The 144,179-nt window shown below is 34.3% G+C and overlaps 2 protein-coding genes across 2 annotated transcripts; one reads left to right on the forward strand and one right to left on the reverse strand.

Annotated features, from left to right (window-relative positions):
- Nucleotides 1–31,535: 31,535 nt before the first annotated feature.
- On the reverse strand, nt 31,536–47,507 carry LOC150110402 (uncharacterized). Its single transcript, XM_090393548.1, has 6 exons — nt 47,437–47,507; nt 44,792–44,853; nt 41,272–41,397; nt 40,997–41,089; nt 35,875–35,971; nt 31,536–31,605 (listed from the first exon to the last, which is right to left on the reverse strand). The coding sequence occupies exons 1-5, from the start codon at nt 47,501–47,503 to the stop codon at nt 35,927–35,929; spliced, it is 393 nt and encodes a 130-aa protein (XP_090249674.1). The 5' UTR covers nt 47,504–47,507; the 3' UTR covers nt 31,536–31,605; nt 35,875–35,926.
- Nucleotides 47,508–53,602: 6,095 nt separating this feature from the next.
- On the forward strand, nt 53,603–115,191 carry LOC150110403 (atrial natriuretic peptide receptor 1-like). Its single transcript, XM_090397580.1, has 14 exons — nt 53,603–54,263; nt 82,394–82,557; nt 93,315–93,449; nt 93,534–93,672; nt 93,868–93,971; nt 96,421–96,565; nt 99,440–99,569; nt 101,705–101,828; nt 109,540–109,614; nt 110,070–110,147; nt 112,687–112,791; nt 113,017–113,088; nt 114,887–115,029; nt 115,185–115,191. The coding sequence occupies exons 1-14, from the start codon at nt 53,603–53,605 to the stop codon at nt 115,189–115,191; spliced, it is 2,082 nt and encodes a 693-aa protein (XP_090253706.1).
- The last annotated feature ends 28,988 nt before the right edge of the window (nt 115,192–144,179 follow it).

The raw sequence follows: 144,179 nt of genomic DNA on the forward strand, positions 1-144,179 counted from the left end.
ATGCCTGTCAGGTTTCATAGTGTACGAAATGCTTCACTTCCTAGAAAAATGAACAAATCTAATAAATGATTATTAGGATGTGCGTCAGTGAGCACAACTACATTATGCAGCGTAATCGAAAACAAAATATTCAAACTTTAAAACTGAGATATCTTAAATGCATTGTAACTTTGCATTGAATATTGTTTTTCATCTGACAGTCATACCGTTAGCCTAAAATTGTGAATTCCAAAAAGGAATAATAATTGTCACAATTGATCTGGATATTGTGTCTTATTGTAATCTTCTAACATGAAATTCTTTGAAGAAATATCTTTAGAAAATAACGTCAATCGCAGTCATTGTTGACATTAGCAGTTGTGATGTAAACTGGACTGATATGAAGGATTCTGAATAGTAAGCTCGTGGTTTAAACCTGGGCCTTCGTACACACTCTCCCTGATTCGTCTACAATATTTTTTATTATATCGCATAAAAGAGCAATTTCATCAGGACAGGAAGAATATTTTCTAGAACGTTTCATATAATGGTGATTTAAAGAGCCTGAAACAGGGTTTCTAATATTTTTCCCAGGAAAACGATTTTTTAGCAAAGTTAATAAACCCATATGTAATTACACTCATTTGCAAATATAATTACACTTCCCTTGTGGATTTAGGCACCTCTCCAATAAGTGTCATTGTGTTGTGCACTCACGACATATCAAGCTTTTATTTTTTTTTAAATGAGTGTTCTCGACTATTCATAAAACTTCTCCAGAATGTATGCATTCTGGTGACCTTTTTATTGCACTCTTCTTGAAGAGCTTTAAACCATCGAACCGGCAAGACGTCCTGGTTACCATCGATTCGAAATGCACATTAAAATTGTAATACTATTGATATTACGTTGAAATATATGATGGATACGAAGTGTAGAGGAGTGATGTATTTTATCCATATTGACGGCGAAATATTTAACTATTTTTACTAGATAAATAAACAAAATACAGTTCACTTCACTGTAATATTTTCAAAAATTCTTCTGGTAGCTTTACGTATGCAGTAATCTTCACTATGTTCTCCATTAAGATATACAAAAGAAAAGAAAAAAGAAGGAAATCATCATCACCACCATCATCATTAAATTCCGGATATGTTCCTATACCAGTCCCCATGATAGTATGACAGCATACGGTATAAATGTTTAGATTTTTACAAACCTTGCTGTCAAGATCTTCTCCAAAATAGTATGTTATATATTAATATATACAATATTGTCAGTGCATATTTCAGTTTTCTAATACACTTCTAACTGATTCAATTCACGTAGGTCTTACTCTTTTGATGGGTCTTTTTTCGTCCTAATATAAAACAGGATTTGCTGCTTCTTCCTTCTCCTATCCAGTTTAAGTGATGATACCAAATTAGATTAGATGGGCTCACTCATATACTAATTCAAACAGCGTTACGTTTCTTCCAAATATAATTCCATAAAATATTTCCATTAGATTCTGTCGCTGATTTCATCTGTTCATTCCTCTACCTTTTCTCAAACTAAGCGGTAATCACGTTTTTGATCAAAATTACTTTGCCCTGAATAGGCCACTGAGCGTAACACGGAAGGAAATATGGTACACTAACTTAATAACTTAATGGAAGTTCTCTATTGAGAATGCAGTGGACGACTTACTGTATTTGTCTTTATACTGCTGATTTCATGCCTAATCTGGTACAGTAGTTATTGAATTTAATTAAAGAAAGCTGGAAAATTGTACTTAAGAGTATAACATGAATGTTTGCACGTTTGACGTCAGTTTAATACCAGTTCTCACCAAAATGTAATCTATGAATGATATATAGTAGCTGTAATAACATACATCCAGTGTTACATATGATTTTACTTCAAACCGTCACCCTTCTTCCTTCCCTCTTCCACTTCTAACTCCTGATTGACAACTAAAATATAGATTATATATTGCTTTGAATATCTACTTTACACCATATAACCGAAGCGTTTTTGAGAGGCTTGTCTCTTAGTGCCCGTATCTTCTACTTTTGTGGAACGGAAAATCTTAAATACTGATCCAATATTATATTGTAATGTTTTTTCAACTGTTTGTTCTAAAGTAAGCATCTAATCTTTACAACTTTTATTTTTGCTTGACCCAACTTTTTCTAACCCGAATTATTACTCTACGATTTTTCTTAGTCCTGCCATATATCGTTGCAAAAATCTGATCTATAGCACTCATTAAGGAAATTCCTCTATAATATTCATTGATTTTGTTTTCTGCTTAAAGATGGGCACTATGAGTGTTACACCCGGCACTACTCCCACTACTCCGACCTTCTCACCCGGTGTTCCTACTTCCTATCCCTGGTCGCCGTTATCCAAATGGAACTTCTCATTTGTAGAATATCACTTGTTTTGGTCCTTTTGATCTCATTAAATTCGATTATGTCAATATGTTGCATCTTTAATTCTTTCAATTGTTTTAATTCTTATAATCTTAGTTGCGTCTGTCATAGTGCAAAACAGCCCAACCCGACACTAATTAGCAATTCTACCGATATTTCGTATTTCAGAAAATATCATAATAAGAATTAGTATACTATGACCAAAACAGTTAATAACTATGAGAACAGTATATTGTAACATCCAGATGCATGTTTTGCGAAATGTAAAATCGGTTTACTTGAGTCAAACTATAAGGAATAAATCTGTAATTTTGCATTGGGTGTATAATTTAAGGTAAAAAAAAACATTTTGGTTTAAGTGTGAATGTAAATTTGCATTGTATTTCATATTAAATATTTGTTTCATTAGTCTAATTCTGCCATACAATCGCAAGTAATTTATTAGTCAAGACAGGTTTTGAGATATAAATTCTGTTGTCACGATTATCAGTAACATACATAAACCAATAAACCTTGAGATACTTCATTCTTTCAATAACCTGAAAATACATCGAAACGAATATTTTAAGGGAATACAGAAAGTCCATTTTTTAATGTTGATGAAAAAATTCAAAGCCTTAAATAAATTCATGTAGATCTATACTACACACTTTTAAAATACATCTACTGTAGTTCATATATCGAAACTACATTGGACTTCAAAAATAAAATAGAACAATGAAATTAGTGAATAATAAAAGTATTTAGTAACATACCCTCTGTAAGATAACCTGCATTCATTTGACAAAAATTTTCCACCCAAATGGAGGTGGAAGAGTTTCTTAACTCCAGCAGAACGTGTTTTTAATCCTTAAACTATACAATCTTCAGAGAAACATGTAGTATACAATATGTAACTTTCATATTGTTTCAATTTGTAATTCATTCGGGTTATAACGGATATCTAAATTAATTTTACAAGTTGAAGATCAACCCGACGACGTCTGTTTACAATACATTTGCTAACTGTATCACAGAAATTTTTCAACTACATCTATCCTACAATATTCATCCCAAGCCTTCAAAGTGGTACACATTTGAGGTTGTATCACTGCAGTATAGTAAGGCATCCAGCATAAAGTAGCTCTGAGAAGTCACTTCTTTTTTAGACCTGCCTATCTGCACAAACTATATGGCTTTTGTAACAGAATATGCACACACACACACACACACACACACACACACACACACACACACACACACACACACACACACACACACACACACACACACACACACACACACACACACACACACACACACACACACATTTCTCACATTTCAAGCCAAAAATCAAGTGATATGAGGATTTTCTTCGTTAATATATATAGGGTGACCATAATTAAAGAGTAGGTGTTCGTATCCCTGTAGCGAAAAAATGTTTCGACGATATCCAACCAAACTTGGTTGCATTTCGTCCAAAGATTAAAAAAAATCAAAATTCTGCCACCAGGGGATATGTTGTGCTAGAATCAGGTGATATTTGCATAATCTCACTGATTCTACGGACGGGTTGATAGATATGAAAGACAGAAATGAATTCTAGTCAATAATTTGCGTATGTAAAGATAAGGATGTTATTTTGTCTCTTTAGAAGGCCTTGATAAGCCCTGACTTGGACTGTTGGGCACATATCTGGTCTCCTGGTTTGCGTTCTGATTCTTATATAACGGGAGATAGTACAAAGGAGAGTTTGTTAAAAGTGATATCAGGATTGTGAAATACTGATTATGAAGACAGATTGAGAATTTATAGATTACAGACACTAGCAAACAGGAGAAAGAGGAGTGATATGATCGAGACTTGCAAACTTCTGAAAGAGTCATACAGGATTTCAATTGATGGAATTTTTCCCTTTATGGAGGGTGGGGGAAGGACGAGAGGGCATCCTTGGAACCTGAGAATGAAGGCCGCCAAGAAGGGTGTGAGTGGTAGATTTTTCTCTCAGAGGGTGGTGCGTAGTTGGAATGTATTGCCATTGGAATTTGTGAGTGCAAGCAGTGTAAATAAATTCAAGAATAAGCTAGTGTATAGTACGAGGCCTCTCTCGATGAGTCTCTGACTCCCTGGAGATCTCTCTCTCTTAATAATAATAATAATTTTTTTAAAAAAAACATAATAATAATAATAATTTATTACATATGACACATTCGTTAAATAGCTTTGATTACGTATGATAAAACATTACATACATTTGTTCACATATGAAACAACTTTACTTACATTTGTTTACATATGATACTTACATTACATACATTTCTTTACATTTGATACATTCATGTATTCTGATAATAATAATAATAATTTTTTGCAATAATAATTATAATAATTTATAACATATGATACATACATTACATACTTATCATTTACATATGATACAACATTACATATATTTGTTTACATGTGATACGTACATTACATGCATTTGATTACATATGATACATTTATTTTATTTATTTTTTAATTAATTATTTTTTTTTTATCTTCGATGAGATGAGGTGTATTATGACACCAATTATTATTTATTGGCTTATTTGCTGTGTTGGGAAGCTATGAAATCAAATCTATGTTTAATTGGCATGATTTCCACTACAGCCGTTGATTGAGATATTCGCACGCTCACGCGCGCGCGCATACACACACACACACACACACACACACACACACACACACACACACACACACACACACACACACACACACACACACACACACACACACACACACACACACACACACTAAATTGGAATATACTGATGCGTCGCTGTACTGGAAGCCTGAGCGAATATATTGTGTTTCATTATGTTTGTATGGTATTTTGGGTGCGTGTTTCTTGTTCGTAGTATGTCCTTAGAGCTCTTTTCAGACTATTGTAATTTGTACGATTTCTTCATTCAAAAGGTAATTTGTTTATCATGTCTGGGATGTAGAAGTTTCGCTTGGCCTTTCCGTAGTGATTATTGTATTTATATGTGATATATTTAGTTGTTTGACGTCTTGTTATACGGTATGTATTTCTGACTGTCCTGTAGTTGGCATCGAAATAATGTTTTAGCAAAGCTACATAATGACAAATGTTTTGCTGTCAGTATTTTGTGTTCTGACAGTGCAGTGTATATAAAGTCGTGATTTTCTCTTTGTTCCCAAAAGATCAGTTTTGTCATTTTGTACTGTAGCGATATTAATCTATTTAATTTGTAGGGTGCACAGAAAGCATACGTTGTTATAGCGTATCTTAGTATATTTTGGCATAGTGCTTTGTATATTAGTATTTTTAGGCATATGGGAACTATGTCTTTAACCTGTAGAGTTTGCCACTTATTGTTCGGTATTTGTTGTATTGATATTTTGCAATCGATACATGGTATATTTTCCATGTTTTGGCCTCGGACCTGTGTTTGTGGTTCCACAAATATTGAACTCCGAGAGGTATCTGAATTGGATAATGCAATGCTCCCTACTATATGTTTGTACGGAACTGACCACTGTCTCTTTCAGCAAGACAATGCAACATATCATAAGGCGGCGACTGTAACTTCTTGGTTTGTAGACATGAACGTCACCAAACTTGACTTGATAGAGCCGTGATCTCAATCCTATTGAACAATTCTGGTTGAACTGGAGTAGGGTGTGGTGAAGTCGTTCGCATCACAAAGGTCCAGAACCTCTTTACATGCGTACAGGAAGAATGGTCCAAAATCCTCATTGATCGCTATCGTTTACTTAAGCGCTTGATCATCTGAGGGTGAGGATATTTTGCTACATCATTTCACAGATATTGTGTCGTTCTTATTTATTTTGATAACGATTGAGAACAAACGACATGTGATTTTATTAGAAGCGTTTTAATTATGCCAATTTTATGAGAAGGATGACATGACAAGTCATGTTGTGAGTATCAGCCAATGAAGGTAGGGATATGATATATCAAAACTATCATCATGTGAAAGGATGACAGGAGAGAAGGATGTCTAGGAAAGTTAATTTTCCATAATTTCCACACAGAATGTAAGCAAAAGATGTATGATGTTGATTTTTCAGAGGAATATCAACTTCAGAATGTGGCATATAGAAGAATATCGTCACACAACGTACCTAGAAAGAAAGAAAGAAAGAAAGATTGCCTGTATGAAGGCAAGCAAAGATTCGAGATGCTCCAAGTAGAAATTGCAGTAAAGGAGATACATATCTCTTCCCCATCGTGGTACCTTCGATCTGCTTGTGCATCTTTCGTTTTTTTTCAACACAAGTCGCCTGAATGTATGAAAATTGCATTATTTATTTGTATCAGGAGGAATGCTTATGAGTATACGAAACATTACTGATTAGTTATTTAATGTCTAAACTATCCATTATATCCTCAGGTTATAAGCTGTTGAAAGATTCGAGAAAACTTGTTACCGAATGGAAGGAAAGTTGGAAAATAGCAGATGGCTAATATAGAGTTATAGTCGTAAATGTTCTTGCAAAACAGATGAAAAATGTGTGGAAAAATTATTTTGGTGGTCATTTATAAGAAACTCCTACAGGCGAGGATGGATCAAAAGAAAGAGTTTCGCGCATAAAAAATAATTCATTTTTTGCTCTGCCTTATCTTCATGTAACATTTCCTAATAATGGAGCTGCGACATTGCAACAAGCATAGGAGCAAATATGTGAATAAAAACATCGATCAACAATGCATTCAATACAAATTGGATAATGCACACAAAGAAACAGATGACGAAATAAATACTGTCATCTAGCATTCTGAATACAGCAACAGTAATGTCTTTGTTTAGTGACTTGAATATTTTTTTCGATAGATGCAGTATATCTTGCGGTACCATACTTCAGTTGAACAAACATTTAGGAAGCTGAGAAAAAGTTTCTTTTCTTAGAAATCTTCTTTAAAGAACTACAGAATCCCAAAGAAAACATCAATTATGTTTTTTTTTGCATTTTAATACTATGAACAAATATTGCATAGGTATCCTTAGGCATATAACAAGTCAACAAAAAAGTTCATTTGCAGAAAAGGGGAGAAAGCACTCTTTTAGGAAACAGTCCGAGAAAAAGCTTGTTCGTAAGAATCTGCTTTTTCTAAGATTCAGTAGTGCTAAATCAGTGGAACATCTGGAATATGTCCTCCAAATAATTTCGAATATTTTATTTTGTTCCTAAGATTTTTACTTCCCACTGTAAAATATCTTAACCTTTAAAGTTTTAAAATCATCTGATGGGAAAACGTTTACAACATACAAGTTAGATGAAAACCGTGTTACAAGGTGATGGCCATTAGCATCAAACTGTGAAAGAAGGCGAAATTTCAATACCTTACAAATAATAAATTTTGCTTCGATCACCAGTTGTAACCTTTTGAATCCAAGAAATTTATGAGAGCAAAATAAGAATATAACTACAAGAATTTCTTATCCAACAAAGTTTCCACAGATCTGTTAATAGAGACGATAGCCTTTGGGTGGAAAGACCTAGCTACTAATCTCATTCAGGACACTAATAGTCTTCATAAGATGGATTTTTTTCATCTATGGTGAGATCCATCTATTACTTATGCGACAGAGATTTTCATCTCCGAGAACAGGCAAACTGGTTTCAGAAGGCTACACGACGTTAACAGATAAAATACACCTCCCTCGTAGCATTGGTTAATAAAGCTAAATTTAAAACACCCACTCTTGATTGATTCCAATCACTAATGCCCTGAAAATTTCAAATAATATTGAAAAACAAAAAGACCGGCGCAATATAAAAATATCTGACTAATGATTATTCATTATTACTGGACGATCAAGGAGCGATACAACTCGATACTAAGCAAAATTTGAAGTATTACATGAGAAAGATTTTCTTCCGTGTACTCATGACACTTGAAATACATATGTTTTTAAAATGTATCATTATCTGAAAAGATTCGATATTAACTGGATTTTGTAGATCAATTACTTCACATAGAAAGCGAAAAATTAGCAAAGCATGACAAGTAAAAGTTAAAAGTTTAGTTTAGCTACAGGTGCAAGAAAAACTACAAGTATCGTTCTACGTGGGTGGTGATGTAAAACAAATGCAGTCGTCGTTTTATTTTTATTGAATTCATATATTAAGATACAATGGTGAGTAATTTTTCAATTTGTTGATTTAATTTTTGACAAATTAGATATATGGAAGATATCCTAAGAAAGCCCAGTTGTATTTTAAGTGCCAGAGCTTTCAACTTTGTATACTGTTATGACTGTAATGGAGATTACAGTCATGACATGACTGTATGATTTTATTCTTACTATTGAGGATATCCCATCTCTAGACTACGATTAGGTATTTTCTTCGTTGCTTTTAGAAATAGGGTAAAAGAACTTTCTCCTATTTTATCATCAAAAATAACGAAAATGATTCCCGGCCTTCTTGTGTCAGAGCACTCAAGTTCAAGAGCAACGGAAGGAAACATATTTCTGTTTCCTTTAAGCCCGTATGAAGTAACTGTAGGGTGATGTTCTTCCACGAAAATCAACTCATAATGGAGGTTTATTTCTGTAGTTTTTGGTCATGTGTGTTGTCAGACTTCAGTGGGTCAGAGAGTATCAGATTGGTACGGTATTTGTGATCGAAGAGCAACGAAAATTTATTGGAGTCTTTCTCCTGCAGAAGACATCTGATTCGTAATTTAATGGCTACTTTTCTCTTAATCATAGTCCTAATGACATTTGTAGTAGTTACAACCGGCACGGGTAATTTGTCTGTCTACAATGACACTTATGAAGCACACGTTGTGGGAATATTCGTATCCCAATCCGAATTACCGATAAAGCCCGAAATTGTGAAGGTAATCATAGATCTTGCCGTGATGAATGTGAACTCATGTTACAAAAACATACGAGTTAATCACCTGTTCCGTTACAGCTCAACGCTGTGCACCGAAAATTTAGCAGGAGAAATGGCAAAAGGACGTAACCATCCTCGCAGACGAGGCGGAACTACCAGTGGGTACTAATGAAAAACAGTCTGATTAAAGCGCTGAAGACTAAGGGTGAGCGAACTGCATGGATGACAGTTTTAGAGTTTACATCCTACTCTACAACGGAGGACGAATATTCCAAGTTGCTCTCCGAAGGTAGGCGACAAGCAAGAGGTGAGTGAAGTCAAAACAGTTTCCATAGTTTCGCCAGATATTTCATTATTTGTGAAAAATATACGTGGCTAAATACAATATATTTTCAACCCAATTAAGAAATTTAAAGTTTGAGATTAAGACAGGATAAAAGTTTAAGAAGAGCCACCTAATACAAAAGATTTTTGTTTTATTGCCTCCATGATTTTGCTTCACGATATTTTATTTATTCTTCAATGGAATGACAGTAGCGTAATTGTTTACCAAAGTTAAAATGCAAACAGGAAATAATCAGCATAAAGTTTATAATAGTGAACAAAAATTTGCACTCCAACTGAATATTTCAGTTTCTCATTAGGAATCCACAATATTTAATCGCCAGATCCTAATATCATTTTATGAAAAGTGCATGAAAAGTTTAAAATTTGATTTTAATTTTCAATTTAATTAAAAATTCACAAACACGATATTTTATCTCACTTTAATACCTTCCTCTAGTGGCTATAATAACGTAATAAGTAAAATGCAAATGAAATATAATAATAATAATAATAATAATAATAATAATTTCATTTTATTGATTGTAAAATTCATTATTTCATATTATAAAATTTAATAATAGGGACCCATAATTAGACTTAACCAAAAAACATCTTACAATATTCATGAACCTTTTTGGTTTGGTACAGTTTCAACAATTTATTACCTCTGAAATAGGACATGTGCATATTACAGAATTTAAGCGAAAGTCCACACTTTGATTCAACTTGTTCTGAAGAGTACAACACAGGATGTAATTAATATCATCATGATTGGTGTATTTCATACATTTATATAATTCATGTGAAGTATTGTTATTAGTAATAATAATAATAATTTAAGTTTCAACCTTTTGTTAAACCATTTTTATTATTTTAATGCCGCCTGATTGGTTGAGTGGATAGCATATCTAATCTCCTATTAACAAGGGATAGATTCAAAATCACAGGCAGGGATGTTTTAAACTGTCTTAGAGCAGTGGATAATAAGTATCGCCACCCACCTAAAGGCGGCGTGAGACCAATGTCACGCTTATTGGACGATGTGATGTGGCTTGAAAAGTCCCATGTTTGGCCTTTCCAGCTCGGTTTCCTGACTATGTCAAAATATAATAAAAAAATTCAAATATTAAAACAGAAAATTCTTAGATCATTCCCAGTATTCAAGTACTATAAATTTGCAATATCTACTTGGTTCAGAGTTCCATAAAAATTTACTATCAAATTCTTTGTATGTATCCTTTAGGGGAGGGTTCGTATACCACTCCATAATCCACTCTATTACGGTTGATATTATACTCTCGTTTTCTGAGGCGCTTTTAATATCAATCCACTTAGATTTTGGTCATCTGTGAACTATTTTTATGGCAGTTTATCGGCTTGTTTGACCGAGTAGGTAGCATGAAGTTAAAATGAAAAAGGAAATAAAGTTTATAATAATGACTTATAAACTATATAAATTATATTTATATTAATTTATATTAATATATATAAATTATATAATAATGGTTTATAAATCGCCAGTTCCTGATTTCATTTTATGAAAAGTGCATGAAAAATTTAAAATTTGATTTCAATTTTGATTTAATTAAAATTCATAAACACGGTACTTTGTCTTATTTCAAAACTTTTCTCTTGTAGCTATAATAACGGAAGTAAAATGCAAATGAAATATAATAATAATAATAATAATAATAAATTAATTTTATTGATTGTAAAATTCGTTATATCGAATTATAAAATTCAATAATAGGGACCATATAATTAGACATAACGAAAAAAGATCTTACAATATTTATAAACCTTTTTTGTCAACAGTTGCAACAATTTATCACCTCTGAAATAGTTGATTTGCATATTACAAAATTCAACCAATAGGCTTCATATTTGAATTCTTCCATGTGAATGGACGTGATTTTATATATATATAGATTTTTTTTATTGCAAACATGACAATCTTATATACAGGATTAACCGGTTTTTGGTTCTCTGCAGTCAGACAGAGAGGTTACATGCTCATACTCTTGGTGAGGTATGTTACATCGAAGTCACTTATAAGGCTAATTACATTTATTTTTTTCCATTAAGAGTTATTTTAACATGATACTGTATAAGAAAATAAATGTGGAAGAACATAGGAGTTACTATTGCACAATATTATCTATTTACATGAGAGTGCCAGCTGATTAATTTTCGCACTGTTAAGCACAACAATCCTTCTTTCTTCCCCCTTTCTTTGGGGGGGTAAAAGTGTCACTTCTATGCTGGAAAGTGGATTATAATGCAGTTGCCCTGCTCAGTCAGGAGGTGATTCCGTGGATTCCATTCTTGGTGGAATAGATCTAAGGTGTTGTTTTGCCTATGGCGGTGATGCTCGAGTAGGATCCGACTTCTCACCTTTTGTTGGAAGGCTGCAGTGAGTTGGCCTGTTGCCTCTCTCTGTGATGTTACTGTGCTGTCTGGTCTTGTATGTCTGAGGTAGAAGTTGTATATTACCGCTTTCGCGGTGATGAAAAGGTAATTGAAGAATGAATGGTTATTTGACTCAACATGGGCGAGATTGAAATATTCCTCTTCTGTATGAAGACTACCACAGGTAAGAGCTGCCGTTTCCCGAGTCAAACTGATTAATTTAGTGTTGACTGGGCATTCCAAGTAGAACACTTGGATAATTTGCACCCACATCCAAACCGTGGGAATACTTTGTAAATTTGGAAATGTCTGTCAAAAGACAAAGACTGGACATCAACTTGAGAGGTTCATTCGATCAACGTTCAGCATCAAAGGCTAGCTTTGAAGTTGCCCGGTTGATTGCCTGAAACAAGAAACCATATACTATTGGTGAGGAATTGGTTAAACCAGCAGCTTTGAAAATGGCAGAGATTTTGTGTGGTAAGGAAGATGCCATGAAACTAAATTCAATACCCTTGTCTGCAAAAGTTGTGAAAGAAAGAATTTCTATTTTAGCAGAAAATGTGAGCGAACAAGTTATTTCTTCAATAAAAGAGAGTAAATGCTTTGCTATTCAGCTTTATGAGACTACAGATGTCAGTAGTAATTCGCAGAACTTGCTATCTACAATTTTCCTCCAAATTAGTCTGTTACTTCTAAAGACTTCAATATTATCAGATCTTATATTCCTATCTTCTAAGGCAATTTTTACCGTATCAATCGACCTATATCTTCATTTTCCTCTGGATTGTTTTCCTGCCAACCTGTCAGCGAACATTTGTTTTGCTAAACATTTCTCTCCCATTCTGATTAAGCCACCATACCACCTGAGATTAGCTCTGCTAACGCATTCCTGGATGCTGACAATGTGAAGGTCTTTCCTAATATCCGTTTTCAATATGATATTGCCATTGATCCTATCTGTTCATGCCCCTAAACTTTCTCAGGACTCTCATATCTGCGGTCTCTAGTCTTTGGTTCATGTTTCATTTCTGATTCAGCTCTGAGATCCATAAGTGAAAATTGGTTTGAACACGTATACAGCGTATTTTGTATTTTGGCTAATTTCTCTCTTATTTCATAAAATATTATTCAATTGACTTCCTAGCATACCAGTTTTGTTGATTAATATGTTGTCTATTTCCATATTTAATTTGCCATCTTCACAATAAATCGTGCCTGAGTAGCTGAAAAATTTTCGATAACTTGTCCAAATTGGTTTAATATTAAATCTGGTGTCAGATAAGAATACACTTTGGATGCATCCTTTGTTATTAGTTACCTTTATGGATCACAATATGAAGAAAAGTTGTATTAAATCTTATATCAAAATTGGAGATGTTAATCTCAGCTCTTTGCTTTATGAGGATGATGTTGTACTTCTAAATAAATCCGCTACAAGTCTGCAATATTCATGTGAACAATATTGAACTATATACATATAATTCAATATATACATAATCACCATATACAGGTGAACCATAAACTTCATATAACATTTTATACACACACACACACACACACACACACACATATATATATATATGTGTGTGCTGAACAAAGCGGCCTTTGCAGCTGCTTAATTTTTAATCCATTTAACTCCAGTGCTTCTAGATGTGTTTTAAATTTTTCAGGGATTGCGCCTAAAGCACCTGTTATTATGGGAACAACTTTCGTTTTCTTTTGCCAGATTCGTTCAACTTCGATTTGCAAATCGCAATATTTTGTAATTTTTTCATTTTCTTTGTTGTGAATCCGACTATCTCCTGGTACTGATATTTCGATATATAACAGTCCGGGCTGAAGTTCTATTGTTAGGCATCTGCGAGAGTGTGACTTCATGAGTGCGCCAGTATCTGATAGCAGAGCTAAACGAGTACGGCAAATTGTAACTAAGGTCACTGTTTGTGTGATGAGAGTCCAGGACAATTTCATTAGACTCGACTATGCGGCGTTCCACCTCGTCGTGGCATATATAAAGGTTGAAGTTGTTGTCGAGTTTATCTCATGTTGTCGGTGTTCACTATTTGTATTCACTGAGAACAGGACATGGCTTGAGAGGTCGCTTGCTCTGGTTCTGTTGTAAGTAATGTCTCTTTGATGTTCCTCGAAATGTAGGAGGATAGACTTCTCAGTTTGGCCATAATATGGTTTCCCACAGTCACATGTGATTTTATGCAGCCTGGAAACTGAAGATGGTTGTGAGCCTGTTTGTGTTTTCTAAGAATTGATCTGAGTTTAGGAAGAGTAGAAAAGCACGTTTTTATGTTAAATTGTTTCAAAATTCTGTTTATTGAACCTGTTTAGGTTTGCTTAGAATTGATCTGAATGGATCTCTGCCTTTTTTAAACAATGCAGAAACACAAGACAACCCAAAAGTTATATATCTCTTTACCGTACACCAGCTCGCTCTCGCAGAAACTAAGAAGAATTTTGAAACAATTTAACAAAAAAACGTGCTTTTCTACTCCTCCTAAACTCAGATCAATTCATAGAAAACACAAACAGGCTCACAACCATCTTCAGTTTCCAGGCTGTATAAAATTACATGTGAGTGCGGGAAATCATATTATGGCCAAACTGAGAAGTCGATCCTCCTACGTCTCGAGGAACATCAAAGAGACATTGCTTAAAACAGAACCAGAGCAAGCGCCCTCTCAAGCCATGTCCTGTTCTCAGTGAACACAAAGAGTAAATGCCGCCAACATGAGATAAACTGGAGAACAACTTCAAACCTTCATGTATGCCACGACTAGGTAGAACGCCGCATAGTCGAGTCTAATGAAATTGTCCTGGACTCTCATCACATAAAGAGTGACCTTAGTTACAATTTACCGGACTCATTTAGCTCTGCTATCAGATACTGGCGCACTCATGAAGTCACACGCTCGCAGATGCCTAACAATACAACTTTAGCCCCCAGACTCTAGCTATAGTTCAAACTTAACTGAATTTTATAATTGTTTTTGTAGTGGTACAATGGTTCTTTATGGTATTTTTCATTTTGCTTTTATTGTTCTCACGCTTTAAGAAGTTGGTCTTCCGACGAAACACGTTGTGTGTTAAATGAATTAATCGTTTGTCTATTTCCCCAATTTCAGTCAGTAAAAAATATAAACATTATATATATATATATATATATATATATATTAGGGTGACCATAATTAATTAGTGGGTGTCGAGAGCCTTGTAGCGAAAAATATATTGGACAAAATTCAACCAAACTTGATGTACTTACACACAGCAAAATGGTGCTTTTATTTACAGAAGACAAAAAATAGTAAAAATTCTTCCATCAAAGGATATTTGGTTCTAGAATGCGTCATAACCTCACTGTTTCTACTGACGAGTTGGTGGATATAAGAAGACCGAAAGGAATTCGCGTCATTCTGATAAGAACTGAAGTGCTATGGATCTCACATTACTGGAACGTGAGTCGCTAGTCATGTTTCACAATCAACTACGTGGTAACGTTATTGCTAAACCTCGAGATCGGCGTTGAAGCATAGGAGAAATAGACGAATGACAAAAACAAATCTCTTAGAAAAGTAATTTTATTCTTTCAAAATCCGACTTTTAGCAATGAGGCTAGGACGAGGAGGCAAACGGATTATTTCTCAATAAGTTGATGAAGTTGCAACTATCGGCGCGGAACACGGAATGAATAACGCACAAAGGTCCTGCAGTGCTCGGGCAATATCTAGGTAAGCGGACATGCCATACTCAACAGTACAGAAAATCCTGCTTCACATGCTGAGATTTTCCCCCTAGAAGACCTCGCCAGCTGAAGCTTTCCTTCATGGTGACGAGGAAATTCGACTGCACTTTGCCCTAATGTTCTTAGCTCGAATGGAAGTGGATGATGCATGGGTGTGATATTATGGAGTGACGAAACACCGATTTATCTGAAAGGTAGTTCTAACTCATATAATTTCCGCATTTGGGTTTCAAATAACCTTCGTGTTCCATTAGAGCTATCTACCGCATGTCACAGTATAATGTGGTTTCACTGCATCGTATGTTATCGGTCCGTACTCTTTCGAAGAACTTCGTGCGAAACGACCAGTGACTTATACCGTCTGTGCTGCTGGGAATCGACAGAGATGCTTCACAACATTGTTGTTCTGCAACTGCAGCAGAGAAGAAGCCGTGCTGACTCTATCATATTCGTGCAGGATGGAGCACCGCCTCACATTGGATTGCTGGTACAGGAAATGTTACGACAACACTTCACAGAACACAGAGTGATTAGTCGTACATTGGCCACAGCATGACCATCTCGTTCGCCTGAGCTCAACTGCTATGACGTTTTGTTGTAGGATCAACTGAAATACAGGAGAGTTGCTGATTTAATAACCTTGAAAGACAGAACAGCGCAACATGTAAGGCAAATCATTACAGATCTGTTGGGTTCCGCTGTAAAAAAAAAAATGTAATTCACAGAATGTAGTTCGTACAGCACCTGAAAGGAGGACATTTTATACTATAAAATTTTATACTAAATTTATCTTCTGTAAATAAATATTCCATAATATATCCAAGTTACGCCAAGTTTGGTTGAATTTCGTCCAATACGTTCTTCTCTAAAGGCCTCTGAACACCTCCTCTTTAATTATGGCCACACTGTATATTTGTTGAGCAAGGATATTTTCCTACTCCCAAGTCACATTACACATTGCCTAATGAGTAGTATGGAATATATATTTATATCTGACATTCACTGTTTCTTTTTATGAACACGTTGTTTCTGTACTATTTCTTCTAATACAGGTAGCTATTTTAAAGAATAATACTAATGAATCATGTTGCGACTTAACTGTAATCCTTAGGATTTTAATTCATGGAAGGTACTGTCGTCTTCTTATTGAAAACGACAACACGTAATACTTTATAGATTACAAGTAATTCCAAATCACTGTGATCAACAGGTCTATTTCTGTTTTCGACTTCAACATTTCGACATTCCTAGAGAATCATACACTGTTTATGATAACTAAATGGAAGTGGTAAAATAATGGTAAAAGAAAAAAAAGTTACTTAAATTATTAGGAATGTCATTGAAAGATCCACGTCTAGATAGTAGCGCGAAGATTGAAATATCCGCGTTTAATTAATGTCTAGCTCTCAGGATCTAAGAGAGCTGCAGGAAATAATAACGTTAAATGCTACATGTATTAATTAAAGCGGTTTATAAATCTTGATGGAAATATAATATATATGCTGAATTTACTTGAAGAAATATGCAAAATTGTTAATTGTACCAATACCCTGGTTATTTATCTAGACTTTCATACACAAAATTTCCAATGAATAGAGAAGGAACTTAAATATTTGGACGGGACCACAGTACATAAATTATTTAATAAGTAAATATTTCGTCCTACGTAACTTAGGACATCGTGAGTATCATAATTTCAAACAATACTAGAATGGCATGTAGTTAGGGTTCGTGTTTACAATGGAATCCCACTATGTAAGCAGTAGCGTGATATAGAATTAATTAATTCTATATTAATTAAATAATACATACATAAATTTATTGATTTATTTATGTATTTATTTAACACATACATATAAACTACATAAATTTATTTTAAACGATTAAGGATGCCAATTTCCCAAACTTTAAGGATAGTAGGGCTTCAGCACTTTCTTTATATAAACGCTCATGTTTATATAAGGATCGATGTGGACGTTTGATGCTTTTCCACTGGATCAAAGGATTCAAAAGCATCTCCAAACATCTTTCAAAAATTATGAAGAAATACTTGTTGCTACTTAAAAACCAATCAACCAGATCTATAATTTGATACCTTCTCCTAAAGACAAACTCTCACCTTTGATGCTACTTGGCGTTTACAAAGTTCCATGTTCCTGTAAGTTGCATTAATACGGACAGACAGGGAGATCTATTAAAAAGCGCATCTCGGAACTCAAGACCATATCCCGCTTATCAAACCGCACAAATCAGGCGTATCACAGCACGCTGTTAAAAACCCAAACCATAGGATCAGGTGGAAAAACACCACTCCTCTGCATAGATCCTTATATAAAGATGAGCATTTATATAAAGAAAATGCTGAAGCTCCACTTCACAGACCTAATTTGAACCTTAATGACGTTCTTACTATCCCTAAAGGTTGCGAATTTGTCATCGTAAATTGTGTAAAATAACTTTACGTATGTTATTTATTTTAATTTAATAAATAAAAAAATTTGTTTTTTTATCAAGTATATTTTAATTTAATTCTATATCACGGTTTTGCGCACATAGTGGTATTTCATTGCGAATATGCGCCCTAACACTATGTTAATACTAGTATCGTTTGAAATTACTATACTGACGGTGTCCTAAGATACGTAGGACGAAATAGTCACCAGTTTACGTTTAAGTTATGAATACTCTACAGGTTTTACTACATAATAAAGATTAGATGGAAATAATTCCATTATATGTACAAGGTAAGACTAAGATTATTTCGCATCGCTCAAGCATTCATATTCATAGTGTGCATTTTGAACATTTAAACTAAATTTATGTTATTTTGAAAAAGAGTTTATGTATCTCCGCTTTAAAATTGGATAAATAAAATTGAAAGTGAATATAGTGTGTTTATAACTTATAATTTTTTAAAGTGCGTATACATAATTTTATAACTCCTATGTTATCTTCAGTATACTGCTTTTGCCACCAGGAAGGCTGTTTCTGATTTTCTTTCAAAATGGCTTCAGTACTGTAAAAAGCATAATGTGTTCTGTGGCTAGCAGAAACAAACTCTCCAGTTATAGTGCAGCGAATATTTAGAGCACAGCATGGAAAGAACCCACCTGATGTCAAGTTCATTAAATCATGGAAGACAAATTTTTTAGAACAGGTTCAGTTCATAAGGGTACAAGCAGTGGCAGACCATCTGTTTCCGAGAAGACAGTTGAGACAGTTCAAACTGCCTTCATCTGGTCACCGCAGAAGTCAATCAGAAGAGCTTCATTAGAACTTCAGATGACAAGGAGTATCTTCGACGATCATCTGGATCATCTGAAGGAGTATCATCGACGATCATTTTGGACGATCATCTGGCTTTATCCAAGAGATAAAGCCAGATGATCGTCCAAGGCGATCTGAAAATCCACATGCCATAAGAGAACACATTCGAGCTAGTCTAAATCTCAATGTGTGGTGTGGACTAATGCATCATCGAGTGATTGGCCCTTTCTTCTTTCTTGAAAAAGAAATTAATGGAAATGTGTACTTAGACATGCTCAATAATCATGCCATTCCCCAGCTATTCCCCATGCCATTGCCCAGCTGAAAGATAACATTTGGAGAAGCAACCAAATGTTATCTTTCAACAGGATGGAGCCCCCCCATTGGTCTCGTGATTTTCTCAATCGTCTTAATCGAGAATTCCCAAATCGCTGGTTTGGCAGAGATAGTCTACTCCCATGTCCCCCGAGATCACAGGACATTACACCCCTAGACGTGTCATCGACGGTTCACATCTTGAAGATGTTCGTTGACTTTTGATTTTTTTTCTATATGTCTTGCATTGAAATCTAATTTTGTGTTCCATTTCCAGTATCCATTCAAGAGTTATAATTTATTATAATCAGGGCAAACATTTGTGAACGCCCTGTATAATCGTTTTGTCTTGCAAAAAACTAATATGACATAAGACAAAAATTTTAATCATTATTGTATTTTAATCATTAGATTGAAATATTTGTTTAGATTAGAACATACATGTATAACCAGTTTTATAGAATAAATGATTCATATGTTTATAAAAATTAAAAATAATATATCTTGCAGCCTTTTCGTACATAACATAACAACAGGTTGTTACGTTGGAGAGTTAGTTCTGGAGAGCTTAAAATTAGGATGTTTTATAAGTCACACTACAACAATATTCCTGTAGTAGCGTAGCATTGCATATAATGGATTGTTTAAAATACCACAGAAAACATCACTTTAGCGAACTCTATTGGGAGCTAGTTAAAATATTGCTCCTAAAAGTAACGATCTAAAAAATTCAGATTCCTATTGTTTTTTTGTTTTGTTTTTTTTTTAGTCGAACGGTTTTAGAGAAATTTAATGATAGTTTAAATCATACATTAAAGATACTTCGCCTGCTTGGTATAGAGAAAAATTCCGTTTATCTCTCTCTCTCTCTCTCTCTCTCTCTCTCTCTCTCTCTCTCTCTCTCTCTCTCCACAAGTTAAGTCTCTTCCGAAGGGAAGTTTCTTTTCAAAGCGCATTATCCAAGTCTCTACAGAAGGCAATCCTTCTTCGTCGACATTTAATCATGAATTTAAAACAAAACTAGTTATTTATTAAATATCCACAGGTTTACAAGATGAGTTCCTCTCCATAAATGACAGTCTTGGATAAACCACTGAATAGCGATTATTAAATAAACCACTGATCAGTGGTTTATTAGATTCCCCTTCATGCATCTACCAGACACATAATGATGGTTGCGACGATCTTACACTTAAGAAATCTTTCATCAAGTAAAGACTTTCACAAACTTTTGTACCTGATATGATATTCGGATTCACGGCTTATTTAGTGCGAAGACATCAAATGGTATGTCTCTGTAACTCAGTCGGTAATGACAATACACTTTAGTTGGAAAGATCTGTCTTTCCTACTGAGAATATTTATAAGGCCTGTAGAAAGTTTTTTTACCTTCGGTATATACTATGTTAAAGATACCAAGCAACTTTATAAGCTAGGTTTTAATCCTTTTTCCCAAGAAAGCAAACAGACAAGTAAGTCACGTTTGCGCCTGAACATAGTTCAAGTCTAAAGCAACTCGTGATAAAGGCGGACTAAGCGCCAATCACTTTCCTTAATATTTTCCCCTAATGCAAAACATATCCCCTTGTGGAGATGTATGATGCTATGCATTTAAGACAAGGGCCACTACGCAGACCGGTTTGACCGCTATTAAAGTCTCGTCAGTGGGAGACAGACCCATAAAATGCCAAGGTTGAAGTAAAGTAGAGCTTGTAAATTTTACCTAAACAAGTTGCCACAAGGTGCGTTGATTTATTAAATAAAAATCTCAGGATGAGAGTAAGATGTAGAAATTTTTTTACCTTAGGTATGTACCTTGGCATTTTTTGGGTCTGGCTTCCACTGACGAGATCTCAATAAAGATCGAAACCTGTCTGAGTAGTGGCCCTTGTCTTTAATGCATAGCACAATACAACTCCGCAAGGGGATGTGCTTTGCATTAGGGGAAAATACTAAGGAAAGTGATCCGCCTTACTCCACCTTTACCACGAGTTACCTCAGACTTGAGGATTAAAACCACGCTACCGGCCAAGACGTCTATAGTCGTTCGCGTTATCATGGATGCGAAGTGCATATTAAAATTGTAATACCACTGATAACACATTGAAATATATGATGGATACGAAGCGTATGCGGATGCGTATTTGATCCATAATGGCCTGTACGGTGGTTAAAACCTAGTAATAAAATTGCTTGGTATCTTTAACAAAATTGATAAGGCCTTTTCAACGAAAGTGAATTATTCAGTCCAATACAGAGGTCCAAATGTGGACATTAGGACGGCCTCACAGCTTTAGTTCCTTCGGCGGTAATTCAGAACAACCCAACTCTAATTAACCAGAGCAGCTAAAGTTTATAAAACCAAAATATTCTTCTATTTCCATGGTTTCTCCAGTTGTTTATTTCATGTTTGTGGAATTTAAAAGGGTTTTCTGCGAACAAAATTTAACTACCAACTACTATATAATTAAGACTCAGTAATTAATCTTTCGTTTTTCTAATTGGTGAAAATATAAAAATGAAAATGAGAAACAAATGGTGAATAAATTTATATAAACCAAACTAATTTGTCTTTTATCTGTGTTAAGCATTACTAATTTTGTAATAATAGATGTATTACAAATATATTTACCAAAGATATTAGTAATACATCTGCTCTCATTAATTTAAAGGGTCATAGAAATAGCCTTTTTACGTAAGATTGTAAACTTCTTATTTTATTTTCAATATTTGTCTCATTAGTCCAATGCTCTTATACAATATCAAGTTCAAGAGAAGAAGGTTTTGAAGCATTCACGACTGTTTGGTGATACCATAAGTAAAAGTATAACGGCATAAGGTCATGTGACCGAGGTGGCCATGCAAGATCACCTCCTCTAACGATCCACCTGTCTGCGTGTCACCCAGAAAAACTTTCGTACCTGTGTCGCATAGTGACATGGTGCCCCATCCTATTGGAAAATGTTTTTTTTCATAAGATTTAATCTCTTTAATTCGGAAATAAAAAACATTCTGAAGTATTACTAAATAAGATTCACTCCTGACAGTGAGCTCATCGAAAACGAATGGCCCAATAATGCAACAACTCCTAACCGCACATTAACTTTTAGTAAGTCTCTTTCGTGTTGCCACATTTCCCGAGGCTTCTCTGCATCCCAAATGCGGCAATTGTGACAGTTAACGTTCCCACTTGTGTGGAATGTTGCTTCATCTGAAAAAGTTATCATGTTAATAACATCTGTGACATTTTCCATTTTTGGCTTAATCAGTTGATAGAAATCCAACCTGGCATGATAATTCTCTTCTTGTAGCATTTCAACAGTCGTAATGTTGTAAGCATGATTATGGAGTTGTCTTGTTAGAATTCTGTACAGTGTGGTTTTTGATACTTTTAATTCAGTAGTAGAAGCAGCAGCATGTTGCACTGATTTCTTGGGACGTTTATCAAATGCCTTTTCGATTTCGAGCACATTCGCTTCTCTTGATGAACGCCTCCCTGATCTGGGTTTGTCATGAAGTGATCCAGTTTGTTTTGAATTTTTTCATCGAGTTATTAAATTACTGTGGGGAGCCTCCTTATTATAATGTGTAGATAATTTTTTTCTTATTGCTATTATGAACTTGAGTTCAGCAATAAACAGGGAGCAATTGAAATTTTCTTCAACATTTTCCATGTTCAATCGCACCAGTCTAAAAACATTAACAAAAATGTAATAAAATAATAATATTCATTCATCAAAATTTCTAATAGTTGTACTTTCAAATGATATTTATTGCAACTCTCTAACTGTGATACTTTTGAAGGATCACATTTAGAGATTCACAATAATTATCGTTTGAAAGCATAACTATTAGAATTTTTGAATCGAGAATATTATAATATTTTCAGAATATTTTCAGGCTAATGCAATATATCTGCTGACTCCCTTTTCATCTGAATTGCTAGCCTGTTTAGTAGGATGAAAAAAATTGAGTTTCGGGAAGAGAAATCGTAAAAGACTTGTTAACTAATCTTTAGTGGAAAAGTCTTTATTAAAGTTCTTCCTGTCATTGAAGGAATGGAATTCGAATCTAATTCTATCCAAGCAGCATCATCCGAACTGACTAAGAACAAAGCAAATATAGAATCGTGAATTCAGATTGAGAGTAGTTTGTCTGATTATAGCAAAAGTTCTTATTAAAATATATTAATATATCCATATTTCTTTTAAAAAGTATACAAATCAACATGAAAATCAATCAGAAAAACAGGCTGAACAACATCATCATCATAATCATTATCATGACAAGGGAACCGCTGTCCATCTTTGGCTTCTGACGCTTTATCGCAATCATCGATTTACCTAGGTAATGATGAATACTATTTAATTATTCTTATTTTAATTAAGATTGGATTTTTTAATATAAGATATTTTATTTAATAGAAAAATGTCTCTCTCTCGCTCGCTCTTCATCTAGTTGCTCATGCTACCGTAAAATAAAGAAAAGGTTTTCTTTTTTTAAAGATGAGAGACAAACATGAAGTATATCAATATTTCAAGGTAGGATTTATCAGTTTCTCATCGGAATAAAGCTGTAGACACTCAGTAACAGCGTAAGTAAGTGTCTATAGCAGGAAAAATAAAAAAAATAAAAAAAATGAGGAAAATAAAACTAAAATCCCGCACGCACATCAGAGAAGATTCGGAAGGCCATTTTCCATTAATAAATATTCTTCAAACTGGTTCTTGTAGATGTTTCGAAACAGAAACCACTCCCAGAATTAGTCTGATAGTACTTCTCAATGGTAAAATTAATTAGTTGTATATCATTATCAGTTCAAATTGATATGAAAAATTATCTTTGTCTTCTCCTTATTATTATTATTATTATTATTATTATTATTATTATTATTTTTGTTGTTGTTGTTGTTGTTGTGTGTGTGTGTGTGTTATGCGTGCGTGTGTGTGTGTGTGTGTGTGTGTGTGTGTGTGTGTGTGTGTGTGTGTGTGTGTGTGTGTGTGTGTGTGTGTGTGTGTGTGTGTGTGTGTGTGTGTGTGTGTGTGTGTGTGTGTGTGTGTTATGTGTGCGTGTGTGTGTGTGTGTGTGTGTGTGTGTGTGTGTGTGTGTGTGTGTGTGTGTGTGTGTGTGTGTGTGTGTGTGTGTGTGTGTGTGTGTGTGTGTGTGTGTTGGCAAATTCTTTTTCCTCAGGCGATTTCACCATGTGCCACTTTTAATTTAAAACTCTACGAAATTCTGTGAACAGAACATGCAGTAATTTTACTTCTAAAACTGCAAAATTAGGAAATTCAGGAAATCCTCTTTAAAGACAAAACATGGAACTTTTTCAAGGTACATTTGACAGACAGAAAGCAAGATGGTGAACTTCTTTCTTTCTTTGTTTTTTTTTTTCTTCCGTGAGAAATAGATGAAAATCCACTAGATTGGTTCGATGAGTGAGTACCATCTCGGTGGGCCATCTAAGAAGCCGCAGGAATACAGTGATTTTCGTTAACCTGTCTATATTACATGCCTGCTTATTGGAGTTGTGAATTGGTTAAATTCAGAACTCCAATATTACTGTCATTTATTCCGTTATGCATGTGTTCTGAACCTAGTTTAATCGGCACTTGCGTTGTTTTTTTGTAGTAGCACTATCCGTCATTAATGATCTTCAAAACGTGCAGTTGTGAAATTAAAGAAGAAATATTATTAATGCCATTATTAACATTTATTGAATAACATAAAACAGTAACTCAATTTTGAACACAAAACTTAGTTACTTTTTTGTAACTAAAAAATCAAATCAAATTTAGTCGAACAAAATAGTAGGAAGGTCACTTGCTTCTAATATGCTGAAATTTAAGATCAACAGTTGATAGAAAAATACTTAAGATATAACACATTTTGGGAATTATTACACTAAAACCCAACTGGCCAACACGTATATGTACGTCTAGGTTACCATGGATGCGAAATGTATATTACAACCTACAATTTTAATACCACTCATATTACATTGAAATATATGATAGATACGAAATGTAGAGTAGTGACGTATTTTGTCCATATTGACGGCGACGTGGTTAAATCTGGTTTTTATTAACTGGAAAATAGAACACAACTATTCGTTTTAGAATTAAGAAATCAAATAATATATCTTTTGTCAACATCGTTAATATAGTAAATAATCTTATCCGTTTTCTAGCAAACAGGTTTTGGGTTGAATTTTTTACCATGGCATGGGTGTTTGTGAATATATTAAAAAAAAACAGTACTATTTCCTCATCCTCTTGAGAAAATTCAACTACCACGTTTGAGACAACTGCCTTTGGTGGGATTCCGGGTGAAAAAACGCATTTCCTTTGTATGCGACCTGTTAACTCACCTATTGCTGAAAGAGACCAGATAAAATAAATTCCTACCCTCCAAATATTATTCTTGGGGTTTCTAGCAATTTGATTTACATATCTCTAAACCAGCTTTTAGAGTTTGGATAAATTAACCGATGGCTTTCCTGAGATCAAATTTTTTTGCAATTTTCTTTTCTTTTCTCTTCAAAAATTCTTTTTGAAAAATTTTCAAAGTGAATCTGTTTACAATAATCGTAAAGGTTCTTTTATTCTTCTTAACTCACACTATCATACTTATTAAATATCACTTATATTGATTAATAACTGAGAAATACCAGTAACAGTTAATAATAATAACAATAAGATTAGAAAAAAATATATATATTACGTTACTGTAAATTGTTTCTCATTATTAGCTTCAAACGGATAAAGAAGCTGTGAAACGGGTGCAAAGAAGAGTTACATAGATTATATCGGGATTATGGAATACAGATTATGAGTAAAGATTGAAAATATGTGAATTACAGACACTGGTTAACAAGAGAAAGATGGTGATATGATAGAGGTCCATAAACCTTTGAATGGGGGTTATAGGATATCGCATGATGAACCTTTTAGTAATATAGAAGGTGGGGAGAGAACAAGAGGCATCCATGGAAGTTAAGTTTGTTCGCAGTGAAGAAAAGAATAAGAGCTAGAATTTTCTCACTGAGCAATGAGTGAGTGAGTGCATTCATTTGCGTTTAGGGGTAGTGGGGCATCTAGCGTGAAAGAAATTAAGATAATGTATGGCAGTTGCACACTTAATGCTCGGATGTGTTCTTCGAACCATGCTTGCATAAATAATGTCATACGGGGCGTTGCCGTGCTTTACAGATCACTCTGGCCACATAGTAATCCTGTAGAACAATATCTTTTCTGGAACAATCACCAGGTAAGAATTGGCGTGAAAGGTGTGTTCAACGGGAATACGAAGTCCAAGTGATGTCCCATAGACATCACTAGGACCTCGTATCCCCGTAGTAAATTCTCAGAATTCTTATTCTGAGAAGAAAAAAAACAATTAATCAGGTGGATAACAGATTCAGAAGAATGAAGTTATTTAGAGAATCCGTAGTTTAATAGCAGTTGTGTTTATCAGAGAATAAATGTTTCAGGATTGTAAGTGAGAAACAGAGGATAGATAATTAAAATCATAATTCGAATGAAAATATTGGACTTTGAAATTTAATCAGTTTCTAACGAGGATTCAAAATAAAAAGGGTCATCGTTTTGACGGCCTTTTCTATTTGGATCAGATTTCAGTCCTGTATTAAAATTGCAATTCTTTGTAAGAGGAGATTGGGAATATTTTATGTAATAAACCATGTTACTACAATGTCATTTCCCACAGCTACAGTAAATGATATAAATAAAGCAGAACATAAGGAAAATTACTGAAGTTCTGAGGGGTTTAAATGCATCAGGAAATATTATGACCATCGAGCCTCTCTAATGAATAGCAAAATATTGCTTTTAATTATGATCTCTCTCTCTCTCTCTCTCTCTCTCTCTCTAATGACACCACAGGAAGAAGGAAGTTAAATACTTTAACAGCCTGCACAGTGATAAGTCGGGGTGATAAGTATCCTGGTGTTGTAAGCAGATCTAGGTCAGGGTTAAAGAAACCACATTTCATCATCGTCACATCATTGCAGCACTACTCAGCAAATACTAAATGATTTTCGGAATATGCATCGCACAAGATGGCGGTCAAGGTGAGCACTGATAAGAAAACAATCATTATACATAAAATTTAACCACATACTCATTAAGCTATTAATAAACAAATTTTTCTTGCTATAAAATGCATATTTTCCTTTGTTAATTCTTTCTTTTATTTCCATGTCACATTTTCCAATTTCTTGTATTATACGACCAAGGTATTTGAATTGTCTCACTTGCTCTACACTTTCTCCATTCATGATCACCTTGATACTTCCTGGTGTCCTGGAGACTCTCATCATTTTTTTTTCTTTTTGTTTTCTTTGTTTGACCTGGACATACAGGACAGCAAATCTAGAAATTTATTGACTATGCAGCGTGCATTACATCCACGAAGGGATGATGACCGGTTGTTTCTACTAATGAGAATAGGTGGACGGGGTCTGCTGCAAGTGAGACATACTGAAAAAACATAATTCAGTATGAAACATAAGTGAGAAAACCATGCCAGCCATTTTTGATAGCTATAGAACCTATGGAGAAGATCTGAATCTAACAGGATAGGCTGGAGATGTAGGTCAGTTGAAGAAAGGAAATCATGTCATATTCGGATATGTTGAATGTTATAGAAACTTAGAGAAGAAACATGAGCTCTTTCTTGATAGGCAACAGTCGGGATCGATTTTTCAGCACACACACACACACACACACACACACACACACACACACACACACACACACACACACACACACACACACACACACACACACACACACACACACACAGACACACACACACACACACACACACACACACTGAAGTCTATAAAGTTGCCCTCACCCCACTAAATATATAGAAATTGAAAATAATCAAAGAGATTGGGGTTTATGATTCAAGACATTCGTTATGGTAGATCTTCAAGGTTCTAATACTTGAGCAGTACAAGTTATGTTCAACGAAAATTAGAAATTAAGTACACTCTAATCAGCAGAGCCTATGGATCGGATTTGAAGGCAGTAACAGCAAGTCATTTGTATACATAGGAACGAAAGTAGAATAAATTACAGGACACTGGGGTACTTTTTCATTGATGGGGAAATATGAGGAGAGAAGCCATCCGACATGACTCATAGTGGGGACCATTTGGGAATCAAATTTCAGTATCTGGAAGGACAATGATATACTGATAGTAAGCCGTGTAGGCTTCTGTGACAAATCTGATCAAATATTTTAGAAATGTAGAGAGAAACCACATGTGCTTGTCCAAAATGTTTCCAAGGCTTGAGTCCAGAAACTGATGCTAAAGATGAGAACATCAGATGTATATCGAGCGTAGCAAAAGCCATGTTATTCGTCAAGAATTACATTTTGGATCTCCAAGTATTGCAGAGGTTGGCTTTAAATAATCTTTGAAAGAACGAGTGACAGCATTTCAAAGGTATTATTTCCTTACCTTTGTCTATTTTCTTTGGAATGTGTTCGATTCATGCCTATTTCCATATTTCAGGGTACATGAAAGCTGAAAAGGTAAATTGAGGAGGCGATATTTGTTAATTCTTTAGCATGTTCTTAACACACTTCATGGGACACCATTTGGTTTAGATGCCTTGTTTGTGTGCAAGTACTTAATAAATCTTCCGATTAATTTTCGCAAATGACCGAGATGGAATGAAGTGAGCAGTGCTATTAGTGTAAAGTTGAATGGAATTTTGCCTTTTTCATCATTGCAGGAAAATAGAAGAAATTTATGCCAGTAAGTATGCCTCGTGTTTGCATGATGTGACTATATTAATAACTGAAAGTGAGATATGAGAATAGTAGAAATATAGGTGGATAAAAGTGGGCACATATGGCCTTGGCAAGGGACTGGAGGACTCGACTGTCAATACGACTGTGGACAGGTTTACAGCATTTGTCCCGTTCTGAATGCGGTCTGAATCTGTCAGTTTTCTTTTTAGAACTATTGCAAACAGCAAAGTAGGCTGAATGTACAGTGACGTTTTGGTCTTTGACCACTACTGCTGTGGTGGGTATTTTTTAATGCGTTGCCACACTAGTTTAATACCACCATTTTAATGTGTTAGATAATTTTCGAGGTAATTGCCTTCATTCCAGGTGGAAATCTACTGAGCAGCACACACCACAAGAATCTGAAGGTTAGATAAAGGAAGATTAGGCTAGATATTACAGCGGATTCTCTCCTTCTTTGAAGATTATATGAAAATTTCCAAGTTATATAGCTTTCAGCCTTAAGCGATCTCAGAGGAGGAGAAAGATATACCGAGATACATTTATTTGTCTTGTATCTTCTTAAAGTAAGTATTTTAATAATTATGGTTGGTTACAATTTATCTTCCAGCAAAATCAGACATCTTTACGTGATAATGTCTTTTCTTCTTATTTAAAATAATTTACAAATTTTCGTGATGTGTTGCTTGTTATTACAACTTAGGTATGTACTTGCTATGTCAGAAACTGAAGGTCAGAAATTTCTGTATTTGACTAATCTTTGGTAGTATGAGGATTTTTGTGAAGCTATTTTCTCATGAATTTAAGCAGGGTAATATGAAAAGCGGAAACAATGTTTATAGCTTGGCCAAAATTTTTCTGTTTCACGATAATTGCTCTTTCCTGATAATAACAAAATATGAGCACTTCCTCTTCTAATTTTTCTGTGAATTTGAGCAATTACTTTTTCGTGTCACAGCGTGGTTCCTATACGTATAACGGAAAGACTACCATAGGATATTTTCCAGTGAACTCAATTTATATTAAATTTCTTAAAGTAATCAATTACTTTTAATCTAAGCGATTCCTGTTTTATACGTACGTAATTTATGCTAATTATGAATCGTTTTCTCTTCGAAATTCATTTCTAATGCTTCAGTCTACAATTTATAAAATTGAATTAGTTAGTTACTTTTCGAGTTCATTTGTCAAATACATCGTAGAAACTTGGAAATTTCTTAATTGCTCACCGAAGCTGTTGTACCTATTAAAGTTAACAATGACAAGGATTTCTCAGATACTTCGCCTGCTTGATTGAGTGGAAAATTTCTAATTCTCCCTCCTGAAGAATAAGCTTATACAGAAGCGAAGTTTCTTTTCTATTCGATTATTCAAATCTCTTCAAACGTCAATTGCCTTCTACTGATTTTCGATAACATAATTTACACATGAATTTAAAAACAAAAAAGTTAATGAAATAAATATCATCATGTTTACAAGATGGCTCCCTCTCCATTATCACCACTCTTGGATAAACCACTGTGTAACAAATTATTTAATAAACCACTGAGCAGTTGTTGATTAGATGCCGTTTCAGGCATCTATTAAACAGATAATGATGGTTGTGACGATCTTATATTAAGCGATGAAGAAATCCACAAACTAAAGGCTTTCACAAACTTTTATACCTGAAATGATCCCCAGCTTGTTTAGCGCGAAGACACCAATTCACCAATTGGTATATCTCTATACCTCAGTCGATAATGACAATACGCTTTAGTTGGAAAGAGTTCAACTCTTTCTAATTCTTAGTCTTTCCTGCTAAGAATATTTTTAAAGCTATTTCAACTAAAGTGAATTATCCAGTGCCATACGCTGGTGGAAATGTGGAAATTAGGCCGGTCTGAAAGCTTTAGTTGATTCGGCAGTAATCAGAACAACCGAACTCTAATTAACCAAAGCAGCTAACATTTATTGTTACATTTATGTGACCAAAATATTCTGCTAATTACTTGTGTTCTCCGGTTATTTTCATGTTTGTGAAAATTTAATCCGGTTTCTACGAAGCAACATTACCTACTAACCACTAAATAATTAAGAACTAAGCAATAAATCTTTCGTTTTTCTAATTGGCAAAAATATAAAAATGAAAATGAGAAAAAAATTGTGAATAATTTTATATAAGAGAATATAATTTTTCTTTATTTATGTTAAGTTTTAATAAGTTTGTAATTTCTAAAATATCAGTAGTAAATCTGCACTCATTAATGTAAACGGTCACAAAAATAGCCTTTTCACGTAAGATTGTAAACTTCTTATTTATTTTCAAATTTGTCTCATTAGTTCAATGCTATTATACAACCTCAAGCTCTGAACTATACAAAAATATTCCAATTTGGAGTTAGCTTTATATCTTCTTATTTCTCTTGTCACCTTTATCAACAACATGAATAAACCAACTGGAACCCATACAGTTATTCAAGGATATAGTTCTTTCCTTTTATGTACCTGAAAATATAACGAAATGCACAATTAATGGAATGCGAAAGAACATAGTTTATTGTTCTTAAAATTACTCAAAGCTTTAATAAATACATATGTATCATCATTTTATACTGTCCAATTCTATAATATCTCCTTTGTATATCAAAATGTCAATACTTCAACGTGGTTCATATTTGAAAGACATAATTTCATTATGACAAGGCCTTCAGCATAAAGTACCTTCGAGAAGTTGCCAAGAAATTAATGCCATTTACTCCATTCAATGTACAACAGTGAAAGAAAAATATAAAGCGAAACTCCATGTTCTATTTCATACCTGCCCATTCTTCGTATGCTAGATGAAGGCTTCGTTTCACAGTGTTCTGGAAAACGGAAAGTTGAGAAATGTCAAGAGAAGGAAGAATTCCTATCCATTTAGCTTTCACAAGCACATTATTTTTATTACTGACAACTCTCAGACAAAGACATAACTTCATATTAAATAGCAATGGCATGTACTGTACACCATGAATTACCCGCATTAATATTTGTTCCGGAATATTTTATGTAAATACTTTGCTTGTTCGACGTCAGATTTTAGTATGTCAGAGAAATTCCTTAGACCCTGGAAGAATAAAATCTCTACAGAGACAGTCCGAGGCCGATTAAAAGTGATTAAAAAAATCAAATAGCATGTGAACCATATATTGAGTAATGATTACTCAATATATGGTTCACAGTCCCTCTGAACATTTATGGAATGGACTCAACTATTCTGTCCGTATTTATTAAAACTTGTTAAGCAAACATGTGAGCAAATTACGATATTAACCTGAGAGAACATAGGTGTAATTGTATCATAACTTCCTATCTCTTATAAGTAAAGTTTCTTTTAATTAATCATACAGCCTGTTTTCATTACTTTTTCTGAATACGTATGGTTTACGAGACATTCCTTAAAAACCATAACGACTACATCTATGTCATAATTCAATGTCGTCTAAACTGGAGAATTGCATAATGGTTCTATAGCTTGGTGGGGGTTTCTATTAGTTAAACGGATGGTCTTCTAATTTGTCTTAGTAATGTTATTTCTTAATTTAATTTCCCTCTAAACCAAAATAGTAAATATATTTCTATCCGTCAAGTTATCTTCTGAGCAATTTATCTTAGACGGTGTGGCTAAGGTTTTCCTAAAGAAAATTTCGGGTTTTCACTCTGTCAAACAGGCAAAATTGGCCAGAAGAACAAACACAAGTTACGCGCATACAAATATAACTCAATGGCCTCACAGCCTTAGTAGTTTGGTTATAATTCCAACCAACAACCATAATCACTAATTGTGCCCAAACGCTTATACATTAGTTCGTTAATACTGAATATTAACGAACACTGACTAGTATGTTAATCTTCGCATTATCAACATCACTCCTACTTATCACTATATGAATTGTCAAAATATTTAAGTTCCTTTCTCATGTGGTGTCATTAGATAAATCGTGATTCAAAGCAGTAACTGTTATTCAGTAAAGAGGCACGATGGGCATATTATTTTGCCTCGTCAGTTTAAACACCTCAGAACTTCAGTAATTTTCCTTACTCTCTGCTTTATTCATGTCACCTACTCTGGCTCTAAGAAAGGATATTGTACTAACATTCCTATGATTTATCGTACATAAATTATTCCCAACCTCTTCTTTCAAAGACTCGCAATTTTAATAACGGAGTTAATCCGGAATACAAGTAAAGCGAGAGATTCCGTTTATTTCGAATCTTCATCAGAATCTGATCCAACCTCAAAGTTAGATATTTTCATTCTAATTATGATTCTAATTATCCATCCTCTTAACTAAAAGGTCTATTCTTTGACAGATATAACTGCTATGACGCTGAGAATACCCTAGATAAACTCATTCCCCTTCCGAATAATTTTCTTTTTTTTAGGTGAAATGATTTCTACATTATGTGATATGCTGTCGATTTAACTGATCTCTGAATAATTGTCTGTAATTTCCTTCACAGAGAAACTTGCACTTATTAAAATACACTATTACAGAGTTATCTATTAATATCTGGATTTTTTTTTACATTTAAAAATTTCTAAGCAGTGTGTGCCAATAAAACCTCTATTTCCTTTGTAAAGTTCGTATTTTATATGGTCCAAATAAATCCACACGTGACAATATCGCACTCAGGTCAGAGCGCTTCGCACCCAAATTTTATGTTTTCTTTAATAGCAGCTTAAATTTCCTACCAATTCTGACCGAAGAAAATAAAAATTTCAGATTCTAATTTGAACATAAATACAAGGTCTAAGGTGGTTATAAGTCTCTTGACCTCTAGTATATGAGATCACTATAAAAAAGAAACTTAGCTGGAAAATAACATATTACTTGCAAGCTGAAATTAAATTAAACTAATCACTCTTTATCCGTAATCTGACAAAGATGAAGAACATAAAAAAAAGGACGAAACTGAGAGCCTTTAGTTTTCGTTGGTTTCATATACGCTCCAATTACACGTTCATCCTTGTTGTTTTATTGTAAGAAGAAAACATAAATAAAAATCTATCTACTTTATTTTTATTTACGTATTTGAATGACTTCAGTTTTCTATTTCATGATCTTATGAATTCAGTTTTCATTTAATCAACAGGGTCAAGAAATTTTTCTGACTCCACCGTTTTGAGCAATTCATGAAGAGGTTGTGAGATAGCTTATGTTACAGGAATCTCTGAGCGCATCATCATCAAGATTATGAAAATTTTGACTTTCAAGTTACTTCAACATCCTTATGGAAAGTTTTCTTCACATTTAAGTTCTGCATATGATAATCCCCTATATTTGTATTTCTTGTGATTATAAAATCGCGTACTACGCTTTGGCGAATGCAGGAGAACTGATTACTGTCAGCATTGAATGTGCTCTTCTGTCGAAAACAGTTGGGTTCGAATCCCCTCTAGGAGTGGAGATCGTTGATGAGTGTGTTTTCATCTGAAGATGAGTTAGCTGATCGAGTATGAAGAAGACAGGGGTTTCCTTCTGGAAACTCACGTTTTTCTTACTGCCAGAAGAATACGTGCAGATTACATATATAATTCATTGACTTCACTGCATTATCTGCTTTGCCATAATTTCTTAAACGTCTCAACCAATAAGACACCGTTGGTCGCGAAGCATACCAGAAATACAATTAAATATCTTAAACTGAGAGCCCAGTCATAACGCGCCTACTCTAAACTTCACAGATAGGGTTCACTAGGGGAAATACACTCCTAGGGCAGCAGCAGTTTACTGATTAAAATCTGTATAAGGAAATTTTCCAGGAATTAATAAAACGGAGTAATCTGAACTGGTCCGATTTCCTCAAGTTATCGAAATGTACTAGTATTGTGTACCATATCCATCAACGTAAATTTGTGTACCTTTAAAAGTCCCCACATATGCTGCGTTTTTGTTTTTTCCACCCGTATGGTTATAACACTATACTATCTTTTTGGTGTGTTTGATTTTATATATATATATATATATATATATATATATATATATATATATATATATATATATATATATATATATATATAGAGAGAGAGAGAGAGAGAGAGAGAGAGAGAGAGAGAGAGAGAGAGAGAGAGAGAGAGAGAGAGAGAGAGTATATATATATAAAAAGATAAGCCGAAATTTGAAACGTTTTTTGTCTCCGGTTTACCAGGTGTCTGGCTTACCAGAACCGCCTTACCGTCCCGGAACTCGTGGGGTTGGGCGCCGTAGGCGCCAAGGGGAAAGAGCCCCTAGTGTGTGTGTGTGTGTGTGTGTGAGTGTGTGTGTGTGTGTGTGTGTGTGTGTGTGTGTGTGTGTGTGTGTGTGTGTGTGTGTGTGTGTGTGTGTGTGTGTGTGTGTGTGTGTGTGTGTGTGTGTGTGTGTGTGTGTGTGTGTGTGTGTGTGTGTGTGTGTGTGTGTGTATAGTTCTGTAAGAAGATTGATTTGCTCTGTTGTACATTTTTATAAACAGATTGAATGACTAGAAACGAGAGAAATGAAAACAAATGTGCACCTGACAAAGTATTAATAAACTTTGTTTTCATTTTTCTCGGTTCTAGTGATTCAATCGTTTTACAAAGTTATAGTTACATACATATATATGTATATATATACATATATACATATATTGATGTTAGCAATTGCATGAGTAACAGACAACAAATGTTAACAATTAATGATAAAGGAGAGTTTTAAGCTTTCTGAATTTCTATAAAAAAAGAATAATTTAAGCAATTGCGACGGTAAACATTACCTTTCGGGATGTTTTTTGCATGTACTCAAATTTTTTATAAATGTAATAACATTTATAAAAAACAGGCTCCTTGAGGATTAGCGTTCAGACCGCAGGCCTAAAAGATAGTAAATCCAACATATGAAAACAAAAATTTAAATAAACATTGCTTTTTCTTAACATTGGTGTATATAATACAAAAATAACTTATATATGGGAAGATTCCTATATATTTTAAATAAGTAAGATAGTAAGATCGTTGAACGCTTCTTATTTTAAGAGGGTTGATCATCAATTAAAAAAAAAATTATTTCTTTCACTTTTTTATGGTTGTGTAATTTCAACCATAAAATGTTAAGTTTGCTTCTGTATGTACTTTGATTTCTTTTTTATTATTATACAACTTTATTCAGACGTTAGCGGACTTTTCACCAAGTAAAATTATGCATCATATTTCCTCTTTTTTATCTCTGAAAATTAACAATCCCCTAAAAGTGTTCATCTCCATAAACTGAACATTCTTTAGACTCAATGATGTTGTGGTTTTTTAAAGTTTATTTGCTCCTGGATAGGAAATGATTACAACTGGTATCTTGAATCGGAAATTTATGAAGTGAGAAAAAGGAAAATTTTAATCTATTGCAGGGATTAATATAATTTTTATAATTTTTGTAAAGATACGTGTTTCGGAATGATGTAATTTATTTTTCGTATTGTAATTTTTACAAGAGGGACATTTTACATGAAATATTAATTGGCGTCTTTTTCAGATTTATAAAATGCATAAAGCAACTCAAAATGAAACACACAAATGTGTAAAGTAAGAATTACCACAAGTACATAATAATCCTAAAATGGATAACACATAAAGCAAAAAATACAAAATTCATAAAGCCTAAAAATACGAAATGTTTAAATCATAAACATGCAAAGTGCACAGTTATCAAAAACCTAATCCTAACAAAAAAGACATCCCCAGCACAATTCATCTTCAAATACAAAATCGTGAAAGAATCCTCATGAAAGACTCATTTTCTCATTAAGTTTAACAACATCGTTGGCATAAACACTAACATAAATGACAATACCTCACATCTTACAGTTATCTACGCCAGACGTTTATTCGTGGCAGAAGCCTAAATTGCAGCTCCATGAACTACTATGCAACTTTATTATACATTTTATACACTTACAATTCCTTTCTACGAAAAGGCAATGCGTCTGCTTTTCTGGGAATGGCTAATTTAGAATCTACTTTTATTCATTTCTAGCTCAAGATTTTCTTTTACCGTTTTAAAAAAAAAATCAGCAAACGCCTTTTTATTCCCTTCTTTTTCCGTTTAATAACATTAATTTGCTGTATTCGCTAGTCTCGAAACACAAACCCACTCTGATCTCTTCATCTTTCTCTCTATGAAGCTTGACTACCTGCAGAACAGCTATCCAAATAGTAAAATATCCTTCGCAGGAGGAACTTAACGTGACACCTTCGGCTGGCTACACTTTTCTAACACGGCATACAAAGCAAGCTGGTTGAGATGCAAACGAAGTGCGTTACGTCATCTGCCTGTCCGAATTCCTCACAACCTCCTCACCTCTCCCATTACTCTCCATCTCTTATTTACCATTTCCCCTTCCATAGATACATCAGAGAGGTCACCTGTCCTCATGATAACTAAGACTATAGTCTCGGGAAAATCAATTCGTCTGAGAATATTTTTTAATAATAATTACTTTTTGACTGTAGAATAACAATTTCATCAAGTAAAGAAATTTAATGCTTCCTTAATGCATGGATGGCGCTGGCTTTTCTCAACCGATGATTCTTCACTTTACTTTGCATACTCATTCCAAAATTTGAATTTGGATTAGAATTCCTGTAATTATTATTTGTGATGATTTTTAGCAGCTGCACAAGAATACGCAGGATAGCACTAAATAACTGAATGATCTCTAATATGAATTCATTGTTGGTTTGAGTTGTCGAACTTCGAATTGCTTATAATGGCTGTACGAGTATATTAATATCATTTCTACTTCTAAAACAACCAACGAATTCTGCAAATGAATTTTGTAAAGTGATGATTGGTTGTTATCAAGTTAGAAGAAGCAACTAAACCTATGAGGCGAGATATTATGCCTGTTAACTGTCAGTGTGTTTTGACCCGACGTTTTTGGAAAGTGTGAGTTGAGTGTCAGTCTTACCGAATCTTCAGGAGAGAAACCCCTGCCATTTCGATACAATAGACTCTAACCTTCAGTTCATAAGTGCTTGAAATGTCAGGTTATATGATCAAATATGTGTTTCCTTCATTAAATCAACTATTTAATGTCGGCATAACAGTTATAAAGGATCATCCCTGTAAACGTGAGTTTGTCCAGCTCACTATAATGCTTCATATTACTGTCTAAACGCCCTCCTGAATTTCAGAAAATCACACAAAGCTCTAAAAGCCTTTACCAAAACTAATTTACTATCTTTATGTTAATTATTCTTATGGAATGACTCTGTATTATCCTATTTCCACTTTTGGTACTTTCTAATTAGGGTTGAGATTCAAAGTAATCAAAACATTTTTCATTTTAATTTATATTTATTTATTTCTTCTCATTATTACTTTCATTCACCATGGCATTAATTCAGTTACACTGCTACGTTATGTGAAATATCATCTAAGATTCGGAAATACCTTCAATATTTCTAGCTCATCTTTCTCCATTCTCTTATCTGCTGCTGTTTTCTTTACATCGGTTTAAAATGTAAAATTATACACTTTCTTCTTGATGATATACAGTGCAATACGAGTTGCTCAACTAATACAGTTTTTCTTGTTGGTGAATTCTTCCCAGTTACTTTTAAAAGAAAGTATTTTTCCCTTGTTTCGTTTAATTGATACGTACCAAAGGAATTTCTCGGATTTTATTTATATCTCTGATTATAAAATTTGCTATCGGAAAACGATTTGCTTTTAACAATTGTAATTTTTAGCCTGTACTGTAGTACATCGTACACGCTAAAATATCGCTCACGCTCTTCTTTTCATGTAATTCAGCATAACCATGTCATATATCAATTTAACGCCGGCTAGATTTAATCTTCCAATTGTTGAATGTAGTCTAGCATTTCTTTCCGAATATCATGTGAACGTGTCGTATGAGCTCTCCATTAGATTTGTTCCTTCTTCAATATTAACCGTAATGCTACTAAAGCAATCCTAGCATATGAAATTCAAATTTCTTTCTCTACCTATGAGCACAGACGCATCTCTCTCATTCTTCTCTTGTCGGACGAACATGTCATTAACTCCTTTCTTCTGCATTGTCACTTCCACGTTTTGCTCTCATTTTTTTAAAGCAGAACACGATTTTATCGTTGTTTCATTAACCATGTATTTTTCATTCAGAGTATTCACTGCAATATACCACAACGCTCGCCACATTTCTTCCAACACGCTTTCTGTTCGCCAATCACTTTCAATTTTTAATATTTATTTTTTTTACATTAGAAGATTTATCCTTTTCATTCACCACTTCCTCAATAACGGTTCCGTCTATCTTATCTCCTCCACACATCTTTTCTGGTTTATTCCAATGCTACCCAACTTCCATTTTTTTTTGCCTCACCTTTCAGTTATGACACAGACATTCTTAATACTGGTACTGATTTAACAGAAGAGGATTTTGTTCCCGAATGTGTTTATCTAGCATATGCCATACAATCTCAATAGGGTTCTGATCACGGCTTTCTGGGATCCAGCGAAGATGGTAGAAGTCGCTGTTATGCTCGCAGTTACATGGCCTCAATTTTAATAGGAAACTTGTAGCTCGCATGACAATGTACTATGGTCCTGAACCATTAAACAATGAAATGATTCTGAGAAGCATTCCATCCTGTGAACGAATGTGCAGAGTGTGATGCAACCTTTTTATGCAGCTGTTGCTCCATAATCTGCACATTTTTTCTGCATCATAGACGTGTCAGGGTATTGAACATGCCTGGAGAACAAATGTCCGAATCTAAGTCGGTACTAAAAAAACTGTCAGGATCGATATACCCGAGATTCAATAATTACAAACTCGTAGAATCCTTTTCGGCTAAAGCTGATTTAACTGATCTCAAAAAGTGATTAATAGTTTTTATATTTTTATCATATTAGAAAATCGAGTTTTTCCTTCAGTGAGAGGAACATATTTTCCCAGGAGAACTCAAGAACTTAAATTATAAAATATACTTCCAGCATTGTTCCTTTGTCCTTAGTGTAAACAACCCGATCCAGTCTGAATAATTCTTTATACGCTGTTTTACATTGCTGTAAATGTTGAACTTAGGAATACATATGGATATAATAGTGTTTAATTTAGACATTTTATGATAATAGTGTGAAATGGCTGATTCCGGTTTCTGCATTATTCTTTTTTCGATTTGATTTGATTTTTTATGATACAAACACATCAAATATCATACTGCACCCAGGACACAGGTTCACAGCAGCACATATAGTCGGTTAGTAGGGCAACCACAAACATTTATACCTTTGGTAGGATTAGAAACCGCATCCTCCCTGACAAGATAGCGGTACGATGGGCTAACCAATGTGTGTGTGTGTGTGTGTATGTGTGTGTGTGCGCGCGCGCGCGTGCGTGCGTGCGTGCGTTGCAAAAAAACTACAAACTACATTTTCCGAAAACTACAGCGTCGTTGTAGTTTTCGGAAAGATTAACACCGACAATTATATTCATATTCTGAACAATTTCAGAATGTGAACGTTCCAGAACTCTTTGCATACTTTTTGATATTTCCGTAGACATAATCCAGATGAATAACCATGACCATAGATAGGTTCAATTGTTATATCTTACAGTAAGGGTTCAAGTAACATTTGAGGAAACAGAAATGCAATGTTTAAATTACAGGTTCAGAGACATTAAATCTGAACACTAAAGTGTGCTTTCGTGATAAGAAAGTTAGAAGAGGATAACAGTTGAACTTCAATTTAACCGTCATTTTGACGAATGAATGGACTCACTTTCGTTCATGAACATTCAGTGTGTAAAACAGACTCGTATATGGAGTGTGTTATTTATTACTGTGCTCTTATACTCTGCTATTTCAAATACCGGTACAATTCAATACGATACTTACCCTGCTGTTCTCCAATACCCTTTTAAAGTATTCTTCTTGATTTTCAGATGGAATGGCTTTTTTCATCCAACACTCGTAGACCTCTTGACTTTCCTGTTAAGGAAGACATCTCATAATAATCATTTTATTTATCGACGTTTTGTGTTTTCCAGGTCAATAAATTATGAATTTTAATAATCCTCCATTTTTAAATTGTAACACAGGTAAGAAGTAACAACAAACAAAGAGAGAGAGAGAGATTATGTGTTTAGATTCTATCGAACACAGTTACCTACCGCACCAATATGTCCGCACCTGCAGTCCTTCCAAATCCCTGTGCAAAGAAATTTGCCAATGTCTCTAAGAGTAGGAGAGTCTGTGACATTCCTTTCAACCAAACACCTTCCAAGAGGTGGTAAATACTAAAATTAATAAAAGTCAATCAACCATTACAGTTAATAAAAAGACACTCTAAATATTATATAAAGTGTGTTAATGTTATATAAGTATATCAGCTTATTTAAAACCGAAAATATATAAGAAACGAAATAATTACTGATTCGTTCATTAGAAAATTGTTCAGTCGCGCAATCAGTTCTTTAATAATGACGTATTCAGAACTGGGAGAAGCGTTTAAATAGATTAACATTTCATTTTATTCAAGAATGCAATGTTTAAGAAGCGTACAATAAATGAAATATATGAGCTCATTGCATAAGCTCTTGAGTATTAAAATTCTTTTCTTTAATTCTTTTGTTGTGAAACATTTTTCTGAACAAGAAGGAGTTGCACGGAATAACAGTAAGTTTGTTCTTGATAGAACTATTACATCCATTTTTGTGTGCTTTCTTCTCTACTCCAGCGATTACCTCTCATCTAGTCAAGTTTTTTAATCTTGTTCATAACCTTGAATCATGTCCTCATATATTGGTTTCTCACAAAATCTTCAAATTCTGTTTGTTTATTGGATATGAATTAGAGTGATCTGAATTCTCGCATGGCCTCATCTCATTTATTTCCTAACAATATCCGACTCATATTCATTCTACAGATATTTTAATACATATTGTTTACTTATCTTGTACAATGATTCCATTACTCCTCTTATTCCATTAACTGAACATCAATTGTTGAATAGAAAATGTTTAATTATAATTCATAGTGAACTCATGTCATTTTCTTGTAATTAGAATAACAGTAATAACAGAATAACGATATTAAAATGCAATGCGAAAAGTAATTTCAAAGTTCTTCACACTGATTAATCTCCAGGCTGATAAAACAAACATTTATTTAACGAAATACATTCACTGGCATTCATTATATACTTCGTTCTGCGTTTTCAATATTATCCGTTTTTTTTCCAAATTTTTACAGCCTGCGTAGTTAGCTGAGTGGTTAGCTAACCACGTATTCGCTCTCCAGCCAAGTGGCTGTGGGTTCGAATCCCACAATGGATGTTTGTAAGTGCCATATTAACTCTTTAGTATAAAGAGCATCTGCGACTTTACTACTAATTCTAGCAGAGGCTTCCTCTCAAAACTCGGTGAGGTACAGAATTGAGTATACCGCGTCTACAAATGTCAAAGGACGTGAAATGTAAAAAACCGTATTCCTATCAACAATATACACTGATGACCAACAGCTAAGGAAGAATAACTTTTTTACCAGTACATAAAATCATTTCATGGCTACAGAGAAATGTGCATAGAATTCTTTTGCCAGCAAACTAAAATATATTAAGCAAAACACGTGTGTCCTAAATTTCGTATAAATTAAATTGCAATACGTTTTTTACGTTAATTTGTAAGGAAAGTTACAAATTTCCCAAAGACGTGATTAAGGAATGAATGTACAGTTCTTAGAGAAAAGTATGCTGAGGGACATTTCTCTAATTTCTCTATGCCCGATAAAGGCCCGATAAAGTGGCCCGATAAAGGCCACTTCAATAGAAAATATACCATAGCCAGGCTTGTTAAAATGCAGTGATCAAGACCACTGTATAATTAAAAGGTCTTTTCCAATAACCTCCTTGAGTGACCTGAAGGATCAATTTAACTCATTAACTCTCGATCATTCAGACATACTCAGCGATATTCTACTCATTAACTCGAGCACACCCGGCTAGCGAGCAGAACCGCTTATCTCCCAGGGAAATGCATCCACAGAACGGTCCCGGTAAGAGGCTACATCAATAGCAGAATCTACATCAGAGATCCGTGTGGTTAGCCTAGTGGCTATGCGCTTCGCAACCAAATGCCTGGGGAAGGAGTGTCCTAGGTTCGATTCCCGTCGGTGACGTGAAGAGCTGAAGGATCTTCTTCAGCCATAGCCAAGTTAGCCAGTCTTGGGCGTGGACAGCAGGGTTTTTTCCCAGTTTATTCTGGGGTTTTTCATCCCGCAAAGCAGGCAAACTGGCCTTGAACTCAACACTACAGGCCATAGGATACACCGGGGCATAAGGCTGACCACCTTATCCTGTAAACGGAGTGAGGTCCGATGATCAATGGACCCTCGACACCGCAAGGTAAAAGAGGGTATAAGGAAGATGTATGTATGTATGTATATCAGAGATGAACATCTAATGGAATGCAGTAATCGAGACCTTTGTATAATTGAATGATCTTCTAAACTCCATGCGATCCTTCAGATCACTCTATCCTCAAAGAGTTATATCCCGAATTATCTTATAACTTATTAAAAACCATTAATCTCATCGTTAGGACCAAACTATGCCACGCTACTTGGACATAGTTTGTTCCCGCACGCCAAGCAATTTTACTTCTTCAAGGTCAGTCTCGACCTTGTCGAGACTGACCTTGAAGTAATCGACATACGAGTATATTCGTAGTTGGCTTGTGTGGCTTATATACCATATACGAGTATATACACTTTTGCTGCTGCCTCCACAAACCAAGCATTTTCACTTCTTCAAGGTCAGTACGGGTAATCTCGTTGCCGGCGGTAAGCGTCATACGAGTTTATTCGTAGCTGGCTTGTGAGGCTGATATACCAACTACGAGTATACTCTTAGTTGGAAGCGAACGTGTTAATCTTATCGGTGGATCCTACAGAGAAAACCTGCAGACGCCTCCACTTCACCCATGGCAGGCAAAAACTAGCACAAGCATGTCATAAACACCGCTCATATCCAGCGACAGGGCGTCCACCGAAGGACTCGATAAAATGACAGCAAAGGCAATAAGATATGCATGAGTCTGATGTAAGGCAGTACTCGGGACCACATCCATAGAGACCTGTTTCAGAGTAGTTCTTCCAAAACTAATGCGTTTCCTTTGATCATCCAATCTCAATAACGAAAAGATCCGCTCATCACAGGGAAAAGCATTCACCTAAGCGGCCTAACGTAGCCTGTTTAAGTGGGGATAGTTCCACAAACTCGAGTGATCACTGTATAATCACATCACCTAGTCGATTAATTACCCGAACGATTACAGCCACTCATATCCCTAGGAAAAGCATCCACAGAAGATAGACCACTTCTGCGGACTGTTCAATTACAGGCGTTCTCCAAACCTCGGGCGATCCCGTAACTGACCCATTCAGCAAGTGATCCAAAGGATCATTTAACACATTACACGGGGGTCTACTCAATGAGAGGCTAACCATAATACTGAATAGATCCCCTCAGCATTGACTCTACACAGTGACAGGCCCATCCTACCACTGCGCATAGCCGCTCACATCCCAGGAAAACGTATCCAACGAAGCTGCGGAGAGTCACTAGTGAAAGAATATGAAAGAGTTTCCGCGTTTTATAACTAACAAAAATCCTGAAACATTGTTTTCATTTACCTGATAATCACCCAACGTATCGAGGCATAACATGTAGTTCGACTTCGTTATTTCGGGTAGGGCTAAGGGAAAAATACAGATCAAAATATTAATCAAACTGGAAAGTGTGAACACAACGAATACTGAAAATATATTTTCTATATATGAGATATTTTCCTTTTGGATTTATTAGTAGACCATAGTTATTCATAAATATACAGTTGTCGACAAGTTTCTTCAGGACAAGAAAATAGGTACACTAACGTTTACTTGTAAAAAACGAATGGAATAACAACAGTTATATTAACTAAAATTGAACAAAGACGCGTAACATCAAGAGCATGGAGTGTGGAGTCTTAGTCATTGTTTGTTTATCGCGTTTTATAGTTTTCCGCGAAATTAAATTATGCTAAGCTTAGTGAATTTATTAAGTTTTTCCAAATGTCTTTTAGTATCATGCCTTGATTTCTGTTTAGATTATCTTTTGTTTGGTGTACCACTGCAGCTTCTTGAAAGTTTCTACATCTGAAATCTTCTTCAATCTAAGGCATGGAGCTGTTGTCCCAATCGATGGAGTGGTTCGAAATAGAGAAATGATCGGTTAATCCTGAAGTATTTGTTCTGTTGTTGTTGCCATTCCCAAATATGTTCTTTTTTTTCAGATTTTTCTAGGCTTCTTGATGTTTGGCCTATATAATTCAGTCCACAGGAACATGGGATGTTATATACACCTGCCTACTTGTAGAAGTACGCTGGTGTATGTACGCAGAAGTTGAAAGTGAGCCAGCATAAGGTATGACGATGGACGATGTATACTGCGTGATCGCAGGTTGTTGCTGTGGGTTGTTTCTATGGAGAATTTTTTGGATTATATTTTTTGGGTAACCATTGCTAACTAGAGTTTGAGATATGCGAGAGAGTTCACGATCGGGAGGAGCGGAACTCCAACTTTGTGAGCTTTTGGTGCACCATATAAGCGTGGTGATAATGGGTGTAGAGATTTTAGATTTCACTTTAATTGCAAAAGCCACCTAGTCATATTTACGAATTAGGAGATTAGTCTTTTTTTGGTTTTTCATGGTTGGATCTACATCTAATACGTGATAGGTAGACGTGTCAGAAACTAAATCACAGTTCTTCTTTATGTAATCTTTAGTATCATAATGACTGTTGAGTTGCCTTTGTCTGAATTTTAGGATGATAATATCTTTGTTCTTTCTTACGTTTGAGAGGGCTCTTCTTCAGAAGAGGTATAATTACATTTCGATGGTTTTGAAGTAGAAAGGATGATGGTGCTTTTTAATCTTATATCATTTGCTACTGTTTCTGAAAGTGAAGAAAGTTCTTTTTCAATGTTGCTTATGAAATCTATTTTTGGGATGTGATTTGGAGCTATGGCGAAGTTGAAACCTTTTTTAATATGTTCGATTCCTATTTAGAAAGAGTGTGGTCCAAAAGGTAACTATGTCTCCCGGATGATAACTTTATCATCCGGGAGACATAGTCTAGAGTTGCATTATCTTTGATATACTCTATCGAATTTTTTAATTTGCGATTCTTTACTGGATCGAAAAAATTTGTTGTAACTGTTTTGCATCATGCAATCAAGTACAATATGTTCCAAATGTTATTATCTATGTTGTTAGATATGTCATCGAACAGGTCTAAGCACTTGAGGTCTATTTTACTAATTATATACGCCAAACATCAAGAAGCGTTGAAATTCGAAAAAAAGAACATATAGCGGATGTCAACAACAACAGAACAAATACCTCAGGATTAACCGATCATTTCTCTATTTGGAACAAATCTATAGATTGGGACAACAGCTCCATGCCTTACATTGAAGAAGATTTCAGATGTACAAACTTTAAAAAAACTGCAATGGTACTCCGAACAGCAGATAATCTAAACAAAAATCAAGGCATGATACTAAAAGACGTTTGGAAAAGTATAATAACTTCACTAAGCTTAGAGAATTTAATTTCACGGAAAACTATAAAACGCCATCAAAAAACAATGATTAAGACTCCACACTCCATGTTCTTGATGTTAGCGTCTTTTTGTTTCAATTTTAAATAATTTAACTGTTGTTACTCCATTCTTTTTTACAAGTTAAGGTTATTATACCTATTTTCTTGTCCTGAAGAAGCAAGACAGAATTAGCTGGCGAAACTTGTCGACAACTCTATATTTATGAATAACCGTGGTCTATTATAGCTATTATAACTATATGGTCTATTATAGCTATTATAACTATATGGTCTATTATAGCTATTATAACTATATGGTATATTTTAGCTATTATGACTATTAGTGTTCCTATTTTCTTGTCCTGAAGAAGCCAGACAGAATTAGCTGGCGAAACATATCAACACCTATATATCTACGAATAACTATGGTCGGCTAATACATTCAAAATGAAAATATCTCGTACGTATTATCAAGGGACTAAATATAAAAGTTACAATATATTTTCTATATTTTTCCATATTTATAAAAACAGCAAACATTCTTTTTGAACTTCTTAATTTTAAAACAATCATTTAAGAGTTCTTGTCTCACAAATAACAGTCATCTGTACTAAGTGACACGTAAACTACTTCATTGCACTCTGTAATGTTAAACTATTTTATTCTAGCTCAATAAAAGCTATATATACTTACCACAAAAAGCGCACACAGTTGGTCCTGCGAATTCCAGAAAGTTTGAATCCGAGCTACGAGGAAACATTCCAAACAGGAAAAACATGAAAATTACCGCCACATACATGATTTCTCTTCGATTGCGAAATATTAATTCAGCGTTTTCTTAAGCTTGACTCTTGAAGCCTTTGGGACTTTCGTGCAATCGCACGTGAAACTATCAGGGTTAAATATCCAGGGATATGTATAACTAATTAAATATCCGATAAATATATAGTTGCGAAATATGCATTCCTACGGAAATATTACAAAACGAAATGTTCCCGGGATTCCACCAATGAAAACTCGACACAGTGACCTTCAATCACACGTTCTTGTATTTTCACCTTGTGTATCTGCTTTTTGTACAAATGGCCTTCCGAACTTACTTGAGATGCAAAATGATATTCTCCCGGCACATCTCTTCCTCATTTCTCTCCAACCTTTTCGTAATCTCTAATTGATCTATGAAAAGTGAATAAAATAAGAATAACTTATTTGTAGCAAAAGGAATTGGATACAAGTTAATATCTCTCTCTCTCTCTCTCTCTCTCTCTCTCTCTCTCTCTCTCTATCTCTCTCTCCCCCCAACCATGCTCTGCTATTAACAGAGAAGTAACAAAACTTGATATAATGTTTAATGAGCAACTGACTCATTAAAACACGTAAATCTGTTGCAGTAGAGTAATATCTGTACAATGAGTAGGATAACAATTATAAAGTACAGAAACTAACTCTATAGACAAATGTGGAACTTTTTCAAGTTAATTCAGGCCTCTGTCTTATATCTCTGTCGAGACATATTCGCTCGGTTTTGAAGAACTCATTTTTGTCGGAAAGATCTGGTTCAAATCTCGTCTAATAAACGAGGATAATTTTTGAGACTATAATTAAAGATGAGATCGGTCTCATACGGTTGGTGTTGAAGATTTTACTCATTGAATGTCGGATGTTTCATCCGGTAACTGATTAAGCCATTTAAGAGAACACACTCAATTTACACAGAAACAAATATATTTAGGCATGTCATAAAATTACAGTTATGACAGCTAATGTGTACAGGACATGGACCTCAAAGGCCTGTAAGTGCCAATGATTGTTGTTATTGTTGTTGTTTAGCAGGTTGTCTGTTTGTGTCGCAGAGGGAACACACTCCAAATTTTAGACAGAAAAAAAACATGATATCATGGAATTATATGTTCAATTTCTCTCCCAATTTTAACTCTACTAACAAACAACTATTAAAAAATCAATCAAATGGAATCTGATTCCATGAGAATAAATGCAAACCTAACAAATCCCACCACATTCACTTAAAATATATGTGCGCTCTTAGCTACAACCTCGATAATGCTCATCTCCATTACCAGTATCAAAAACAACTCTTACGTTTCAAGTTGAGATTCGTAACCACGATTGATTAGGAACTATCTTCTGTCTTACATATATACTGCAAACTACAATCTATAGGTTTCTAAATCCAATGTTATCGACATTCCGCCCATCCACGGTATTAGTTTACTGTAGGATGTCTACTACTACTATTACGATTTCTATTACTACTACTACTGTAAAAAAATAAAAATGATCTGGAAATTAACTGCAAGTCAAAGCTGGAAATCAGTGATAGCTAATATAGATCGCAATTCTGTAGCGTAAACGAAATTCACTGGGGTTGAGTAAAGTTTTAACTAAGGCGCTAAAAAGTTATATACTCTGGACCTCCACTCTGGAAAGGAATCACAGAGTCAAAGTCTGAGACCGAGGAAGCTAATGCTGGAATTGCAAACAAACAAATAATCTTCAGTTGGTGAAACATGTTGTGACTTCTACTATTACGAAATACATATTCGTACCAAAAATTTTCCTTTAAAAAGGTCCTTTACACTGCATACGTAATTCTGTAAGTTATCTATGCAGGAATGCTTTAGCCATAAACCCCACCATAATATCAGGCGTTCTGTTCGGTTTTCTGAATAATAATGACTGATTTCTTTTCGTTTGATTTCCTTGCAGATTTGATGCTTTCCGCATTACAAAACATTACGCGTTATTTATATATATTTTACCGGCAAAGTGTGAAAAGCAGACATTGTATAGAATGCGTAGGCATTCTATAGAATGGGTGACGTTTTTAGGCAAAGTATGAAATGTTTGTTTAATTTTAATATTTTCGTACTTTCCCTAGGCGTTGTATAGAATGACAAATACAATTTCGGCAAAGTATGAAAAAGGCTCTTATTGAAATGATGCGTGTAAAAATGTAAGAAGTACAAAATGTAAGATACCGGATTTTTCTACAAAAAAGAGAAACATTCCAGTGCTGAACTACTTGTTCCTACAAGGTAGACTGGGATGACATTTTGAGTTGCACTTAACTGCCTTTTTCATATAAAAGCACTTCAAATTTCGGCACTTGGTCTTGCAAGTATACCTCAAGAACCCTTGGCCGCTACCCGTGGACTGAGCGGAAGCGGCTGACCGGAGAGCTATTTCGTCGTCAGGATCGTCTCCAACTTTCAGTAAGTCCTTGTGACATAAATTGAATTGTGATCTGGCATAAAGTTGGTTTAAAATTCCTTCGTCAGTCCCAAGTCGGTAAAAACCATCGTCAATCATAGCAACCGCGAGCAGATTGCGCTAGTCAACCAGTCCCTTATCGACGTCTGGGAGAGGAACTCGCGGAGTTGCTCCTCAAAGGTGCAGGAGGACGTTTTTTGTCGGAATCTATTTTCATTGTTTGCCCTGTATTTCCAGATTCAATTTAGAACGAAGTTTACCTTCAACAGCATTCTCAATATTGAAGCAAAGAGTACACAAAATATTAACATCATTATTTATTATTCATTTAGTAGAGATGATCTAAAATATGAAATTGCTACGCCCAAGAGCTCATTACATGCGTACAGGAAGAATGGTCCAAAATCCTCATTGATCGCTATCGTTTACTTATGCGCTTGATCTTCTGTGGGTGAGAAAATTTTGCTACATCATTTCACAGATATTGTGTCGTTCTTATTTATTTTGATAACGATTGAGAACAAACGACATGTGATTTTATTAGAAGCGTTTTAATTATGCCAATTTTATGAGAAGGATGACATGACAAGTCATGTTGTGAGTATCAGCCAATGAAGGTAGGGATATGATATATCAAAACTGTCATCATGTGAAAGGATGACAGGAGAGAAGGATGTCTAGGAAAGTTAATTTTCCATAATTTCCACACAGAATGTAATCAAAAGATGTACAATGTTGATTTTTCAGAGGCATATCAACTTCAGAATGTGGCATATAGAAGAATATCGTCACACAACGTACCTAGAAAGAAAGAAAGGTTGTCTGTATGAAGGCAAGCAAAGATTCGAGATGCTCCAAGTAGAAATTGCAGTAAAGGAGAGACATATCTCTTCCCCATCGTGGTACCTTCGATCTGCTTGTGCATCTTTCGTTTTTTTTCAACACAAGTCGCCTGAATGTAAGAAAATTGCATTATTTATTTGTATCAGGAGGAATGCTTATGAGTATGCGAAACATTACTGATTGGTTATTTAATGTCTAAACTATCCATTATATCCTCAGGTTATAAGCTGCTGAATGATTCGAGAAAACTTGTTACAGAATGGAAGGAAAGTTGGAAAATGGCAGATGGCTAATATGGAGTTATAATCGTAAATGTTCTTGAAAAACAGATGAAAAATTATTTCGGTGGTCATTTACAAGAAATTCCTGCAGGCGAGGATGGATCAAAAGAAAGAGTTTCGCGCATAAAAAGTAATTCATTTTTTGCTCTGTCTTTTCTTCATGTAACATTTCCTAATAATGGAGCTGCGACATTGCAACAAGCATATGAGCAAATATGTGAATAAAAACAGTGATCAAGAATGCATTCAATACAAATTGAATAATGCACACAAAGAAACAGGTGAAGAAATCAATACTGTCATCTAGCATTCTGAATACAGCAGCAGTAATGTCTTTGTTTAGCGCCTTGAATATTTTTAGTCAGATGCAGTATATCTTGCGGTACCATATTTCAGTTGAACAAACATTTAGGAAGCTGAGAAAGAGTTTCTTTTCTTAGAAATCTTCTTTAAAGAACTACAGAATCCCAAAGAAAACATCAATTATCTTTTTTTTTTTTTGCATTTTAATACTATGAACAAATATTGCATAGGTATCCTTAGGCAATAACAAGTCAACAAAAAAGTTCATTTGCAGAAAAAGAGAGAAAGCACTCTTTTAGGAAACAGTCCGAGAAAAAGCTTGTTTGTAAGAATCTGCTTTTTCTAAGATTCAGTAGTGCTAAATCAGTGGAACATCTGGGATGTGTCGTCCAAATAATTTCGAATATTTTATTTTTTTCCTAAGATTTTCACTTCCCACTGTAAAATATCTTAACCTTTAAAGTTTTAAAATCATCTGATGGGAAAACTTTTACAACATACAAGTTAGATGAAACAGTGTTACAAGGTGATGGCCATTAGCATGAAACTGTGAAAGAAGAACAAATTTCAATACCCTTACAAATAATAAATTTTGTTTCGATCACCGGTTGTAACCTTTTGAATCGAAGAAATTTATGAGAGCAAAATAAGAATATAACTACAAGAATTTCTTATCCATCAAAGCTTCCACAGATCTGTTAATAGCGATGACGGTCTTTGCGTGGAAAGACCTAGCTACTAATCTCATTCAGGACACTAATAGGCTTCATAAGAGGGTTTTTGTTTCATCTACGGTGAGTTATCCATCTATTACTAATGTGACAGAAATTTTCATCTAATAGAACAGGCAAACTGGTTTCAGAAGGCTACACGACGTTAACAGATAAAATACACCTCCCTCGTAGCATTAGTTAATAAAGCTAAATTTAAAACAACCACTCTTGATTGATTCTAGTCACTAATGATTAGAATCAATCAAGAGTGACCCTGAAAATTTCAAATAATATTGAAAAACAAAAAGACCGGCGCAATATAAAAATATCTGACTAATGATTATTCATTATTACTGGACGATCAAGGAGCGATACAACTCGATACTAAGCAAAATTTGAAGTACTACATGAGAAAGATTTTCTTCCGTGTACTCATGACACTTGAAATACACATGTTTTTAAATTGTATCATTATCTGAAAAGATTCGATATTAACTGGATTTTGTAGATCAATTACTTCACATAGAAAGCGAAAAATTAACAACACATGACAAGTAAAAGTTAATAGTTTAGTTTAGCTACAGCTGCAAGAAAAACTACAAGTATCGTTCTACGTGGGTGATGATGTAAAACAAATGCAGTCGTCGTTTTATTTGCATTGAATTCATATATCGACATACAATGGTGAGTAATTTGTCAATTTATTGAATTAATTTTCGACAAATTAAATATATTGAAGATATCCTAAGAAAGCCCAGTTGTATTTTAAGTGCCACAGCCTTCAACTTTGTATACTGTTATGACTAATGGAGATAGAATAGTTCAGATAAACTTCGAAATTATGTTTTGTAATCCTATATTGGTTAGTTTTGGTTTTATCACGAGTTGGATAAAATAATTTTATGATAGTTGAATTCGCCCAGTTTCTATACGGATTAGTTCTTCTTGTGCCGCTAAAGAGTGACCGCGTTCGAGTGATGATTATGATGCTTTCGCGTGACTTGACATCATTTCCAGATAATCTTAGTCCCTTCTATCCATTTTTCTTTCACTTGTTGGATTTTATTCTTACTTTTGAGGATATCCCATCTCTAGATTACGACTAGGTATTTTCTTCGTTGCTTTTAGAAATAGGGTAAAAGAACTTTCTCCTATTTCATCATCAAAAAACAAAAATGATTCCCTGCCTTCTTGTCGAGTGTCAGAGCACTCAAGTTCAAGAGCAACGGAAGGAAACATATTTCTGTTTCCTTTAAGCCCGTATGAAGTAACTGTATGGTGATGTTCTTCCACGAAAAACAACTCATAATGGAGGTTTATTTCTGTAGTTTTTGGTCATGTGTGTTGTCAGACTTCAGTGGGTCAGAGAGTATCAGATTGGAACGGTATTTGTGATCGAAGAGCAACGAAAGTTTATTGGAGTCTTTCTCCAGCAGAAGACATATGATTCGTAATTTAATGGCTACTTTTCTCTTAATCATAGTCCTAATGACATTTGTAGTAGTTACAACCGGCACGGGTAATTTGTCTGTCTACAATGACACTTATGAAGCACACGTTGTGGGAATATTCGTATCCCAATCCGAATTACCGATAAAGCCAGAAATTGTGAAGGTAATCATAGATCTTGCAGTGATGAATGTGAACTCACGTTACAAAAACATACGAGTTATTCACGTGTTCCGTTACAGCTCAACGCCGTGCACCGAAAATTTAGCAGGAGTAATGGCAGCCGAAGAGTTTTATCTACGTCGTGTGACGGCGTTCGTGGGACCTTCGTGTAGTCTCGCCTTGGATCAGGTCGGAAGGATGGCTACTTATTGGAACATCCCTTCTTACAGCGCAGGAGGAATTGATTCCCGTTTTACCGACAAGAATTCCTTCTCGACGCTCACTCGATTGTCTTTTTCCTTGGACAGGGTGGGTTCCTTTATTCTGAAATTACTGAGTGAGTTCAGCTGGAAGCACGTAACCATCCTCGCAGACGAGGCGGATCTCCAGTGTGCACTAATGAAAAACAGTCTGATTAAAGCGCTGAAGACTAAGGGTGAGCGAACTGCGTGGATGACAGTTTTAGAGTTTACATCCTACTCTACAACGGAGGACGAATATTCCAAGTTGCTCTCCGAAGGTAGGCGACAAGCAAGAGGTGAGTGAAGTCAAAACAATTTCCATAGTTTCGCAAGATATTTCATTATTTGTGAATTATTTCCGTGGCTAAATACAATATATTTTCAACCCAATTAAGAAATTTAAAGTTTGAGATTAAGACAGGAACAAAGTTTAAGAAGAGCTACCTAATACAAAGGATTTTTGTTTTATGGCCTCCATGATTTTGCTTCAGGATATTTTATTTATTCTTTAATGGAAGGACAGCAGCGTAATTGTTTACCAAAGTTAAAACGCAAACAGGAAATAATCAGCATAAAATTTATAATAGTGAACAAAAATTTGCACTCCAACTGAATATTTCAATTTCTCATTAGGAATGCACAATATTTAATCGCCAGATCCTAATATCATTTTATGAAAAGTGCATGAAAAATTTAAAATGTGATTTTAATTTTCGATTTAATTAAAAATTCACAAACACGATATTTTATCTCACTTCAATACCTTTTTCTGGTCGCTATAGTAACGTAAGTAAAATGCAGATGAAATATACTACTACTACTACTACTACTACTACTAATAATAATAATAATAATAATAATAATAATTTCATTTTATTGATTGTAAAATTCATTATTTCATATTATAAAATTCAATAATAGGGACCCATAATTAGACTTAACCAAAAAACATCTTACAATATTCATGAACCTTTTTGGTTTGGTACAGTTTCAACAATTTATTACCTCTGAAATAGGACATGTGCATATTACAGAATTTAAGCGAAAGTCCACACTTTGATTCAACTTGTTATGAAGAGTACAACACAGGATGTAATTAATATCATCATGATTGGTGTATTTCATACATTTATATAATTCATGTGAAGTATTGTTATTAGTAATAATAATAATAATTTAAGTTTCAACCTTTTGTTAAACCATTTTTATTATTTTAATACCGCCTAATTGGTTGAGTGGATAGCATATCTAATCTCCAATTAACAAGGGATAGATTCAAAATCACAGGCAGGGATGTTTTAAACTGTCTTAGAGCAGTGGATAATAAGTATCGCCATCCACCTAAAGGCGGCGTGAGACCACTGTCACGCTTATTGGACGATGTGATGTGGCTTGAAAAGTCCCATGTTTGGCCTTTACAGCTCGGTTTCCTGACTATGTCAAAATATAATAAAAAAATTCAAATATTAAAACAGAAAATTCTTAGATCATTCCCAGTATTCAAGTACTATAAATTTACAATATCTACTTGGTTCAGAGTTCCATAAAAATTTACTATCAAATTCTTTGTATGTATCCTTCAAGGGAGGGTTCGTATACCACTCCATAATCCACTCAATTACGGTTGATATTATACTCTCGTTTTCTGAGGCGCTTTTAATATCGATCCACTTAGATTTTGGTCATCTGTGGATATTTTTATGGCAGTTTATCGGCTTGTTTGACCGAGTAGGTAGCATGAAGTTAAAATGAAGCAGGAAATAATCAGCGTAACTATATAAATTATGTTTATATTAATTTATATTAATATATATAAATTATATAATAATGGTTTATAAATCGCCAGTTTCTGATTTCATTTTATGAAAAATGCATGAAAAATTTAAAATTTGATTTTAATTTTGATTTAATTAAAATTCATAAACAGGATACTTTGTCTCATTTCAATACTTTTCTCTTGTAGCTAAAATAACGGAAGTAAAATGCAAATGAAATATAATAATAATAATAATAATAATAATAATAATAATAATAATAATAATAATAATAATAATAAATTAATTTTACTGATTGTAAAATTCATTATTTCGAATTATAAAATTCAATAATAGGGACCATATAATTAGACATAACGAAAAAAGATCTTACAATATTTATAAACCTTTTTTGTCAACAGTTGCAACAATTTATCACCTCTGAAATAGTTGATGTTGTCGTGACGTTCTATTTTCATGTTATGTTCTAAATCCGCCATCTTGGTTCAAGTCACTCTTATCAATATAACAACTAATTGCAAATTGATCACCGATCCAAAAGTAGAGAAATTTATAATTATACTGCGCCAATCTATTTTTAGATTAGTCTATACAAAATAGTAGGATCAATTCTTAATTAAGTTAGCAGTCTCCTCATTTATTTAGGCCGAATTATTTACTATTCCACTTGGGGTTCCTGAAGGGAATTCAGGCAAACTCAATATTTAGATTAACAAAATAAAATATTTAATATATGATATATATAACAAATACAAGAATTCCGCTTTAAAATGAAACGATACAATCAACTTAATACATCTCGCTAAGTCACTCATGCCAATTTAGTGTTCTAAACTTTCACATACAATTCACAGCTTCAAAATCACAAGCTTTCTTAACTCAAGTTAATAAAACGAAACTTCTTATTTAATCAGTCTCCACACATCTATCAGCTGTACTTAATGTTTAAATTCACAGAAAGCACTAATCAAGGTAGACAATATTCCAAGCAATCTTATTTCGGACCTTGAACTTCGAAGATATGTTAATGTTAAAATAAACAAACAAGTATGACTCTCTTACCAGATACAATCTTCAACACATCACTTTATTGCGAGCACTCTTATGAATTAACTTATTTGAGCTAGCGGAACACATTAAATAAAATTCTTCAACGCTTTAACTGAACTACTGTTAATCGCGCTTCACTACTCTAAACAACAGCAATAAGGTACTGATATCCTTCCTTGTATTCTTTTCTGCAACTAGATAAACTCATTATAATTCTTCTCAGGGCAACACAGAGTTAAGACGTAATCCAAGATTAACTGGAACTAATCAGAAATTCCCATTGAATGTCCAGTTCCTTATTTATCCGATTACGACATCAATTTTAATCTATAACAACAGCTGATTTCACTTGCAGCTGAGTATATGATTCACTATGTTTAGGCTCACTTCCAAACACTATTCTCATGAATTTCTTTTGCCCTAGAGAACTTATAATTTTCTTCCACTTCTTTTGCTTGTATCCTACCTCCCTTCCCGCTCCGCATAAACTTCCTTGGCCCTCCAATTCAAAATCTTCTCTCTATATAATAAATATATAAAAATCTTTCCTCTCCTTTCAGTCCGAAGGTCACGCTCTATTCGACTCGTGCTTGTTTATTTCATGCGTCTCCATGAATATGCACATTTAACAATGTGCATATTACAAACTTCAACCAAAATTACAACCAATAGGCTTCATATTTGAATTCTGCCATGGGAATGGATGTGATTTTACACACACACATATATATATATATATATATATATATATATATATATATATATATATATATATATATATATATATATATATATATATATATATATATATATATATATATATATATATATATATATTAAAAAGCTTTAATGACTGATACCGAGAGATAAAAAGATGACATGGTATATTTGAAAAGATACTACTAGTTTACTAGTTTCGTTGAATTGATCAACATCTTCAGGTATCACAATCAAAGAAATATATAAAGAATTACAGAGACTTAAAATTGTAATAACCGAACAAGTACAAAAAGATAGTAACGTGTTTGAAAACAAAATGCGAGCTTGAGTTCCAAACAAACGTAGACTGCGCGCTGTCGCGATTGCGCCAATACTGAACAGAGGCAACGTGTGCCTCAGAGAGATTGAAATTTAGGCGGTTGTTAATATGAGAAGAATCTTTCTCTCGAGCTCATCAGAGTAAACCTAAAGAGAAACATCTTCCAACTCAGTTTCCAGGAGGGTACAAGATTTTATGTGATTATGGAAAGCCATACAATGGCCAGACTGCTAAATCCATCCTTCTACGTTTGGAAGAACACCGTATAGATATCTCCTATAACAGGACTAGAGCCAGTGCTCTCTCTCTCTAGCGACGTTCTCTTTTCAGTTAACTCAGACGAAGGCTGCCAACACATTGTGAAGTGGACTTAAACTTGTAACATCCATGTGTGCTATGATGAGCTCGAGAGAAAGATTGTCGAATCTAGAGAAATTTCTCTAGATTCTTCTCATATTAACAACAGCCTAAGTTTCAATCTCTCTGACGCACACGTTGTCTCTGTTCAGTATTTGCGCACTCGTGACAGCGCGTAGTCTACGTTTGTTTGGAACTCAAGCTTGCATTTTGTTTTCAAACACGCTACTGTCTTTTTGAACTTGTTCTGTAATTGCAATTTTAAGTCTATGTAATTCTTTATATATTTCTTTGATTGTGATACCTGAAGATGTTGATCAGTTCAACGAAACTAGTAGTATCTTTTCAAATATATATATATATATATATATATATATATATATATATATATTAAAAGTAAATAGAAATATATATTGTTAACTAAGCTAATGAAAACAAAGTTCAAAATAAATCTTTAACACACCCATGTACTATAAGATTAATATTTTAAGGGAGCCTCAAAAAAATAAAAATAAAATAAAAATAACATTTTCTTCCTAAGCTTTTGCGCCCGTTATGTTTACTAGTATAAATAATCTCTGCTTAGAAATACACTTTTATTAATACAGACCAGTATTTTACAAATAAACATTTATTAAAACCTACCAGTTTCGCCAGCAAACTGTCTGGCTTTTTCAAGGCATTACAGAGATATGAAAGTTAGTAAATGCAAATTAAAAGGAACATAAAAAACGTTGTAAACCAAACTAGTATCTATGGTTACACGTTTCGCGTGACAAAGATGGCTTATTGTTCTTATTCATTTGTTGTTGAATAAATGAATGAATGAATAAGAACAATAAGCCATCTTTGTAACGCGAAACGTGTAACCATAGATACTAGTTTGGTTTACAACGTTTTTTATGTTCGTTTTAATTTGCATTTACTTTCATATCTCCGTAATACCTTGAAAAAGCCAGACAGTTTGCTGGCGAAACTGGTAGGTTTTAATAAATGTTTATTTGTAAAATACTGGTCTGTATTAATAAAAGTGTATTTCTATCTATAAAAACGACCAAAAATGTATACCTTTAATCTCTGCTTACTCAATGAATGTTAATAACGTAGTTTCTAAGTTTCTATCAAATATAGTTAATTTAAATGAGACAGTTATTACTGCCATCTCATTTGTTTCTTTCTTTAATTTTTCTCAGAAATCTGAATATCTCTAGTCCCTAGTCTTTGATCAATTGCTTTATTTCTAACCCAACTATCTGATGCATAACTTAAAACTGGATTGAACACTTTCATGTATACTGCTAGTTTGGTGTTTTGGCGAATTTCTCTCTTATTCCATATAGATTTATTCAGCTTGCTACCCACGATACCAGCTTTGCTTATTTTGTTCTATAGTTAATTATATCCTCCTGCCTATTTTCATAGTTTTAGGCTATTGCTGATTTTCATATTTAATTTGTTACAGCTGTGATTTAATTTAGGTAGAGAATTCCTGGAGATTATCTGACTAGATATGTTTAGGAGTACAACATCTGCATAAAGCAAAGAACTAAGCTTGATACCTACAATTATAATATCAAGTTTAGTGGATCTTTTTTTCATAATGTGATCTACACAGACGATGAATAAGAGTGGACCTAATAAGCATCCTTGTCTTACCCTTATTTTATATCAAATGATTTTCCTGTATCTCCTTCAATTCTAACTGATGATTGACAACGTAAATATCGACTATGTATTGCTCCGTATAGTGTTCCATTCACCCCATACTACTGAAGTGTTTTGAAAGGAATATCTGTGGGCACATAGTTGTAGTTTTTTTCCAGATCTACATAACTTAAGTATAACGACTCTTGTCATATTCCCGCGATTTCTCAACGGTATGTCTTAATAACCTTTATAACGTGATCTTGATAACCTTTATTTGGCCTGAACCCAAAGTTTCTCTTCCACAATCTTTCTTAACCTCTTTTCAAGTAGCTTTGCATAAATATGACATGGAACAGTAATTAGAGAAATTACTCTGTCATTCTAACATTCAGCTTTATTCCCTTTTTATAGAGGTTCTATGAAAGTTCTACTCCAATCCTCCTCGAGAATTCGACCTTCTGACCAAGCCGTCTGAATTATGCAGTTAAACCAAAACTTTTATACCTCTATACTTAAACAATTCTGGTCAAAAAGAATCTACTCCAGCTGTCTTTCCACATTTCAAGTTTTTGATACCTTTTTCTACCTCACGTATTGATGTGTAATCCTCTTTGCATTCCTCTTGAAAATTTTCTAGTATGATTTTGTCACTGCTTATTTCGTTTAACAGTCTTTCAAAGTAATTAGTCTATACATCTAGGATGTTCATGTCTCCAGTTTTGATGTCCTCTTTATCATCTTTAATTCATTTTATATTACTCTTTCCTCCAGTTTTAAGCTTCTTCAATAGCCTCCAGAACATTTTGCCACCTTCCTGATATTTAATTTCTACATTTTTACCAAAATCTTCCCATGACTTTTGTTTAGCTACTTTTACACATATCTTAGGTTTCTTACATTTTTCTCGGTATTCCTTTAGGGCATCTGCCGACTTATCTTCTAGGAACATTTGCTATGCTTTCTTCTTTCCAGGACTGCTTCTTTAACTTATTGTGTCCACCATGGTGTTCTTATTTTTCTATCCTTACGGACAACTTCACCACTTATCTTCTTGTCTGGATCACTCAATGTTTGCTTTAGAGTTTGCCACTGAGACCTCAAGGTTTGGTTAATCTTTTCAATTTGTTTTATTCTTCGATAATATATGTATAGTCCAATCTACATTTTACGTGTAAAATCTGCTCAACTTTAATTCTTTTTAAAACTTTCTCACATACTGTTCATTTCAATGTGCTATCCATTTTTATCCAGCTTAGCACTAATTAATGGTCACTTTCAATTTCAAATCCTCTGTTCTCTCTTGTATCTTGAACCGGCTTGATGATATCACTATCAACAATGACGTAATTAATGAGACTTTTGTATTTCTTGTATCTTTTCTCCATGTGAATTTGTGCACATCTTTATGTTGAAACATGGTGTTAGTAATGATTAACCGTGTCATGAGCAGAAGTCCATTAAATCCTTACCATTATTATTATTATTATTATTATTATTATTATTATTATTATTATTATTATTATACATTAATGATTAAAGGATATTTCTGCTTATACTGGAACTGTAATGCATATCATATCAAAGGAACAAAATACATGCTAAGATCTGCTATATTATCACAAAAAAGACAGTAGAAGGTAAGAACTAAATAATATAATTAAGAAAAAATCACTAAACACACACATAATAACCACAGTAATGACTATTTAATTCGTAAATATCCCAAGTATCTTGTATCTCCGTACAGTAGTTCAAACAATACTAGAAATAACAGTTAGGGCGCATGATTACAATGGAATCTCAATTATGCGTGCAGTAACGTGTTATAGAAGTTACTTCTATAACACGTTACATCACGCACATTGAAAGTCCATTGTAATCATGCGCCCTAACTGTATGTTATTCCTAGTATTGTTTGAACTACTGTACGGATGATGTCCCAAGATACTTGTAATGAAATATTATTTACGAATTAAATAGTCATTACTGTAGTTATTACGTGTGTTTTTAGTCATAAATTCACCACAGGTTTCGTTATATAAAAATTAATAAGAAAGCGTTCAAGAAGTAAAAGATTCGCTTAAATAAAATGATGGAAATAACAGACACGTAAAATTAACGGATTGGAGACAACGCCTTGTCCGTTTCCATACCTTCATAATCTTCGATCTGTGGCTCGTGATACACCTGCGATTTTTGCTGTTTCGGTTACGACATCTCCTTCAAGCCGCAATCCAATGATAATACCTTCTTGGAGGTCACTGGAGTCTGTCATTTTGCACATTAACTGCACAAAAGCTAATTCAACATCGACTGTGGCATTGCTATAACAATGACTATGGCATTACTATGTGACAGCAATGCCATACTAATGTCACATAGCAATGCCATAGTCGATGTTGAATTATCTTTTGTGCAGTTAGTGTGCAAAATGTCAGACCCCAGTGACCTCCAAAAAAGGTATTATCATTGGATTGCGGCTTCAAGGAGATGTTGTAACCAAAACGCAGAAATCGTACGTGTATCACGAGCCACAGTATCGAAGACTATGACAACGTATGAAAACGGACAAGCCGTTTTCTCCAGGGTTCAATCACATTTCCCACCTTGCAACATCACTGGATAATTTGGGACATATTTTGCAGGAAGAATGGTCTCAAATTCCATTACCTTATGTAGATGACTTGTATCAGTCTATTCCACGTGGAATTGACATTCTAACAGCTGGTAGTAGGCCTTCAACTTTTTAATAAAAGAAATCTCCAAAACCTTATAGGTGTTTCCATTATTTTGAATACCTCCTGCATGTGGTGATGAAGGGTAACTGGAAATTATTCTTGGGTTTTCATAAATACTATTTGAATTTTAGTTTAATAATATTATGATTGAATTATTACAAAAATAAGTTACTAGTTAATTTAGTTCTTATGCTTTGAAGAGGGTGATGTGGTTTATCTGTGAATAATCAATGAAGTAATGTTGTCTGGTGGCATACTTAATATCTGGCTCTGTACGACAATGTTGCGAATATAAGTTGTGTACGTTGAAATGAGTTGACTTTAATATTGCATGTTGAGACTGGACTTCGTGATGATAATTCCTGACCAGACATGTCTCGCCATATCCTGTCAGTAGCACACACATAACTTCAATTTTTAATTTCTTTATAACAGTTTTTGGGGATAATGTTAACTAATCATCGTTATAATCTTTCTTTTCGTTTTTTTGTTTTCAGACTGTTTGTTAAGTTTTTACATATTTTTCTAAAACGGAGTAAAAATTTCCATATAAGACTATTGGATTATCTAAATTGAGGATTTGTTCCAATATGTCTTCCATAACTTCCTCTACGTTGTAATTTCAGTATAAGTGTCAACTCGTGTATCATCTGCAATGATGTGTCCTTCGTGTTTGTTGAGCAGCAGCACTAGTGCTGTGGAAAATGATAGCTATTACGTAATGCCAAGTGACGTCGGTTGTTATTACTGAAGACAGGATGAGTTGACAGGGGCTTTTAAGTTGATATGATTGATGAATGTTTTTATGAGTTCCTGAGAACTTTCTCTCTTTTTGAGGGGTATTTTCATCTAAATTATATTTCATTGACATACAGAAGCGAAAAAATTAATCTGTAAAGAAAACTTTTAATTTTGCAAGAAAATAAGTACAAATAATTAAACTCTAGCTTTATCTAATAATTTATATTCGCTCCTCTGTTCCTAATAAGTTCATTAATTCGCTTAGGCATGGATACTACCTACTTAGTACAAATTCTGCATCTCGAAACCACAGTTTTATAATGTATTGTATTAAGTTATCCTTCGTATCACAATCTAATTTCAAGTCTCTTTTTCACTATTGCTCACAAGTTTTTTATTGGATTATTATCAGGAAAGTTACCTGATCATTGAATCAATTGGATGTTCTGATTTTTGAGAAATTTTTTCACATTTTTTGAAGTGGGGCATGGAACAAGATCCTGTTGAAGATGAGTTCTTTGTTTTTCTGGATTTATGGGACCACTATTTTACCAATATTTTTATTTAGTGGACACTTTTCTTCACAAGTGTTCCTACTCAGGCATTTGCAAAACAACCCCAGAACATCTTTTTAGCTGTATGTTTTGGAGCTTGTTGGAGGTGGGCGAGAAAAGTCTTCTCAGCCACTGATTTGAGAACATAGCATACTCGACCTCTTTGGACAAAGAAACGGCTCTCATCTGAGAATATGAACTTTTACCACTTCTCAACAATCCAATCTTTGTACACTTTTGTCCACTGGAGCGTCTTTTTCTGCAAAGTCGTCATCAACAGTTGTTTCTTTTTCTTTTGGTGCGTGGGTAGTCCTCCCGTCTTCCAACAATTTTCGACGGACTACTATGTCAGAAACATTAATCCCACCAGCTACCAACTCTCTATTTCGGTCTACAGCGGACAATATTGGATTCGTTTTACTTTTCCTAACTAGTAAACGATCGTGAGTAAGTGTAGTTTTCCTGTTTTGCCCACATTTTCCTCTTCTCTCAATAGAAAAGGTACCTGTCTCCCTAAACTTCTTTAAAATCACATTAACAGTACCAAAGCCAATACCATATCCATTGGCAATTAATATTTGAGACATGGACTTGTGCTGAGAAGTGATACATGTTTTTCTTGAAGACGTATCTTTCTTATATATATATACACCAAATGAATAAACGACTACGAATGTCAAGTTGTTGATACTATTAAAAATGCATAACACTATTAACAAACACCGTGGAGACAGTTAAATCACGCAGCACCCAACCAAAATAGTGAACTAAAACCAAAACCAAAAACATGGTGAAAATTCAGCATGTTCGGATTAATTTGTTCGCTGCTGTAGGATATCCAGATTAATATTAGTGGCAGTAGATGTAAGGTAAAAGTATATTTATATTTAGATCTACAATTATAATAAGGCATTCACTTCTGGGTTTAGTATTCTATTCATCCATGTTTCAACTTCTCGAGTTGCTTGGATTTATGTTCAGTTTTATTATTATTATTATTACATGACACCTCCAGAGAGTCCATAGACTTATCGTGGGAGGGCATTTGCTCTACAACTCTTTATCTCCACCACTAAATCCACCAACTACAAAAAAACTGTGACTACAAAAACACCATTTACTGCCCTTCACCATCACTAGTATTTTCACAGACAATCACAAACATCCATGCCCACGGCGGGATTTGAATCCGCAGTCTTTAGGCTGGAGAAAGGATATACTAATCACTTGGCCAACCAGGCTGGCAATCTATCGGAGATCGATCGATTCAGTGATTTTTTCTAGTTTTGTTTATTATGAACATTGATGTCTGACATCAGTGTTTTACCATGTTCAAAGTCAATTGAGATTTCGATATCCTTTCATCCTTTCGTAATGAATGCTTGCCAGAAAGCTTCATTCTCTTTCGCCTGCACAGGATTTGACAGTGAAATATTCTGATGATTATTTTCCCGTATTTCTGTATCACTTGCAGCAACTTTTAGAAGTATAGTATATGTCAATATTATTCACAGTGTTATTTAGAAAGTCTATGAATATGAGCCAGTGTTTCGTTCTTCTTCTGTTAATAAATAAAATGGTGTTTTCTTGGCTTGTGTGCAGAGTTGCTTAACAGGTGTTCATCGTCTCGTAAATATTGGCTTGATCAGGTTCTTTTCGGATGTTTTGTGTCCAGATAACACTGCGCGCAACAGCTTTAAAGTCCGCGCGGTTAGCCTAGTGGCTATGCGCTTCGCAACCATATGCGTGGGGAAAGGGTGTCCTAGGTTCGATTCCCGTCTACAAAGTGAGGAGTTTAAGGATCTTCCTCAGCCACAGTCAAGTTAGCCAGACGTGGACAGCAGGGATTTTTCTCCAGTTTATCTGGGATTTTTTATCCCGCAAGCAGACAAACCGACCCCGTGAACATACAGTCAGGAATACTCAAGACAATCTCTCCAGCAATAGGTCTGAATTGTCAGGTATGCCGGCCCCGAGCCCGGATAAAAATAGGCTGGGGGGGGGGGGATTGAGGTGGTGCTGTACCTCCCCATTAAAGGGGGGGGCTCAAGGCCCTTGAATCACCATACGAAATGAAAAAAAAAAAACAACTTTAAATAGTTATTTTAGGGGAAGAAGAATTATTCAGTTATATTTATGTTCTAATTAGATCAGAAGAGTATGAAATTATATGCCCTCTTCGTTATAGAGGGTATATAATTTCATACCCTTCTGATGATAATTTCATTTAAAGAAACTTCAATGTTTATTTCTCAGAAAAATATTTGATTGTCTTCAGTTCATATAAAACTGACTGTAGCTGTTTTCTGTTTTCGTTGACCTGGCTTAATAATTTTGAGCTCGAATTACAGGGTTTCAGTGCTCTTAAGAGAGATTTTTACAATAATAATAATGACGCTTTTATTAAGAGATCAAAGTAATCAATGAGTACTGTTCAGATTCCCACATAATCATATATATATATTTAAGTTCCGGAATCTACATAAATCATCAGCATCATCGTATATATACTGCGCAAAACAATTAAGGGATATTTTGGTTTTCTTGTAAATTATAAAGATATAAAAGTAATTTACAAATGTAATACATTTAGTTTAAACTATTCTTAATATACAACAGTGTAGAACACGCAACTACATACAAAATCATGTTAAGACTTGTCAAAGCGTGTCTTAGTCGTATTATCATGTGGGGATATAAAAGTGTGGCTTGTTGCGCTCACTTCCACGGTGCATAATTATCACTTCATTTGTAAACTTGTGTCATCTACTACCCATTATTTTGTTAGAAATGGCAGAGCAACATGATATCCCGGAATCCATGGCTTGGAGAACCATTGGTCGATTAGAAGCTGGAGAAAAGCAGCAAGTTGTCCCACATGTGTGTGTGTGTGTGTGTGTGTGTGTGTGTGTGTGTGTGTGTGTGTGTGTGTGTGTGTGTGTGTGTGTGTGTGTGTGTGTGTGTGTGTGTGTGTGTGTGTGTGTGTGTGTGTGTGTGTGTGTGTGTGTGTGTGTGTGTGTGTGTGTGTCGTGTATCTCAAAGCGTGATTTTGTGACTTTGGAATCGCTTTCTGGAGACGGGAAATGTTCGAATTCGTCTTCTTGCCATAGGTGTATATGCTCGAAGACCAATGGTTTGCATTCTACTTACTGCAAATCACAAAAGAGCCTGAAGAATTTGGGCACAGGAACACCACAATTGGAGAAATTAGAACTGGGATCGTGTACTTTTTAGTGATGAGTCCAGGTTCAGTCCCCAACCAGATAACCGTATCTTTATACAGCGTAAAAGTGGAACACGAAATAATCCACGGTTTGTTCGTGAAAGACCCCAACATCAAGGTGCAACTTTGATGGTATGGGCTGGAATAAGTATAGTTGGCCATACTGATCTCTATTTTATCAGACACAGTTCCTTAAGAGCCCCAAGGTATTGCAATGAGATTTTGGAACCTATAGTTCGTACATATGCTGCTGCAATTGGGCAAGAATTAATATTTATGGATGACAATATTCGTCCACACCGTGCAAATTTGGTACAAGAGTGATTTGAGGAAGAAGGTATTAACAGAACAGACTTGTCTTGCCTGTTCACCGGATTGTAATCCAATCGAACATGCCTGGGATGTTTTAGGTAGGCGCGTTTTTGTTCGATTGGTGCCATCACGATCGTTTCAAGAGCTCGAAATTGCTCTCACAGAAGAGTGAGGAAATATCCCACAAGAACTGTTTGATTATCTTTTCCGTCCGTGCACTCAAGATGTACCGCTGTTTTGGCTGTTAATGGATACCATACGCCGTATTAAATTTAACGAAAGCGTTTTCGGCTATTCTTGTTGTTATTCTCATTAACATTATTTACTTGTTATTCTTATTCTTATTAACATTATTTACTTGTTATTCTTATTCTTATTAACATTATTTACTTGTTATTCTTATTCTTATTAACATTATTCTTATTAACATTATTATTATGATGTTAATAAGTTATGTTGTTATTCTTATTATGATGTTAATAAGAAATTAACATTTCTTATTAACATCACGCTAAAATCAATAATTTGTTAAATTTGTAAGAAATATCGATTATTTAAACAACATCTCATCAATTACACCCTATCCATAAGTAAGAAATATTTATTCATGTATAAAGTACCAATAGTATAATTATTTGCAGAAATTTATAATTATCCGACAATAAAATTTTCTCTAATTGTTTTGAACAGTGCCGCTGATAATATGAGGTGAGATTTTCCTTCTACATACACACACCGAATAATCTGGCTTGTTTTTATTCACATTCAGACCACTTCAGTCCTTCATTTTTATAGTTTTATTTACATATTTATTTATTACTTGTTTTTATTGATATTTTAACTTTTTTATTTTAACTGTTTCTTATTTATTGTAAAACCCCCTGCATAATATTAAACTGTGCTTTGTTAGTAAATTTCCCACATACCAAATCTTAACTAGGTTGGCAACAGCCATACCGTCTGGATGGAAAGACCAAAGTTTGAATCCCATTATGGATGTGAAGAACCTTTATATGAACTTTTCAACTGAAGGTGAGTTAGTCTCATACTGGAGATGGCAGGGCTATGCCTCTTCAACCCTCGGAATTTTCATCTTAGAAAGAGCCTATCCGATAAGAAAAAAACACACCCCATTAACACGCTAAGTATATCCTTCGTTGCTTAGTTGTAATTGAAAACACTCTTTAATTTTATTTTCTTCATGATCCTAATTACTGAAAATGGATAATGGAAGCTGCTGCTGTAGCAACTTGTAACGACATAATCACTTTCTACATTCAAACAAGAGATTCCTTTTTTTCAAAAAATAAGAATTTTTTTATATAATAAAAAAACCCTTTGAAACTGGTTTTTATAGTTGCTCTTTATAATGCCATCCAGAAAAGGTTGAAAGCGATAACACAGAAGTTCAGCAGTCACAGGAGCTGACGAGATAAAAGATAATCAAGAGTCATATCAAGAGATTAAATATGATACTGAACTTATTCGCGCATCCAGTAAAAGCATTGTAATTGGTGAAGAATTATATATGTATATATATATATAATTCTTCAATGAGAACATGCTGACAATGAAATTGTGCGGATTGACGTTTAACTTCCCCTGAGAATGTTCTAGTTTGCGAAACTGAAGTTTAAAATAAAGAATTCTTTAAAATAATTCATATCCCCCTGATAGTTTCCGTAAGGCGAAAGATGAAATATTGTACGGTACAAAGCGTGTTATTTTCATAACAGAAAATTCTTTTCCTCCACTGTTATTCATAACTTTCAATTGTTTACTGAATTAAAAGTTTTAAAAATCATAAATAATTCCATAATTTGTATACTAAGAGATAAGTATTATATAATTATATATATATATATGATGGTCTGGTTGGCTGAGAGAATAGCATCTCCGCATGAATACTAAGAAACTGTCCTTTCTAATACCATTAAGACCTGCTGGCTGCGAAATCGTTATGAAACGGTTGTTTTCATCATCCGCTGTAAGACAGCGGATGATGAAAACTTACTAGAAGCGACTTTACTTACTAGAAGCCTTAAGTGGATGGTACTTTATCTTTAGGAAATGGTCCCGAGATTATCTTCTCCTCTGCCCACACAATGTACTAATCTACTTTAAGTTTATCTGCCTTTCGCGCAGATAACACAGACTCAATTTTATCATATACCGAGTATGTACTCTATGGGAACTGCAAGTAATGTTTGACATTAGCATCATGCTGCTATGATCTGTAAGCATTAATCAGAACGGCACTTTCAAAGAAAATTTATTGATACTCGTAATAATAGAACGTGCATTAATATAAGTACTACAAAAAGTGTGTAGATTCTCCAAAAAAATTATTTAATTATTCAGTTCGTTTGAAGTTTGTACAACCAGCAATTCTGGTCAAGTAATCAGTACAGTTATTTATGTATGAAAGGATTCGAATAGCACAGGTCCTTTACTTCATATCCTTCTTAGAACAACTACATTCCAGATAAGTGTAGTGTAGGCTTAAGAAAGTATACTTGGTATTAGCAATCAACTCTAACGATGTTCATCTAAATCTCCTATCTGAGTAACAATGTCTACTTTTCCTAACAGAAACACAACTTTCATCGAGAAATGTTGATCTCGGTTTTTCCATTTACATGGTATGTTGAATCGAACATATGAACATGTTAGCTTCTTATCTCAAAACTGACATGCTCATATGTTCGCTTTGACATACCATTTCAGAGAGTTTCAAAATTAGAATCTTAGAATCCTTTATTTTTGAACATTTTTGCCTAAATCTCTCTCTCTCTCTCTCTCTCTCTCTCTCTCTCTCTCTCTCTCTATGTCCCCTAATGCTGCCAAATCATTTTGATTTTCTTCTTCCTAAACATCAGTTTCTTCAATTTCCCTTGGAGATTTCAATGTGCAAATTTCTGTCTCCAATGACTTTACAAAAAATTGTTCCATGCCTACCATAATACCAGATAACAATAACCTGCGAATCTCTTCTTCACTAGTGACAAGTTAAGTGCTATTTGTGCTCTAAGCACAAATAGCACATAATAGAATAGAAATAGAATTTAATGAAGAAATTAGTGAAGAAATCAACAAACTTTAGTGTTGATTTCTTTTGACTGACAGAACTTTTGCTTTTTTCTTTCTCGTACATAAATGGTTCTATTTCATCGTTCCCCGTAAAAAAAAGAAAAGAAAGAAAAGAATCTCCTAGATTCCTTTCTCGCAAATTTCTTCACAGATGACGTTGGAAAATTTCCTTTTCCTAGATGGCCCAGACGCGCCTTAGTTTCCGTTTACCATTTCTCCGACTGTCTTGATCCTCTAGAGCTGAATACTGCTCCATATCAAAATTTTATTCTCTCTTATTCAACTGATATTTATCTGTAGCCTGGAAATTAGCCCAAATTCAACTTTTTCTAAATGGGAGGCAAATTGTTGAGGGGGAAATTGTCTTCCACTGCCACTCATTTCAGCTCTTTCTGAAGTGATGGACACCACACTACACAACTTCTAAGATATCTTGAAGCTACTCAATGAATAAATTATCCTAGTATGGATTCATGGATTCTACTATCAGTCAACAATGAATATTCTTGCTTATATCACTCCTCTTTGGACAAATGCAATGGAAACGGTTGGTATATTTCAATCGTGTAATCTTTATATCCCTGAGGTACTTTTCTCCTGATTATTGATAAACAAAACACGTTTTGGTCTCCGTTGTCATTTTTGTGAGGCATGATGGATGGTTCTTTATAAATAAAAATGGCAGTCAGTTTCTTTGATGAAATTGAGATTATTAGTCTTTCCCCTCGATCAACGTTCTGCATTTTGCGAAAGGTTCGTTTTGTGCTTTAGCCGACTCTTCAGACTATATTGTCACTACCTGTTATTATGATATGATACAGACCGTGGTGTGCATGAGGATAAAAATCAATCTACTTTATAGCCAATGAAAAAGCAGCAGGTCAAAATTAAAAGTGAATTAGAAATAGCTACAGATCAGTGTCTAATGTAGACAAAATTAAGGTTTCCTTCAAATTGGTTATAAAAATGCAAGCAATAAAGAAACTAGAGAAGCATATTTAATTAAAAAGTAACACTACTGAAGAATTTAAGTATAAAAATTTATACCAACAGAAGATTGATAATTATTTAGAAAAAATAGGAAAATGAAAATATCGAGAAAGAATAGAATAATATGAAAGTCGTTATTACACAGCAGCATAAAAAAGTTTATGGGACACATAAAAATGCCATCAAAATATAAAAAATGTATTATATGGACAATGAAATAAAAACAATAACTGAAATCAGAACATATAGCACATTTACTTATTTTCTAAAGGGGCATTCCTAAAATAAACAAATGTGCTAGAAGTATTGCTGTACTATAAATACTAGAAGAAAATAAGCAGATGTGCTAGAATTATTAATGTCTGTTTAGAGGCGTAGGCATGAAAAATTTCGGAAAAATAATATTTAATAATTGAAAATAAAAAAGCTGTCTTTTAAAAGTTACATAAAAGTAACAAAAAAAAAACAAGAAGAGAAAAGCCAAAAGAGAAACCTGAAAGGAACACACAGAAAGCTGGGAAAAGTTGTGTATCACCTTAAAAATTATATATACAAAATAAGAATCACACGTATTAAAGCATGTGAATGCAGATATAAGAGAAACTCAAAATATAAATTATGAAGTAGATGTAAAAGAATTATTAGATTATTTTGCAGATCTTTGGACAGATAATGCTAACATCAAATAATTGCACCAAAAACAGGCAAACAGATTTAGATGACACAATGACAGGAACGAATTAAAAGGCAACTTAAAAAAATAAAAAAAGGTAAATCAGCAGGAGACGACAGAATAAACTCTGAACTACATAAATTTATTTTTTAAAAAAATTCACCAAAGATTATTAAACATTTTAAATACAGTCTATTCGAAATAGCAAATATCAACAGAATTTAATACAAACATTTTTATAACTATATTTAAAAAGGGAATGAAAGAAAACCCTACTAATTACAAAGGTATTAGCTTATTGTATACATGCTACAAAATACATACTAGAATAAGTAACGAAAAATTGAAAATATTTAGCGAAAAAAATAATATTAGATAATCTAAATGTATTTAGAATAGAACTCTCCGCGATGGATGAGCATTTTGTTTAAAACTACTTATAGAGAGAAAAAAAGAAAATTTAATTAAAAAATCGACTTTTGTTTATACATTCCATCCATCCTGATTTACGCTCATGCGTTGACATACTTTACCCATTCGAAACCGAACTCCCTACGGAATAGGTTGGTTACTCTTTACTCCTGAAGTATGTCTGTAGAAGTGTGTGCACTGGGTTTTAATTTTTTTTTAAATTTTTAAAATTTAAATCTGTACAATTTTTACAGGTTATAGATCTGATAATTAAAATTCTAGATCCGAATCTTGTAAATAAAAGAAATACGCTTAAACGACGCTACCGGCCAAGACGTCTCTAGACGTCTAGGTTATCATGGATGCGAAGTGCATATTAAAATTGTAATACAATTGATATTACATTGAAATATATGATGGATACGAAGCGTATGAGGATGCGTATTTGATTCATAATGGCCGGTAAGATGGTTAAATACTTAAAAGCTTATATGATAGCGAAAGGTGGCAATAAATAAACAAGATAAACAAAGAATGAAAATCAGAGAAATTCGATTCATTAATAGAACCAAATACACATTATTATATGAAAAAAAGAATGGAGATACTTTAAAAAAAAAACTAAAAAGAAATCAATAGATCAACTAAACAGATATAAATAAAATTGAAAAGAATGTGTAAACCGAATGTCTAAACACTCAAGATTCGAAACAATTAATGAAATACAAATAATTGCGAAACGAAGACGCGTACACCTCAGAATAGGCTATTAGATTAAAATTGAGACCAGAAAGGCATAACGCTAAGTACAGTTTCTGACATCGAATCCGTATTTAGCGTTATGATAATGTGATAATGATAAAGATGATAATGATGATGATAATGATAAAGATGCATTATCCTGTTGATACTCAATCGACTTGTCTTCAAATAACCTCCAGATAGTAGGTATGTAACACGATATATTATGTTAATTAAAATTTCTCCCGGCATTTGTAATCGACTGCCTCCCTCAAATGTGGAGAGTGTGTACTCTGGTATAATGTGCAAAGGTTCTCCCTTTTTGTACACGTTGTCAAATCAAGGTGAATTTGATTCACCTTGATTTGATGTTTTGCGCTGCTGAAGTTGAACTCGGATATTGTACGGAAATGTCTTTGGTTTGTACCAACAGTCCTTCTACAGATGCATCCATAGGCATTGAAAGAATTGGAGTATTGTCAGTGAAGGAATATTTCTTCAAAATAAAAATGATTGTTTTAAATGAAGGTGATTGATTTAAAATGGTAGAGTATAGATTTATAACTGTAGTTGCATAAGTAGGATGTAATTTACGACTAGAATATTAAAACCCTGATGTAGAAGGAGATACAAATGGCGGAACGTGTAACAGGAAGGAAAACTATAAACGAAGAATAAAAGGCTTGCCTAAGAAACCGATCACAGAGTTATATTAGGATTGACATCCACTTCGCGTACAATAATTTTTAGAATTCAAGCTCCAACCTGTTTGTTGGTGAGAGGATATTCGGCCAACATGGTCCACTTTTACTTTCCAACAATTTGCCCACTTCTCCATTATCTCAAATCTTAATTATTTGGGTTTAATTATTCTGCTCTTTTCCAGAATACGTTTCCACTTTCGCGTCATTACTATCTCTTCTGAATTAAGTCAAAAACTTTGTATAATCTTCCTTGATTAATACCACAAACATTTCTTTTTTCTCTAATTCTTTTTTTCATTGCTGAACAATCATATGATTCCGCTCTGCGAATTCAAACTGGATGAATTCCAATATAGCATTCATTTTCTGTTTTCTCTAAGAACACAGTTATCTACTATACCAAATCTAATTATGTTTAACGCCATCCTTCTACTTGTAATCATTTTGGCCACTTCCCTCTCATTTCTTAGGTTCTAATCTAATGAAAACCACTACTAATTCAAGTCCTTTCGCTCATCAAAATCATAATCCCCATTTTTGTATGGAACAACTTTTTAAAAAACACATGTACAATTGTTAATGTATTTATTGATTTTCTTATTTTTAGCAAAGGTTTCTAGTTACCTTGCTAAATCTGGGTAAATCCACTGATTTCAATTCATGTCTGTGAATTTATTAAATAATTGAAATATACTATACACAAGCATGGTAAAAACGCAGATGTTTTTGTTCTGTGTTTTATCGCCACTATTTTCTATAAATGTTTCTTAATCTGCAGTAGATTTGCTTGTACAGCTTCTTTCAGTCGTTCTGCACTTATCAGATATAAGTTATAATTGAGGGCATATTTTTATAAAGTTTACAGTTAGCCTTGTTCTTCGATTAGCAATTTATCAACATGTTTTCTTTTCACATTTAGTGAATTAAAATTTCTAATTTATTTCTTTGGAATGTGAATCATAATGAGTTATTCTTCTTTTACTATTTACGTTTAGACTGGACTTTTTCTGTCATCTTTCATGATTTTGGCACTAATCATTTATCTTTTGACTTATGATCCCGCTTATTTCTTTGTAACTAAATTTGTAGCCTTTTAATTCATCTGAGGTTTGAAAAGTGCTCCGATAGTTAGAATTGCTTTCCTGTTTTCGTTCGTTTGCCGTAAAAAAATAATATTAAGATAGTAGGAATGGGGTTAAAGAAACCGTTGTGTACTGCCACCTTATATGCTTTTCTCAGTTGCTACATGAATATCCTTTTATGTTATGAGCAGCAAGACTGCAAACGTCGTATGCATTATAACTAGTTGGAACTGGAAGAAGTTTTGCTTCTTATACCATCACTTTCAATAGATTAATTTGTATTCTTACCCAAAGCATATAATCTCAAAGTGAGCTTTCATTCCGCGCACAATATATATTATCATAAACGCTGATTACACTGTATAAAGTTATTTAGTCCTCACTGTCTGAAATGTCCCACGTTCAGGCATAATATAATTTTTTTATGAAGTTCTTAAATGATTTCATCACTTACAGTATCAGTATTTGTCATTCACTAAGACAATATAATCGTTTATATTCACGTATGTTAAACGATTCCGCCTTACTTCGCACATGAAACAATGCCTCGATAGAAGGCAACCTGAAAACCTAAAAATGAATTTCCAACGTTAGAATATTCCACAATTTGAGAATATAAATTCTTGGGAAATTCCTCTATCCTCTAGTATAAAAATTTCCACTAAATAATAAAAAAAAATTAGATTTAAATTTTATCTCGAAATTTAAGTGAAAGAAAAGTCCTTAAAATCACAATAGAATTACGTTCTATTTTTAAGACTTTGCGTTTCATTTCTTTTTCTTTTGCTCTTTTTTTTAATATTTTATCAATCCAATTACACTTGTGCCACCAATAGTAAATACTGCGTGCGTGTCTAGAAACCATTTGTAGTTTTGATTCATTTATGGCTAGAAAGTTATTGTCGACGTACGTTTACTTTGATCATATCCGGTTTCTCCTTGAACGTTAATGGTCTCTTCTGCACGACATCACAAAAACTCATTTGGAGATCCAAATGGGAAGACAACTTGGTTTTCAGCATCCCGCAGTGATATTTGTGATAAACCAGCTGCTAAGTTTCGGGTTCTCTTTTTCTCTCTTCTATCTTTCTCGACAGAATGGAAATATTGCATGAGCTGCAATTCTTACTACTGATTAATGCAATAACAGATCATTTTGCATTTGTTAATGACGAATCAAAACCTAACATTTCACTGGTGGCCATCTTTGTTGATCATCCCGAACTGTCCTACAAATATGAAGTGGTGAATGCAGCTGTGACCTTGGCTGTAGATCACGTAAGAGATGACTTCTCTCATTTCAATATCAAACTGGTCATCCGGAATGACTCTCGTGTGTGCTGGGAAACCTTCGCAGGCGCTTTGGCCGCTGAGGAATACTATATGAGGAAAGTGCATGCTTTTGTTGGTCCAGGATGTAGCCCAGCCTTGGACCAAGTTGCACGTATGGCAACCTACTGGAACATCCCAACTTATACTGCCGGAGGCATCGACGATATATTCTCAAACAAGCAAGTCTTCTCCACTCTCACGCGCCTTTCTTTCTCCCTGGATGGAGTGAGCAATTTTTTTTTAAAGATACTCAAGAAATTCGGATGGCATCATGTGGCATTAGTGGTGGATGAAACGGAACTCCGAAATAGGCTAGCCGGCAACAGTTTGGAGAGGTCCTTCAAGTCGGAGAAGAATTACGAAATCTTTATCGATCATGTTTCCTTTTCCGGAAGGACCGACTGGGCAACTTTATCTAAGTTACTCAAAACGGCTAGTTCCAGAGTACGAGGTGATCTTTTTTTTTTTGTAATCACTCAATAATTATTAACTTTTATTCTGTGTAGATTCTCTCGAGATAGGATTCTTTATTTCATAGCATAATAACCATACTCTTGAAAAAAAATCTTAAAATTCCACAACGAGCGTATTTATTTCTATAACAGTCAGTGAATATCGAGAGAAGCTTTATCGGATTGTTACAAATAAAATTACATACATTTCGATTTCTCACAGCAATGGAGACCTTTTCTTAAAGTCCTCATAGTAATTTATGATGATGGAGAAAATCTGTGTGTGTATTACTATACAACTCACTCATAAACTACTTAATGCAATTTCCTAATGAAAGTAGTGTCTTTGTAGTTCTAAATAGATATGTAGCTGATATGTTTTTATATAATGCATGTTTAACTCCACAATACACTTCTTCAGAGTACATGATTCTCACACTCTTACCTTCACTTTGGTGAAACATGAGGAGGGTACTTTGCCAGTTGTAAACTTGTCATGTTTTTAATAAAACTGCAGTAATATTAAGTCGTGGGAATACTACTAGAGGTGTGAGATTTTTAATAATCCTGTTACTTCTGAAATTACGTCCAGTTTTGTCCTATTTTATAGCAATCTCATGCATGAATTATTGTAAATCATACTAATATCCTGTGGGTTCTAAAATCATTCTTTTTAGGAAATTCTTATTAATTTAGGAAACGCTGCTAATTCCCAAGCGTTAAGAATTATTTCAAAAATAATATTTAAAAAGAAGCATAAATATTTGCTGTTGTAATGGTTAATTGTTAAGAAAAATTACAATACTTGTTTTATCTACCCTATAATTATCATGCATGGAAGCCACTTTCAGATGGACAATGATTTGATTTCCGTGAATTAGTTTTATTTTATACATGGGAGGAATTACCTGTGTTTTTCTATCCACAAAAATTTGAACTTAATTCGTTATAGCACGCCTATTAATTATTCGTCTTGCTGTTTCAAACAAACTGTATGCTTAATAAAACACACTAAGACGCCTGTGTTGTATATGTAAAGAAATCTGAAGAACCAAGATAATGAGATTCTAATTTTAGCTCTTTTAAGGATTGGCTATATTGAATATTTCATGATATCTAAAGAATGCACTGCAGTTAATCTCAGAATCTCATTATATGCAAATATTTTAAATAAAAGCGACTAAACGCATTGCAGTTGATCTTCAAGGGTCATAACATATGGATATAATTGATATAAATTATTGGTATAAATAATCGATAATGTCAAGTTATTAAATAAATAAAATTAAATTTGTATGCTTCATAGTTGGAATGATGTGTTTTATAGGGAATTCAGAACATTAGTTGAAAAGCAGATGTAAATTTAGAAAGATATAAATGAAGAAAAGTGTCCACAGAAAAATCTTGGGACATCACAGTCTTACGCATACATCAAACAAAATTTTATATTTTATATCATTTTCCTTAAATACAGATCATTTAAGAAAGAAATTATAGTGAAACTAATACGAATATCCCATATGTACACTGAAACAGTTATTGGTAAGAAGCTATCTGATTTGTAATGTACGGTATGAAGCAAAAAAAAAAAAAAATACTGAACTTTGACACCCTTTTCATTACACGGGCTATGAGACATGCTATTCGACTGCATGCACATTAATAGAAGAGCACGTGTATTCTATTACATTTAGCTGCAGCAATGGTGTTGACGTTGGAACAAAAGACGTTTGTTTTTGTTGAGCATTATTTTCGTTCACACTCAGTTGGTAAGCCTACGACATGTTTGTGAGTAATTTGTTCGTCGTTTCCGTAAGCGTGCTCCAAGCAATAGCGTCATCATTGCCTTAATCCATGGGTTCCGAGATACCGATAATGTTCGGTCGCAATGCAAAGGGCATTCTGAGAGATCACGAACTGTCAACACAAATGAGAATCAACGGCGTGTGCTGGAGAAAGTGTTACAATCTCAGAAACGCAGTCAACGCTGAACAGCGGTAAAACTTGGAATACCGTGGCAGTCACTACCGAGAATCCTTAAGAAGCTGGGTTCCTTTTCGTAAGTCATTCTAAGGTGGGTTAGTGTTACAGCTGTGGATTACACTGCACGGCGCGAATACTGTGCACGCGTGCTGGCCAATGTCTATGAAAATCCGACCTGCCTTCATAATGTCTAGTTCTCGGAAAAAAGCCCATTTCCATCTAAGCAGTCATCTTAATAGACGAACTTACAGGTTTCTTGATTTCTGGAGACCTGAATTTGTACAAGAGAAACCTCTTCATAGCCGGAAGTTTATTGCACGGTGTAACCGTGACCTTCAATAGCGAACGATACATCGAGAATGTGTTGGTTCCCTTTATATAGGATTAGCATAGGATGTGTCGTGCAAAAAACATTTCATTTTGTGCCCGGATATTACAACATGATGGACCAACCTGTCACACATCATGTGGTTCTAGAGCCTATTAATCAGAACAATTTCCCGAGAGGCTCATTTAGTGGCACAGAATTTCTGCACCCTACACGTTCTCCTGATCTCACACCCCTTGATGCCTTCGTTTGGGCTATGTTGAAGGAATGGTTATTCCACCATGATCCGCCTTCAAATCTTGGTTAACTGAGGGATAAAATTACACGATATGTCCAACAGATGTCTCAACCCTTTACTCCAAGGTGACAGAGAACCTTCGCATGCGCTACGAAACCCCCTGTTGAAGGACAAGGTACCCATTTTGAGCACGTAATCTACTGTGGTTAATGCTCTGTTCGACCAAGATTCCACCGATGGTTATGGATGGACATGATATCATGTGTGAACATGTATTTCTTTGTTAATAAACCTGTTTACTCCATTGCATATATTCAGTACTGTTTTTTTGCGCTATACTGTACTAACATATATGAGCACATAGGTAACATGAATAGTAATTTTATATTGGCCTCGTTATGAAATAAGTGTATAAAACTATGCAACGAATCTAGAGAACTATAAGAACGTCAATCAGTAGTTTAAAACAGTGCTTCCCAAACTTATAGATGTAATGACCCCCTTGGAAAAATTAAAATAATTCACGGCCCCAACGAAAATTAAATTCATAATACAGACATATATTATTATAATACTTATTGTATTTATATTCAATACAAAACATACACAGCGAATATTGCAAAAATCAAATGCAAATATTACATTTTACATTTTTAGCATCTTACATACATATTTGATATGGTCTTAAAACATTTTAAATTTCTTATCCTTATTTCACGGCTCCCTCAACAAAACTAACTGCCCACAGTTTGAAAAGCGCTGGTTTAAGGGACACATCTTCATTGAAGAGAAAATATATGGTTGTCTGACATTTACAGCGGTAGTTTCTGCAGTCACTGCGAATGATTTAATATAAAGTATATGAAAGGAACTCATTGTGGATCAATGAACAGCGTTTTGAAATTAAATTTAGTTAATGATTAACTTCACTGGTACAAAATTTCATTAGAAACAATGGAGATCTTAATCAAGAGTTTGGATGTATTTGAAAGCAATGGATAAGCATTTAAATTCAAATTTCAGCTCGTTCGTCTGTAATCATGTGAGAATCATTGATATGGACTAATTTAAAAAAAAAAATATAATATATTTCAATTCTGAGTTTAATCTGATTAAAATTGTAGAATATATTTCAATTCTGAGGTTATTATTATTATTATTATGGGAGACTCCAGGGAGTCCTTAGACTCATCGAGGGAGGCCCTAAACATCATGTCCACACAAGTATACGACATTCTCACAGTATCTATCATACCTTGCTTTGAACTCACTCACCTTCATAGCACCCACAACAGACTCTGGCAGCTTATTCCACTCATTTACCACTCTAAAAGTAAATAATCCAGCTCTAACACCCTTGCTAACCACACTCTTGCCCAGCTTCCATAGGTATCCCCTAGTTCTCCCACCATCAGTCCTGATCTCAAAAATATCCTCTGAATTAATCCTATAGAAACCCTTTAGCAATTTGAATGTCTCCATTATATCTCCCCTTTTCCGCCTATCAACTAATTTCTGCAACCCACAAATATTCAACCTATTCTCATATGGTTAATTCCATAGACCCGCTGTCATGCTGTCATCTTATTCACTCGCCTCTGGATCCTCTCCACCCCTCCCCATAAAGAAGGAACCTAGGTGACCAAATCTGGGCACAGTAGTCAAGATGAGGTCTTATTAAGGCTCTGTACAGAGGTACAATAACTTGCTTGTCTCTGCTCGTCAAGGTATTTTTCAACAACCAAGTGAGTTGATGAGCTTATTTAGCTACTTTTGCAATGTTCTCCCTAAACTAATATCTATTTATTTCCTACTTAGCTCTCACGATTACTGAATTCCTTCATCGAATTTATCTTTCCAATTAACGAACAAGGTTATTTTTAAATCCTACTCAAATGGAAAGAAATACACATCGAGTCTTATAGTTAAACAGTTTCTGATTCTTTGAAATATAAACCTATATCATGATCACTTGGAATGCAAATCAGCAGGCAAATGGCTTCGCTAATGTTCACAATTATTTTATTGGGAAATTTAAAAATAATAAGTATTATAACTAAAACAATACGAATGATCTTCCTGATTTTTCGTATTGTCTTTATTTTCTTATGTATTTTATAGTAAGTAGATATTTATTGCAAATACCAGTAACAGTTTTCAATTTTCATTTTTTGGGATTTGAAAAACGAAACTATGAATAGAATGATTCTGAATACACAAATGATTTTCGTACTGTCTTTTTATGCAACATCAGCTGAAGACTTTAATGTCAGATCTAATACAGACTTCTACATATTGACAAAAAAAGTGTTGGTTCTTTTTTTCTTATTAAATTTCTTCTTCTTCTTTGTTATAAAACTAGATTTGCAAACAGTGCAGAAAACAAATAATTATGTTCAATAAAACTAAGATAAACAAAACGAAATTTGTCGATTACGGAATAATAATTTTGTATTTTGTGAAATAATATTTCCGCGTGCATTAAATAAAGGTAATGTAAAAATAAAGGACGATTTGTTTATAAGTATACAACATTTGATAGAACTTGAGATTTTTTATGAATAATGTGAGAAGTCGATAATTCGCACAACTTGGACACGAACGTGGCGATAGTACTGAAATTGCTAATACAAAGACTGCTAAATTCAAACAGCTAAGGTGAAAAAAGTCTGAACTAATGTAAATATTCTCATTAAAGCCTCAGTGATGTGCAAAACTTTTGCTTTTCGCTTAGGAGAGGTGGAAGGAAGTTGAATTGCTTTGTGTGTGTGTGTGTGTGTGTGTGTGTGTGTGTGTGTGTGTGTGTGTGTGTGTGTGTGTGTGTGTGTGTGTGTGTGTGTGTGTGTGTGTGAGAGAGAGAGAGAGAGAGAGAGAGAGAGAGAGAGAGAGAGAGAGAGAGTATGAGAGATGAGAGAGAAAAGTATTATTTAATTCGTAATGTATGTCTGGTACAATTTTCATTTCAGTGTTTATCATCATTGCCAGCGGAAAAGTAGTTCGAAAGATCTTAATTGAGGCTCACGACCTTGGTATGGGAAACGAGGAATATACCTATCTTAGTGTTGAACTTATCAAGAACAAGTCATTGGGAGAGTTTTCATGGTATCTTCCCTATGATGATAGGAATAATGTAAGTCAGTAAGACTTCATTCTTTTATTCATATAACAGTTTAATTGAGCTCTCATAAGCATTTGCTACATCACAGTATCCCGATTTTCTAAATCAGCACGCAATCATATTAAAAGAGCGAGTCAGAAAATCACGACTTACTCTTATTAAAGAAATCATTTTGGCCATAATTTCACCTATTAATTCTTGTTCCAGATTGCTGCACTCAACACCACTAATATTTTCATTGGGCTAAATAGGAAAGTAAACATAATGTATGCACTGAATACAAGAATCCATTCATCACAGTTTTCTTACAAAAACACGTTCTGTTCTGCAAAAGTTAACAGCATTCAGTTACGCTCCATTAGGATAAAGACAATCCTTTCCAGGAAGTATGTAAGTATCGCATCATGATACCGTGGGAATTGGATATGCTGCTGCTGTGCAATGAAATAAATTCCTTCTATCAGTGATCGCACGGTCATAAAAGAGGGTGGGTTCAAATGTTGGCACTAGGTTGGCAGAGTAAATAGAGCATCATATATCCAGACAACGAGCTATATTTTCCAATTCCACTGCCACATGAAATGCAACAATTTTTCTTCTTAAATTTTCTGTTACACTTGTGCATACACTAAACCTTTTGGAAATGCCAGCGATCAACATGATTCGACATGAAGCCTTAAATCATTTGACTGGCTGAGAATTTGACTGTTCACACCAGACAGTCAGGGTTTAATCTATCCCCTGATCATCTTCGAAGTGTGTGTGTGTGTGTGTGTGTGTGTGTGTGTGTGTGTGTGTGTGTGTGTGTGTGTGTGTGTGTGTGTGTGTGTGTGTGTGTGTGTGTGTGTGTGTGTGTGTGTGTGTGTGTGTGTGGTGCGTGCATGCGTGCGTGCGTGCGTGCGTGCGTGCCGTCGGCGTCCTTCAGGCTAAACTTTTCTTCGTCAGAAAACATTACTCTTTTCTAGTGATCAGGGATTCATTAGGCATGCTCCTTTTGTCAATTTAACCCAGCAAATTTCATTTTTTAATTAATAAAGGCTTCTTTTTAGGGCGCCTGGCTATCATTACCTGTCGAATTAGTCTTCTCCTGATAGCTACAAAGATAATTACCACAACTCCCATTTTTCTTCCGAATCCCGTTTCAGTTCTACGGACGAAGCCCGGCGATGTTTGAGGCAGGCCGGTTTAGAACTTGATCTTGGCATGGTGTAGCAGTGGCTTTCTTCCTGCCCCCTTCTTCCTATCAGTAGATCCGGTTTCCTTTACTTTCGACAGCATCCATACCACAGTAGTTAATTATAGGACATCTTTTAGCTATTTCACGAGAGGTATATCCTTCTCGATTCAAAGCTTAAATCACACTTTTTCTGTGAGATGTTAACTGCACGTAACTAGCTATAGCGATCTCAGCACGAAAATGCAAAAATTAGCTCTTGCTATCTATTTGAAGTAGGCATGGGCAACCTTTCCTAGTTCGTGGGCCAAATTATCATTCTGTCTCCTAGTCAAGGGCCCGACCAAATTATTAAATAAAATAAATCAATATTAAATGAATTAAAACAAGTTGCTCCTTCATATTTCATTTGTTTATAATATAATGCTTTGGTATAAAGCTCTACATAAATTTTATAATATAATGAACGACATAACAATTTAATGTGAAGATTGGCCTTGTACTTCAACTACGAGACTATCAATATTGACGTTAATATTACTTAAGAGAGTTAATGCCGAAAAGCCAAATGATTTTTCTTGAAAAGGCGCGTAAATTTGTATATTTTTCTTCAACCAAATAAAATTTATAAAAATTTCCATTGTAAGTTTTCTGGTTCCATTGTAAGTTCCATTGTAAGTTTTCTGGCACATTATTTGCATCATCACCCATCGGACGAGCAAATATAGCGAATGTGGAGTCTTTGATTTTGAAGTCGGCAAACCTTGTATCAAATTGCTCTATCAGTGCCTTCAGTTAAATCCATAACAATTATAAGGGATATTTTTATGAGTTGCTAGAGTAGGAAAATTATAATAATTTTTAGCTCTTATCTTACTTTCCAACAATCTTAGTCTATTACAAAAAGCTTTAACATGTACATGCTGTTCATGAACCAGTTGTCCTTGTTTTTGCAATTTAAGATTCAGTTCGTTTAGGTATCCGGTGACATTTACAAGGAATGCTAAATCACACACCCACTCATCATCTTTTACTTGGTTAATTGTGTGTCCTTTTATGTCCATAAAATCTGCAATGTCTTGTCTCAGATCAGAAAATCGTTTTAACATTTTACCTTTATTCAACCACCTCATTTCACAAAAATAAGACACATCTTCATAATCCGAAAATAGGTCTGCTAAATACTTAAATTGGCGGTGATTAAGTGCACGTGACTTAATAGAGTTAATACTGGCTACTACAACTTCCATAACATTGGTGAATTTAATCGATTTTGCACACAGATTTTGTTGGTCGATAATTCAGTGAAAATTTGTTAAATTTTCCGGATGGATCTGTAGTTCTATTGCTCTTCATGAACTATTCCAATAAATCCTTTCTGTGCACCAACCATTGCAGGGGGCTCCATCAGTGCATATGCCAGATAGTAAACTCCATTTAAGCCTAAATCTCTCGAAGACTGTGTTGACTGTTTCAAATATATCTTCACCGGTAGTTGTTCCTTTTAACGGCCGAAGCGCCAATAATTCTTCTGTGATGTTGAAATCCGTGATGTTGAAATAGTTGTGCTGTATCGGAGGCATCGGTGCTGTCATCTAAAGCAATTGAAAATGCTTCCAATCTATCAATCTTCTCTTTTAAACTATTTTTGATATCATCAGCCATATTCTGTATCCGTCGGACAACAGTACGTCTCGACAAACGAATATCTCGAAGTCTTTTTTCTTTTTAGGACATATTATACTTGCAACATCCAGTAGACATTCTTTGATAAATTCTCCTTCACCAAATGACTTAGAATGCTTAGCGATTTTTTCGATTATCACAAAGCTGGCTTTGACAATGCTGTGGTGCTGCGTTCTTTGCTTGTTGAATATTTGCTGGTGGGTATCCAAGTTCTTCTTCAACTTCTGTATTTCATCTTTTCGTAGCTGTCCATCAATTTTTGGGTGATCCGCATGTCTCGAAGTAAAGTGTCTCTTCAAGTTGTATTCTTTGTTGACGGATACGGACTCGTTGCACAGCAAACATACAGGCAAACCTTTATTCAGAATAAAATAATAATACAACTTCCAGTTGTCCTGAAATTGACGATTCTCTGCATCTACGTTTCCTTTTTTTTTGCAATAACCCCTGACATTGTCCCAAATTTATAAGCGATATCCAGAAATGTCAAACAAAACTGTCTTCTACACCGCAGGCACTGAACTGAAAACAACACCAACGCAGGCACCGAACATAACATAACATTAATGCAGGCACTGAACAAAGCACAACACCAACGCAAGTACCGAACGTTGTAACACGTTCACACACGGCGCTAGTCAAAGTTAGAAAGAGACCTTGGTTGTAGAAAACATAGTGTGTTTTGCGCAAGTCATGTGACGTCAGCTTAATGGGAGTTAGTAGAACACATCATGTTTTCTCCCACCATGAATCAGACAAACTTCACTAAAATAGATTAGGGCCGGATCAAAAGAAGTAGAAACCTGGATGCGGGCCGAGGGGGGGTGCCCATATGTGATTTAAAGCATAAAAAATTCTGAAGCAATAGCAGCAACTATTACACTATACAGAAATCCGTGGGAATGATAGATGATGCAAACAACGAGAAATCTATGAAAATGACTTTAACTGCTAAAATCTATATTTATGTAAGGTGATGCAGTTTCTGTGAATAGGAGTATATAAGAAAAGCGGATGGTAGATGCAGAAGAGATTGTTCAACTGACGAGAGTTTTTGTTAGGAGTTATCAACATACTGTATGCCACATGAACCTCTACACTGAATGGAAAAATTCAATTGTATGAGAGGAACTACTGGAACTGCATAAATTGAATAAGAATTTAGCTGCAGGGGGCTGATGGAATATCAGCACGGATGATAAAAAAGGTATGCTGAGCTGCGCCTTTGGCCTAGCTGTATCATTTAAGCTTCAGAACATGGAATATTCCACAGGAGGAGGGGAGAGAATGTATGATATCCCATTGCAGAAGGGTGAAGCAAAGACTGATGTGTCTAAATTTAGACACATCAGTCTTAGACATAATGGAGGTCATGTTTCAGTATATTCCTCACATTTTATAATAATGCTATGATTGAATTAAACAAGGGACATGGATCCACCATGATACCTTTGTACTTTGCTAAGGCTTTTGACAGGATACAGCATTAAAGACTGTTGTGTGAGAGAATTATAAAATATTAATTTGAATATGTGGATCGCTGACTGATATTGCAAACAAATGATGTATGAGAGGAATGAATCTACATGATTTAAAACAGCCAGCTTGGTATACTTAGGGATCAGAACTTGATCAATTATTATTAATTCTATAGAGTAACGACATTGGAAAGGATTTTGCAAAAAACATATAGCTGATTTCAGATTATATTAAGACAGCAGGCTAATCAGGAATGAAACTGACATACACTGTTTACAGAATGACATGAACAGGCTAGAACTGTGGGTATGAGAAAGTTCACGGACCATATGGCGAAGATTCCAAATGCAACACGAAGAATGACTGCAATGCTGAAACGAAAATTGACATAAAAGAAGAAGAAAATTATTTTTACTTCATTACAAGGGCTTGCGACTTCACCTAGGCTACTGCGCACAGATCTGGCGTTCTAGTTTCCGAAGTGATACCGATACAATGGAGAGAGAGAGAGAGAGAGAGTATTCAAAAGAGAGAGAGTGGTAAAGATAATATCTGTTTTGTGGGATGTATAATAAGTGAGCAGATTGCAGGTTTTTGAATTGCAAACATTCGTATGCAGGAAAATTAAGGATAATATGATAGAGACTTGCAAGCTTCTGAAAGAGTGATATAAGCTGTTATCTGATATAATTTTCTACTTTATGGAAGATGAGGAGAGGACATCCATGAAAGTTTAGAATGAGTGCAGTCAAGAAAGGCGTGAGAGCTGGATTTTTCTTACGGAGTGTACAAAATTCAAATATCTTGCCTTTGTAGATTGTCAAGTTCAGGCAATGCGAATGAATTCATAGAAACGTATGACACCTGGTAAGGAGTGGTAAGTGGTCTTCTTCAATGATTTCCTGAATCCCAGAATATCTCTTGTAATAAAAAGAATAATATTCACTGGCTATATTCGTTTATCAAAATCTTTGCCTGGTCGATATCTAGAGTTGCGTAGGGTTGGCAAGGAGATCTGATATAGATCCAAAATGGTAGAATTGATATTGGTGATCGCTAATTAACTACTTTTCCAGGCGCAGACTGTGGAAAAGTAGTTAATTAGCGATCACCAATTATTAAGATTATGAAATATGTGAAATTACGGAAACTGAAAATAACACAAATGTCGACCAGATATGATCTTGGAAACATACTGGCTGAATACAATATTGGTATACAGAACGGATTAAACACACTCAATTTGTGTGAAAGAGAATCAGATGAACTATGGGAAGAGATTAAATATATAATTAAAACAAAAGCAAAGAAGAATATTCAATATTCCAACAGTTTGAAAGAATAAGAAATTTAAATGGCTGTCAGAAGATGCCATCAAAACTGCTCAGGAAAGGAAGAAAATGAAGGCCACAGAAAAATTGTAGAAAGTACGGCATTTGAATGCAGAGTTTCAACGACAAACCAGAAGAGACAAGGCATAAATACTTTACCCAGGTATGCCAACAAATAAATGACCAAAACGAGAAAGAAAAAAAGAAGAGATCTTTTCAAAAATATCAGCGAATTACAATAAAGAGCCAAGAGGCTATTTTTCCAGCGATGTAAATTAAGTTAAGGGGATAATAAATCCTTCATTATTTCAAAGCCGAATAAGAAACTGGAAGATCGAAATCTAAGAGTTTCATGCCGAAGAAAGTTCGGCAAGTCCAAGCGTAAGTCAACACTTGGTAGTACAACACTAAGGAAACTCGGAGCAAAGGTGGAGGAAGTTTTGATCACTGTCCTTAATTTTTTTTTCCTCATAATGTAAAACGCAGCTCCTAGGAGATGTATTGCTGTTTTACATTATGAGGGAAAGTCATTACTCAGACCGGTTTCAACCTTGTTTGAAATCTCATCAGTGAATAGGTAGACCTGGATAATACCAAGGTTTAAGTGAACAGAACTTACATACTTAACTATACGAAGTGCGAAAGGTGTTCCCATATATTATTATTACTACAATAAAGAGCCAAGAGGCTATTTTTCCGTTCTTCGGCATGAAACTCTTAGATTTCGATCTTCCAGTTTCTTATTCGGGCTTGAAATAATGAAGGATTTATTACCTCCTTAACTTAGATCAGAGAAATGACAGGGAAGTTCAGTGCTAAAGTGACAATATTGAAAAGTAAACAAAGGATATCTTACAGAAGTTGCAGACATCAAAAAAAAGATGGAAAAACTCCAAAATTACGGAGAAATGTAAAGAGCAGGATTATACACTGTAGCCAATACCACTTGGAGAATGAAGTGAGGTAGGTGCTGCAACAGCTATCCAGTACGAAAGCACCAGGATGGGATGGAATACTTATTGAGCTGCTCAAAGCCCTGGGAGAAGATGCAGTTAAAATTTTAACCGCTCTACGTCAGCGAATTTGGATCACAACTACGTGGCCTAAGGAATGGAAAAAATCTGTTTATATACCTTTATTGAATAAAGGCGATGCAACAGAGTGCGAAAATTACAGAATTTTAGCATTAATTTTTTATACAAGTAAAGTCTTACTTAGGATCTTACTTACATTCAGAAAAGACTGGAACCATTCGTGAAGAGACAAATGCAGATGAACAGGCAGGATTTCGAAAAGGCAGAGGAATAAGAGATCAGAACGCCAGTGTGAGATGGATAATAGAAAAGCACAGGAATATTAAAACAATGGCTACCTTTGTTTCCTTGACTATAGTAAGGCTTTTGACTCTGTAGATCATGTGAACTTGTGGAATGTGTTAAGAACAATGGGAGTACCAGAGCATTTCATTATCCTTCTGAGAAATCTTTATTATGAACAAGAAGCTACTGTCCGAACAGATTTGGGCAAAATTGAGTATTTCACATAAGTAAAGGCGTGCCACAATGAATATAGAATAAAGAATAAAGCCAGATTGCTCCCAGATTGATCATAAAGATATGATCATCAAGCAAAAATTGTCATACTTTGGACATATTTTGCGAGCAAATGACAGTCTGGAGAAGATGATGATGCTTGCTAAAGTTGATGGAAGCAGGAGAAGAGGAAGACCAAGAATTAGATGGTTGGATGGAGTTTTAAAGAAGCAACTGGACTGCGCTTGGAAATTCTGAAAGATATGGCTGGGGAGAGATCTGAATGGAGAGCATATGTATATAGAATCACCAGGAGTCGAAAAGGACTCGATGGAACATCACACACACACACACACACACACACACACACACACACACGCAATTAATTACATGGCCTCTCGGCCAACTAGTTAATTGTGTAATGCAAAACTGGAAATAATGAAAACGTGGAGTAATGAAAGACTGGAACTGTTTGTTAATGACTTCTGTATCATTTTTGAAACTATTAGGTGAGTTAATGGGGGCAATAGTTTAATGGTTGAGTTTAATCTTTCTTTTGAGGAATTTGGTGGATAAAGGCTTGTTTCCATGCTGTTGGGTAAACGCTACGTTTGCACAAGATCAGCGAGAGAGAGAGAGAGAGAGAGAGAGAGAGAGAGAGAGAGAGAGAGAGAGAGAGCATGCTGTAAGCAGTTATTTGTATTGTAGGATATCATTTGCCTTTCTTCCGTACAAGGGTCAGAGGAAGAGTTGGATACCGAGTTCTCCCTTTGTGAGTTTACCCTGCTACTATTAGGATGCGGAAGGAGTAGAAAACAAGAACTGGTAGAAGTTATTCCACATAGCCTTAGAGAGATAAAATTTAACAAGTGGTCCCTTATCATAAACAAAGAAATGGCTGCTTTGATATCTTGATAATCTTCTTGCACTTATTTTCGACGTAGTGTACATTGACTGAAAAGGCTGAGTTTTTGACTTCAGACATCCAGTATATACTATATTTTCATCATTGACTGCAAATACACATATTTAGATGGCCTGTATAGAGGTCGAGGATTTTCAATGGAGTGTAGAAGTAAGGCTTTCATTCCAGCAAGGATAATTTCACTTATCTAGTGAGTAGTTTTTCCCACTTCGCATCGTTATAGTGCAACAGTATATGTATCGGGGAGTTTCTGGGAGGAGTTCGATCTGTAGAAAAGGAGACATGGTGGATAAAGTTGTGGTCAGAGCTGCGAAGAGGAAAGCAAATCTACAATGCATTTGTAGGGAGAGTTGATTTAAAAATTTCCATAGTGTTGGAGGAATGATCAGGATTATCTGGTACTCTGGCTTGGAAATTTAATGAATTGCTTCAAACCGTGAATGAGGGCAAATGACTCGGCTGCACCTCTGACTGGAGCTGCAAATTTGAAGGAAAGATAGTCTGTGTTATGAACATGTAATCTTAAGCGCAATGTTCTTCGTCGCTTCCTTTAATAAATACCTTTTCATTTCTACTCAACAATTTTATATACATTAACGGCGTTGTGGCCTTTTTCAAATCAAACGCCCTTTCAGTACATATCGCCACCAAACCTTCTGATTTAACATCTCATTCCGAGGATAATCTCACAGTACGGTAATTAGACGGTAGTAAATCAAAGTTTAGAGGTAAGTTGTGAAAGATGTCGTTATGACTGTATCAATTAGGGGATCAATAAGGACACAAATGAAAAATGTAAAGTAAGGTTAGTAAATTCTGAGCAAAAGAATATACCATTTGAAAAATAAAGAGCGTAGTTACCTTTAAGGTAATATTTTATCATGAATTTTGGCCAGTGAATGAGGAATAAAATATTTGTAAGGTTTTTTTTGTAATATTATTTTACCCACAGTGACACTATATTTTTGGGTTTATTGTTTTTATAGTATCTCAGAGCTGAATCGAAACAGATAATAGACATACTATGGGAAGAATGCATTATTAGACATTGCTCTCAAACCATATTTTGAGTACACTGTGTTTTGTGAACTCCTGGGTGGGGAAGCAGTTATTAATGAGTAACTGCTTCCATAACTTAAACTCCTAAAAATATAAACAGAAGGTTTGGTGGCGACATGTACTGAAACAGCGTTTGATTTGAAAAAGGCCATAACGGCTTTAACGTGTATAAAATTGTTGAGTAGAAATGAAAAGGTATTTATTAAAAGAAGCGACGAAGAACATTGTGCTTAAGATTACAGTGCGTGAATGTCAAGAAAATTACAATATGATATTAAATGCTCACTTGATAAGATCAATATTTTTGTAGTTGCCAGATGAGCAGTTAATATCGTAAGACAAGAATAAATTCATGATGTTAAAGAAGAGCAACTAGGAGAGAGAGAGAGAGAGAGAGAGAGAGAGAGAGAGAGAGAGAGAGTGAGAGAGAGAGAGAGGAATATCCTAATAAGAGGCTCTAAAGGATCAAACCATCAAACTGATCATCCCTTAAGCACACATGTTTTATGAAGAAGGTTAAGACATTTTGGCGTTTAATTACAATCAGGCATGCACTGGACTTCAACATGTTCTTGCAGTTGAGTACTAGTAAATCAGTAATAATATTAGAGGGATTAAGTTCTTCGAATAACACAAGCAAATCGCAAAATGAACACACACACACACACACACACACACACACACACACACACACACACACACACACACACACACACACACACACACACACACACACACACACACAAAAACGCACGCGCGCACAACATTCGGATTAGCTATACACACACACACACACACACACACACATGAAGTTCAAACATAATATCCTGACTCCTTAGTCAGAGTTTTCTTTGAATTTCTTTGAAGAGGCATTTTTAGTAAGCGGCATACCTCTAGTTAGTCGAATATGTAGTTAGCATTTAATCTTGAGAGTGAGGAGTGAAATTTAAAGCCAGAATTTTAAGAACGCTGAATTTTTATGAAAATGAAAAAAGAAATTTTAAACAAATATTGGGGATTCGTACGCAAGAAATTTTTTAAAGAAAATGTATGTGCCCTAAATAAAGTCTATTCTCCATAATTCAGTCACAAAGAAACTGCGACATTTACTCTTTGGTTGGAAATATCTACTTTCGAATTCCTTCCAGAATGCGATGAACTATTATAATAGCTTTACATCGGAAGGTGAGTTATCCAGTTTTATGCAGAAAAGGAAGGAAGTTTCTTCCTGTTTATTTAATACAAAAGCCAGTTCTGTCAGAAGAACATACTATTAATAAATATAGTTGGCTAGCTTCATAGCCTCAGCGTGTTATGTCTGTAAACTACGTGCTTTATTCTTTCCTGGTGCCATTATGCGCATCACAGTGAACTATCAAGTTTGATTTGTAATGAATACATTTTATTGTGAACTAAGTTAAAGAGGTATTTATTGATATTGATAAATATCAATTTATAAATATTCTGCATGCATGTTAGATGGCTTGTCACCCTTTTGTAATAAAGAGTTTATTACAATCAACTAAATTATTAAATTTTTGTTGTTTTAATTTATGAAGATCAGATTGTTTTTTTCACTATAGATAGCCAGGAAGATGTTCGAATCACTAATGATAATATCTGTTCGAGTACCAACAAACGAAAAGTTTCTCAAATTTGTTCGGAATGTAATTAGCATATCTAGGAAGCAGTTCGGCACAGTCGTTAATAAAGAAGATGTAAGTACAAATTTCAGCGATTACACTCAAGAGAGGAGAACAGTTTAAAATCTGGAAGTTTCTTAATAGCTGGTCTTTTTACAGGTTAATCCTATAGTGGCTGCATTCTATGACTGTGTGATCATGTACGTGTGGGCCCTTAATCAAACATTGACTGAAGGAGGGGATCCTAACGATGGCTATAGTTTAGTTAGGAGGTTGTGGAATACAACCCTCGATGGAGGTAAACACTCGGATTAGCTATCAAATAGACGTGATATGCATGCTGTCAGTAACCTCTTCCGTATGTCTTGTTGTAGACTTCATTTCTATGGCCCTAAGCAAAATAAGTAAATTATTGTGATTGGAATTTGTAATGAATACTATTCACTCATATTTTCTCCATCTAAACAATCGTTCTGCTCTGATATTTTAACAGATGAACTTCACACTGTGACTGGAGACATTTATATCAACGAAAATGGAGACAGGGAGGCTGACTACACTCTCAGTGACCTGGATCCAGTGACAGGAATTATGCGGGTAAGTTGAATCTGTTTCTCGTCCAAGTTATGACCTCGTTTGTATCGGGCATTTCTTTGCTGAATGACTTATAAAAGTGAGCTGTAGATACACAATATTTAAAGAAAGTTGCATCTTCACAAACATACACGGTTTACATTTTGAGACGAGTGCACGTTATGTTGAATTTATCAATACGCGTTTATGGTTTTCATCAATTAGACTTGGTAATAATCATAACCTGTCTCTAATTTCGAAAGAATGTTGGGAAGAATGTTCTTGTTTCAGACATCGCGCTACTTTCCCATGTAGTCTATGTATAGGTAAAGTATCCGTCTAATGTGATTGAAAATACATTAATAAGGTCTTCTGATTCTTCAAATTCTTTGGAACAATTTTAGTAAAGCAGACATTAAAAATAATGTTTCTAAGGATAATAAAACTAATGAAAATATTGAACAAGAATTTGTTTTTCTTATAGCAATAATCAATATCAGAATAAAATGAAATGCGAATGAGGTTGTTATATTAAAAGATCATATTAAAGGCAATTAAAAAACAGACGATAACTTTATTTTTATATTTACTGTACATGTGCAAGTATATACACAAAGCAACCCGTAAGTCACGTAACATTCCATATAAACGGTCCTCCTTTGTAAAGACAAAAATGGCAGGTATTTACGTGATGTGCTTTTCCATAACTAATAAAATAATCTGCTGTTATTAAAAAACATGTAGTTGATTCATAGTGACGGACCCTTTCCACTGCATGTTCCATTAATTATGAGCCACCCTAATATACAGGCTGATTATAAAATTAAAGTATTCTGATTAAGGCCTTGTGTGATCCAGTGATCAAACTGCTGCGAACCTTTGCATTGTGCTACATGCGGAAGCGATATCTGAGAAATAAAAGTTGCTACAAAATTCACGACCGGGAAATTTTAAACAGCAAATGCACGGAATTTGCATATCACGTAACTCGACAGGTGCAATGATGGTTTAAAAAGAGGGTCACGGGATTTTTCCTTCCATTCTGGTTGTTAATACCGTCTACAGTAATATCACTAACCTGCTTTACTCCTGAAGCTGTTCTACCTAAACAATTGCAATGCTCTTGCTGCACTCCTCGAATTTCATCGCCTGAACAGAGGTCGACGAGGTCCACTATCTCCATGTGTTCTGACATGAATTATCGTTTTGAAGAAACTGGATGGGATCGTTCGTAGTTAGACCTGGGCCGGTCGCAAACCAATCAGTTCACAACAAGTAAACGAAGTTGCTACTGCCGTTGTGGAGCAGATCATGAATAACAGCGTTGGTTACAACTGTGCACATGCTGCATCAAGACACATAGATGTACCTTACACAACTTTCTGGAAAATTCTACTGAAGATTCTGCATTTCTACCCATTCAAGATAATCCTGACACATGAGTTGCGCCCGCAAGACTTTTATAAGTCGACTGACATTCGCTTCAACATTCCTTGCTCGAGTGGATTTGGAGGTTACGTGGCAGTGGATGAATTGTGCAGAGATGAGGCTCACTTTCACCTAGTAGAGCTGTGAATAACCAGAAATGTCGTATATGGGCTACGAAAAACACGCATACAGTCCAACAAATTCCTTTAAATTCACCAAACATTACTGTCCGGTGTGCGTTTACAGCTTCGTTTATCATTGGACCATTCTTCTTTGAGGACATTCGCTAGTTGGGTCCTGTAACCTACTCATTTACTACCTAGAGGTATCGAGATATGATAAACAATTTTTTGTTCCACAGCCGCAGCAGTGCCTCTTTGTGGATTCAGTCATTTTCATGCAGTATCTGGGACCATCCACACATCGGTCGAAGGGTACAGGAGGTTCATCGAGAACATTTCACCGAAGGCATGTGTTCAACATGAGTTCCGACCATCTAGGTTCTGCCGTTGGACACACTATGTTAAGGATGCAATATGCGATATACGGGAAAGGGCAGCACATTGAACAAGAGTCCGTGAATGCATAATGCAAGTGAATAAAAATGTGTTATTTATGCTTATGTGGCGTTTTTTCATCTTACACATACAGAGAAAAATTGCTGAAGCTATATTTGGTTCATCATAGAGCGCCCCTGGCGGTGTATTTTGTAACTACGTTTGTTTGTTTGTTTTTTCCTCTCTTAGATATCTCTTCCGTATGATGCGCAATGTATTCCTGCAAAGTTTCGCAGGATTTGGATTATTGGATATCACTCCACAAGGCCTTAAACAGGGATACTTTAATTTTGATCACTGTATGCATATATTTCTAGAGAGGTTTTTTTTTTATTTTTTTTATTTATTATAAAAAAACCTTTATAATAAAAAAAATCAGGTAACTTCTGTAGAGTATATAAGCCTGCATTTAGCTGAACGAATCAAAATTGTGAGATAAAAAAACAATTCTACATTTGAAGTAAACTCTTTTCGTTTTCATTCTTAAGCCAGTGGCGACATACTTTGGTTCCCGACGTCTTTATGAAGAAATTTCAGAAGTCGCAATCCACTGGCCTGGAGGAAGAAGAAATCCACCTCCTGATGTTCCGAAATGTGGCTTCCTTGGAGATGATCCACAGTGTCGCACATCAGGTTAGTGCTCAAATGGAAAAAATGATATATATATATATATATATATATATATATATATATATATATATATATATATATATATATATATATATATATATATATATATATATATATATATATAACATACTTTTTTTCGGTTGTCTGTTTCCATTATTAGAGTATCTTTTTCCCATTACATTCACTTCGTAGTTATGATTTTGTGGACCAGAAAATTACTTCCTAAACAAATGCTCACATTTGTAATTATTCCAACAGATAGCTCATACTATTTCATTTATCAAATCGTTTACATTACCGACGATTCCAGCAAAATAACAGCTCACATTTCATCTTTTCTGTGTGTGAAACACAAGGCAAAATCAAAGACGTACAGGGAAAAAGATAAATTGATAAGATACAGCAATATGTGAAGAATAAAAAAGAAAACTAACTTAAGCCAACAAACAGTTCAATCTTTCTCTTCGTTAAATATGCAGATATATACTTTACATTATCTGCCTTCACGCTGCATACTTATTTTGAAGGAATAGTAGAAGTTTATCATATTAATGCAAAAGAAGAAGAAAGCAGCCATATCTGATCTTAAGAAAGGCGTAAAATTGTTTCCAGTTTTTATTTTTAGAATAAACTAAAAGTGATATTCAAATAAATTGCGAACAATAAAAATTCTGTATTATGGAGAGATGTATAAAATATTAACTCTAAAATTGTTAATAGGCTTTCCACTGTTATCCATATTTAGAGGATATTTTCTTCAAAATGCAGAAATTTGTCTTATTGAAAGTAAAATAACAACGTTTTAGAATAACTATCTCCAGTAAGTTCCTTTACCAGTGCTCCTCCGGAAAAAATAATTTCATGAAGTTAGTCACATTCGTTCTTTTCGATGATTGGTGAGCAAAAGAGAGAGAGCATCGTTAGCAAAATCCTTTCATTGGAGTGACTTAGATTAATCTCTTTATGATGTAAGGAATATTTATAATCACATTTCAAACAAAATAAATTTTATCGATCTTATACAGAAACAGGCATTTTCCTAGTTTGAAAACTCGTTTTCCCATTTCTCACTTTGAAAACTAGAATTCTTTCTGATCTTTCTTCGTCAAAAAATATCACCATGAAAAGAATTCTCTGACAGACACAATGATAACATTATTCCCAGTGTCACCAATACTAGGTTTATAAGAAGTCAAAGTGCGTGTGTGTATTAAGACATTATGCTTAATGCAAAAAAAAAAAAAGAAAGATGGATCAAGATATATTTATCAATCGTCAATCTGTGTGTACATGCGTGTGCGTTTCTGTCCGTCTGCCTGACACCGGTTTCGATACGAAACTACATGAGTAGGTCAGAGATAAATAGTTCCTAGAATTAAAACTGAAATTCCAAAAAGTGACATGAGAGACAAACATTTCGATCTGTACTTCTAATTTCAAGTTTTAGATATGTTTGGTTGTCATATATTATCTTTTATCTTTTCAAACAATTATTATTATTTTTATTATTATTATTATTACAAAAACCTCCATGGAGTCAAAGACTCATCGTGGGAGGTCCACTGTTATGGTCCACTGTCCACTGTTATCCACTGTTATCATGGAGTCAAAGACTCATCGTGGGAGGTCCACTGTTGAGGTCCACTGTTATCCTCCCACTCATCGTGGGAGGTCCACTGTTATGTTCCACTGGTAATATACAAATAATTAAAGTCGCTTGAATTCATTTATTGCGAAAATTCAAAACGTGAAGAGTAGCAGTAAAGTAGTAGTACAAGTACCATCGAAATGTGTGGGTTCAATATTCACCAGTAAGACTGGCCAAGATGTTAATTTTTATTTTGAAAATTTTCATTGTAGGAGTGGTTACTTTTCTCGCTCTCCAACCAACAGCTGCGAGGTCGAATTCCGCCATTGACATAGATGTGTTGCAAATGTGCTAAAGTAGGAGAAGAATTTTATTTCTAGGTATGAGACCCGCCTTTCTGCTTATGCGGGACTTCATTAAATGAAAAACGCTCATGTTTAATCTCTAGAGGAAAGTCTCCAAATTCTGTAAAAAAAATAAATTAAAATATAAAAACTTAAACTTAAGAAAACTAAAATCAAATAAAAAAGCTTAATTCTCTAGGCCTACGAGGATAGTAATATACTATTGATTTACAATCCTTCGTAAGTAGGAGTTAAATAAAAAAATTCTCAGAGTATGAGAGAAAGAGAGAGAAAAATGAACAAGGTGGGAGAGTAATCCAACTAGTTATTCTTTTCTATTCAAGTTACATTAATGTGGCATCTGTGCAAACCACACTCTGTGTCCGTTAAACTAATTATCTTAATTATCTTGAATAGTGCCCAGACCCGGTCTTAGATTGAATGCGTCCTAGTAATATAAAGATTAAAATAACTGAATCTCAGTTATGGAAAGTTTTTTAACTTGTATATATTATGTATTTAAGATGCCGAGTAATTTTATATGAACTTGTTTTTTTTTAATCCTATTTCCCAAGTGAGCAAACAGACCAGTGTCAAGTTTGCGCCTGCACGTAGTGCAAGTCTGAGGCAACTCATGGTAGTGCCACTCTAAAGTGGCACTACCATGAGTGATCAGCGTGAAGGTGATCAGAGCTTAATTCACCTTTACCATGAGTTTTCTAGAGTGGCACTACCATGAGTTGCCTTAGACTTGCACTACGTGCAGGCGCAAACTTGACACTGGTCTGTTTGCTCACTTGGGAAATAGGATTAAAAAAAAAAACCCACGTTTATATAAAATTACTTGGCATCTTCGAATGAATCTCAGCTAAATACCTCCGAAACAATTAACAGCTTTTTTGGGGATAAAACATTTTATTAATTCTATTTCTTTATTATTTTCAGTTTTCCAGTCAATTATAACTCAAGCCCTTTCGAACAAAAATCTAGTCATACGATATGACATGGTCGAACACAATAAAAAAAAAATAAATAAAAATAGCGATATATGTAAAATGACTTATTTTCTGACCTTGTAATACTTCAGATGAGGCAGAACATAAAACATAATACAAAGAAACACTTCACAAATTAATAAATCGTCCCTGCATATTTAATAACATTTTCTTGAAGCCTGATACAGATCCTATAATGAAGCCTGATACAGATCCCATAATGAGCAGAGTATAAACTTCGGTGCACCTTGATGCTTTCCCTCTCTTCAAATATGAACAGAAAGAACGTATCTTTGATATCAGACCAGAGAAAAATTAGCTCCTAACCTACTATAAGCAATATGATTTTTATACAGAAAAATATAACAGATATATATACTATAATGAAAAATGTACTTTGTCGATCTTAATGTATTTCTTGTAGTTCTTTTTCTAAGGAAATGTGGAATGCCACGCAGCATATTTATTCTAATATTTGTTTCTCTCTCTCTCTCTCTCTCTCTCTCTCTCTCTCTCTCTCTCTCTCTCTCTCTCTCTCTCTCTCTCTCCCCTCTCTACAATCATACGCAAATACTGTAGAAGGATTTCCAGTAAGCATCCTCGTATCTACCATTACCTGTGCATTAATAGTCACTGGTGTCATCATGGGACTAGCTTACTACAGGTGAGGATAAATTCTGTATTTAATATTTCTTTCTTAGTTTCTTAAAATGCCATGATTCAAGTCAACATAAACGAATATCCAAATATTCCTAATGACATTTGAATGACTTGTTTTAGAAGTAAGAAGTTTGACCCATCATTTAAAACTTGGACTTTTAAGTAGTTGTAAAAATCGTCTGACTGACTTTGTGGTATAATAAAAAATACGGATACATTTATATGAAAATCACATTATAAAAGGTAATTCAAGTTTTACTTTAATTTTTATAACAGAAAATTTTAAAATGTTCCTTTTAAATGGACTTGAACAGAACAATATGAATAGCCTGCCTCACTAACTAACCGTAGTATTTTGTTCACTAAATTGCCACGTGCGTTCCTTCGTTATTTCAAAACATATCAAGTTTTATCCACGAAAATATAGTAAAACCGTCATGGAATAAATTCATTAATTATGTGTTTTTGAAATTTAGGTCATCACGTTGACCCCAATAGAATATTAGCATTTCATTAAAATTAATCAATTAAAAGTACATAAAATCATATAATATATAAATAATATCAAATTTTAAAATAAAAAACGATCTCTTTCAAAATGAATAATGATGACTATTTTTTCAAATAATTATTTAAAAGGAACTGTTTCTTTTCTAAATAATTATTTAGAAAAGTGTTTATATCTTTCTAAACAATTTAATATGTGCTATTCATGTTTTTTCTTTTTTTGTTTTTTTTTCCTCTTGTCAGATTTCAATCACGAGAAACTGTTTTCGGTCAATCATATTCCCGGTGCAGCCATATAAACATGATTCAGCTTCTATAAGTAGTTAAAAGGATCTTCAAGTTACTTTAACGATAAAGTAGCGGACTTATGAAAGACCCGACCTTGCAATATTCAGTTACTGAAAACAACGATTTAATGCATTACGTTATATTGCTGTAGCGTGTCTTCTCGCTCTTTCTTTCTATCTCGTTCTTTTAAGACTTTCCTGGTAATAATCCCGTTGACAGAGTCTTTTCTGAGATAAAGTCATGCTTCATGCATGTCACAAACTCTTTCGTGTTAGAGTTCATAAAAACGTGGATCATTGTTTCGCTAAAGCCAGTCATGTCGCAAATGGACTATTTTCGTTTTATTACAATCCTCCCTGCTTATTTCTTAAACTGTTAGTTGTTTCAGTTGTTTTTTAGATAACACAGCTCTCAGTTTCCTAGATTTCGCTATACAAACAGTATAATTTATACTGTTTATAGTGTTTTATACTGCATAAAACACTTCACATTGTAGTGATCCTTCATAAATAATAAAATCAGCAACATCTCACTTGTAACAAACACTTCTTTGTGAAATTATGGTAATTATTCTTAATATATTTTATTAGAGATAGCTTCTTTATCTCGAGGAGCTACTCGGCTTTCATATTACTTAATATTTTCTAAAATAGGATAGATTGTTTTCTGTGGTTAGAAAATATTTAACACGATCAATTTACAACTGCATTGAACAAAATGATTAAAAACTATCTTAAATTTATTATTATTTTTGTTCTAGGAAATTTCGATTTGAGTCCCAATTAGCCGATCTTTGGTGGAAAGTACGATGGGAAGACATTATATTTTCAAAGCGTGGCAGCTGCAATTCCATGATGAGTGTGCGTGCGTTTGGAACAACGAAGGTAGGTCAAAGGCGACTACAAATCCGAGTTAATATGAAAACATTTTTCTGACTAATCATCATGGGATATACTATGCTACAAAATGTGATAAGATTTCCTTCCAATTAGAGAAAATAAAGGCAGTTATACATTATCCAAATTTTTAGGCTCTAAAAGATATTAGTGGTTGACTTGAAAATCATTCAAGTTTTTTCCGTCGAAATATGAGTAGAATAACAAGGCTGATACCGGTTCAACGGGAAACAAATTCCCTTCTAAGTATTCAACAATTTCAGATTTGACAACATGAAATGAAAGTCCATAGGTAGTACTGGTTGGCTTCGGTTTCTTTCTTTCATTCGTTCCAATGGTCATTTGACTCTAGAGCATGGGAAAACAATTTGCACTGACGTTGCACCCTTTTTTGCGGTCTTGATAGGCATGCCTTAGGTGGAGCACAACAAAAAAAAAATAATAACTTGAGTGTGTGTCTTGTCAACGAGAGGGTCTAGCGGTGGAATTAATATTAATGATACCTGGAATTACAACTCGATATGTATGAGGTCAAGCATGCCGAAAACCGAATCTTTACCCATACCGTTTTCTTTTCTCTCAAGTTGAAAATAACTGTAAGTGCTTAACGCCAGCTCGGAAGTATTTACATTTAATGAAAATGAAGAAGTGTACTAAATTTAAAACTGATTTTGAGAAGATACCAGAGTTAAGAAGCATTCATAAACCACATAGACAATTTAATTACAACGGAACGCAATCGTTGACTGATCTCCGAAGCGATTTTGGCTGTTACTTATATCTCTTATAGATTTTAGTTGTAGGAATCAAGCAAATTATATTCACTCCTAATTTCAGAAATTGCTCTACTGATTTAATAAATTTCATTTAGAAGTTATTACACATTTTTTCTTCATCTGAGTTGTTATTACCTTTACTGACGTGCATACCCTATGTTAAATTCGTTTTCTGGCATCTTTCTGACAACACCAATTTCGACATTTGTAATCAAACGTCTCACAACAAAATCTCAGATATTCTACTAATGTTAACCAAGATTAAATATATCACAGTCTGAATACTTTCTAGGACTTGGAGAAATTTTATGAAGCTTTACCAATTGAATATGAATTAGTCCTACAGGTTATCGAACAGGTTTTCTTCTCAGAAAGTGTCAATAATGATTGATTCCTTTCCCGAAGTGCTTCTGAATATCTAACATTTGCAAGATACGCGGGGAAATTGTCTCATATCTACACCCCACTTATAGAAAATATACCAACAATTTTTTTTTTACGTCGGATGTTACGAGACGTAAAAAATATATCAGATGCCATCAGAATTATTAATGATTTAATGATTTTTTACAAGTATAAAGAAGGAAAACTGGAATGGGAACACGTCGTCTATCGACATTAACAAATGACCATTTAAGTATTTATGTATTATTAGAGTCTTACAAAGAGAGTTATCGAGTGAAATTACATATCACCTATCGACGCTATCATACTATTTCGTGAAATCATTTGGTTACCTTCACGCACCACCTCCGAAAGTGATCAAATTCAAATCAGGCACCAGTCTATGAGAGAAAGCTCTCACACCTTCTCATCCCTCCCCACCTTCCATAAAATAAAAAATGCCATGTCATTTTATAATGTATGATCCTTTAGAAGCTTGTAGGATTCAATTATATCACTTTAAATTCTCCTGTTTGCAAGTGTTTATCAATAATTTCTCAAACTTTCCTCATAATCTACATTCAACAGTCCGGTTCTCATCTGTGACTCCTTCTTTGCACACACTCCGCTGTATCTGCATCACCTTGAAAACCAGGAGATAATATCTGCACACAAGGCCCAGGTAATATCGTATCAGGGCCTTACAATGAGGCAATATGCAATATAACATCCTTATCCTTATGTGACAATGATCGTTACAGCATTGTTATTATTTTCTGAATTGTATTCACAATCTTTGCTATATAAATCTTGAAACTTAAACTTCATATCTGCAGAAACTCTTTAGAATGATCAGTTCTACTAACATAATCCCAGAAATATAACATGCCATGTAATATATCTTCACAGAACAGATATGATCAGCTCGAAAACCTCTACAAAATTTAGGTGGCTAGTGTGAATAACGATGGAACCAGTACAGATCCTTGTGGTAGATCACTGACCAATTTCAATTCAGCAGACTTAAACGCCAATACACCACATTTCGATATCTGTCATCCAGTCCTTCTCTGACCCACGTTAACAGTTTATAATCCAATCATATATCCTCCAAATGATGCAGCCTTCCATGGTGTATCCTGTCAAAAGACTTATTAAAGTTTAAAAATGTCATGGAGTATCCATTTTCCTTGTCTGACTCTATTATAAAATGTGAACAATTTTTCAGGAATGACTTTTCCTTAGTTAACTCTTGATGTTCTTCGCAAAGTACAGATTCTTTGTCAAACCATTTCAGTGCGTAAACTTTTACCATCTTTTCCGAAATCTCAAACGCCACTTCCCAGATAGTGACAATTCGAAATTGTGCAATGTTCTGAGCCTTAAATTATACAGCTTGTTCAAAGGCAAAACCACTTGAGCTGAACACTCTTGTAGTATCCATGCTGATATCCCACCAATCCCTATTGCCATATTTATATCCAGTTTATGCAAAAGCTCTAGAATCTCCTTCTCATAAACGGGATTTTTTTCATCCTATGAAAAGTTGGCACTGAACTCCATGTTGCATTCACGACTTTGATAGCTATTAGCAAAATGGGTACTCTTTAGGTAAACAATGTATTCTGCACCTCTCTCTCTCTGTCTCTCATCTGCATTCAGTAGCGTTATACTTTCATACTCATTTTTCCTTTAGCTTGCAGAATAACAACTGTATTATTTTGGATTGTGATTAGATTGCAGTGGCAGTTTATTTTCATACTCAGAATCTAACTATCTCTCCCTTCCGTCAGTTACCAACGGTTTGGGTCTGGTTACAGGAAAATTCATCGAAAAACAGTTAATCAAAAGAAAATTCATCGAATACAAATCATCGAACAGCAATTTATCGAACGACAACTTAACGAATGGCAATTCGTCGAAAAAGCAATTTATCGAATTACTAATTCATCGAAAGACAATTCGTCGAAAATTCATCCCAAAAACAATTCACCGAATGTTTTTCGATGAATTCTTTCATAATTCATCGAAAAGTTATTTTTCTTGCAAACTGTTGTTTAAATATGTTCAGTAACAATACGGAACGTTACGCATGATAGAGACAACATATGGAAGTGGTTATTGAAACGTAATAATTATTTCTTGCATTTTAGAACATTTAATGTAAGTGTACATAATGCTTCATTGTGTAGATAGCAATTTATTTGTAGAGAAGACATTTCGTTCTACCAAATTTTGTCACAATAACTCTAGTTCGGCTCAAATTAAAAATTTCATTGAATTTCATCCAGCCAAAGCGGAATTGCTGATATCATTTTCGAACTTCTTTACGTAAATGTTATGATAAAAGTGACCCATTTGGAACTAAAACTGAACCGTGCAGACCGCTTCTTGTACTGAAAACTTCTGCGAACTCTGATAAGTCAGCGAGTTATTGTAATATATTATTTCGCCGTTAGGAGGAGACCTCCTAACGGCGAAATAATGCAGCCGTAATGCCACTCCTTTGCTGCATCAATAATGGAGGTATTCATGACTGCAGTCCGTGTGTGTTCAAAGGGCCGGTGTGCCTGCTTGCGGGATGAAAACACCCCAGCTATACTGTTGGAGAAGCTCTACTGCCCGTGCCCAAGACCGGCTAACTTAACTATGACTGAGGGAGATCCTTGAGCTCCTCACGTCTCAGACGAAAATCGAACCTAGGACACTCCTTCCCCAGTCATATGGTTGCGAAGCGCACAGCCACTAGGCTAAGCGCGCGGACCTTACTCAGAATAAGATTCGTATAATACTTGTAACTCTTCTTGCCTCTTCATCGCAATTTTCATAGCTGTCGTCATCCTTATGGACATATGCAACTGTGTTAAAGACGGGAATGTGCAATATAATGGATATGATTACGGTGAGAGAATGATTTCGATTTTTGTTCGTCCGACTCGGAGCCATCAAAGGTGTGTAACGATGTCTGCATAAATAAGTCACTAGCGAAGAACAGAGATCTACAAGTTGTCCAACTGTGTCACGTAGACTACAGACAAGGGTATAGAGAAAAAAAAACATTCAGGTAGCTTATTATATCTGTACACGACTGCTATGAGTATACGAAACAAGGGATGAGAGTTTGTCGCCTTGGTCAATATGTTAGAACTTTAAACTATGGGCATTACTGATACTTAGCTATCAGAATCAGATATAACATTTCAGGAAGGTTAAACAGGATAGGAGAGGAGGGATCGTGCTGCTAATGATATTGGCTTTGATTCCAGTTAATGTTGAGACATATAATTGCAATACTAATAACGGTTTTTCATGTGGCAGTGAATTTGAAGTTATCTGACGTGAAGTGGAACTAAATTAAGTACGCAGTTGGGTGTTGTTGCAGTCTCAGTGGATGGATTACTAGTAACGAAGAGGCGCATCATCAAATAGAGGATAATTGGTGTGAAAAGAGTAAAATCTCAGAACAACGAGACTGAGTTTACTGAGCTATTGCGAGACAACTTCCTCTCGAAGCATGCGACACAAGTAATTCGAGGTCAAACAATGTTAGATATGATTATAGTATCACAGGATATTTTAGTTAAAGAAGTAACTATTCTTCCTACGGTTTGCGATATTGATCATGCAGTACTTACTAGGGAAGTGCTAAGTTCATTAATCTTCCATTCAGAAAAGGTTACATGCTGAACTACAAAGCAGGAAGTTATGACCAACTGAGGAGAATACTGGCTTCAGCGCAATGGTGTCGGATGGTATTGAATAGGAAGAATATCAATGCATCGGAAGCATTTAAAATACTTAAATTATGCAATATATGAATGTGAACATGTGAACCGAGAATTCGAAAAATAAGTAAGAAATAAGTAAGGTAGGAATCATATGGATGTGAAATCTTATCAAGCAAGGGCCTGGAAAGAAAATGGTAATGTGGAAGGAATACCGTGTGCATAAGGATGATGTTCTTTATGAAAATTATAAACAGCAAGCCAGAATCACAGCTGTTGTACGAAAAGCTAAGTCTGAGTATGAAACGAAACTGGGTCAGCAAGCTGAATACAACCCCAAAGAATTATATTGTTATGCTGCAAGTAAACGAAACAATGATTATGAAACAATCACGCTACTGAATGCAGATGGAGCCGGGGGGGGGGGGTAGATGCTGAAAGGCTGTTCAGCAAATAATGTCTTTTTTTGCTAAAATCTCTCAACGTGATGTATGCACCATTGACCTCACTGCTACATTTTTACTGAATGAAGAAACGCAGGTGTATTTAGAGGAGTTATTAGATCTATTGCATAAAATGAATAAGAATTCAGTAACAGGAAATGATTGGATATTAGCACGGATCCTAAAAGATTGTTCCGTTGAACTACTATTCCTTTAATCAGTCTATATAATTCGAGCCTCAGAACAGGGAAGATTCTACAGAAGTGAAAAGAATGTATGGTAATCCCATTGAGCAAGGATCATGCAAAGATCGATGTACCCAACTATCAACCAATAAGTTTCACCACCACCACCACCACCACTGCGAAGTGGTGGTGGTGAAACTTTTGGAAAAGTTAGTGAGGACTCACATTCAGAAAAGTGTTTACTGAGAATTTATACTTTGCAATGTACAGCAAGGGTTTACTAAGGGAAGGTCATGTTTTAGCAACTATCTCACATTCTATATTCATGTGAAACATTGAGGTAGACAAGGGGAATGGATACACCATGATACCTTTGGATTTTGCTAAGGCTTTTGATAGAATACTGCAAGGGATAAAAACTATTGCATAAATTAGAGAATATGGAATTGGATTACAAACTAGTGGTATGTATAAGATGATGTCTCAAGGATAGATATCAAAAATTCTTATATGTGGGGAGGGATCGGCAAGATCCAATGAACCAGTGGTGTGCCTCAAGAATCACTCCTTGGTCCATTGGTAATCAATCTGTATATTGACGTCATTGGAAAGAAATTGACATGCGACGTACAGCTATTTTCTGATGATGCTAACATAGGTTAGGGTAATCAGGAGTGCTGCTGATATGCGGGTCTTGCATAATGATTTAAATAGGCTGGAACTGTGGGCATGGAAATATATATGTCAGTAAATGTAAAGGCATTCACTTTGGCGTGATTCAGTGTGATATTGTATTGGTGGGATTGTGCTAGAAGAAAATCAGGATCGGTATCTTGTAGCACTAGAAGATAACACAACTCAGAAGATAATTGCAATGATGAAGGGAACTTTGGAATGTAAAAGTAACAGATGTTATATTGTCTATTTACAAGTACTCGATGAGACCTCACTTGGACAACTGTGCAAGTATTGGCAATACCAAGTGGATCTAAATACCAAGCATTTAATACTGGTTCGACATGAGAAGATACTGAACAGATCTATTTATTCTTGAAATATCATTAAACAGACAATTCAGTATATATTTATTGTTATGAAAAAAGAAAATAATAATAAAACCACGATCACTTGTGCAAATGCAAATCTTTATGGTAACGATATTATCGTCTTTCGAATCGAAAAATTATTGAATAATTTTATATAATAATTCGACATTGAAAGAAAACAATAAGAATTTGGACGTTGAGTGTATTCACAAATACTAGAGCAATTAGCCTTCCGAATAGTTAAAATGCTAATGAATGTTACATGTAAAGTGTAATATACTTACGTCGTACAAAAGCTAATCATAATATCCTACTTTTTGAACTATTCCAGAGAAGTGGTTTGGAGTATGGAAATAACTATTAATTTTTTAAAACATTTCACACGGAGCATAGTAGAGATCCTGTGTATCTTTTATATTTTTATATTGTACAACTAACACATCTTCCAAACCTTCACATTTCAGGCAAGCTTCAGACATATTACATTATACCGTCTGTGAAGTCTGTTCCTTTTTAAGTACATAGCTGCGTATTTTAATGTTTAATGTTAAAAAGATCATATAATAAATATTAAATTTCAAAAAATTAATTTAATTACATATAAAAGCAAATATGGGCACTAATCGACGAAATCATGATTTAAATAAAGAACAAAGAGAAAACAAGAAAAACTTAATATGATACATAATATATGCAGAAAGTTTTTCTAAGGTATGCCTTTTAAATTAAGTACAAAAAGAACTTTAGCGGAAAGTTCATAATTTTGACCTTTACCTATTTCTAAACTAAGTTCCAAGCATTGTAAATGTACTGGGTAAAACATAGCACAGATATTTCTTTTTCACACGTTTAATAAATTATATCTATGACATACTATAATTGAGTTTCCATTGAAATTGTATACATTTTTTCCTTCTAAAGTTACAAAACAAAAGCTCCAGCCAGTAGAATACATCCCCGTTAAGTGAAGAAATATTCTTACTCCAGAACCTTAGTTGCTTCTGCTGTAATTTCGAACTCAACTCAGTGTAACCCAACCCGATTTGTTAATGGTTTCTTCCAGGAGTTTTCGATATATACCAGTTATACGGTATCTATAGTATTTAACTAAAACTATTTCTCTTCATATTTATTTTGAAGGAGTCGCCACCTGGTTCCGAAACTAACAGTATTCAAGAGACCTCAGCTACAGGCGTGTTGGTGGGTATTTATAAGGTAGGTGACAAAACAGGTTTGTGTTATAGAAAATAAGCGAATTCCCTTAACTTTTTATTGAGCACTTATTACACTATATTTTGATTGAAATAATGTTTATGAAACACCTTTAAGAACTTACATAGTGGTTGATTATATTATAATGAACAAGCAAGGGTATATAAACAGAAAATGAAATCCAGGCTTGTCATCGCATTCCGTAGAAATTGCTTAGGTGTTACTCATATTTTAATGATTGCTTATTAGCCACAATGTTCTAGTTTTGTAATTCTTTAGTCTTTTTGTTTCATTATTAGTAATAAAATCATTACACTGATGAAAGAAAATCAAAACACAATTATAATACAAGTATAATAAGAATAAAAATCTGTTTTGTTATACACATTATTCAGATTAATTGTAATATTATGAAGTGATATAATGGGAACTAAATATGTTTTTTTACTTTCATTCAGGGCATTAAACTTGCCGTTAAACCACTTCCTATAACTAGGGTGATTTTAAACAGATCGCTCCTAATGGAACTTAAGCAAGTAAGTAACAAAACCTTTACTATAGTCATGTTATTATGACTTATTATTGTTATTTATGTTATTATTATTACTACTCTTCAAACATAAAAAAATACAGGAATGTAATTGATGTGCCTCTCCAATAGATAGGTCAGTGAGAATGGTTATACTTAGCGACATTGCTCCCTTGTCGAATTAAGCTGTAGAAAATAACCTGTGTATTGTTCTCATCTGATCAGGTGATTTTTCGTTTCCATTTAAGCACAATTATCAATTTGAATCTTGTTTGTATTTAAAAGTAAATTCGGACAGAAACTTTAAATATTAGCGGTAGTAAAATATATTTCGGTAATATTTGGAATTCCTTCTGTACCGTTAATAACACGGATATATACTTTTCTGCATAATTTTTCTTCCTACTCTGATTTTCCCTTTTAGTAGTTTCGGACCGTAGGTTACTTTGTAGGCATTTCCCATAAAGTATTCCTGGCGAGATTTTTACAGGCTAGTTCATCGTTGCTTTCCCCAATACTCCAGTTTTATCTGGGTTCAGGACTAGCTAAAATTGGACCAGATAAAAATACCGCATATAGCTGAGACGTATTCATGCATATAATCCATGTGTGTTCACGGAGCCGGTTTGCCTGTTCTGGGGGACCAAAAACCCGAGTTTCCGGGTGGGAAAAACCCCTACCTCCGTATGAGACTGGCTAATAACCTTTAGTCGAAAGAGACCACATAAAGGTTACTCATGTCACTGATCCGAATCGAATCTAGGTATTTCTGACCAAAGGATTTCGTCTATATTGATCGAGCTATGGAGGCTCATTCTTCCTGCTTCACTTAATAAATATTTTGGCATCTGTTGCAATGCAAGATTTTATATACAGAAAAAACAGTGAGGTGATTCAGTAATTCTCACAAACACACCAATGTTAAATTTTTTATATTGATCCCATACACAAAGGGTCAAGTGACTGTGCCCTATAAGTACAACAGTGCCATGTGTGGAGTGCAGATGACGACTGAGATAGTAGCTTATCGATGTGTTTTTGAAGAGCTACAAGTGGTAATTCTTTGGGAATATCTCACGAGGAAAGAGAAGCAGGTTCGGTGTGTTTGCAGTTGCACATCGAAGCGATGCTGGGCAGCTAATGCTCTAATAACAGATGCAACTGAAAGTGAAGAATGATATTTGCAAATTCACCGGAGCAGTGGCCATAGAAGTACCTAGAGAATGGACAGTGCTGAAACACTACGTCTTACAGATAGAGGTTAAAGTGAATCTGTAAGAGAGAACTCATCAATTAACCTTATTGCCTGCCTTTGGACATCATCGAGGATTTTAAGAGAAGTTTTAGATGCAACACCCCAAACATGTGAGCAGTATTCTAGGCTTGGGTTGATTTGGAATTTGTATATATTTATTAGCTAACTGAGAAAATATCCTTTTGAACGAAAGAGAGTGGCTAGTTTTTTAGATGCTAAGGAGACTATTGATGTGATCTGTTTATTCCAGAAGATACCGGAGGTAAATGTTAGTCAAGAAGAGAGATCTGATCTTGTTCGATGACTTTAGTGTTACTAAGGGTTATCTGAGATCTGTTTTGCGAGTGAAAAGACAAGACTGTGTTTTGGTGGCATTGAACATGTCAAGATTGTTCTCGCTCCACTGAAGGATACTAAGAAGATCATGTTTAATTAAGCCATGGTTGTAGATGATCTTTTAGCTTGGGATGTCAGAGTACTGTATGGTCTGTCGAACGAATAGGATGAGGGTTAGTACTGTCGTCAGCAAAATTGTGGATTGAATTAGTGGTGATTGCGATTACGTCGCTTATGAATAAGCGACGTAATCGTAATCGAGGTAAAGAGTAAGTGATAATATAGAACATTGAGGTACACCAGCATTGATTGTGAAGTTCTTAGAGAGAGAGGGACATCTACTCTGGCTCACAGAGAAAAACCAGAGAGAAAGCTGGCTACCGAATTACAGAGGGTGGCAAGGAGCTCTAAAGATGCAAATTGTAGAGTGGGCCACTATGCCACACACGGTCGAAGCCTTTGGAAAGGTTAAATGCCAATTCAACACTTTTCCAGTATTCCACAGTTTGGAATTGACGAGAACTTTCTCATGGATTTTGGCTTGTCTTCTACAACTATTTCTGCAAATTACACCCCTCGTAACTTGAATTACAGAAGTACCTTAAAAATATTTTTTACATTCATAGATGTACACAAAGAAAATATTGTTTATTTAATTGCATACTTGAAAATAATATGATAATATTTGAACATATTTCATAAAAAGGTAAGATCGGTAGGAACTGATTATTAGATATGAACTATATTCCTTATTATCAATTTTAGTTTTGAAATCAACACAATAAGTATAGAAATGAAATTATTTGTTTTATTCGTATAACCATGTAGAGCTTGTTCACTTCCCATCAACCATAATGTTGATAAGACAATGCCTTAGACTTTTGCAACTATATACCTAATAACAGGGCATTGATGTTTATTGTCTTACTCCTCTTCTTATTATTATTTTTTCCAGTTGAGAGAGGTAACCCATGAAAACGTCGTAAGATTTGTTGGCCTTTGCATTGATGAACCACATATCGCTATTCTAGAAGAACTTAGTCCAAGGGGAAGTTTAAAGGTAATTTTTAATTATTCCGAAAATTTCTGTCAGAGTAAAGAGAACTAGAAATGGCAAACCCTGTAATAACCAGTGTTAAATGAGAAAGTAGACCTAAGATTTGTTCAGTGAGAAATTTAATGAATGCAGGTGAAACTAATATACACAAAACAGAATGCATTTTGAAAATTAAATTATAAGTACGTATTGTAGCTGTTATTCATGTATATTTTAATATTTTAACAGGATATTATAGGCAGCGAGTATATAAAGACAGACTGGGTCTTTGGATATGCCATGATATCGGATATTATAGAGGTAAGGAGAGAGATTTCTGAAACTGATGTGTTTTAATTTTTATTTATTCAGAGGAGTAAAAAATAATTAATCAACTAACAAGTCTATTAGAATAATGACTTATCAACTTAAAACGTATTTAATAATAAATGAGAAAATAATTTTTTATTCTTTTTTGTTTTGATGATAATTCTGTTAACTTAAAATGCCATAAAATTAACAAAACCGAAATAAAAACGTTCTTAATTCTATAATGATAACCTTCCTTTAATAGTACAAAGACATTTCTCAATTTCATTATAAATCAATTAGCATATTAGAAAATTCTCCTAAGTAACACTGCAATAATAAAGCTTGTTAAATTTAATTTAACAGGGAATGACATTTTTGCATCATAGCGTCATTGAATATCATGGACATTTAAAGTCAACGAACTGTCTCATTGATGGAAGGTTTGTGGTGAAAATTTCGGACTACGGTTTCAAATTCCTGTATGATCAAATTCCTGCTGATGAAGAAGTGAACCCCCGTAAGTTGGAAAAATATTAATTATTAATATATTCTATAGAATCCATTCTTGAAAATATTATTTTTCTTATCCATTTTAATGGATGAAATTATAAGGTTATGTGCAACATTATTACCATGCTTTCAGGAGACCTAATGTGGCTTGAAAAATCTTGCATATTTGTGGAAGAGATTAGAGTTTTTTTGGATTACATAGACTTTGTTTATAGCGCTAGGAACAAATTTCCTACCTTTCGTCTGTCGGTGGACTGCACTGAAAGAGCATATGAATTCCACCCACGAAATAACAATGCATATTTACACAAAATGTATACCAACCAAGTTAAATTTCAGCATCTTATAACATAAAATTACACTTTCATGCAGAAATGTCAAACATAGCTCCATTATGGCCAGAACTAGAGGAAAGGGTAAAATATTATATGTTGAAAAATTAGTTCGAAAGTCCTTATACTGCGTATGTTGTTAAGTGTAAGGCGTTTCCTTAGAGGCAACAGAAAAAAAAAAACTTCTGATTATTTCCCATAGCATTTAAATCATGCTACTGCATTTCATTTCAAAAGTATAAAAATTATTTAATTACAAAGTAATTTATTATATTAATATAAGTATTCAAAATATCTGACTGTTAACGTAGAAAATACGAAATACCATCAGAATTCTGCTTTGCTGGGTTTAAAAATATCATTCATTTAGAAACATTTGTGTTCTGCTTACTATCCGTGATATATCAAAAGGTGAAATGGATAAACACTTCAAATATAAACGAACAGGTTGGTTCCGGAACGTAATTTCCTGTGATTATAATTTTTTTTCAGAGATTTGGTCTCTACAAAGGCGCAAAATATTATATTCCTAAAGCAGAATTAAAGTGACTAGGGAAAACGGCTCGAAGCTTTAAAACGACAAAATGTATTTCATAAACTTTTATTTCTTAGAAAAAAAATTATTATTCATTCTGTGATAGCGGAAAGATATTTTACGAGAAAAAAAATGAAAATAAAAATAAACAAAAGAAAAGTGGGAAATTTATACATTTACACGTACCACCCATTTAATTTGAGGTTATTCAATAACTCAGGGTATTTGGTAAAACATCAGATTATCCTGGAACCCAGAATTCAAATCCAACATACGGAACTTTCAAGAGTCAACAAAATTTGCACTCTCGAACCAAATCCAAACAGAATGACTCAATAGAAAATTATACCTAAAATGACGTCATCACGGATTACACTTTTCATTGGTGTAAACTTAAATCCTTTTTCTCTGTTATTGGTGTAATCCATAGATATCGGAAGTAACTGGTGGAGCAATACAGACATATATAAGGAACAGGAATCCGATGAATCCTTTCATTGACCATTTAGTTGTTATTGTCTTTGCTGTTCAGAAGCTTCTTGAATTTAAAGGATATCACGAAATTTGCAAAAGGTAAGATTTTTCTTAAATCTATTACAATACAGTTTATCACAATCTAATATAATATTTCTTAATCTGGTGTTATTTTATTTCAATTTTAAAATAATAATATCTTTCTTACACAAAGATATTTAAGGGTAAAAATTAATAATTTTTATCTTTTATAGATATTGAAGTTGAGGTACATACAAAGGAATTGTTCTGACCATCATGGATGCCAAATCTCATATATATAAAAACGGAGTTTCCATGCATATTTCACCTTCTTGCCGGTGGATGGAAGCAGATCGAGGATTAACAATGAAGTCTCCTGAACACTTTTGTTCTCCATCTACAATAACGTCTGGTTCAGTGTCATCCACTAACTCACAAACTGAAATTCCAGGTCTCCCAAAGAAATCAAGATTATTCTCCTATCTTTTGAATTCGAATACATCAACAGAAAAGTTCGAAGAAATACCTCCTGCATATAATAGAATCAAATATGATCATTCTGCATGTCCTGAGAATATGAGTAAAGGTGCCTCCACCGACAATTTTCAACGAACAATTTTTGCGACCGACCAATCTACAAATTCTGAAGGTGATCGAGCTGCATATAAATGCAGTCCAAGCCACTCTTCATCGATAAAAAGCATGAAGCTCCAACAGAAACCAAGAACCTTCGAAGAATGCCTCACAGATTTCAGGAAATTAAGTTCACCTATTGAAAACTCACGTTACTATTCTTATTGTGATAACAAAAGTAGCAGTGATTTCATGTCAGAAAGAAATACCGAATCGCCTTTTAAAGTTGTATCTGAACCTTTTGGAGTTGCAAGAAATGTTGGGGAGTCCTCAGAAGAGCCAACAGGCAAAGCAATAGAACACCTTAAAATCGATTCAATTGGAGATTTTGATGATAACAGGCAACATATCCTCAAGCATTCTCCAATGATTACGACCAAAAGTTTTAAAGAAATGGCCTCCAAAAATGAAAGCGAAACCAGTAAAGAATGCTCACATCCTGATGTAAAGGTAAAAGATTCCACATCGGATAATTTTTCAAGGAAGATTTTTGTGTTCAACTTAAATAAGAAAGCTACAGAAGAACATCTGAAAATTCTTTTTAAAGCTTGCGGTCGTATTGTAAATGTGAAAATCATACCCAACTTTATCACGAAGGAGTCCTTCGGAATTGGATTTGTAGAATTTGCACATCATGACGACGTACCATTAGCCTTAGAGTTTAACGGAAAGGGATTTATGCAACGTGAGTTGGTAATCAAAAGAAAAAGTTCTTTGTTCGACAATGTTTCCAGAAAGATTTTCGTGAACAATTTATCTACGATGGCAACTGAAGCTGATCTTGAGAACCACTTCATGTCTTGTGGTCGTATTTCGAAAGTCAGCGTCACACGCGACTTTAAAACAAACCAATCCCTAGGATTTGGATTTGTGGAATTTGTGCATCCCGAAGATGTTTCGTATGCCTTATCTCTTAACGGATCAACCCTGTTCGGACTAAAATTGGTAATCAAGAGAAAAGATTTATGGTGAAGCGATATGAATGAGGCAAATGCTTGTGAATGGCAAAAAGTATATATTTGGTATGATGTATATTTTACATAACCAAGCTTTATGTAAAAGAGCTATGTTTTTAAAATAAATAACTTTTCATTTTATATAATGTATCGTTCATTGTCTTAAACATTAGTTATATATATTTAATGTTTTCTTCCTAAATTCTTTAATGGCGTTTCAAATAATCTATTGTTGGGGCTATATTATCTCACTCCGCAATGAACAATCTCTACAACATATTGGTTGGAGAGTGTTGGTAATTTCAAAGTTTAGTGACACATGAATGGTTGATATCTACTAGTATGATAAGCGATATTTGGCTACCGGTGTGATTCCACCGCGAAACGTATCTCTCGTCACTCGATCAGAATTCCCGTTTTATGTAACTCACCTAATGTGCTGAAAATTTTCAATAAGTTTTCCAACTTCTTGCAGTGCTTATACCACGAGAATATTTCTCAACTTCTTTCATGCTCTACGAGGCAATTTCAAATTTTCCTTCGGCATCGATGTGTCTGTATCTCTCCACTCAGTTTTAGTATTCGTGTCCGATCCATTTCTTTCTCAATGTGTTTATGTAAGCCATCGTTTGTTATAGGTGGGGTAAAAATATTTTATGCAGACGTTTTGTTTGAAAACTACTTGATTTTGCTTCCTCTTTTTGGTCGGTTCTGTCTCTGTTCCAGATACTCGTAATAATAGCCTTAGCATTTATATTGAAGATTTTTATGTTAGTTTTATTATGATACTTGGATGATTTCCATATATTATTAAATTTCTGAAAGCTGTGTTTCATTTTGTTAATCTGTGCATCACATCCGTCTTAAAAATAATTATGAACAATTAATAGTAATATTACATCCCAAAACAACGTGATCGGATGAGGTTCGGTCGATTTTCCAAGCAACACGCTGATTATAAGTTTTGGGAAGTGTTCATTGTTTATAATTTTATGAGTTTTTTAATTAATAGTTCTATTTTATCTATGCAACTCTTTACAGTGTTCCTTTGAGCTATTATAATGTAATGAAATGCTTCAGCTGCGACCGAATCACAAGCTAATATACGCATATTTATGACTCTTTATTATGATTCCTGTTTCGAATGTAGTTACCGGTCTGTATCTTTGATGATGTACACGTAACTTTGCATGAAATATATTGGAGTTTCGGAAAACAAATTTACATTTTGTTTGGTTATATGTGTAATCCTCGAAAGTTATTTAAATATGTCTAGTACTCATGTTCTATTAAAACTATTTATGTCCTAATTTCAAAGAATTCTAATGTCTGCTCTTCAATATAGCACAACTTTTATTTCATGAATACATACCTTTTCATTATTTTACATAATTCTCAGCTGCTCCACACCTTCTAATAATTAATTATAACGTTTCTCTATCGATGATGTCAAATGCTTTGGCAAAATCTTAGATATAATGAGCTTCTAATTTGTATGCTTAGTTCAATGGTGTTTCGTTATTACTATTCATTAGTGATATTCTTTCAAACTAACATATTGTATCTTAAATAACTGATATGACTGTTACAACTTAAATTACTGTCTTCAAACGAAAACATGTAAATCCACCCAGACCTAAGCTAATTTCCTTGTTATTCTTGTATAATGCAAATTATGTTCCTCCTATACCTAATTTTTATTTTTTATTATCAGCGAGCTTTTTTGCAATGGTAATGTTACTTTTTTCTTCGTAAAGATTCTCTAAGGCTTGTTTTTATATTATCACTGAGATATTCCAGATTTGGGTGGTTAGGATGTAAAATTTTAGTTTGGCTAAAGTGTGTGAAATGCGAGTGTCCTCTTGTCCGATTTGGATGATAAACCTGAGTTTTTAGCAGAGAAAATCCTGCATTATTTGTATGAGACCAGCTTCATTTGAAAAGGCCTTCACATCTTACACAGGATTCACGTCTAGGTCATTCAAATCGAACAGCGTCGTCAGAACTGATTATGCCGTGTCATAATCATTTCAAAAAATGGATATGCAAAAGCTCAGTTTAATGCCCCTGATTTTGATATCAGGTTTAATGCCACTTTCCTTTATGGAAAGATATAAATGATGAAGATATTAGAGAAAGAGTACAATTAACATCTGATTTTTTTTCAGATATACATTAATAAGATATACATTATATTACTACAAATCCAACTATTTCTCTAAATGTAGTTTATTATCCCTATTATGCTTGAATGTAGCTTATTATTTGTTTTCAGGTTTTCTTCACTGGTTTCTCTCGGTGTCTACTCGAATGCTTTTGCATAAATTACATTTGAAATAATTAGGAATAGTTTCCATACTTGTGAAGATTAGTTTAATTCGCGTTTTTATGGACCTTCGAAAATACAGTACTCTATTTCTTTAATCTAGAATTGCTGACAAAAACGACTTTGTAATCCTTTTCAATATTGCATTTTCCTTTGGTTTCAGTGTTTCTTTAGAATTATTTTCTTTAGACGTTTGAGAATAAATAATGTTACGAAAGTAACAATTAAATTTGAACAAAAGTGAAAGAAAAAACACTTTCATTGCACAATAAACGATGCTAAAGAAGATTATCTTAGAACCTACTTGGAGTCTTGAGGTGATATTTTGAAAGTTTGCTTCATGTACTGGTACAGTGGCGATTTCGAAAGGATTATCTTTTTCAGCAAACCTTAATGGATGGAATTTAATGAATGCATACTTATCATAAAAAGATAAGTAAATAAAGAAAGAAATAGTTCTTGATGAACGCCCTGCTCGTGGTAGTTAGGAATTGCTGTTGGGATTTTTGTCGTATATTTTGCTAACCATTGCATGCAAGATAATAACTTTCTATTGTGCTAACGGAAGGACAGACGTGACACGTAATACTTTCTATGCATCATATATTGGCAAACTAGTTTTCTTTTTCTATGGTGACAAATGTTTCGCCGTTGCAGTAAATAAAAAAAAGAAAACGGACACCAGATTAAAATATCAGATTATAATATTCATCATCATTTTTTTAAAAAAAATAATTAATCATCTCTAACACGTCAATTTCAGAATTACATTGGACATTCATTGAAAATAAAAATATCGCCTGAATGAAATAGGGAAAAAAGTACCATTCGCTCGCTAAACAAATCATATTTCCTTAGCTAGTTATTGCGATTAAAAAAGTCTGTTTTATGTATTGTCATTGTACATGTTGTGAGTTCCCTCAGATAGAATATTTGAATGGGTCAGCTCCTTCCGAACATGCACACTTATAGACAGAAAGTTTTTTTAACTTGGGTATACTATGTTAAAAATACCAAGCAATTTTATAAGCTAGGTTTCATTTATTTTTTCCCGAGTAACCAAACAAACAAGTAAGTCAAATTTGCGCCTGCACACGGAGACTTGTGTTACGTACAAGAGCAAACTTGACTAACTTGTCTGTTTGCTTACTTGGGAAAAAAAAAAAAATTAAATCTTAGCTTATAAAATTCCTCGGTGTCTTTAACATAGTATACCCATGTTAAAAAAACTTTCTATATCTTACTCTTATCCTATCCGGATATTTTTATTTAATAAGGTCAAAGCAACTTGTTTAGGTAAAATTTATTAGTTTGCGACTACACGTAGTGCAAGTATGAGGCAACTCGTGGTAAAGGTGGAGAAAGACCGATCACTTTCCTTCATCCTAAGCATTTTTATCTTCCACATTTACCACGAGTTGCCTCAGACTTGCACTACGTGTAGCCGCAAACTTGACTTACTTGGGAAAAAAGGATTAAACCTAGCTTATAAAATTGCTTGATATATATATATTTGAAGAAAATAACTTTCTTCGTTATTGCTCACGAATAAGATCTTACGGATAAGAATATTAGGAAACAATAATCCATTTAATAAAAACTTCTCATTATTAATGGGATAAACTTCTTTCTCTCTCAATGAGTCTTTGACTCTAGGAGAGTTAATGTAATAATAATAAATATTATCGCACTCTTATTTGACCACGTTTCTGTAAGATGAGCCAACATCCAATATTTCGAAAAAGATGTGTTCGCTAGAATATTTATAACCTATTGAAATTTTCGGCAACATCCACAGGATATGCACTTTATATTAAAATGTAAAAGTGCTAAAATGCTTTCAAGAAGGCAAGTGAATGATCGATGATTATAATAAATGAGATCACCAGTCCATAAGGCACAATAAAAATTTATCGAGGATAATCAGGTTACACTGTATGTGTTTTCAATAAAATAATTTTGTTATATTAAAATGCAACAAAACTATGTAGTTGCCTCCATATACTCTTAAAGGATTGACTGCGTACCCAGGCTATTCTGTTTTGTCTGCTTAGCTGTATGTGTGATGTAAGTAAGTAAATTTAATATTAAAATGTTTTACGTATATTGAATTTCCCTAAATAATGATGTTTTAAATTTTTCTTAGATTCTTTTGTTACTCGAAAAAATATAATAAGCATTTTGCCGAAGTATCAAGAAATTCAAACAACCAAGGCCTATTGTTGACCAATGGTTTAGTACTACACCAGCATTAAGATGATTTATATTTTATGATATTAAGTGCTGTGTTCACATAAAATACGCTATTACGTAAGCCATAATGAACAAGCGTTTTAACTAACACGTATTAAACGGTTAGTTAAACCGTTTAATATAAGGTTATAACTTTTATACGTTATATCTAACTTATTTTTAGGTGAGCTATTTTGGACAGCTCCAGAATATCTTCGGACTCCTAATCCTTTGCGATGTGGTTCGAAGAAAGGAGATGTATACAGTTTTGCAATTATTCTTCAAGAGATCATCACTTGTGAAGGACCTTTCGAGCGTATTGTAAAACAGGCAAGAAATAGAGATCACATGACACCTGGAGGTGAGTCGATTTTCTTCTTAAGTATGCAAATATATTCGGTTTTCAAAACTTTTCGTGTTGTCAAACAGACTGAATAAATGAACCAGAAAAGGAAACAAAATGGATATTTAATATATATATAAATTATCATACCTTGAGAGCAAAATCAAAACGTCCTTGCTTTTGTCGAAACTTTTAAAACATCTCACTCTGCTATAATGACTATTAATCTTTCTTTCATCATTAATTTCGTTCTCTGTCTTTCTCCTGCTATATGGATTGACACAATGGATATAAATATAGAGAATAAGATCTTTCTAGAAGTACTGAATGGAAATATTTTGATATAAACGCCTTTCATTTCTTTTGTGATAAAAATTCCGCTTTGCCTGTAAATAGCGCTGTAATTATATTTATGAAATTCCGTTATATCACTGCACTCCTTTAAGATCTGAATAGATGAAATAAAGAAGTGCTGGATATATATATCAATATAGAGTGCCGAAGAATTATCTGGAAGTAAATGCCTGCCGAAAAACATTTATATATGGGAATAGGTCGTTATTAAAAAATCAGATATCTTTCTTGGCAGAGAAGTGAGGTAAGCGCTGCTTGCTACCTACTTACTGGTATTCAATCATCACAAATTACGACCATAGGGTCTCTTTGGTGTACGTAAAATTATGACGTGCATGTGCGCTGATATGAAACATTTTCTGATTGCGTTCATTCTGTTTGAACATTCAAACATCCACTCACTCGTAATATGGTTCAATATTGCGATGAATTGAATTGTAATTAGTGTACATATCGAAATGGGATTTCGTGTGAAATTGATAGACATCAGTTACGTACTTAATCTGCTCTGTATAAATTGTATGGATTGTTCCATTGTCTTCCCATTAATAAATTGTATTGAAATCCACTAGAACAGATTTTGATCTTGGAAATTAATTACAACGGGTACGCTTCTTATAATTGTTTACTGTTTTTAAATTAAAAATATATATTTTTAATAAATAAGTGGATAATACATTGTCCAGTACGGTACGTTGGGCATTCATGTATTGATTATAAATGCGAATAGCGTATCGCTATAGAATCTAGAATGAAAGAAAAAAAGAAAAGCAACATTATTTATGTTCAGATGAGTTGAAAGGCTCATGAGTTCTGGGTGATACTTCATCATACCTAATGTTTGGTGTTGTTTATACCTAACGGAATAAACAATACGAAATAAACACAATACACCCAGTCCTTGATATATCTCCACTCATACTTACGACAGCCATCCTGGATTAAAAATAAATAAAATAATAAATAAATAACTATTAATACGTTTACCCAGTTATTTTGCGCTACAATAAACGTTTTCTTATACTTTTCTTGGCTTGCAGCTGTGCAGTACGTCTGTGAAGGAAGAATCTCGAGGTTTGGTACAGTATGATGTTTGTTGGGATGAGGAACTCCTGAAAGTTCTAAGAATTGAGAATTTCCACGGAAACTACACAAGATCATGAAATGAAATTCCATAGATTTTTTTATTATTAAATTCCTTAAAAAAACTAAGTATTCCTTAAGAAAGAAAGATTAATGCATTCAGTTAGTCCAGTTAGCTTCTTCCTTGTCTTTCTGTTATCCTAGTCCTTATAAGGACTGGCTTAAAGGGACGAAGCAAGAATGCTTTTCATCTTCCCCGTTATCTGTAGAGGACAGTGTAGGGATAAGGTTATTGAGCTATTAAAGCTCTGATCATGGCAGGAGGGTAAAAGCAATAGCTGAGCCTCAGTTAGAACTTCATTGGCTACAACATTGCCATCCATTACCCTCCAAGGATATTAATCACCGCATCACACCCAATCACCTTCCTCTTATCCTATAAATTAATCCCTGTTGTTACAATAACGTATCGTTTGATTATTGTGATTTATTAAGCATAATACAAAATCAGTAAGACAAAAACAAGTTAATGTGGATTCATTCTTGATGAATTTAACTGTCAAGTAGTTTTATTTTATCACACTACAGTTGAATCACTTTCCCTATTATTATTGTAGAAATCTTAGACAAGATAAGACTTGGAACGAATCCACCATTCCGACCAGAAGTAAGTCCTGATTCTGGTCCTACAGAATTGCTTCAACTGATGAGGGCCTGTGGGTTGAAACCGCAGAGGAAAGGCCATCCTTCTCACAAATAAAACTTCGATTTAAAACAATTGCTAGGTAAGTAAATGTTTAATCTAATAACTCATAAAATATATAAATTTATGCATTCTACTGCTCTATAATAGCAGAGATTAGTTGAACTTACAGCAAGCAAATAATTATTTTTAATAAATAAGCTGCAAAAAATATTTTACACTACATTTTCTTAATATTTAATTAATATTCCAGCTCAATGTTTTTACTACCTTAAAACATCCGTACATTTTTAAACCGTACATAAATAAAGCACTTTGAACATATTTCTGTCTCTGGACGTTTGTCAGAGGTATGCAAATGAAAAAAGAAAACGATAGCAAATATCGTCAACAACCGCGATTCTAATAAAATATTATTCAATAAACCAGTTTTAGTGACAGCAATTTGTAGGTTCGCTCTTTATACTAAAAATCGGGTGATATTTCATCCAAGAAATAATCGCATGGTTTCGTTGTGAAAATGATTAATTTCATCATTTCCTTTTTATCCTAAAACGAGTGCAGGATAGTATAATTATATGGTATATAATAGGAATCTAATATATTTATTAAACTAATATCGGACGGTTTTTCGTAATTAATTTGCTGTTTGCTAGCGTCTTCAGTTTTCTTTAAGTGAGCATACTAGCTGACGGTACTCTTTCTCACTTCTTCCACATAGTTTGTAATGCTTATGAAAAAATATATTCCCAATCTCCTTGATTTCTTCTATTCTCACTATCATATTGTTCCTCAAAACTTTCATATAAGTTACCTCCAATTTTTCCATTAAACAATTTATTTTTAGTTTAATTTTCAGTTACGTGAATTAAAAGTGATTTCAGTACTAACTTGTATAATTACTTCTTATCTAAAAACCTCCTTACAGATGAAACTATTTACATACGAAATGCAGGTTTCTTACGGAATTTGAGATAAATATGAATATTCAAATACCGGATTTTTCTTATCTTAATATATTTTACATAATAACAAACATACTGTTTAAATTACTTATCGGCTGTATTACTGCCACTGATCAATAAGTGAAGACGATTTCAATTCATTACAGTTTACATTATTCCATTCTTTAATATTTTGATATAAGATTTCATTCACAAAAATATTTTCACCTTTTCCAGTAATTCCTAAGCAGTTTAATTTATTTTGAATTGCCATAAGACAATGAAAATAAGAATACACATTGAAAACCTGGACTGTATCCTGAATGGTGAACCAATAGAACAAGTAAAACATTTCAGTTATTTAGACAAAATTTTTAGAGATATTGAAATTAATATGGAAATAGACAAGAGAATTAATAAAGCTGGTATGACAGGAAGTCAGCTGAATACATTTATATGGAATAAGAAAGGAATTAGTCAAAATATTAAATTATATGTAGACAAGACTAATCAAACCAATTTTAACTTATGAATCTGAGAGCTGCGTTAGAATAATTAAAAGCGCATTTATTAACAAAAAATTCTGAATAATGTCTAAATTCCATAAAAAAACAAACAATGAGAAATAACATAATAATTATTGATGTTTGGTATGGCATAATATAACTACATTGCTCGGGAAGAAGTCAACAGACACCATAATGTGAGGAATTAAAATTTATGGCCCACACCTTAATAAGATGTTGGACCTATTTCGATGTGATGACTGCAACAATCCTACGGGAGCATACTTTCCACAAGCGTACGATAGCGGTCAGTGGGAAATTCGGACCATACTGTAGGCATATAATGAGGTCCTAGACTGTTGTGGGGAGGATGTCCTTTTGACCTCACCCGACGGTCCAGTTCATCCTACAAATTTTCAACTGGGTTGAGATAACGGCTCTGTGGAGATCAGTGAAGATTGATAACGTTCATATCCACAAAAAAACAGTTACATCAGTCACCATCCTTATTACACGTGCATTGTCTTGCTGAAAGAAAGTGACAAAGGTCCGTTCCGTAGAAACGACACAAACTTGGAAGCATTGCATTACCCAGAATGTTCAGATACCTCTCGGAATTCAATATTCGTGTCACCACAGAGGTCTGAGGCCAAACCAGGATCATACCATCACATCGCCACCTTCGAATCTTACAGTTGGGGTTACGTACTCTCCATAACAGAGCTTTCCAAGCTTCCACGTCTCTTTGTACACACTCCCTTTGCACCACTGAAGACGACGCTGCATGTGGGTTAGGGTAATGTTGGGATTTAAATTGTGATCCTACCATGGAAATCCATGTTGTGAACCTCGGTGCCAAATGATTTTTGTGCAGATTCGTGTTATAATCGATGCCCGGAACTCTGCACTCAAAGTCTCGTCCGACGAATGACTTTTACATATTATCCTTCGTGGCATCCCACGGTCACGTTCTGTGAGTGTGATCCTGTGATCACATTCTGAGAGTGTCTGCTGCGGGTAGCACTTGCAATTATTTCCCTGGGCTTCAATCTCAGTATGGTTTCACTGATTGCTGACTTGAGATGGTCCAATTTGTCAACAATTGGGAGAAAGGTAAGTTCCAACATGGCATTCTGTTACAGTGTCTCTCTCCAACTCTGTCCATTTTTTTACCCGGACAGAATTGCAATGATTTGGGAGCATCATATTCCTCCGATTTATACTGGTTGGTTACAAACACGTGACTTGTTACTTGGCACGATGCATTTTGTCCATGGAAGAAAAGGATGTCCTTTGACTTCTTTCTAAGCAGCATATTCATATGTAGTATAATCAACACAAGTTCTCAGTCATTTTATCATTGGTAAAATCACACTAAAATTCTTAATGCAATTAAGCACGACCTTCTCAACCGATCTAACAAGTACTTCATTTTGTTAACTGAAGGGAGTCATCATCTGAATTATTCAGAAACTCTGGTTTTACTTCTTATTTACTGATTCATTCAATTCAGGGTTTCTCTATCGCATTTCTGAAGAGGAATTTCTAGTGTTTTATTCGCACGAAGTTCATTTGGCATTCGTAGTGACTAATTAGATTGTTAACTTTGTTGCTTGATTTTTAAAGTAATAGTAGATTGCAGCATATTACTGTTTCATTCGTAAACCAATGATCTCGATAGAGCTCTATTGAAAAAATCCAATAACTGCTAACTTTTCCTGTTTTATTAACACCAAACGAAGTCCGTAACACCGCGTACAAAATTGTTTCTTTTTCAGAAATGAATGATTTTTTTTTTGTTTTCAGATAATTAAGAGATTACGAAAATCAGAGCATTTAGTAAACATTGTTAATTTAATGTGTACAAGGAAATGAAAAGGAGAATAAATCAATATTGTACATAATTATAAACGTAATAGAGATATAATTTAATATGTCAACGGAAAATTAATGATTGTGGGAGCTTCGTTTATGTGACACAACACATTTACGAAACTCAGAACAGCACGCACTTATTTCTTTGCATTTGTTATTTGCGAGAATATAACTTGATTTAGTAATTGGCTCAAAACTATCGATAAATTAATAGACGATGTTATCGGTCATTCTTAAAACTCTGAAGGCAAAATCTTTTAGGAATTAATTAGTTATGGTTGGTATTATAGCCGAAGGAACGAAGGCAATAAGATCAGTGTGTGGTTGGTTATTCACATTTGACGTCCATCGAAGTACGGCCACTTTTGCACAACACCATAGGGCCCCGGAAGTGAACTCCTTGCTCAAAGAAGTAGTTAGGTCTTAGATGCTGTTGCACAGTGAATTAATACGATAATCAAACATCCACAGCCGTGGTGGGATTCGAACCTTTTCAAAGTTCAAAGTCAGTGATTGTGGTGAATCTCTGGCTTTCAAAGTTTTAAGTAATCAGATGTAAAACGTTAAAATTAAGTTTCATAATTCTCATTTGTGCTGTTTTCCTTCTTAAGATTTCTCAAGGATCAGAATCGGTGACCAAGTGATAAATGTAATACACGGATTGCAAACTTCTATCAGGATAATTAAAAAAATCAAAGCGATGTTTTATCTGTCGGTCTAGTTGGCCGAATTGTTAGCGTATCCTCTCCAAGAAACAGGCAGTGAGTTAAAATCTCACTATGGCTTTGCGATATTAACAGAGGTGGTAGGTTAATCCAGTGCGAGACCACTCTGAGTGGCTTTTATGAAGCCACTTCACGCCTGCAATAAGTTCTGTTTGGTCGATAGAAGAACTTATTATATCTATATCTTAGCTCACCTACGCTATTAATGCACTGCAACTTTACATTTTCGTTTCGTCGACTGGATTCACATTTGCAACAAATTCAACCGCTTCACTGTCGACTATCGTGCTCGTATTTGAACCACATGGAGCCTCTCTGAAGAATGAGTTCAAACTATACTTCAAGATTTTAGCAATTGTAAGACGCGATCGACGGAGTCTTATGGATAACGCTTTTCGTGATTCGGTATTTCATGAAATTCGGGACATGTTAACGGAGGGTGTTCCTACTGCTGAATTTTCAGCTATTCAATAAGCCGAACATTCAGTATTTATTACTGATTTCATTCGATATAATTCTGCGTTATCTCCGAAGCGCAGTCGAATTTCGAGGTTGGCCCTTTGCGTGAAACGATCGAGGTTCGAATCAGGTCTAGAGCTAGAATTACCTTTATAAGAGATTTTCATTTGGATTTAAGTTAGACTGTCTCACACACAGGCCTAACCACCCTATTCCATCGGAATAGTGTGGCTAGACCTAAGAACGTACCATTGTTTCATCCTTCTTCTAGAGCCGGTGAATATATTAATTCTCGTTCTTCAGTATATGCTCTTTTAAGTGTTTGCAAATTTTGTGCTTTTGCCCAGACTCGAAAAAAATTTAATATTCTTCAATTCTTCACTTTTTGAACTTAAACACAGTTCAACATGAATAACCCATCTTGGAATTAGAGATATTTTTAATCCGTTTATTTATAACTGCGAATGAACTTAGATAAAATCTGCCAATTATGGACGAGGCAGTTCTGTTCCGTTGACTGCAGAAGGTCCGATGTTATTTCGTTACTTTGCAAAGGGGAAAATAAAGTATTGTGTAGGTTAGGATTCAGTGATATTTTAGATGTAACAGTATAAAGAAACCTTGTCTCGGGCATGTAAAAAGCAACTCATGTTTATCGAACTCATTTATGCTTTGTAATACTCTTACGACTACGATGGAAAATGACTTCTCTTTTGGGAGAAACAAAAATCTAGCATTGCGGTTGGAGAGGTGTTAAGAATAATGGGCAAGATGTGGTACGTCATGCAGATGAATAGGGTACTTCGTTACTAAGGGAAATGCCTGTGGCAACTTAACAGATTAAAATGTAAAAATGTTTCATGTCGGTGGATAAACATCATGGGTGATTACTAATCCCTGGAGAATAAACCATGAACAGTGGAAGATAAGGAGGCAGGAATATTAGCACTACCCAATACGAGTTCGTCCACAATCTGTAGTAAGGTAGCAAACACTGCAAATTGAATTATCACGATTTGCAGAAAGTTTTTGACAAAAAAAAAAAAACGCAATTATTCTGCCCACATAAAAGTGATTAGACTTTTTTTAATACAGTATTATATTCCACTTCTAATCCAATTTTAATAAGGATATCGATATTATGACCTGATTTTCTGATCGTTAAGTATTTGATAAAAATGGCAATTTTTGCAACATCGGATTTAATGAAATTAGCGCAATATTGGAACTAAAATAAGTAAAAACATAAGGGAGGAAAATATATGCTTCAGAATGAAGTTAATACAAAAGAGATTAACAATAGGATCTGATTCAGGATGATGGTTAATGAAAACTTAAAAATAAAATATGTCCACGTTATTATTTTAATAACATGTTTTAAAATAGTCCGTTTAGATTTTATGCAATGAATAAAAAAAGATATATATTTGTAACCAAACGGTATCATATTTTCACTTTATTCTGCAACATTAGCAATCACTCATTAGTGATTGTTATCGACTATCGAACAATCCCAGACAGAATTATGGCCCTTTTGCACACAGTATTTGTTACGTGCTCAGTTGTCTCTAGCAAGTGAATCCGTTTTTACTAGTTACTTAAAATTTCTATTTAATTCTTCTTTACTGTTTAATTTTACGACGTTTAGAGTAACTATCTTTCTAACTTTCTCTTCCTGACTATAAAGTGACAAACAAGAGTTTTCAGTATTATTTAGTACTTTAACTTAGGAAGGAATATAACCGTTTAAAAATGACCAAGAATCTCAAATTTGGATTACGGAATAATGAAATAATTTCATTATTTAAAATGTTAGCGCTAATAATAAAACTTTTCTAAATATTGAGTGTTAGTTATAGTAGCTATAAGAGAAGTATTTCTTATTTCCACTTAGAAAAAATGGTGAATGAATGGATCTACTTAATATGATGCTACATGGTCTTTTTTTAAAGAAATCTACAGAACAAATAATTTTTACTTTCAAACAGGGCACAACATGCTATTTGAAATATTGGTGATTAGAAAGTCAAGTGACTTCAGTGTAACCATAAATATTACTGAGTTAACAGATGAATTATTTATGCAGAAATATTCTGTTCTGATGGGACAGATGGACTGCTGTGGTTCCCCTCGCAGGTTGATCAAAAACATAACGAATAAACTGAACAAACTTTCATTAATTTACAGATATTTTTCTTAACTTACTACCAGCGGCTAAGGCTGATTATCTCAGCCTTGTTTGAATGAGCTTCAGAAAAACGTAACCCACATTCCCAATAATATTCAAAAGAGGGGGTAAGAATTACGGCATTTAAAGGCATAGAAACAGACGGAGGATTGTTGAAGTTGAAACGACAACAGAAATATTTTAACATTCATAATATAAAAATAATATCAAATACTATTCCCGTTAATTGCAATTATTTTGAATACCATCATGATTAATAACAATTCTTAGGTCTTACTAAAAGAAAAGGAGAAAGAAGAAAACTTAGTGACAAACGAAGCATTACTCTTATTTTAATGTGTATAAACTCAGCAAAGAACTTATGTATACTGCCAGATTAATAACGATCACACACAAACACACACACAATTTCAAAACCTCATCGGAAGGAGTCCAAATCATCATATGAGTGCTTCAACTATTAAATGAAAGAATGCAACAACAAATGTTCAATTTCTAAGACTGCAGCAATCTCACGACGAAAACAGAGAAGACAACCGAAACAATTAGAAAAAGGACAAGAACTTAGTAGAATAAGCTGTTTGAATGAAGTAGGAAAACAGAAAACGCTAATTTTGAAAAGGCTAAAGGGCTAAAACATCATTAGTATGATAAGAGAGTTGCCACAGCAAGAGACACCAATCTAACACAAACGACAGGATAGTATAATCAACGGATATTTACCTAAAATCAGAAGAAAAGGTAACGATCACAACTCAGTACGAAGCGTTATAAGATAAATAAGCGTTGATGATGAAGGATCGCATCGAATCAAATAAAAAATTAAAGTTCTGAAAAAGTAAACGTATTTCGATAATTATTATCTACAGCGCGTATATACAGAACTGAAAGTAACAACCAATTTTACAAATACTTAGTAAATTGGAATGAGGGATCCTAAATCGTTTGTGGACATTGCCGCACAGTACATGTCACAATTATAACGTCGCAAAAGTAAAACTATTTGAATATTCTTATCTGAAGTGTGTATACATACAGAGATGGTAACCTAACTAAACACACTCATTTAATTAGAATAAGGTGTCTTGCAAACGTTTCTTTGCATCGTAGCATATTATATGTAAGAATTATAAAGTCTCAAAGGTAAAGATATTTGGATATTCTTTTAAATCTTTGTCGATATCAAATAGACTAGATATACGAATTCTAGAGTCTCAAGACGTTTAGATGAGTTGTTATTGTGTTAGTCGATTCTTGTTTACTTTGATGAAGTTATATTTCTATTTAATGCTGATGCATGTAATGAATAACCTGACTTATTGAGTATGATATGAATTATTTTTAGATTTTTATGCTGCCGGTAGTGTTGGGTTTACTTAACGCGAAATATAATTTTTGTTTCTTTTGGATTTTATTAAATGAATATGAGCACTTTTCGTATCATATCGTGTTATTCAACAGTAGAAAGAGAACTGTTTCCTTTTAGTTTTGATATATTTGGCACCGCTTATTTTAGATGCATGATTGAAGCTTGAATTATTTGTTGTCTCGTGCTCAGTTAATGTGAAGATTTTTTTCCGTTCTATTATTTTCCCGTTTCGTTTTCTGACGTTTTTTGTTTCTTTACTCTACCCGATTGTATAGTTAGCGCAGTGTAGTTTTTAATTCCTACCCACAGTTTTTAATTCCTACTCTATTACTACATTACTGTAAATATATAACAATCTATCTGGGAAAATCGTTTTCGAAATTTAATATTAAGGTTTAAAACTGTTCATTTTAGTTTCAAGGTTCTCGATCCTAACTATTCTGTTTCTTGTATAATCTCATTTTACTAGTATTCTTTCATTTTGTGAGGAATGCCTGTCCTGAGTTTTCATCCAGTGTCTCCGGTTGCATACATTCATCATCCATATGTTCACTGGGCATCTACAGATGCCGTATGGTCACTCCGATGTTCGGAAATGTGTCATACCAGGCCTCGCCATGTAGTCCTGTTGTTTTCTTTTCTGGCATCCACAACTCTCTGAAGATCAGTCACTCCATACACACCATCCATCCATCCATTCCTCCTAAAACCTGCTTTAGTCAGCGGACGACTCAGATTTCTAAATTTTCGCTGCGGAAATGGCCTCCATTCTGAAGAAGAAAGCAAATTTTAGTTTTCCCCCAATTCCCGTAACTGTGGGTGTCTGATAAATACCCATGTTCATCAAGAATAACTGATATCGCTAACATTCTGTGAATAATTACCTAACTTAAATAATCTTTTTAATTCTTTCACAGCATATTTTAGTGCTCAAGCTTTCTTTTCTTCTGTTTTTATTATTTATGTCATTCTGAATGGAATTCAGAATGACATAAATAATAATTCTACAAAAATAATTAAAATGTGATTTTAGCTCTTACAAAAAAAACAAACTCGCCAATCATTTATTAGACAGGAATAATTCATATCCATATTAATATCCTTAATATCCATTAAGGATATTAATGAACAATTCTCTTCTTCTCAATATTAATCAGTACAAAAAGTGTTTTATTTTCTTTCTGTGACCAATATAGAAAACAATGATAAGTTCTTATTAGAACATTTTTTCCAGGTTCATAATAATGAACCTGGAACGTTTTCATTAGATCCAGCTGTCCGAAGAAATTAACATAAATGAAACGTAACGTAAACAAAGCGAAACCCATGATCTCGTTTGAATTATTCCGTCATTATTATCCATAGCGCATTTTGAAGGATAAGTTCATAATTTACTGTACAATTTTTTTTAATTTCTTCTGTGATTTTGTTTTTAATTAAGTTGATTTTATGCTATTGACAATCTATTTAATTTTAATTAATCCTAATTTAATAGCCAATTCCGAGATTACTTGAGTATTCTGAGTTAGACAGCTCGATTATCCCCCTCCCCATGTCAGATACTTCTTGCTGTTAACATTATTTCTTCATTCAGATTACGTTTATTCTTCTACGACATGGTCCGTATCACGCATATCTTGAAAAAAAAAGCATACTCGTGTTCATGTTGTGCGACAGTATTTATTCCTTTCAACAGCTGTAGTCCACACTTAACTGAGGAAATTTTGAAACACGTTTGCACTGCCCCTAAAAGAGACATCCTGTGGAGTACAGGAAAACGTTACAGAAAACAAGATATTAGCCTCATTTCAGAGAGAAATTCAGAATAAATAACACAGTCACTCCTTCAAAACACTCTCTCTTAAGTCAAAGGGAGCCAAGGAAATTGAAAGAATGACAACCTTTGATTTTTATTACCTTTAATAAACGAGCCGCATTGTGTCAAAAAATGCTACAATAAATACAGCTCATCTCTGTAATCCACGCAGTACACCCTCTGTTATTAACGTTCCGTCATCAGCTAAAATAAACTTTGAGTAATTTCTTTCAATTTCTTTTCTGTTTACAACATTCGTTTCGACACGTCGTCGTGCCTACAACAGTTATTAAACGAAATCGATGTATCTGTTGTCTCCAGCATCAAATTAAACTTTCCTGTAACTGAATAATTTATTAGATACCAATAATTGATTCCTTTAAATATATTAGTTCGGTAAAAAATGCGTTGCTTATATTCTGGTGTCTCAGCTTGACATATATTTAGAACGAATTTTCCTATGAGATGCGAAAAAGGAAGTTTTCAATGGATTGAGTATAAACTAAAAAAATGTGAACGTCCCCGTATGGATTTATGTTACTTCTAGGATTAAAAGGCGTAAAATAGCATGATGTTTTATTACGACTGTAGCCGTCTGCGCATTATAAAAGAAATTCAAGGAAGACGTGTCTTTTCTGTAAAAGAAAATAAATTAACACATGGGGAAGATATTTCTCAGGGAATTCCTAATTTACGCATTAAGAAATAAGCTGCTTCAAAATGAATTGCATTCTGTTGAAGAGTACTCCAAATGGTCATCATGAAAAATGAATCCTATTTACCGCAAATATGCAACACAACCACAAATCCTATTTGTGGTTGTGTTGCATATTGCTCAATAGATTTCGCTTAATAAACAAGTCGCGAACATCTTTCAAAACTTTTAATAGATATATTTAGTACATTTCTTAAAATAAGAAACTTATAGGATCATTGGGAAAAAGACAAATTCAGAGACTAACTCACAAATCAGCGTTTGTGGAATGAATTTTTTAAATCCGTCTATGCAACGAAGGCGAAGTTTCAGATTGTTTACTGTCACCATCTTCTTCGTTAATCACTTGATATTGCACCACTAAAATATACTCCTGAAAAAGGACTCTATTTTCAGTTCCTTTTGTGCAAATGTGTAAGTACAATACGACTTATAAATCGAATTTAGAGAGAAAGATAGAAGCATTTTGAAAAGGTCTTCCCCTCCTTTCAATAACCCTGCTAAGTACTGAACGAAATGAAAAAATTTCCCTATTCTCCAGTTTATATAACAGACTTTTGTGTGGTATCCTATGAAATGCCTTAGAAAACTCTAACATGATCATAGTGTACCCATTCCCTTTATCCAACGTGGCCATAACATTGTTACAAATTTCTAAAACATGACCTTCCTTTAGTAATCACATGGTGCTTCTTGCAGAGTATAGCATGTTTGTCTACCCACTTCTGTATGCGAGTTCTGACCAACTTTTTTAAAATCTTCACTACCATACCAGAGATACTGATAGGTCGGTAGTTAGACACATTAGATGCCATAGGTACCTTGAATACCTGTGGTATCATTCTGAGCTGAGTCCTGGAATTCAGGCTTTTAAACATAAACATGACGTGTTCAACTGTGAAGTATTCTTGCATTCTCGACCCACATCAAAAAAAGGATACTCTGTTTGCAACTTTCCATCTAAAATGACGACATCATGGGTTAGACAGTGCCTTCCTCTAATCCTTAATCCTTATTCCCTGTGATTGGCAGAATCCACAAACTGTCATAACTTGATTGGTATATAAAGAACAGGAATCCACAACAACATGCTAAGAAGTTCACATTTCAGGAGCTTATGCGATTTCCGGAATTTCAACATGTTATCGAAAAGGTAAGATTTTTATAAATCTAACTTAATTAACTTTGCTATTAACAATTTCGGACACTTTATTTAAAGGTGTCTCACGTTATAAGATACCCAGGTAGTTTAATATTCATCTAATATAATATCTCTCTTGCCCAGTTCTGACCTGCGGATTAATGAAATTCTCTATTATTTTGGAGCTCTTCAGAAATCAGCTAACTCAGCATTTAATCTCCTAACGTCCTTTCTCTAAGCACTACCGCTTTCTAAGCTAATGCAAAGATCATTTCTTTTCCAAAGACTAAATATTAATATATAATTATCGATGATCGAATTTTTAAGTAATTTTTGTGGCAAAATTTAGCAGTTTTTATTATATACAACAATAGCAATTATATTTAATGAAGTTTATTTTCAATAAAGTTTTATTTATCAGTATCTTATATTTTTAAAAAAGATAGCTAACAGCAAGAATTTTATATGTTTTAACCTTCTATAGATGCTGCAGTATCACAATTCAAGTAAAGACAAAGTCATGATGGATGTCAATTCTCAGTTCTACAAAAACGAAGTTTCAAAGGATAATTCATTCCGTGATCAGTGGTGGTGCGAGACATACGTAGGGTTACTCAACGATTGTCCCGAACAATTTCATTCTCTATCTCTACGACAACGGCTGTTCCACACTAAATCACTATGACAATCAAACATCCACAGCCATGGTAGGATTCAAACCCACAGCTTATTATTTGGAAAGCAGACGCATATACACTCGGTCAAACAGGCCGCAGACCAATGTGTTATATCTATTAATTGTGTAAGTTCTACTGGTCAGTTTGTTTGTTTTTCGAGTGGGGAAAGAACTGAAATATCTGAATTCCACCTTGCGCCTTCCCTATGAGATCACTAACCTATATAACACTAAAGACTGGATTCCCCTGTAAAGATGGCTTTGCATCAATGCATTGATGGTTAGCAGAGGTTTGACATTGAAACGAGAGGAAGAGAATGATACTGAGTAATTATTCCTGCATCATTTTAAGAGGATTTGGGATTCGAATTTCAAGATCTGTGATGGAAATCTATTCGGTAAACACATGCTCTATTGATTTTGTTTAGCTGTAAGACATTCTTCTTTTGAATGTGATTCTGCTATTTCAAAACCTTCCTCTTCTCCTCAAAGAGGTTTCTTTGATTAAAGAAAGTTAAAAACCTTAAAGTAAAAACTGTATAACATACGATATTCTGCATTATTGACACACTGAAATCTTCTGATTAAATAGAGATTCAGTCAAGTCATTTAATAACCCAATTCAGCACAAGCATTAAGTTGTATTGGCTAAAACTAAAACGAGGATGTTCCATATAGTCCCTTGACTGACAAATGGACTCTTTTCCCCCCTTCGTTAAAGAAAATTATGAAATCCTTTCTAATATAAGTTTCTTGTTAATATCTGGAGAACACAATCATATTTCCAACCCTATAGGGCTATCATTTCAGTTACGCATCTTTTGCCTATTAGAATGAAACAAGTTATTGTTCTTCTACGGAATTTCCATTAAAATTACGCTAAGGATTCTTAAGATTAGGAAAAAAGCACGTTATACCTTTAAACCTTTCACAACCTGATTGAACATATGCTGTTCCCCTACACTTATCAGCTTTCAATTTAGAATTTGAACAAATCGAATTTTAGGAAATCGCACACACGCTTAATTTTCACATTAATTTAATATCCGCTGCGATATAAAAGTAATATGGATGCCCGGATTGGAACTTATGGATGCCTTTTTAGAGTTCAAAGACGGTGATTCTGGTGGATCTCTGGCTTTCAACGTTTTAAGTAGTCAAATGTAAAACGTCAAAATTAAGTTTCAAAATTCTCATTTGTGCGGTTTTCCTTCTTAAGACTTCTCAAGGAACAGAAACGGTGGCCACGTGATAAATGTAATACACGGATTGCAAACCTATACCAAGATAATTAAAAAAAACGCAAGATGTTTTATCTGTCGGCCTGGTTGGCCGAGTAGTAAGCGTATCAGCTCTCCAACAAACAGGCAATGGTTTGAAATCTCATTGTGGCATTGCCACAGACGTGGTAGGTTAATCCAGTGCGAGATCACTATGAACGTCTTTAAGGAAGCTTCTTCAGGCTTCATAAAAGCTAAGATGTAGATATTCGGAAACCAGCTCTTGTAACGACCAACAGAACTCATTGCACCCACACGATTAATGCATTGCAAATCTACATTTTAGGAGAGATGGAGTTCTGTCGTTGCACTCGTAGGTTGATCAAAAACATAACGAAGAAATTGAACAAACTTTCATTAATTTACAGATATTTTTCTTAACTTACGACTCTCGCCTAAGGCTGATTAACTCAGCCTTGTGTGAATAAGCTTCAGAAAAACGTAACCGGCATTCTCAATAAGATTCAAAGGTGGGGTGGGGGAAGAGTTTATTCACTTAAAGTCATAAAAACAGACGGAGGATCGTTGAAGTTGAAATAACAACAGAAATATTTTAACATTGATGATATAAAAATAATATCAAATACTCTTCCCGTTCATTGCAATTATTTTGAATTTAGTGATAATTAATAACAAGGGCATTACACACTTTCTTAGGTCTTGCTAAAAGAAAAGAAGAAAACATACTGACAAACGAAGCATTATTCTTATGTTTACATATATAAGTAGAAGAAAGCAAACATCCGTAAGCACAGTAAGAAATATCTTTTAAAATATTAAAATATTTCCGATGCTCTTTGAGAGTTTAGAAATATTACGTTAGTTAGAAATGCAATATTGCATTTTGTTGTGTATCAAATGCAATTCAGGAAGAAAATTAATTAGTCTGTTAATTGGTCTGGATTAACGCATACTCTTTTGACACACGTAAATATTTCTACAAGTTTATCACATTTTGGTTAAAACCATAGATCTAATATGGATTAATCTGATATAGCGTGATGATCTAAGAAAAACATTAAATTGAAACCCAAACAGCGTTGTCAGTAAACAATCGCGTTCGACATGCATACGTTTTTAAAAGCGTAGGTAGGCAGAAATCGTAGAAATGAAAGAGGGTCAGGTTTATAAAGATTTCAAGTAATAATATTGGATCTTCTAGTCTTATTTTCATGTATATAAAAATCAGTACAAAGAACTTATGTATATCTGCCAGATTAATAACGATCACACACACACACACACGTTTTAAGACCTCATCGGAAGGAGTCCAAATCATCATATGAGTGCTTCCGCTATTAACTGAAAGAGTGCAACAATAAAATTTCCGTTCCTACGACTGCAAAGATTTCACGATTAAAAGAGAGAAGACAACTGAAACAATGAAAAAAAGGGCAAGGCCGTAGTAGAATAAGCTGTTTGAATGAAGTGGGAAAAGAGAAAATGCTACTCAAATTGCACCAATGTAAATGTCACAACTATAACCTCTCAAAAGTACAACCAATTGAAAATTTTTATATCAAGTGTGTATAATAGATACAGAGATGGTAGAATTAAGACCATCATTTAAATAGTAGAAGGTGTATTACAAAGTTTTATCTCATCGTAGCATATTGTAAGTAAGAATTATGACGTCTCCAAGGTAAGAATATTTGGATATTCTTATCTAAAGTGTGCATGTACTAGGGTGGTCTCAAAGGTTCTCGGCTTAAAATGAAAACACGAATTTATAATTTCGAAATTATTTTTATTTTTCAACATAATCTCTCCTCAGATTAATAGATTTATTCCAGCGATGTTTCAGTGCCATTATCACGTCCCTGTGGTGGTTCTCAGTAAGATCTGCAAAATATCTTTCTATATCAAATTATCAGCTGCAATCACCTCTTGATTCGAAGAAAACGCTGACAAGCGAGGAAGTGTTTTAGTTTTGGGCAGAAATAGAACTCAGAGGGAGCCAAATCTCGGGAATAGAGCGAATGTTCCAACGACTCAGAGTGTAGATCCCTTAACTTTCCCATTGCCAAAACACCTTTGTGGGCAGGTACATTGTCCTGAAGAAAGATGATTTTTTTCTTCTGCAAATCAGGTCTTTTCTCACGCATTTTTTCGTCTAGTCTGGCTAAAAGATCGGAATAACATTCCCCTGTTATTGTTTTACCCTTTTCAAGATAATTAATGAATAAAATGCCTTTAGCATCCATAAACACTGATGCCATGATCTTTCCTGATAATTGAACAGACTTTGTCTTCTTTGGCGCAGAACAACCGGTTTTTTCCCACTGTTTTGATTGTTGTTTGGATTCTGGTGTTTAATAGTGAATTAAACTCTTATCCATAGTAATACACCGACGCACAAAATCACTTTTATTCTTATTAAAACGCTCCAAGCACTGTTCGGAGATTTTCATGCGGTTCATTTTTGATCTGCTGTGATCACGCGCGGCACCCATCTTGCACAAAGCTTTTTCATATGCAATTCATCACGAAAAATATATCCTACCCGTTATTTTGAAATACATATAGTCTCAGCAATTTCACGCACTCTGACTCGCCGGTTATCCAATAATATATCGTGCACTTCATCAATAATTTCTGGTGTTGTTACATTTTTTGGACGGCTTTCACGTGGATCATCTTAAAGGCTGGTACGGCAACATGTTTAAACTCGACAGCCCATTTCTTAATTGTCGAAAACGAAGGAGAAGAGTGCCATTCCATGAACTTTTATGAACTTAGAATGAATTTCTTTTGGCATTAAACCTTCTTTTACAAAGAATTTTATAACCACACGATACAACTGTATAAAACAAAGAACTTTATAAGACTTGCAATTTCACCTGGATGCTTAAGACAGATGTACCAACTGAGAAAAAAAGAAAAAAAAACATCTTCCCGACAGTGTTGCCATCTATAGTCGAGGCAGAGAATTTTTCAGACCACACTCGTACATACAGAGATGGTAACCTAAATGAACACACTCATTTAATTAGAATAATTTGTCTTTCAAACGTTTCTTGGCATCGTAACATAGTATATGTAAGAAATACAACGTTGAAGTTACGAATATTTGGATGTCTTATCCTAATTGTGTATGTGCATATATATAAGATATGGTAACCTAACGGAACATGCGTTTAATTAGTATACGGTGTCTTGCAAGCGTTTCGTGGCATCGTAGCATATTATATATAAGAATTATAACGCCTCCAAGGTAATGATAGTTGGATATTCTTATCTAAAGTGTGTATATACATACAGAGATGTAACCTAACTGAACCTACTCATTTAATTAGTATAACTGGTCTTACAATCGTTTCTGTACTTTGAAACACAGCAGAGAACTTTAACAAATATAAAATCTGTGAAATCTTTCTTAATATATTTTGACATGGTTAGTTAAGGGTGTATACTTACAGAGATGGGAACCAATAAATATTTATTTGGAAGTATTAGTTGTCTTGTAAATATTTGTTGATATCAAATAGATTGGATATACGGTCTCAACACATTTAGATGACATGTTATTGTGTTAGTCGTTTCTTGTTTACTTTCGAGAAGTAATATTTCTATTCAATGCTTATGCATATAATGAATTACGTGACTTATTGAATATGATATACAATAGTTTTATATTTATATGCTTTTGGGTTTACTCAACGCACACATACGTTTTGCTTTCTTTTGGATTTTCTTAAATGAATATGAGCACTTTTTGTTTCTTATATCGTTACGTATTATTCAATTGTAGAGAGAGAAATGTTTCTTTTTTAGGTTTAATATATTTAGTACTGCTTAGATAATATTTTAGATGCATAATTATAACTTGAAATGTTCGATCAGTTAATGTGAAGATTTTGAGTTTGGTTTTTTTTTTCGTTCTATTATTTTCTCGTTTCGCATTCTGAAGTTTTTTTCCTCCACGCAATGATGTTGAGCGCAGAGTTGAATTTTTAATTCCCACCCACAGGTTTATCTAAATTACCACATTACTATAAAGATATAATATTCTATCTCAGGGCAATCGTTTACGAAATTTAATATTAAGGTTTAAAAATGTTCATTTTAGTTTCAAGGTTTCTCGATCCTAACTATTTTGTTTCTTGTATAACCTCATTTTAATAACATGTGTATTCTTTCGTTTTGTGACCAATGCCCGTCCTGAGTTTCATCCAGTGTCTCCGCTTACATGCATTCATCATTCCTTCTATAACCTAATTTGGTCAGCGGACGACTCAGATTTCTCAATTTTTGTTGCATAAATGGTCTCCATTATGAAGACGAGTGAAAATTCTAGTTTTCCTCCAATTCCTGTAATTGTGGATGCTAAATACCCATTTTAATCACGAATAATTGAATTCGCAATCACTAGGAGTAACCTGTTGATAACTCTGGAAGCAAGAGCGCTTTATTTTCGAGTTGGCCCTATCTTAGTACACTCTGTGAATAATTACCTAATTAAATAATCTTTTTAATTCTTTCACAGCATATTTTTAGTGTTCAGGCTTAGTTTTCTTCGGTTTTTAGTTTTAATTGCGGTATCCTCCCAAGCGTAATGATCTCAATTAACACGTTTTTTTCTTGCTAGGCCAACCTTTTTACATGAATCCAGTCGGTTCAAAACTACTTAAAAGATTAACTTAATCTCTCAATCTATATCTTGTTACGGCAATTTTTATTATCATAAATCTAAATTATCATTTTATTATCGTACGTAACGTTAATCGCACTTTGATTTATATAATAAATAAATCAAATATTTTCGTCTCTCACGAATGTTTTCGTCTAGTCTGGTTAAAAGATCGAAATAATATTCTCCGGTTATTGTTTTACCCTTTTCAAGATAATTAATGAACAAAATGCCTTTAGCATCCCAAAAGACCGATGCCATGACCTTTCCTGCTAATGACTTTGTCTTCTTTGGCGCTGAACAACCGACTTCTGTCCATTGTTTTGACTGCTGTTTGGATTCTGGTGTGTAATGGTGAATCCAACCTCATCCATAGTAATACGTCAACGCACGAAATCACTTTTATTCTTATCAAAACGCTCCAAGCACTATTCGGAGATTTTCATGCGAATGCGTTTTTGATCTGCTGTGAGCAAGCGCGGTATCCATCTTGCGTAAAGCTTTTTCATTTGCAATTCTTCACGCAAAATATATCCTGCAAGTTCTTTTGAAATGCGTATGGACTCAGCAATTTCACGCAGTTTGACTCGCCGATCATGCATACAATATCGTGCACTTGTTCAATGATTTCTGGTGTTGTTTAAACTCGGTATCTCATTTCTTAATTTTCGAAATCAAAGGAGAAGAGTGCCCATAAAATTTTATGAACTTCGAATGAATTTGTTTGGCGTTAAACCATCTTTTACAAAGAATTTTATAAACCGCACGATACACACTTTTATCTGTTACAAGGAATAAACAACACATTTGTTTCAGACAGCTGTATAAAACAAACTATTTGATATATTGACTTGAAATTTCACCTGAATGCTTTTGACAGATGTACCAACTTAGGACAAAAAAACACATCTTGCCGATAGGGTTGCCTTCTATGGTCGAGGATGAGAACTTTTCAGACCACCCTCGTATTAAATGAAATATTAAAATTAATTCGTGGAAGTTGTGTAAGTAAGTAAGCGGGTGGGGACAAATTTCTATTTGGAGAGTGATAAAGGGATGAAATGAATAGCAGAAATAGTAGAGCATCCTGAGAGTGAATGAGTTTAAGAAGATGCATGATTGGTTTTAGGTATATAATAATTAGTTTCAGTCTCCCACTATGAGTCTCCGGACTTCATGAAGATATCGTATAATAACATTTTGTTTTCAATCAGTATCGGTTAAACTTTATTATTTTTCACACATAATATTTATGATATATACTTGCACACTAATCTGCATATAGGTATTATTATTATAAGACACCTCCAAGGAGTCCAAAGACTCATCAAGAGCACCTGTTCTACAGCTCTATCTCCGCGACCCAATCCACTAAATGACCGCAACTACACCAACGCAATCTACCGCAGCACACCACCACTGGTATTTCCAAGGACAATCATAAAGATCCAAGCTCACGGCAGGATTCGAACCCGCAGCCTAATTGGATGGAGAGCGGTACGCTAACCACACGGTCAGCTAGGCTGGCGAAATTAAACGTACTGCTAACTGAATTTAAGTAATATTTTTGGGCACACAAAACCATGCTCTTTGTGTCCACATACATTTACATTGCATATATATTTTTTCAATAGTAATTATAGTTGGCCTGTGAAGAACGCGAGTTTCAATTGCATGGGTACGACTAGCCTTAGAGTTTAACGGAAAGGGATTTATGCAACGTGAGTTGGTAATTCAAAGAAAAAATTCTTTCTTCGACATGGTGTCCAGGAAGATTCTCGTGTCCAACTTATCTACGAAAGCAACTGAAGCTGATCTGAAGAAGCACTTCATGCCTTGCGGTCGTATTTCGAAAGTCAGCGTCACACGCGACCGGAAAACAAAGGAATCCCTAGGATTAGGATTAGTAGAATTTGTGCATCCAGAAGATGTTACGCACGCCTTTTCTCTTAATGGATCAACATTGATGAGGCAGAAAGTTGCAATCCAAAGAAAAGATTAATGGTGAAGCAAACTTCCTTATGTGTTTTATAAGAGCTATCTCAAGTTTGGTGTATAAGAAGATTGACTGAAATAAATGTGTTTTTAATTTTACAAGAGAGTTCTTTTCTGTTTTAAAATTAATGCTTGCTAAGGTGTAACCTATACAGAATATTTCCAGGATGTTTTCCGTTATTTTAGCCTAATTATAAAATTCCACAAAATGTTCTAAAATATTGCTAATTTTTCCAACTCATTAGATATCACTGTAATCGGTACCTTTAATTCATGGAT

Source organism: Typopeltis vanoorti, chromosome 1 (assembly GCF_054136105.1).
Source record: "Typopeltis vanoorti isolate ZY-2024b chromosome 1, IOZ_Tvanoo_1.0, whole genome shotgun sequence".
NCBI lineage: Eukaryota > Metazoa > Arthropoda > Arachnida > Uropygi > Thelyphonidae > Typopeltis > Typopeltis vanoorti.

Coding starts and splice junctions, on each gene's coding strand:
- LOC150110402 (XM_090393548.1), bottom strand. CDS start 47,503: ATGTTTCCTCGTAGCTCGGATTCAAACTTTCTGGAATTCGCAGGACCA. Junction 44,854..47,436: donor AACTGTGTGCGCTTTTTGTG/GTAAGTATATAT, acceptor TTTTTCCCTTAG/CCCTACCCGAAATAACGAAG. Junction 41,090..41,271: donor GGTGCGGACATATTGGTGCG/GTAGGTAACTGT, acceptor CTTCCTTAACAG/GAAAGTCAAGAGGTCTACGA.
- LOC150110403 (XM_090397580.1), top strand. CDS start 53,603: ATGACATTTGTAGTAGTTACAACCGGCACGGGTAATTTGTCTGTCTAC. Junction 96,566..99,439: donor TCCACAGTGTCGCACATCAG/GTTAGTGCTCAA, acceptor TATTATTTTCAG/TTTTCCAGTCAATTATAACT. Junction 113,089..114,886: donor TGATATCGGATATTATAGAG/GTAAGGAGAGAG, acceptor TGTAATCCATAG/ATATCGGAAGTAACTGGTGG.